At 38.0% G+C, this 126,051-nt stretch overlaps 17 protein-coding genes and 1 pseudogene across 18 annotated transcripts; 15 read left to right on the plus strand and 3 right to left on the minus strand.

Annotated features, from left to right (window-relative positions):
• Positions 1 to 2,709: 2,709 nt before the first annotated feature.
• On the minus strand, positions 2,710 to 6,042 carry LOC140016123 (agamous-like MADS-box protein AGL104). The gene is made up of 10 exons (XM_072069352.1): positions 5,604 to 6,042; positions 5,395 to 5,448; positions 5,224 to 5,239; positions 5,044 to 5,105; positions 4,894 to 4,921; positions 4,711 to 4,772; positions 4,390 to 4,489; positions 3,920 to 4,065; positions 3,555 to 3,784; positions 2,710 to 2,960 (listed from the first exon to the last, which is right to left on the minus strand). The coding sequence occupies exons 1-10, from the start codon at positions 5,786 to 5,788 to the stop codon at positions 2,854 to 2,856; spliced, it is 990 nt and encodes a 329-aa protein (XP_071925453.1). The 5' UTR covers positions 5,789 to 6,042; the 3' UTR covers positions 2,710 to 2,853.
• Positions 6,043 to 11,654: 5,612 nt separating this feature from the next.
• LOC113711950 (E3 ubiquitin-protein ligase APD2) lies at positions 11,655 to 13,885 on the plus strand. Of its 2 annotated transcripts, none has more exons than XM_027235198.2 (8): positions 11,655 to 11,904; positions 12,016 to 12,242; positions 12,318 to 12,414; positions 12,507 to 12,578; positions 12,705 to 12,925; positions 13,016 to 13,085; positions 13,281 to 13,575; positions 13,662 to 13,885. In XM_027235198.2, the coding sequence occupies exons 1-8, from the start codon at positions 11,790 to 11,792 to the stop codon at positions 13,738 to 13,740; spliced, it is 1,176 nt and encodes a 391-aa protein (XP_027090999.1). In that variant the 5' UTR covers positions 11,655 to 11,789; the 3' UTR covers positions 13,741 to 13,885. The 2 variants fall into 2 exon arrangements, with proteins under 2 accessions (XP_027090999.1, XP_027091000.1); XM_027235199.2 differs by having other exon boundaries at positions 11,709 to 11,867.
• A 149-nt stretch (positions 13,886 to 14,034) lies between these two features.
• LOC113711949 (cytochrome P450 81Q32-like) lies at positions 14,035 to 16,608 on the plus strand. The gene is made up of 2 exons (XM_027235197.2): positions 14,035 to 15,496; positions 15,805 to 16,608. Exons 1-2 carry the CDS (start codon positions 14,609 to 14,611, stop codon positions 16,414 to 16,416), a joined length of 1,500 nt encoding a protein of 499 aa, XP_027090998.1. The 5' UTR covers positions 14,035 to 14,608; the 3' UTR covers positions 16,417 to 16,608.
• A 4,020-nt stretch (positions 16,609 to 20,628) lies between these two features.
• LOC113712861 (cytochrome P450 81Q32-like) lies at positions 20,629 to 24,230 on the plus strand (annotated as a pseudogene).
• A 1,418-nt stretch (positions 24,231 to 25,648) lies between these two features.
• On the plus strand, positions 25,649 to 27,970 carry LOC113712858 (cytochrome P450 81Q32). The gene is made up of 2 exons (XM_027236461.2): positions 25,649 to 26,615; positions 27,150 to 27,970. The coding sequence occupies exons 1-2, from the start codon at positions 25,704 to 25,706 to the stop codon at positions 27,768 to 27,770; spliced, it is 1,533 nt and encodes a 510-aa protein (XP_027092262.1). The 5' UTR covers positions 25,649 to 25,703; the 3' UTR covers positions 27,771 to 27,970.
• Positions 27,971 to 28,443: 473 nt separating this feature from the next.
• Positions 28,444 to 29,993, plus strand: LOC113712862 (cytochrome P450 81D11-like). The gene is made up of 2 exons (XM_027236465.2): positions 28,444 to 28,923; positions 29,187 to 29,993. The coding sequence occupies exons 1-2, from the start codon at positions 28,537 to 28,539 to the stop codon at positions 29,571 to 29,573; spliced, it is 774 nt and encodes a 257-aa protein (XP_027092266.1). The 5' UTR covers positions 28,444 to 28,536; the 3' UTR covers positions 29,574 to 29,993.
• Positions 29,994 to 35,428: 5,435 nt separating this feature from the next.
• Positions 35,429 to 40,725, plus strand: LOC113712860 (cytochrome P450 81Q32). The gene is made up of 2 exons (XM_027236463.2): positions 35,429 to 36,522; positions 39,939 to 40,725. The coding sequence occupies exons 1-2, from the start codon at positions 35,626 to 35,628 to the stop codon at positions 40,557 to 40,559; spliced, it is 1,518 nt and encodes a 505-aa protein (XP_027092264.1). The 5' UTR covers positions 35,429 to 35,625; the 3' UTR covers positions 40,560 to 40,725.
• Positions 40,726 to 46,243: 5,518 nt separating this feature from the next.
• LOC113712859 (cytochrome P450 81Q32-like) lies at positions 46,244 to 49,245 on the plus strand. The gene is made up of 2 exons (XM_027236462.2): positions 46,244 to 47,301; positions 48,430 to 49,245. The coding sequence occupies exons 1-2, from the start codon at positions 46,390 to 46,392 to the stop codon at positions 49,048 to 49,050; spliced, it is 1,533 nt and encodes a 510-aa protein (XP_027092263.1). The 5' UTR covers positions 46,244 to 46,389; the 3' UTR covers positions 49,051 to 49,245.
• A 455-nt stretch (positions 49,246 to 49,700) lies between these two features.
• On the plus strand, positions 49,701 to 51,641 carry LOC113712204 (UDP-glycosyltransferase 90A1-like). The gene has a single exon (XM_072068487.1). The coding sequence runs from the start codon at positions 50,332 to 50,334 to the stop codon at positions 51,484 to 51,486; it is 1,155 nt and encodes a 384-aa protein (XP_071924588.1). The 5' UTR covers positions 49,701 to 50,331; the 3' UTR covers positions 51,487 to 51,641.
• Positions 51,642 to 56,475: 4,834 nt separating this feature from the next.
• On the minus strand, positions 56,476 to 60,271 carry LOC140016202 (uncharacterized). Its single transcript, XM_072069662.1, has 3 exons — positions 59,482 to 60,271; positions 59,198 to 59,422; positions 56,476 to 59,150 (listed from the first exon to the last, which is right to left on the minus strand). The coding sequence occupies exons 1-3, from the start codon at positions 60,269 to 60,271 to the stop codon at positions 56,476 to 56,478; spliced, it is 3,690 nt and encodes a 1,229-aa protein (XP_071925763.1).
• A 5,955-nt stretch (positions 60,272 to 66,226) lies between these two features.
• Positions 66,227 to 68,470, plus strand: LOC140015604 (cytochrome P450 81Q32-like). The gene is made up of 2 exons (XM_072068302.1): positions 66,227 to 67,264; positions 67,636 to 68,470. Exons 1-2 carry the CDS (start codon positions 66,365 to 66,367, stop codon positions 68,278 to 68,280), a joined length of 1,545 nt encoding a protein of 514 aa, XP_071924403.1. The 5' UTR covers positions 66,227 to 66,364; the 3' UTR covers positions 68,281 to 68,470.
• Positions 68,471 to 74,026: 5,556 nt separating this feature from the next.
• Positions 74,027 to 78,786, plus strand: LOC113712232 (metal transporter Nramp2). Its single transcript, XM_027235560.2, has 3 exons — positions 74,027 to 74,805; positions 75,594 to 76,383; positions 77,931 to 78,786. The coding sequence occupies exons 1-3, from the start codon at positions 74,189 to 74,191 to the stop codon at positions 78,153 to 78,155; spliced, it is 1,632 nt and encodes a 543-aa protein (XP_027091361.1). The 5' UTR covers positions 74,027 to 74,188; the 3' UTR covers positions 78,156 to 78,786.
• Positions 78,401 to 81,924, plus strand: LOC113712233 (cytochrome P450 81Q32). Its single transcript, XM_027235561.2, has 3 exons — positions 78,401 to 78,530; positions 80,218 to 81,057; positions 81,196 to 81,924. Exons 1-3 carry the CDS (start codon positions 78,504 to 78,506, stop codon positions 81,811 to 81,813), a joined length of 1,485 nt encoding a protein of 494 aa, XP_027091362.2. The 5' UTR covers positions 78,401 to 78,503; the 3' UTR covers positions 81,814 to 81,924.
• A 1,015-nt stretch (positions 81,925 to 82,939) lies between these two features.
• LOC113711923 (cytochrome P450 81Q32) lies at positions 82,940 to 85,109 on the plus strand. Its single transcript, XM_027235163.2, has 2 exons — positions 82,940 to 83,912; positions 84,320 to 85,109. Exons 1-2 carry the CDS (start codon positions 82,986 to 82,988, stop codon positions 84,938 to 84,940), a joined length of 1,548 nt encoding a protein of 515 aa, XP_027090964.1. The 5' UTR covers positions 82,940 to 82,985; the 3' UTR covers positions 84,941 to 85,109.
• Positions 85,110 to 86,615: 1,506 nt separating this feature from the next.
• LOC113712029 (metal transporter Nramp3.2) lies at positions 86,616 to 90,509 on the plus strand. The gene is made up of 4 exons (XM_027235305.2): positions 86,616 to 87,427; positions 88,659 to 88,795; positions 88,890 to 89,542; positions 89,696 to 90,509. The coding sequence occupies exons 1-4, from the start codon at positions 86,841 to 86,843 to the stop codon at positions 89,921 to 89,923; spliced, it is 1,605 nt and encodes a 534-aa protein (XP_027091106.1). The 5' UTR covers positions 86,616 to 86,840; the 3' UTR covers positions 89,924 to 90,509.
• A 4,638-nt stretch (positions 90,510 to 95,147) lies between these two features.
• LOC140015586 (putative pumilio homolog 8, chloroplastic) lies at positions 95,148 to 101,721 on the plus strand. Its single transcript, XM_072068279.1, has 5 exons — positions 95,148 to 96,528; positions 96,641 to 96,803; positions 100,228 to 100,391; positions 100,500 to 100,758; positions 101,055 to 101,721. The coding sequence occupies exons 1-5, from the start codon at positions 95,513 to 95,515 to the stop codon at positions 101,172 to 101,174; spliced, it is 1,722 nt and encodes a 573-aa protein (XP_071924380.1). The 5' UTR covers positions 95,148 to 95,512; the 3' UTR covers positions 101,175 to 101,721.
• A 1,301-nt stretch (positions 101,722 to 103,022) lies between these two features.
• On the minus strand, positions 103,023 to 103,912 carry LOC113711987 (peamaclein). The gene is made up of 2 exons (XM_027235256.2): positions 103,657 to 103,912; positions 103,023 to 103,449 (listed from the first exon to the last, which is right to left on the minus strand). The coding sequence occupies exons 1-2, from the start codon at positions 103,736 to 103,738 to the stop codon at positions 103,265 to 103,267; spliced, it is 267 nt and encodes an 88-aa protein (XP_027091057.1). The 5' UTR covers positions 103,739 to 103,912; the 3' UTR covers positions 103,023 to 103,264.
• A 10,116-nt stretch (positions 103,913 to 114,028) lies between these two features.
• LOC140016145 (uncharacterized) lies at positions 114,029 to 116,858 on the plus strand. Its single transcript, XM_072069503.1, has 3 exons — positions 114,029 to 114,602; positions 115,458 to 115,805; positions 115,904 to 116,858. The coding sequence occupies exons 1-3, from the start codon at positions 114,168 to 114,170 to the stop codon at positions 116,525 to 116,527; spliced, it is 1,407 nt and encodes a 468-aa protein (XP_071925604.1). The 5' UTR covers positions 114,029 to 114,167; the 3' UTR covers positions 116,528 to 116,858.
• Positions 116,859 to 126,051: the final 9,193 nt, after the last annotated feature.

Below are 126,051 nucleotides of genomic sequence, written 5' to 3' on the forward strand. Positions count from 1 at the left end.
CCTAACATTTTGTATAATATCACTCAACACTACAGGTTTTTAAAATCTTGTATACTTCTCTTGGATTGATATTTCTTGAAATATTTTAGTTCCTTTAGAGGAAATGCAAGAAAGATAAAACTTTTGTTCCAATACTACCATTATATTATCCTACTTATGAAGTTTGCAACAATAATAAAGAACAAAATATGGTTAAAAAGTAAAAAGATGAAAATATCAGTGGTTGTCAATGCAATAACGAGTAATTTTATAGATATACAACAACTATTATCTAATATAATCCATGATGTTTAACAAAAAATGGATATTCCTAAATATATGTTTGGTCATTAGATCATTTTTCATTATTTTAAATTTTGACTTATTTATAAAGCTTTTTCTATAAGTAGGATTTGTATTACAAACTACACATGTGAGGAGATTATTTTAATTTTTAGTACAACTTAAACTATATCATGTACTAAAACATATTTTCTTAAAAATTTCTTGACTTCCTTATAACTATCTAAAAAATTTTTTAAGGTGTTAATTACTCACTAAAATCTTCGTATGTAATTGACTTTGAATAGATTTAATTTACCCATGTCCTTTCTTATCCCACCATGACCTCGATATAAAGAAATATGGACCATTATTAGATAGCAATTTGTTTTTGTAACCTACATTTTTTTTTCCAAAATTTTATTTTGTTTTGGCTTTTTGGTTAAATAGCTATTAAGAGCAATAATAATACTATCAATTTGTAATATTTAATAGGAATATTTAGTATGTGATAGGAAAGGTAAGTGAGATTTTAAAAATTTTAAAGGAACTAAGTGATATTATGAGAAACCTCAGGGAAGAGATTTCTGAAATTATCCCTATTCTTACTTGAAACCACAACCTTTTTTTTAAAATAATTTTTGGACCCTTGTAGTACCTAAGTGTTGAGACTGAATTAAAAATTAATTAATAGATCAAAGTTAATGTTAGTTCATTTTAATTTCAGATGAAAGATTATAGAGTTGCTTAGTCGAGATTGGAGTGTAGTATAACTATGCAAGTCATTATTAGGGAGAATTGATCCAATCGTTAAGGTTGAGGTTTCAGGTATTAATGGTCATGTACTCAAATTTTCCTATCCTTCCTCGCTTCTTAAGTCCCACCCCTCTCTTGGAAAATAATTTTTAAAAAAACCTTTTATGGCCTTTGTTAAAATGAAGGGTTAAAGACATTGAAATCTTCTAAACTTTATCTTTAGTTGCATTTTGCTCCCCTAAACTCGTTTAATAAGCACTTCGTCTCCCTATTTGATATTTCAAGACAAAAATGCCCTTACTATTTTATGTTGTTTCTTTTTTTTGTTTATTCACTCCCTTTTTTCCTTTTTCGTTGCTTTTTTATTTTTTATTTTGTTAATTTTTACTATTTTTTCACTTGTGTCATATCACTATTTTGTTTAATTTTCCTATTAGTATTACTAATTTGTATGCTAATTACGTTTTACCTATAATTTTATTCTTGTTTTATTTATTTACACTATTAGAAAATTCAAGATAAATTGTATAGCGTAAAAAATTAATATATACCTATCATAATAAAAAATTGTATATTACTAGCAATTTGACTATTTGAAATTATATTAGCAAACTAGGATGTACCATTAAATTACTTAATATTTAAAAATATCCCAAAAATAAAGTAACCAATTTTTTTATTTACTTTTTTAATGTATGATTGATTAACCATTATTTTTTTACAATCTGAATTCATCAATGTTGTTATTAAAAGTTATATTATTCTAAACTCTAGATGTATTGATTTAAATAATATATAAATATATCCTTTGTTAATAACATAGACCTTATGATCATTGTAACTTCCAATAACAAAAGGTAAAAAAGATAGAATTAAAATAAGTTTAAGAAGATTAAACTTAATATATTAATAATAACAGGTAAGTGAAGAAAGTAGTTGATTACATGAGAGAAGGGAGAAAAATAAAAACTATAAAGAAAAGGAAAAAGTTGAAAAAGGGCAACAAATGAGGAAAAAATAAATAATATAATAATTAATATAGAAGAGGTACTTTTGCCCTAAAATATAAAGCGGGGAGGGGGGGGGGGGGGGGAGGGGAGGGGAACAAAGTGCCTATTTATTGAGTTAAGGGGGTAAAGTGCAGACTGAGTGTAAAATTTAGAGGGTTCAATGCTTTTAACCTAAAATGAATTAATCCATGCAAAAAGGGGTTACAGCGGATACTTCATCGCCCATGCAATCCTATTTCTACGTCGTTAGTTCCCTATCTAACCAAAGAAAAAGCATAAACCGACAAAATGTAAAATCGCATGAAGTCTTTTAATCTAATGATCTAATCTTACTTGAAAAAGTGTAGGAGCAAAACCAAAAAAAAAAATAAATAAATAAAGTTTCGAAAGGTCCTGTTGGTCCCTGCTGGTTCGTTGCAGTTGGTAGTTCTTAGTTTTCACTCCGAAATCTGAAATTTTTGAATGGTTGGAGTTTAAGAGGCACGAATAAATGTACAATACAAAATTAAGCATAATCTTTGATTACTCTTTTAAAGTATGTTTTAGTTTGTGAGGCTAAACAGATTCGGCAGATATCAATACACAAAATCTTCTCCATTAGATGAGAGCGCTGATTATAGTGACGAAGAAGTTTGACAAAGCCGGCGAGCTTGCTGTAAATTTTAAATACTTGCATGTGTACTTCACTGGAAACCCTCAATTTCTATTTCTGTTTTTTTATTTATACATAACTATTAATGAAAACCTCAAATATTCTACAATTCTAACTCCTTACAAGGCTTATCAAATAAAAATAGTATTAAAAAAAAAACTAAATACAAACAAATCACTGGAGATTATCAAGCTGATCTTGATTTACAGGAGCAAGCTGAGATAAGAACAGCTCCAAGAGTGCTCCTTCTCTGGGTTGTCCAGCTGGAAACGGATCAGTTCCTGAGAAAAACCAAAAACCAAAAAAAAAAAGAAGAAGAAAATGAATAAATGTAGTTTCTTTCTTAGTTACATAATAATTTGAAAAAGAACATATTTAATTTTTCTTAAAAATGAAGAAAAGAATTGTTTAACACCAAGACCTATTTTGTCCTTGAAAACTTAGGCTAGTTGGAGTTTGCAACTTCAAGTATTTTTCTTTTTAATATCATTTTCACTTTATACCATCAAACTATTACTTTGGACTTTTGCACCTTAAAGTTTTACACACACCCTATTAGTTACCTGCAAACCTTAGTAACGTCAAAACAAGGACATAAATCCGAGAATGTGACCATCACTTTAGGTGGATTTATAATTTATTTATACACTAACACCACTTGGTTACATTGCCAAAAATCCACGATGGTACGAATTGTCTTTATTTATGCACTTCCACTCGGATTTATTTATAGTACCCTATTAGTTTTCAAGGCTTTAGTTGAACAGAGCCTTGAAACTTGATCGTTAGGGAATCATTTGCAGTTGATCTGAAATCAGGGAGTAATCTTTGAGTTGAAGACGAAGATTAATGGAACCTCAGGAATATTTACCAACCTGTTGGATACAGGTGCGTCCATGGCGAGAGATTTACGTCGATGATTTGTCCAAAGTGATCATCATGGGGACGTTGTAGTACTTGTGGGTCGTTCTCGATCTTGCTGATTGGACTGTTATGATCATTCAGCTGCTGCTGCATGTCTGCTGCTGTATCCAAATGACTTTGAGGAGGAAGAGTTAAGGAAGCAGGTACCATGTTCTCTATGCGCTGATCAGCTTGCCCAGCTCTACCAGAACGCACAAAAATTACAACCAAAAAAAAAAAGAAGCTACTAGGTATACATAGCACTGTCACGTAATAAAACTAGTGTTTTCAACCTTATTTACTGCTAGTTTTTTACTATGTTAAAATGAGCATGCACCTAAGAGGAATAAGCCCTGTGGGATCCAAGAAATTGAGCATTGGAATTTGATCTTGGTCTCTTTGATGAGGAAACCAATCCAATAAACTGCTTGCACTTCTCGTAGTAAACCCATTTACTTGTGCTGCTTGTTGAGCCAAATTTACCTGCCAATGATAAAAGAAAAAAGGAGTGAATTGCGCTTATTCTCCCTGATTTTTCCACAGGGTGTACCGTCGAGGATCTTCTTTCGACAATCATGGAAATATTAGAAAAACCACATATATAAATGTGACTAACAAGTGAAGATTTAGATTTTATAGATCGATCAAAAGATCTGGGGAGTTTGTAGGTGTGGGGAGGTATACTTCTCCTCCAATATTTGCTATTTTCATGAAATACACAGCCTACGATCAGTTCTAGTGACTAAGGTCATCAACAGCTAATCTTTAGTGGAGAAATGAGGATTCCAATACAATGCTCGGGCTTACCTTGCGTGCTCGAACTTGATTCAGAGTCTCCTCAAGAATTTGTTCCCTGTATTCAGCCTCACAAATCGCATTGATCTCCCAAGGATCGCCTTCATAAATTCTGATGATCAAGAATTTACAAATTCATCAGTGGAGCTTGCTACTATACTGAAATCTTTGAGTTCAGTTTGTTATTGCCGCAAGAAGGGGACCCCAACAAAAAAAAAAGACCCAGTGCAGATGACTTTTACAGTTTTCTTGCTAGCTGGAAACTACTAGAGACTGTAGGCTAGACTCTAGAGGCTAGTGAATGAAGTGACATTAGTTGATTACTGCTAGTACCTCAATTTTTTCTCCATATCCTCCATTTGGGACTTGTACCTAAGAATTTCTTGCTGAATTTCCTGCGAGTCCATTTAACTAATTAGCAGTCACTTTCTCTATACGAGGAAGCTGGAGTGCAATTAATCCAAGCTCATTAATGAGCTCGATCAAGCAGTACCATTTCGTCCAAGAGCTTCTTACCTCAATTTGAGAGTCAACACTTACTGGGCTGAATACGAAAACAAAGAATTAGTAATAATATAAACTGAATGTGTAACAACCAAATATTTTTTTTATCAGCATCACAATTCACAAGTAAAGATGAACTATTGCTTGATGCATATGTGGTACCTGACATCTTGATTAGTTCTGTCTGCTTCAGATTTCAACTTGCCAAGTGCTTTTTCCAGATACTACAAATCGACATGGTAACTCAAACAAGTCAATATTGCGACCAAATTTCCATCCCTGTTGAGCTCACAGATTTGTAAGCTAGTTAGTTAGTTAAAGAGGAGTATCCGCCCACAATACCTCTTGGTTATGCAGCCTGTATAGAGTTGCATGGAGACGAAAGGCATCCGTATAAAGAGGGGGCCACCGACAAAACAATCAAAAGTAAACCGGGAAAAAAAAAATAACCACCATTTGAGACGGTATCAGAGTATATAAAGAATGATCAATAAGCTATAGCTAGTTCCTTACCGTCCTCGCTCATGCTCCGGAAGATTCAGATATCGTGCCATAATTTCCTCAAGGCTTCCACAAATCCGATACATGTCATAGACCAATATGATCATTCAGATCATTTTATGTTGAAAACTTTGTATATACTTGTTACTAAAATAAAGACTTAACAGGAATATACAGAAAGAAATTTATAAAGGACGCGAGTGAGGGCTGAGGAGTAACACCTTTTGTTTCCTGAAAATACGCTGAGTCTTCCAGAGGGGGAGAACATGATGAGAGCTACATCAACATCACAGAGCACAGAAAGTTCATAAGCTTTCTTGATAAGCCCATTTCTTCTTTTTGAGAAAGTCACCTGCCTATTTGTTGTGTTCTCGATTTTCTTGATCTGGAGCTTCACTCTTCCCATATTTTTCCCTCCTCCTAGGTTTCCTCTCCTCTAAAATATACGTCTCTGTCAAACTTGTTGAAACTTGAAAGCCCTTTTTTGTGAAGGAAGCCAAATATGGTAGTAATCGCAGCCAGGATCAAGTCTGTCCCTGCCAGCTCTTAAATGGAACCTGAAATTATACTAGTATCCTAGTACTTTTGTTTATACATAGATAAAAAAAAGTCATTAATTGCATATGCGAAACAGTTGATGTAAGAAGTTGGAAAGTGAGGGATGAGAAGAGAAGCTAAGAGAGGTAGTAACAAATTTCGGATCGGAAGGGGCTTTTTGGCACCGTTAGGCCGCTGTTCAGAAGATGACGAGAGGGTGAGAGACAAAGTTAGCGGTGAGTTTCCACAGCTGTCAAGGATCTTCTCAAGAGAGTGACTATATTCTAGTAGAACTTAATTCTCTTTTTTTTATATATATAAAAAAAAGAAGAAGAAAGAAATGAAGATTGTAATAGAGGAGTAGTGATAAATAAATTTGACAAAAAAGTATAATAAATCAAGTAATGCCAGGGTAATTACAACGTAAATATGGACTAGAGGCAGAGGTAGAATACTCCTAATAACAAATTCACTATTTTCTTGTTTTTAAAGGAGGGGGGAGGGATTGGGGATTGGTTGTTTATTGACACCATTTCTTTTTTGTTGTTTGCTTGATTTTTCTCATAGACATTTGAAAAAATGGTAAGCATCAGGTTTTAACCTTTCATATGTGAGGAAAATCTTAGCCGGAGGCCAGCTCTTTTAAGTAGGGAAAATATAAGGTGGCGTTTGGTTCGCACATCGGTATCAGATTCGGATTCGGAATCGGATATCCTAGGTTTGGAATGAGGTCATTCATTCCAATACATTTGTTTGGTTCAAGTACCTGGAATGTGTATCATTACTATAGTTGATGTTTGGTTCGTCGATTCTTTCGGAATGGAATATAATAAATATATTATAAACCCCATCGTAAATGATAGTTATTGGCTCTTTGTAAATGGGATATAAGAAATTTTCACTAATTAAATATATTAGTATAAATGTATTAGTAAATTTAGTCTAACTAATTAATAATTTCTATTGGTAAACATGTATAATTATTAGTATAATTGATAATATTAATTATATTACATAAATTAATATACATTATATAATACATATAAATAATATTATTATTATTATAAGTTTGTAACTAATTAAATTAAATATTATATATATAATTAAATATAAATATACAAATGTTATAATATAAATATAAATATATAATTATATAATATATACAAATATTAATTATACTAATATTTTATATAAATATAATATATATTACATATTAAATATAGTTATTGTTATATATTATTATATTTAAAATAATAATTATAATTATATAACTTATTAATATTACATACATGTATATATTATAATTATATGCACATATAATATACATTTATAAATATCCATATATATTATAAATATAATATTATATAATATTAATAAATTTATAATATGTATTATATAAGTATTATTATATTTAACTAAATAATTATAATATATAATTATATAATATAATAACATCATTATTATAAGTTTGTAACTAATTAAATTAAATATTAAATATATAATTAATTATAATTATACAAATGTTATAATATAAATATATAATTATAATTATATAATATATAAATATTAATTGTACTAATATTTTATATAAATATAATGCATATTAATATTAGATATAGTTATTATTATATAATATTATATTTAAAATAATAAATACAATTATAATTATATAATTTATTAATATTATATACATGTATATATTATAATTATATGCCAATATAATAAGCATTTATAAATATACATATATATTATAAATATATTATTATATAATATTAATAAATTTATATTATATATTATATAAATATAATTATATTTAACTAAATAATTATAATATATATTTATATAATATACTAGTATTATAATAAAATATTATAATAATAAAATATTAAATATGTATATATTATAATATATAATATATAAATATTAATTATACTAAATAATATGTAATCGGTAAAGAAATCTTGGAATCACACTTGGGTTTTGGACAAAACCCACCCTTCTACTAAGGAATGGAGAGACACCAAATTTTTAGAAATCATTCCAAGATTTCAATTCCCATTCCAGTGAACCAAACACCAATTATGGAGTTCATTCCATTCCCTCATTCCGATACCCTTTTACCAAACGCCCCCTAAGGCCAGCTGAGCGATTCACTAGCTACAGCCCACAAGATGCTAGTAAATAGGAAAATTTAGAGCCATTTTATATTGCTATTTTTTGAAATTTTTATAAAAAAAAATAGTATAGCGATTTGATATATATAAAACAAAAAACTAATTAAAAAATATATTTATAAAAAATATATAAAGTTTTTGAAAAAAAAAATGACAATCCCAATAGGCCTAGCATTCAAAGCTAAAAGTCTGCAGGTACGTCACGTCTTTGTATGGGGTTTGCTTCGTTAAACACTTCACATGATCCCTTATAAAGAGCAACACAACTCCGATGCACGTCAAAAATTGCTCTTTTACGTAAATTTACCAGAAATTCTTTTTCTAAAGTTGAACTTATATATATATATATATATTTAAAGCATCTAGAGTTGAACTTCGTGTCCATAATTACCATGTTACAACGGTACAAGAGGCTAATATCAAGCACGAAGTTGATAATAATTAGAAATTCTGCCACTAGGTCTCTGAAACTAATGTGTTTTTAATTTTAAATTAGTTTAGAATGCACAAATGTTATTAAAAGTAATCAATATTAGATTGAGCAATGAAAATTTTTAACGATAACTTCCTATACACTGTCAGTGTATTATTTTTTTCATACTAATAGATTTATATTATGCCACATAATATGAATTCATATCATACGTATATGGCATACATCCAAAATTACTAATGAAAAAAATTATTACACTATTAGTGTATAAAAAATAATTCAATTTTTAATAAGTAAAAGGATAATTAATAGTACTCTATCTCGTTTTTATTATTTTTTTGTGAAAACACATAAACAAACTCACAAAATTACTTTAAAAATGAAGAGCCTATAATATGTGTTTCGTGAAAAAGAGTAAATTGAGAATTTTTTTTTTGTCCATTATGTATTGCAAATGTATAGAATAAATATATAGAAAAATGGATGACGAGTTTATTATAAAACGTTAACATTTATTTCCCTCGCTGCATACACTTAAGATAAAAAAAAATTTTGAAAATTTTACAATAAGGAATAACCACTTCTCTACATTTTATAGTATGCTCCGAATGTTTTTTTTGCACAAATAGAAGAACCCTATTAATTTTTTTTTTTTTTTTAAAAGTCATAATTCAGGGGATCGGAAAAATTTTTCTAGAAAAGGGTATTTTGGTAGATAACAAAACATGCGGGAGGGCGAGCGAGGCTCCAGGTGGAGAGCAATCCAGATTAATTGCAAAATGGAGTTTTTGAGTTTGGGATTTGTCGGTTTGTTTGGAAAGGCGAAGATAACGAGGTGGATGCCTACGCAACCGATCACCTGCGTCTTGCTTAAGAATGGGGGAGGAGGTAGCCGCCGAAGTCCGCAAACAGAGAAAAAGTTTCGGTCGGATTTTGGACGCGTCTTCTCCGTTTCCTCGTTTTCTTCAAACCTGGAACTCCGCTCTCGCTTCCACGATATACCACAAACCTCTGCATTTTTCACCCATTCCCTCCCAAAATGTCCCAATCCACGCCTCAGCTCAGCAGGCCGTGTGCAGCATACTGGTATTATTGTTAATACAGTCAACCCTCCACTCCATTAATAATACTTATCATATTTTTATTTTATTGATTTCCTAAAACAAGAATCACCATTCCAAAATTAATAGTACATACATGCTTTTCAATCTCTGTCATTTGAGAAAGTAATTTTTTAAAATTTCAATGCACATTTAATAAGGGAGTATTTTGAGTTCAAATAATACATATATAAACTCACCAGTATCGTACTGCATCATCTAAATGTAATGATTATTATGTCTCCGTAAAAAAGTTGGATGCCCAAAAATGACTCTAACATTTAGGACGGAAGGAGTATGAAAATTGTGGGGTTTGGGAGAGGCTAGTTGTCTACAATTAGCGCTAGGGATGACAACGGGGTGGGGTTGGGGCGGGGGACCCCTCCCCCCGCCCCGTTGCCTACAAACTCCCTCCGCCCCTGTCCCGTCCCCCGCCTCCCACTCCCCCAGGCCCAGCCCCCGCCCCCGCCATGCCCCGCTTCCCTCGCGGGGGCACCCGCGGGGTTAATAAAATTTTTTTCGTGGGATTAATAAAATTTTATTATAGTTAAATTTTAATAAATAATCAAGTATTAAAATATCAACACATCATCAAGTTATTATTCATTTTAATTTTACAATTGAAACTCATAAAAACAATCAAACAAAAGTTATTTGAATACAATCCAACATGATGAAATAAATACAACTAAAATAGTTAAGTTTTCACTTTTGGTACAAATACAATCACTAATTCATTATTGTGTTTGTGCTTTTTTTTTTGAAAAAAAAGTGTTATTCTATTAAGTGTAATTAGAAATTTAGTATAAATGTATTAGTAAATTTAGTATAACTAATTAATAAATTCTATTAGTAGACATGTCTAATTATTCGTATAATTGATAATATCAATTATATTACATACACTAATATACATTATATAATACATCTAACTAATAATATCATTATCATAAGTTTATAACTAATTAAATTACATATTATATATAATTATATATATATAATTTTTTTTTGCCGGTGGCGGGGCGGGGGCCCCCCGCCCCGTTTCTAAATGAGGGGAAAAAATTCCCCCCCGCCCCCGCCCTGAGAGCCCCCCACGGGCCAAATCCCTAATTAGCGCGATTGTTATATATATATATATATTTAAAGTGAGTGTATAGCTATAGACATGTTAGCATGAATAAAATTTACATACACCAAAATAATATTAGTATAACTGCACAACTCTAGTAAATCTTAACTATACCTGTTCCGAATCCAAAAATGTGAATGTGATGATGTCTGGAGTAAAACATTAATTAGTTGATCGTGAGGTTTGATTCTAAATCCTATGTATTTTCTCTTTTCTTCAATTCTAGAGTCTCTAATAATACAAAAAAAAAAAAGAAGTAAATGTAAACATAATTAAAGTTTTAAATGATTATAATAGGTACTATTCATTTTTGGAATCGGTAACAACGTTAATTATTTTTACTTATCAATTTCCACTTCTAAAACGTTATAATTGAATTTTCACTGTGAATTGTTTTTACTATTTATTCAGACAATCATTTGAGTAATCTTTCTTAGTTCCGCCCACTGTTTTCTGTTATTTCGTGAGCAAAAAGACTTATGAGGCATAGTAACGAGCAGTACACAAAATTTCGTGACTAGTGTATACTAGTGTTTGGGTTTAATGCAGCCCAGCCCCAATTGTATACTAGTGTTAGCCCACTTTAGACTCTCTCCTGTTTTGCTGTCCTTCCTGATGAATATGATGATCCACTTCCAGGTTGAGAGCCTGACCCAAAGCCTAAGGGCAGAAGTCGGACCAAATAAGACACGAAAAAGACAGCAAGAAGTTCAAGAACATCTCAAGTCCGGATACCCCCTGTGTGGGAAAAAAAAAAAAGGAAATAAGTTAGTAGCTGGAAGGCTATAGCAATGACAAAGTCGTAATAAGCACTGCCACCTAACATTCAAAAATAGGTAGTGTCAATATCATTACCGCCTCAAATAAGCACAGAAGGATTAGTAGAGTAGCAAGTAATACAGCAACTGGTCTCCTCCATAGCGACTGGTCTCCTCTCCTCTCAGCCTTAGACAAACTCCATTTCTTCCGCATTGTCAATATCACCAACTGTTACAGTTTTCTACAATCTTAATAACCAAATTGGGAAAAAAAAAATGCACAGATCAGTTCTTGCAGCACAAAGCAATCATCATCCTCGTCATCAGTATTCTCAGCGGTGCCAAGAGACTCGTGTTTGTCTCCTTGCTCCTTTATCAATTTGCCTTTGTGGCATGTAACATTATCCCTGTTCTTTTTTTTTTTTTCCTAATAAGGCTTTGTTCTCGAGAATTGCATATTTTTTCTTCTATTGAATGATGTATTTGTTTATTTATTTTGCAGTAGCAATTAGCATGAGGTATGGTTATTATGGGGATTGTGACATGCTGCTTGGACCTAGCTCGTCGCGATTATTTGAGGCCAATTCTGTGTTTGTGAAGCAAGTTCACGTCACAGATACTGATAGGAAAGGAGTCGTTCTTTACGGGTTTTCGCAGAAGCCTGAGCTGAGCCTGGAAGAGAGTTGGAGTGTGTCAAATTATATGATTGTTGGATCCTTCAGTCATAAGGTAACAACACTTCAGAACCTGAACTTCCACCCATATTTATGGAAAGAGATTTTATCTTGTGGAATATTCTGTCAGGGATTCTCGCTGTGGTTGAATAAAGGTTCAAGAATTCAGCTTGGACTGGAAGCAGAGAAAACTAGTTTGAATCAACTTGATGTATCAGTAAGTAAAGGTAGACATACTGCAGTTTGTTCTGATTCTGAGAGTAATAGCAATCCCCCATCCCTGCTCAATTTAATATATTTAAACTAATGTCTAAAACAGGGGTGCGGAATTATGAGACCCTTCTGCCACCAAATTCTCTAGGTGCTGACCTCTTTAATTATGATACAGCTGGTAATAACTTCTCTGATTTTGTACTCCTAACAAAAATATTCAATGAAAGAACATGTAATAGGTAGTGTTCAGGTGTGAAGTACATTTGGTTTGACATTTGTTTTTTATACTTGTGATTAAGTTCAGGTAAAGCAGCTGAATATGTCATTGAAGACGATGATAGGTACTGCATCGGCATCACTAATTTGAATCCTAGAAGCATCATGGTGGTAATGCATGTGAATGTTTCTTCCAAAATGTACGACAGCACAAAAGCAAAGAGCATGTGTTCAACTGGAAGCGGGACATGCCATCTCAATCTTCTTTTCCCAATTACCCAATATGTAGTAGTGACTACTCCAAACAATGTGAGAAATCCCTTCCATGGCGTTGCTATGTCTGTGTTTAACAAATCCTACTGAAACTAAAGTTTTGACTAGTTTATTGGATTAATGCAGGGAGATCTTGGCCAATGGCATGTTGAGCTTTCATTCGTTGCTCGTCTTCTTGCCTACATTTGTATTTTAGGTAACTCCATATTGACTAAGCTCCTGAATTCATGTATTTTTGGTATTAGAACAATTGACATTTTGTGAGTGCATCTCAACTCTCAAGTTTTACAAATTTTACATTCGGATTTTGCTATATTGGGCACCTGGAAATGGTCTGCGTGGATTTATTTGGAGGGGTACTAATTGTAGCCTTACCAATGAAATCTTCCAGGTGTTATTGTTATTGTCTTCTTTCTGCTGTTCAAATTACTGGGAGCATGTAATGAGGAGAACCATGAACCAGAACATCCTGTAACGAGAGTTGCAGCTGAGACTGAACCTTTGCTGCCTGAGAAAGTCTTCAGATTGCCATACGGAACTGATGAAGAAGACAGGGAGTCAAGCAGGGGTAGCTCTTCAGAAGACCTATATGATGGCAAGATTTGTGTCATCTGCTATGACATGCCACGAAACTGCTTCTTTGTTCCCTGCGGCCACTGTGCTACTTGCCAAGATTGTGCTAATAGGTAAATATTTGGTTGAACAAAAACCAGTGTGTCGCTTATGAAATGTTGAATATTTGGAGTTAATTCAAGGATACACTATTTTGCAGGATCATGGAGGGGGAAACCAGGGTGTGTCCAATATGCCGACGGCTCATCCATAAAGTGAGGAAAGTTATTATCCCTTAGAACTTGCCTTTCGTTTGAAATATTTCATGAAATTTGCTGTTGTGAGCAACTATTTTCGTTGGTTCACGTTGAAGCCAGTCTCCTTTTACCCCTTGAAATGCCAAATGAAAAGGGATATTTATAGCACAACTAATTATTCTGGGCATGCCCAAATCCCAATGAGTGTTGCGCTTGAATTTCCATAAAATTGGATCTTCCAACCATCTCCTAGTACAAATTTCTGGCTGATGTTTGAAGGATTTTAGCCTAGGCGCTCTTAAAAATATGTCCAACATATGGACTTGAGATTAATGAAACTGGCGAAATTGGCCTGAGCATGGAGTAGTATTTCTTGCTCTCTAAGTTTGCACGCACGTTTGCTTGGAAATTGGAGGACACGCAATTTGCTCCCGGCTTCTGATCCTGGAGAGGAAGGGAAAGCAAATTCTACTACGAGGCTCGTAAATAAACTAAAAGACAAATGGTATCTGCTGCGGCAAATGATACATTTGCCACCGGGAAGGGATCATAGCATCATTTTTGTTGTGGACTTCCACTGCAGCAAATGATACAGCATTCCCACTAGAAATACTGAGAAAACATTAACAATGCTGATTAACATTGATTAACCTTTGTCTGCGGACTTCCATTTAACATATGAAGCACTCAAAGCCGCCATACCTGTCTGGGTACTACGTACCTTCTCAAATTCTAACTCGCCAGCCACAACCGCCAGATGGAAAAAAAAAAAAGAAGAAGAAATAAACAATAATTTTTAACGAGCATCTACTCTAGTCGCATGTCGTTGACAATTTTTAAGTTAAATACAAGATGCAGAACAAAAAGCTGATATAATATAAGATGGCCAAAGCATAAGGCCAAAGCATCAATGGAGATTTCGTACTACCTTCTGCTCATACCCTTGCTGTATTTACTCACCAATCAGATTATCAAAAGATTCAATAATCTCCCACCGAGTCCTTTTCCATCTTTACCTGTAATTGGGCATCTTCATCTCATCAAGAATCCAGTCCATCGAACATTAGCTCAGATCTCCAGTAAATATGGCCGAGTTCTCTTGCTTTATTTTGGCTCTCGCCCTGTCCTCCTGATATCTTCACCCTCTGCTGCAGTGGAATGCTTCACCAAGAATGACATAGTCTTCGCAAATCGGCCCAAGTTCCTCGCGGGAAAATACCTTGGCTTTAACTATACAACTCTGGTTTGGGCCTCGTACGGTCAACACTGGCGCAATATAAGAAAAATCGCTACCGTTGATATATTATCAGGTAGTCGAGTCCAGATGTTTACGCACATACGTTCTGAGGAGGTTCACTTGTTGATTCGGCGCCTTCTGAAGGCCGCTGCGGCTAGTGCTGATGACCATGTTATGGTCGATATGAAATCAGCCTTCTTCGAACTCACACTGAACATTATGATGAGGATGATTGCTGGAAAACGATATTCTGGTGATGGCTCAGGAAAAATAGAGGAAGTCACCAGCTTTCAAGAGATGGTTAAAGAGAGTCTTAAAGTCAGCGGATCAACAAATGCTGCGGATTTTGTTCCACTACTGAGGTGGATAGGGCAAAATAAGCTTGAAAGTCATCTGAAAACGTTGCAGATGAAGAGGGAAAAGTTCCTACAAGATTTGATTGAAAAGTACAGAAGCATCGCCAGCCATCGTGAGAACAAGACACTGATTGATGTTCTCTTATCTCTCCAAGAGACCGAACCAGAGTACTATACGGATCAAATCATCAGAGGCTTGGTTCAGGTGAGTCTGGTTTTAAGGCGAATAGTAGATCAGTCCCTCGAAAGTGCCAACATTCCATAAAATCAAGTATATGAACAACCTAAGAGAATCCACCTCAAGCGCTAGCTAGCTATCATACTTCCAGGGTAGGATCATAAGTTCATAGGCATGGCATTAACTTCCCTGCTCTTTCAGCTTTTAACAATCAGTCAAGATAACTCAAAAGCATGTATCATGTGATGATCAAAGAAGTGAATGAATTTGAAACTGCCTTTTATCCGATATCTATAGAGATAATAAATCAAATTTCGTCTAATCTTAATATGCAGATAATGTTATCGGCGGGAAGTGACACAACATCTGGAACTATGGAATGGGCACTGTCAGTTCTGCTGAACAACCCAGAGGCTTTAAAGAAAGCGCAAGAAGAAATAGACGTTCAAATAGGCCAATCAAGGCTGATAACTGACTCCGACCTTGGCCAGCTTCCTTACCTTCAAGCAATAATAAACGAAACCTTTCGTATGTATCCTGTGTCCCCTTTTATCTCCCTGCATGAATCATCCGAAGAATGTACAGTTGAAGGCTTTGGTATCCCTCGTGGGACATTGCTCTTAGTGAACCTTTGGGCTATTAATCATGACCCTGAAATATGGGAAGAACCCACAAAATTCAAACCTGAAAGGTTCATGAACTTGGAAGGTCAGAGAGAGAGATTTGAGTTTATGCCATTCGGGCTTGGCCGAAGAGGATGTCCTGGCGAAAATTTTGCTCGACGAGTTGTGGGGTTGGCATTGGGTTCACTTATTCAATGCTTTGAGTGGGAAAGACCTGGAGAAGAATTGGTGGACATGAGTGAAGGAGCTGGGCATACTATGCCTAGAGCTCAACCGCTGCTGGCAAAGTATAGGCCACGCCCTGAAATGGTTAAGCTTCTTTGAGTTGTGATCTGAGTGTTTGACAATGTTTTCTTCTGCAACACCTAGACGACTGTGGAGAAACAAGTGAACAAGGAAACAGAGGATGTCTCTCTGTACGTGTTTGTTTTAACTTTTAATACTACTATTTTATCTCTTTTAACTTCGCTTTGTGTTGCTGCAAGAAAGTATAAAAAAGCAAAGGGTTTACTCTAATTTCTTGCTTTCTCCAAAGATCCAGCATTTTCATGTGTGTATCTATTATTTGTTAACCAATGGTTCAGAATTCAATCGACGGAGAAGCAAAATTTTGCCAAGCATGAGAAATTCCCAAAATTCTGATCAAATTTAAATTATTTGTAAGATGCTTTTGGTTGCATGTTGTACTTTAGAGGGTCCTCGCGTTCTGTAATTTAGAGCTTTCTTGCATTCTATAACTGCGAGGTAAGGTAAGCAAAACTTAAATTTTGGTCAAGTTTATCTGCTTTGAACAGGAGGTTGCCCACTGCAAATAAGCACCCCTATTGTACAATTTTTCAAACATCATCAAAATCTTGTTTTTGAGGTTTCAAAGCCGCTAAATTGAACATTAGCTCTGAATCGGATAATAACATTAGCTCTGAATCGGATAATTATGTTCAATGGTGATGTTTTGCTAATAATTACTGATAGGGTGTTAATTGTTAGTTATTTTATTGTTAATTTTCCTATTTGTCCTTGCCAAATATCGTTTTAATGATTAATATATACTTATATTTGGGATTTGGACCTATTTACAGGAAGTGAAACTGAAAAGTGCTAAACAGAGGGATCTTCTTAAAAAAAATACTCCACACGTGGGAAGTTTCTAAAAGAAAATACAAGCTGGACTCCCCGGGGTGATACAAACGGATCTCCTATCTTTTTGCTGATGAGGAGTTGAATTGCACTAGGAATCCTATTAGTAGAGTTGTAAACGAGCCAAATCGAATCGAGTATCTCATGTTTGAGCTCTGTTCGATAAGCGATTCGAACAACGTTCGTGTTTGTTTGTTAATTTTCGAACTCCAAACCTGTATTCGTGTTCGACTCGTTAAGCAAAATTCATGTTTAAATTCGAGTTCATGTTCGGCTTGTTTAACATAAACAAGCTGTTCGCGAACATGTTCGAAATGATCGAATCCAAATTATTTTAAGTCTTAAATATACAAATCATTAATTATTCTAAAAAATAATTAAAGCACTAAGTGACTAAATTCTATTATTCATTAACTATATAACTAATATTAACATAAAAATAACAAATAAAACCCTCAAATATAAAAGTCCAACCATAAAATTAACTCTAAAATTTGTCAAATGATAATTATGTCCATGTTCGCGAACGTTCGTTAAAACTCGCGAACATGCTCGTGTTCGCTCGATTATTAATCGAACAAAAACATTCGTTCGAACTCGGTTCGTTTAAGATTTCGAGCGAGTCTTTTACAAACACGAACGTATCGAAACGAATCGAGTTACTAAACAGTTCGATTCGTTAACAGCTCTACCTATTAGTAATAGGAAACGGAGAAAAGAAGGGACTTTAGGTAGTAGTTACTTCGTTCTTTTCGGCGGATGTGCCAGACAGCCGAGACTTGCTTTTTTGTTCCTTTCTTCGTTCTTTTCCATTAATCTCGACTGGAGCATAATTTTTGTGCTCTTTGACTATCCGAAAAAGATGCCTCTGCAATCAATTAAATTGCGTGAAAATTTATTTATGCGACGTGGCTAAGTTTTTCATCTAATCAAGGATCAATTCAACGACGCAGTCCCTAATATTTGTGAGATCTAATTAGTTTTCATGTGTTTCTTAATTTGTTAATATTTGCACGTTGTCTATTTGAATTTCCATGGGATTATTTTGTTACTTGGATGTCAAGAGCCCGATGTTTAATATGACTTATTAATCTCCTGCAAAATTAGTCAATTAAATCTGTAATTGTTTGATCGATTAATATTAGTGGCAACTAGCGTGTTTACACACTAGGGGAACGTGCAATCTAATTTAAATAACCCTCGTAGCATGTTACTGATTGGGGTTAAGTTTTTCTAGATCTTAATGCAATTGAAAAATTAATTCCTACGGTCGTACTTAGGAGTATTTTCTGGTTAGGGGTAATCAATGGTCGTTCCTTAGTTATCAATAAATTAAGAAAAAATTGGTCGTTAGAGTTTGTCGGCGACTATAACTAGTCTATTAATAAATTAAGTGAACCTCTCTTGCAGCAATGATCGGGTAAGTGGATTGTGTCTGAATAGTTGTATCCTTGGTTAGAATTTATCTATTCTTGATTTAATTCCGGTTATATTTGTGCTAGTTAATTATTTATTTTTAGTTGAATTGCTGAATTGTTTTTAGTTTTATTCCGATAAAATCCCCCTTTACCAATTGAAATTTCAAAGAGATAAATATTCCAAGTTCCTGAGGAGACGACCCCGCTTGCCACTGTCTACTATTTAGTAATTTTTGTCAACTAATTAATTCTGGTATATCGGATTGAGTAAACTTTTCGGGAACAGGGTGAATCAAGTAATCCATTGCACACCTAGAGTCCCTACTCCAGCATCTAGAATTAATTATTGACTGTTTTCAGTGATAGTTAGATTCTATTTTTATTATTGTAAAGACTTGACAACCTGTCAATTACTCCTTAGTTTGTCCAGTGCGCATGTACGCATAGTCCATTCGACTCCCGTGGGAAACAGGTGTTACAAATTTCAACCAAAGATAAGTCAAAAAAATATTTGTCTGCGGAGCGGAACTCCATTTTCATATAAAAAAATGCTGAAAGCCGCCATATCTGGTTCAGTACTACCACTCTACCGGTTCCATCTGACAGGTCACGACCGCAACGGGAAAAAAAAAAAACAAAAAAAAAGCAATAGATAAACAAGGATCTTTGTCAATCGCATCTTATAAGAAATTTTAACACAAGATTTAGATTGCAGGATAGCAGCTGATATAAGATGGCCTAAGCTGAAGGCGTCTCGATCCCTTGAACCTATATCACTGAAACAGCAAGGAATTGTTTAGAATATTACATTGGATAAGTAAGTGTAGGTACTCCTCCAATACAAAGTTCGAAATACCTAGTGTTCAAGTTTATTTGATTATTTTAATGAGTTTGTAATTTTATTTAAATTTGACTTATTTATTTGTCGAACCAACCTTGTTTGATTATTTTATCGAATTTAAACGAGTTATTTATTGAATCTGAATGTTATCAAATATAAAACGATGTTTACTCTTAATTTGACTAGTTAGCAAATCAAACTAGAATGAACTCTAACCAAACTGAACTCGATTCAAATATCAAGCAGTTTGATTTATCTTTCAACCCTATTTCGGAGTTGTTATCCATGTGTTTGAGAATGTCATCCTCCTGTGGCCCCTGGTCCGCAAGAGAAAATATGAATTAAGGAAACAAAGGATGCTTGTATTGTGTTTTGGTTTTTCAAGTCCCGAACGAGATGTTTTTTTGTTGCAGCAAAGGAGGAAAGTTTTAGAGAGCTTAGGATATTATAATAAAATAGCAGTCAGGAGTAGCGAAGGAGGAAACATATGATTCAGCCGAAAGGGGAACGAAAAGAAGAAGAAGTTATGGTTTTAATTTATTTGAAGAATTACCATATATATATATATATGTATGTATTTTAGGTAAAAGAAGATTATATACTAGTAGTAGTTTGGAAAAATAAGGAATGCGATCATAACAAGTAAATGCAAAAAAGTTTGCCGTAAACTCCTTTGAGCGTTTGTAGTTGTCAAAGCTCTTTGTCAGGCTGCCCCCAGTGGTTCGAAAATGTGCTGAGGACCTGTTTTGAACTAATTTGTTACATGGATGGAAACCATATGCAAACCAAAAGATTAGAAATTTTCATGCTATCCCTTGTTTCTACATTTAATAATAATAATAAAAAAAAAGTGGATGAGGCGTTGATCTACAAAGTTGAGGTTTTAGAATTTGGAAATCTTGAATTCAATACTTATCAAAGTGTGAGTCTCTAAACTTTGTGTTAGTATTTATCCCACCATATGTATGTAGATTAGTTGTAGTTCGAAATATTTGTAATCTCTTATATTAGTCCTATAGTTGTGGATTTTACACAATATTATCGAAGAAAATATTTAAAAAAGAAAAAAAAAATGCAATCTTAGTGCCCGATATGTAAAATTGGTAACCACGAAACAAATCTTGATGAATCCACGAAATTTAAGCCTGAAACGTTTGTAAGCCGTTTGGGTATGTGGTCAAAGAGCACGTCTTGGTGAAAATTTAGCTAGACAAGTTGTGAGGTTGGCATTGGGCTCACTCATTCAATGCTTTAAATGGGAAAGACGTGGGAAAGAATTGGTGGAAATGAGCGAAGCTGCTGGGCTTACTATGCCAAGAATTCAACCGCTGCTGGCAAAGTATAGGCCACGCCCAGAAATAGTTAGCCTTCTTTCTGAGTTGTGATCCTAGTGTTTTGGGAATGTTCTTTGCCACCGGCACTGCACCACTGGGGAATCGAGTGTACAAGGAAAACAGTCCGTGCCGTCCTGATTCCACTGTAATGTAAGCTGGTCAAAGCTACAGGCCGTTATATACGACGCTACTCCGAAGAAAGGAGAAAAATATAAGCAAAGCCTGGAGGCAGTAAAGGATGGATATCAGTAGCAGATCATTGACAGATAAGATACAAATATTTACGAATGAGAGGGCGTTTTGAATCTTTATTACTGATACATTCTTGAAATAACAATAATGAATTACTAGGTAAATAGCCATACTGCATAAGTATTATTCCAACACTTTGGATTTAACCTCGACCTCTATGGGTGCTACATACTGCTACCTCCTGCTTTTTCCCTTCCTGTATTTACTTACCAATCAAATCATCAAAAAGTTCCGGAATCTCCCACCAAGTCCACCTCTTTCCTTACCCATAATTGGCCATCTTCATCTCATCCAGAAACCACTCCACCGAGGACTAGCTAAGATCTCCGATAAATATGGTCCAATACAGTTTCTTCATTTTGGTTCTCGGCCTGTCCTGCTTGTATCTTCACCCTCAGCTGCAGAAGAATGCTTCACCAAGAATGACATAATCTTCGCTAATCGGCCAAGATTTCTCGCCGGAAAACACCTTGGCTACAACTATACAACTCTGGGATGGGTCTCATATGGCCAACACTGGCGCAACTTGAGAAGAATAGCTACTGTGGAGATCTTATCTGCTACCCGAATTCAAGCTTACACGAGCATCCGTGTTAACGAGGTCCATTCATTGATCAAGTACCTTCTAAAGGCCTCTAAAGCTAGTGACTCTAGCACGGTTGAGATGAAATCGGCCTTCTTTGGGCTGAAACTTAACATCATGATGAGGACGATTGCAGGAAAGCGATACTACGGCGATGATGCCCAGAACAAGGAGGAAGCCGCAAGGTTCAAAGAGATAGTTAAAGAGACTTTTCAACTCAGTGGGGCGACAAACATAGCAGATTATATTCCATTATTGAAGTTTTTTGGGCAGCAGAAGCTTGAAACCAAGCTGAAGACTTTGCAGGCGAAGAGGGATCAATTCTTGCAAGATTTGATTGAAGAACACAGAAGAACCGTGAGGAGTTCTGACAGTGAGAAGGGCAACAAAACAATGATAGACGTTCTCTTGTCCCTCCAACAGACCGAGTCCGAATACTACACAGATGAGATCGTCAAAGGCATGATTGTGGTAAGTAACTATTTAATCCGCTCGATATCTTAATCCATCTGTCTGTTAAGCATACGGAAATTCTGATCTTTGTCCGGGATCAGTCCCATGAAGGATTGAGTCTGAAAATCTAAGTCAAAGCTAGTTTGATTGCACTGGTACCATCTCCGTGTTGCCTTGCATTTTTTATTGAGCTGTAATGCTATGTTTCCTACACGTAATAATTCTAGGCATAATTTCAGAAACCTCCCCTGAAATTTCTAACAGTTTCACTGCCCTCCTCCGAGGTTTCTAAAATATCAGAAACCTCCCCTATTAGGTTATTGGGGTCCATTTGTCACTTCAATCATGGAGAAATGACTTAATTACCCATACAACTTAAGAGGTATTTCCCAATTATGTTCACATGATTAGTTAAACTGTTATTAACTAGATTTAACAGAAATGATGACAATTTATAAGTTTTTTTAAAAAATTTCTAATATGCCATTACAAAAAGGGGGCCATATATAGGCACCTTTTTATGATTGATAATTGATGTATGCGAGTAGAAGCAATGATTCAAACTTTAGTGTTTTTTGTGGAATAAGAGAAATAGAGCTTCTTTAGGTATATCTAAGGATTTAGGAGATTTGCTCTTAAAATTTTCTCAAAATTTTGGTGATTGTGAAAATTTCAAGATCAGCCTCTAAGATTTTTCTGCTATTAAATTTTGGAAATTTTTATTATTTGATTGCAGTTGTTAAGGTAATTCTTGATGGTCATGCTTAATAGTGACACTGCAAGTGAAAAAGAATAGTTTGGATCAAACAAAAAAAAAGAAAATATGACGTTATGTAGTTTGTATTATGTTCTATATGATCTGCTCCATTTGATGATTGGTATTTAATTATAGTGTTTTTTCTTTTTTATCCTAATTGTTACTTTTATTTTCATCAAAATTAGGTACTGGTGTTGTATGAAATATACATAAAGATTGTTGGTTATACACTACTAAATTGAAAAACCTTTTAATTATGATAATTTTTTTTTCTTGTTTGTGATTATTCAACAAATGGGTTTTTTTTCAAATCGAAATGTTGGTTGTAGTAGGATTCACATGCTTTGCTTTTCTTGGAGGAGATTATGCAATTGATGTATTATAACAGATGTAATAGTATGATATTACATATGCAATATGTAGATAAGATTTTGAGTTGCTGAACTTGTTGTGGAGTTAGTAAACTGATATTTTGTTTACGCTCTATAAATACGGTAACAATTACACCGTTTCACATTTGATAAAGTTAAAATAGATATATATTGTTCGTAGTAAATCAACTATCTAATGCAAAACTTGAGGGTAGCTATGGAATTAAATTGTTTTCTCTCTTCTAATACCAATTTTATATTATTTTTGTATTTGAATTGGGCTGATTTATTACTAGATAATTAGCTTTAGGGGTGGTTTCCGATATTTTGAAAATTTCAGTGAAATTGTCAGAAACTTGGGGCGGGGGGGGGGGGGAGTTTCTACAATTATCCCATAATTCTATCTACCTCTAATACTATTTATACTAAGAGTCACGATAAATGTTCTAACGTTATCATACACCTCCTCTTATCCCTTCCTTTGTATTTCTATCTTATTTCCAGAATCAAGATAATAGTATAAAAAATTCAATCCCATTGTACTATTGAATCATGACGTGCAGGAAAAAAGGAAGAAGTAAAGATAAAACGAATGAGTAGCACAGTATTCACCTTTAATCCATGCTTTAGACTAGCAGAAAATAATGCAAATTTTGTCAACAGCAAATGTTATCAGCAGGAACCGACACATCATCTGGAACAATGGAATGGGCACTCTCCCTCCTGCTCAACAATCCACAAGTTCTAAAGAAAGCCCAGCAAGAAATTGACGCGTACGCTGGCCAATCAAGGCTTATCAAATGACTCGGACTTGGGTCAGCTGCCTTATCTTCATGCAATTATTAATGAAACACTTCGCATTTGCCCGGTGGCCCCTATTCTGGTGCCTCATGTGGCATTATTTGGTTCTGCTTTGCTGTCGTGAACTTGTGCATTGATTCTGTGCTTTAATTTCTCGAGATTTGTAGAAATTTGCTAGTTTTCAACTGCAAGATTTTGTTACTCCGGCGATTTTAACTTTTGTGCTGGAAAAAAACACGCACTTCCAAACTCTAGGTACAATATTTTTTTTTTTAAAAAAAAAGGGTAGATGACAGGTAAGCTAACTAGTGGCTTAGTGCCACTATTGAAATGTAAAATCCTCCAACCCTACACTTTTCCGACCCACGCACCGCTCGCCCTGCCCCGAACCCAAGAAGATTTGTACAAGAAAACAGAAAAAAACTTTGGTGGGCCTTGCCTCCCAATAATTTGCTACAATTAAATATAGTATTATTTAAAAAATTCATGCAGGTGCTTAGTGCATTCGTCTGATTTGATGGTGATTCAGTCTTCTCCGAATTATTCTTGGACCTCTTCAGGTCCTACTCCTCCTTCATAATATAGGAAGCTATCATATTGACTAAAAAAATACAGAAAAATCTCAACTCATTAACCTTATTTAATCTGATTTGAAGCATAATTTTCTTGAAGAAGAGGGGCGGGGCCACACTGATTGTATTATGTATAGTATAGTTCGTAATGGTTTTAATCTACTCACAACAAATTCACTCTCCCAAACTCAAAAGTCATCTTTGTCTATAGAATTTAGCCAACGATTATAATTGCACATTTTAATAGGAAGTTTCATAGGCTGGCTATCAATTGCAACTATGGTTCAAAGTCGCGATCGCGGTTTGGACCGTTCCACATCGGTCTCGGCATATCAGTCGCGGTTTCGGCGAGACGCGAATTTTTGAAATATTTAATATTCTAAAAATTGTAAAAAATATGATAAATAAAAATAATAAAAAATTAGTAAAAATAATAAAAATTCAAGTTGACTCGGGATGATTCGGAGTGACTGGATGTGACTCGATCGTTTCAACCCTTTACAGTGACGTTTCGATCTGTCACGTATTTCGAAAATATTTCGTCGCTGTCTCGTCTCGGGCTAGGCCGAGACAGAGACGACTCGGCCGAGACGTCTCGGTCTGGGCCAGTATTCGAACCATGATTGCAACCTTACAAGAAAACGAGATGAGGACCACTGAGAGACAAGTCCAACTATAAATCCACGAGACGCGAATTTTTGAAATATTTAATATTCTAAAAATTGTAAAAAAATATGATAAATAAAAATAATTAAAAATTAGTAAAAATAATAAAAATTCAAGTTGATTCGGGATGATTCGAAGTGACTGGATGTGACTCAGTCATTTCAATCTTTTACGGTGACGTCTCGATCTGTCACGTATTTCAAAAATATTTCGTCGCTGTCTCGTCTCGGGCTAGGCCGAGACAGAGACGACTCGACCGAGACGTCTCGGTCTGGGCCAGTCTTCGAACCATGATTGCAACCTTACAAGAAAACGAGATGAGGACCACTGAGAGACAAGTCCAATTATAAATCCACTAACTCTCATTAAATAAACCCCATCCATCATTCAATCCCAAGTAAACCAGCAAGAAATCCGCAACTATCTATGGAAACCTTGTATCTCTACCTTCCACTTTTCCTAGCATTATACATCTTCACCAAGCACTTCCTCAACAAAATCCGAAACCTTCCACCTAGTCCCATCCTTAATCTCCCCGTCCTCGGCCACCTCCTCCTCATCAAGAAGCCTCTTCACCGAGGCCTAGCCAAGATTTCCGACCGTCATGGCCCGGTCCTCCTCCTGGAATTCGGCTCACGCCCAGTCCTCCTTGTCTCCTCCGCTTCTGCAGCCGAAGAATGCCTCAACAAGCACGACATCGTTTTCGCCAACCGCCCGCGTCTGCTGGCTGGAAAACATCTGGGATACAATTATACCTCAATGGCATGGACGTCCTACGGGGATCACTGGAGAAATCTACGGCGGATAGCTTCACTGGAGATCTTGTCTTCCCACAGGCTTCAAACGCTTCACGGGATACGTGTTGATGAAGTAAAATTGATGCTGAAAAGGCTGTTTTCAGCTTCAGAAAACAAGAAAAGCGTGGATATGAGGGCCCTTTTCTTTGAGCTGATGTTGAACGTGATGATGAGGATGATTGCTGGGAAGAGGTATTATGGGGAGAATGTTGGGGAAGTTGAGGAGGCTAGGAGGTTTAGGGAGATTGTAGAGGAGACGATGATAATTGGTGGAGCTTCGAATATGGGAGATTTCTGGCCGGTTTTGAGGTGGTTAAAAGTGGGAAAGAAGGAGAAGGCCTTGAGGGTTTTGCAGGAGAATAGGGATCAATTCGTGCAGGAGTTGATCAAGGGGTTTAGGAGTGCAAAAGATGCAGAAAATGGTGGCGGCGATGCAGAGGAAACAGGGGAAAAGAAGAAAACGTTGATTGAAGTTTTGTTGACCCTGCAACAGAAGGAGCCTGAGTATTACAAGGATGAAATCATTAGAAGCCTTATGCTGGTATGGTTACTCTGATAAATTTCTTTCTGGCTCTTCTTCTTCTTATTAATGTAGCTAATTTGTTATCATTTCTATGTTCCCTAGAAAATGTCAAACTTCGATTAAGGACAAATTAATAGAAATTGAAAGTAATTCGAAGATTAAGTGACTAAATCTAGATGGCCAAAATTTGCTTTCTTTGAGTATAAAATATAAGCTTACTTCAGTTGTCGTACAGTAATTCGATTGCTTCCATTATTGTGCAAAGTTATGATGAATAAGAAAAATTCACTGGTACAGTTCAAGAATAGAGTTGACCGCACGGTGTGAACAGGAGTAGATCCCAACGTATTGGGCGGGGGGCCCACTTTTCTTCGGTGTTGGCATTTGACAGTGAAGCAGAAAGAAAGTATGATGTCTAGCCAACCGATGTCTAAAGTTGGTTGACTAGATTTTAGAAGCAAATGTCACTGATCATGCTCTTCATTCTACCGTTTACCACTTTCTTCTTCTTTTCTCAAGTGCATTTCACCATTGACCGCTTTCGTATTGCAGGTTTTACTAGCAGCAGGTACCGATACATCAGTGGGAACAATGGAGTGGGCATTGTCACTAATGCTAAACAATCCATCAACTTTGGAGAAGGCAAAAGCAGAAATTGACAGAATCATAGGAAAAGAACGTTTATTAGATGAATCAGATGTGGCTAATCTACCCTATCTCCGGTGCATAATTAGTGAAACATTGAGGATGTTTCCAGCAGGGCCTATAATGCTACCCCACGAATCCTCCGAGGAATGTGTGGTTGGGGGTTACCGTGTGCCTGGGGGGACAATGTTGATTGTCAATTTGTGGGCTATCCAAAATGATTCCAAGAATTGGGAGGATCCAAGAAAATTCAAGCCTGAAAGATTTGAAGGGCTTGAAGGGACCAGAGATGGCTACAAATTAATGCCATTTGGTTCTGGTAGAAGAGGTTGTCCTGGGGAGGGATTGGCCATGCGCATGGTTGGATTTGCTTTGGGATCAATTATTCAGTGCTTTGATTGGAGCAGAATCAGTGAGGAGATGGTAGATTTGGCTGAGGGGCCTGGACTGACTCTGCCTAAGGCTCAACACTTAGTCGCCAATTGTCGAGCACGACCTGGAATCATGAGCCTTCTTTCTCAAATTTAGACTGCGACGAGGATGTATCTTGACTCTTGAGAAAGGGTGGGCAGTATTTGCCTCGTCTCTTCTTCTTGTTTGAAGAAAAAATATGTACTAGTAAAAAAAAAAAAGTCTTGTTTTATATATTTCACTTGTTTCTTTAAGGGAAAAAATGACGGAGTAATTTACTTTATAGTAGTTGCTATTTGATGACGCTAATTTTTGAATTTCCTTGTTTTAAGTTGGAATTTTCACAGCACAATAATTATACCTTGCAACTCCTAACTGAAAACAACTCAAACCATATATTTATTCATTCTCCTAATGTCCACACTAAGCAATATCTTAGTTGGCAACTTCTTGATCCGAAAGTTTTCTTTAGTGTTGATAATCAATGAGAGATAAAAAAAAATGAGTATCTAAAAATATAAAGGTCTATCTATTTGGACAACCGTTCTTAAGACATATTTCAGATAAAAAAATACAAGATTAATTAGAATAAATAAATATAAAGAGGGGCAGGAAAGATTAAATAGACAAACATATATAAGTACAAGGAAGGATAATAATTGTAGTAAATGTGTGTGTATATATATATATATAATAAATTAGATAAATTTTAAATGTATTAACGAGTGTCTAGTAAACACCCGAAAAAATCCAAAATATGACGATTTTTTTCCGTAAGAAAACTCGAATATGAGACGTCTCAGTTGCACTTCGTCCCTAGAAACGCCCAACCAATATCCCTTCCCTTCTAAAGGCCGCTGCCGCTAGTGCTGATGACCAGGGCATGGTCGATATGAAATCAGCCTTCTTCGAACTCACACTGAACATTATGATTAGGATGATTGCTGGAAAACGGTATTCTGGTGATGGCTCAGGAAAAATAGGGGGAGTCGCGAGCTTTCAAGAGATGGTTAAAGAGAGTGTTAAAGTCAGCGGATCAACAAATGCTGCAGATTTTGTTCCGCTACTGAGGTGGATAGGGCAAAATAAGCTTGAAAGTCATCTGAAAACGTTGCAGATGAAGAGGGAAAAGTTCCTACAAGATTTGATTGAAAAGCACGGAAGCATCACCAGTCATCGTGAGAACAAGACACTGATTGATGTTCTCTTATCTCACCCAGAGACAGAACCAGAGTACCATACGGATCAAATCATCAGAGGCTTGGTTCAGGTGAGTCAAGTTTTAAGGAGAATAGTAGATCGGTCCCTCGAAAGTGCCAACATTCCATAAAATCAAGTATATTAACAACCTAAGAGAATCCACCTCAAGCGCTAGCTAGCTGTCATACTTGAAGGGTAGGATCATAAGTTCATAGCATTAACTTCCCTGCTTTTTCAGCTTTTAACAATCAGTCAAGATAACTCAAAAGCATGTATCATGTGTTATCCGGTATTGATAGAGATAATAAATCAAATTTCGTCTAATCTTAATAGCTGATAATGTTATCGGCGGGAAGTGACGCAACATCTGGAACTATGGAATGGGCACTGTCAGTTCTGCGGAACAACCCAGAGGCTTTAAAGAAAGCACAAGAAGAAATAGACTTTCAAATAGGCCAATCAAGGCTGATAACTGACTCCGACCTTGGCCAGCTTCCTTACCTTCAAGCAATAATAAACGAAACCTTTCGTATGTATCCTGTGTCCCCTTTTATCTCCCTGCATGAATCATCCGAAGAATGTACAGTTGAAGGCTTTGGTATCCCTCGTGGGACATTGCTCCTAGTGAACCTTTGGGCTATTAATTATGATCCTGAAATATGGGAAGAACCCACAAAATTCAAACCTGAAAGGTTCATGAACTTGGAAGATCAGAGATAGAGATTCGAGTTTATGCCATTCGGGCTTGGCCGAAGAGGATGTCCTGGAGAAAATTTTGCTCGACGAGTTGTGGGGTTGGCATTGGGTTCACTTATTCAATGCTTTGAGTGGGAAAGACCTGGGGAAGAATTGGTGGACATGAGTGAAGGAGCTGGGCATACTATGCCTAGAGCTCAACCGCTGCTGGCAAAGTATAGGCCACCCCCTGAAATGGTTAAGCTTCTTTGAGTTGTGATCTGAGTGTTTGACAATGTTTTCTTCCTACAACACCTAGACGACTGTGGAGAAACAAGTGAACAAGAAAACAGAGGATGTCTCTCTGTACGTGTTTGTTTTAACTTTTAATACTACTATTTTATCTCTTTCAACTTCGCTTTGTGTTGCTGCAAGAAAGTATAAAAAAGCAAAGGGTTTACTCTAGTTTCTTGCTTTCTCCAAAGATCCAGCATTTTCATGTGTGTTTCTATTATTTGTTAACCAATGGTTCAGAATTCAATCGACGGAGAAGCAAAATTTTGCCAAGCATGAGAAATTCCCAAAATTCTGATCAAATTTAAATTATTTGTAAGATGCTTTTGGTTGCATGTTGTACTTTAGAGGGTCCTCACGTTCTGTAATTTAGAGCTTTCTTGCATTCTATAACTGCGAGGTAAGGTAAGCAAAATTTAAATTGCCCCCAGGGCATATGGCGTAGCGGTTGAGGGGTCGGTCTTGAGTTGTTGACTTCTTCACTGATTGGGGTTCGATTTGTACCCGCTACGCTGCACATCCTGACTCACCCGGGAAAACTGTATGGAGCTATCGGCTTCCCTCCAATTTGGTATGCCGGCTCGGGTCCAAAGGGTTCGGATCGGGGCATGTTCCGAATTACCAAAAAAAAACTTAAATTTTGATCAAGTTTATCTGCTTTGGAAAAACCCCATTCAACAGGAGGTTGCCCACTGCAAAAAAGCACCCCTATTGTACAATTTTTCAAACATCATCAAAATCTTGTTTTTGAGGTTTCAAAGCCGCTAAATTGAACATTAGCTCTGAATCGGATAATTATGTTCAATGGTGATGTTTTGCTGATAATTACTCTTTAGTTAGTCCAGTGCGCATGTACGCATAGTCCATTCGATGCCCGTGGGAAACAGGTGTTACAAGGTCCATGCATTTTTCAACCAAAGATAAGTCAAAGAGCGAATTGCGCGAAATGTCACTAAACTATTTCAAAGTGCCGGTTCTGATCATTAAACTTTTTTATTAGCGCGAAATGTCACTGAACTAGTAAATCTATACCGTTTTGGTCACTCCGTGTATTTGTGCCGTTAGGAGAGACGGAAATTAACTTTTTGAGGGGTAATTTCGTCTACACAATAGTTAAAAAATTTATGCCTTCATTCTTCTTCACCCACAACCATAGTGCTATACCATATTTACATTCCCAGCCTTCCCGTACGCATCAATCATCACAGAATAGGTAACCTCATCCGGTTCACACCCAAAAGACGGCATTTTTTCGAACCACTGGACGGCTTTCTCAGGTAAAGAAGACAGCCTGGCGCAGCTAATTATGGTGGAAAGGAGGAGTATTGGACCAGCAATCAAAGAATCAAGAGATGAATTCGCTGAAGAAGGGTTCTTTTCGTCCTCTGGGGCTGCTGCTTGGCCTTGTACCTGTCCCATATCTCATCGAGATTGGATGCTACGGAGATGAAGTAAGAGGAAAAGGCAACAGCAGCAACCAAAAAATTGGGATGGACGAGAATTTTGAAGTTGGAGTTGGGGTTGGGTGCTATCTGCAACCCATGTAAAGTTGTGGAGTGATTTGCGATTAATCTGTTAAATGTTATTGTGCCAACTGCCAACAGAATTGGAATGGACATCAAAGTCCAGTGTAGGCCGACGACGGACGGAGCTCTCTATGCCCACCCACTTCTGCAACAAAACCACCGAACTTTACATTTAATTTCTCATTCTTTTCACTCTTTCCGCATCGTCATTTTCGCCACTCCCAACCCCAGAGGTATGTAAAGGTGACATTATCGGGCTTAACTCCTCTCTCAATCATATCCGTAAACAATTTCTCGGCTCTGTCCAAGTCTCTACATTTTCTAAACACCTTGAAGGTAACATTATACAAAATCACTTCTTTCTTCAACTTAAGCCTTTCCAGAAAGTAACTCAGCACCAAAGGCGCAGTTTCAGAGTTGGACATGTTATTGAGCACAACGGCAGCATCTTGCTCTACAACTTTGCCACCCAAATTAGCCAAAATACTAATAACGTCAGCTTCTACAGGGTCACACGAGTCCAATTGTTGGGAAGCTTGGACTAAAGAAGCATACCTGAAATCGTAGGAATTGCGCCTGAGCTTTGATGCCCTGGAGCTGTTGGGGTTGACCCAGATATAGCTTTTTGAGGAAGAAGAGATGGTTTTAGCATCTGGGCGGTGAGGAATTTGGGAAATTGAGGGGGATTGTTGTTGGGAAGCCGGTATAGAGAGGGAAGGTTTTGGATGGGGCTTGAGAGGAGGAAAAGCGAGGGCGTTATGGGGGATGATTCTGAGTTGGTGGAGGTGAGTGGGATAAAGAGAGTTACAGAAGAGGTGTGGGTGGCGAGAGAGATGAGACGGCGAATAGGCGGCGGCCACCATTCTTCTCTCTACTCTTCTTCCTTCCTTCTCAGTCGTCACTCACTCAGCAGAGCAGTCAGCAGCATTTGAATTTTCTTCTTTTTTACAACTATGAAAAATTTCGCCTGCATTTTTTGGTTGAAGTTTGATGGTGCCGCCATTCAGATCAGCCATCTCCTTTATGTCTTTGCCGGATACGGAACCATTGATTATGTAAAAGCTTCAAGAAAAAGGCTGTGCTGACAAATTTGCCCCTCAAAAAGTTGATTTCCGTCTCTCCTAACGGCACAAATACACGGAGTGACTAAAACGGTATAGATTTACTAGTTCAGTGACATTTCGCGCTAATAAAAAAGTTTAGTGACCAGAACCGGCACTTTGAAATAGCTTAGTGACATTTCGCGCAATTCGCTCTAAGTCAAAAAAATATTTGTCTGCGGAGCGGAACTCCATTTTCATATAAAAAAAAATGCTGAAAGTCGCCATATCTGTTTCAGTACTACCACTCTACCAGTTCCATCTGACAGCTCACGACCGCAAGGGGGGGAAAAAAGACAAATAAAAACAAGGATCTATGTCAATCGCATGTTATATGAAATCTTAACACAAGATTTAAGATTGCAAGATATCAGCTGATACAAGGTGGCCTAAGCTGAAGGCGTCTTGCTCCCTAGAAGCTATATCACTGAAACAGCAGGGAATTGTTTAGAATATTACATTGGATAAGCATTTTTTTTTTTTTTTGGTAAATAAAGATGCATTAAAAATAAATCAAGTCAACAGAGTGCAAATTAAGGTACAGTCATCCGTGGGGTGGAAACCCCCTTTAAGTCTTGCAAAAGTAAGGGAAGTACAAAATTAGGACATAATTCAAAAAAAGTGAAGTCTTGAGTGTTGCTTCTTCCCCAGTTGGCAAGGATGTCTGCACATTTGTTTGCTTCTCTATAATTATGGTGAAAACATACTTTCTGGAATGTAGTCAATAGCTCCCTGCAATCAAGAATAATAGGTGCAAGTTCATGAGAAATAAGATTATTTGACTTACACAAGGAGAATATAAAGGCAGAGTCCATCTCCACTTCGAGAGAGTGGATGTTGAGTTTTTTTGCAAGTTGTAAGCCTTCTCTAAGAGCCCAACATTCAGCAGAAGGAACTGAACAGAAGCCTAAATTTCTTGCAAAGCCCGCAATCCATATCCCATTTGAGTCACGAATAATGCCGCCAGCTCCTGCCTGGTTTGTTGGTCCAGAGACTGAACCATCAGTGTTGAGCTTGGCGAAACCTATAGCAGGGGGGATCCATCTGATGAATTTTTCTTGTCTAGGGGATCTGGAGAAGTGAGAACCAGGCCCTAGTAGGCTTCTGTTCCAGATGCACGCCTCCGAGCAAGGATGTAAATGAATCTAACCAAACTGAACACCCTAGTATTCAAGTTTATTTGATTATTTTAACAAGTTTGTAATTTTATTCAAATTTAATTTATTTATTTATCGAACCAAGTTTGTTTGATTATTTTACCGAATTTGAACGAGCTATTTATTGAAGAGTGTGTTTGGATAGGAGATTATTTGAAATATTATTTAGAATAATTACTGTAGCACTTTTTGTAATGTAATGTATGTAAAATAAAAAGATGATTGAGAAGATAAAAAGATGTGTTGGAAATTGTATTTGTGATGTAAGCAAATAATTTCTAGCCATTATTTGGCTATCCAAACACACTGAATATAAAACGATATTCAATCTTAATTTGACTAGTTAGCAAATCAAACTCGAATGAACTCAAACCAAACTGAACTCGATTCAAATATCAAGTAGATTGATTTATCTTTCAACATTTCGGAGTTGTTATCCATGTGTTTGAGAATGTCATCCTCCTGTATTGTGTTTTGGTTTTTCAAGTCCCGAACGATGTTTTTTTGTTGCAGCAAAGGAGGAAAGTTTTAGAGAGCTTAGGATATTACAATAAAATAGCAGTCAGGAGTAGCGAAGGAGGAAACATATGATTCAGCCGAAAGGGGAACGAAAAGAAGAAGAAGAAGAAGAAGAAGAAGAGGAGAAGTTATGGTTTTAATTTATTTGAAGAATTGCCATATATATATATATATATATATGTATTTTAGGTAAAAGAAGATTATATACTAGTAGTAGTTTGGAAAAATAAGGAATGCGATCATAATAAGTAAATGCAAAAAAGTTTGCCGTAAACTCCTTTGAGTGTTTGTAGTTGTCAAAGCTCTTTGTCAGGCTGCCCCCAGTGGTTCGAAAATGTGCTGAGGACCTCTTTTGAACTAATTTGTTACATGGATGGAAACCATACGCACACCAAAAGATTAGAAATTTTCATGCTATCCCTTGTTTCTACATTTAATAATAATAATAAAAAAAAGTGGATGAGGCGTTGATCTACAAAGTTGAGGTTTTAGAATTTGGAGATCTTGAATTCAATACTTATCAAAGTGTGAGTCTCTAAACTTTGTGTTAGTATTTATCCCACCATATGTATGTAGATTAGTTGTAGTTCGAAATATTTGTAATCTCTTATATTAGTCCTATAGTTGTAGATTATACACGATATTATCGAAGAAAATATTTAAAGAAGAAAAAAAATGCAATCTTAGTGCCCGATATGTAAAATTGGTAACCACGAAACAAATCTTGATGAATCCACGAAATTCACCATGATCCCAATATATGGGAAGAACCCACGAAATTTAAGCCTGAAACGTTTGGGGGATTCGTGTTTATGGCATTTGGGTATGGTCAAAGAGCATGTCTTGGTGAAAATTTAGCTAGACAAGTTGTGAGGTTGGCATTGGGCTCACTCATTCAATGCCTTAATTGGGAAAGAATTGGTGGAAATGAGCGAAGGAGCTGGGTTTACTATGCCAAGAGTTCAACCGCTGCTGGCAAAGTACAGGCCGCGCCCAGAAATGGCTTCTTTCTGAGTTGTGATCCTGGTGTTTTGGGAATGTTCTTTGCCACCTGCACCACTGGGGAATCGACTGTACGAGGAAAACAGAGGATTTCCCACTGTAGTGCGTGCGTACCACGTTGGCTTACCACTACTTTTTATATTTTACCTTCACTTGGTCCATAATTTTTGCAGCTCAAGGATGTGAAAAAGTCCGTGCCGTCCTGATTCCATTGTAATGTAAGCTGGTCAAAGCTACAAGCCGGTTATATACGACGCTACTCCAAGAAAGGAGAAAAATATAAGCAAAGCAAGGAGGCCGTAAAGGATGGATATCAGTAGCAGATCATTGACAGATAAGATACTAATATTCAAGAATGAGAGGGCCGTATCCCTTACGTCAAAGGAGTTTTGAATCTTGATTACTGATACATTCTTGAAATAACAATAATGAATTACTAGATAAAATAGGCATACGGCATAAGTATCATTCCAACACTTTGGATTTAACCTCGATCTCTATGGATGCTTCATACTGCTACCTCCTGCTTTTTCCCTTCCTGTATTTACTTACCAATCAAATCATCAAAAAGTTCCGGAATCTCCCACCAAGTCCACCTCTTTCCTTACCCATAATTGGCCATCTTCATCTCATCCAGAAACCACTCCACCGAGGACTAGCTAAGATCTCCGATAAATATGGTCCAATACAGTTTCTTCATTTTGGTTCTCGGCCTGTCCTGCTTGTATCTTCACCCTCAGCTGCAGAAGAATGCTTCACCAAGAATGACATAATCTTCGCTAATCGGCCAAGATTTCTCGCCGGAAAACACCTTGGCTACAACTATACAACTCTGGGATGGGTCTCATATGGCCAACACTGGCGCAACTTGAGAAGAATAGCTACTGTGGAGATCTTATCTGCTACCCGAATTCAAGCTTACACGAGCATCCGTGTTAACGAGGTCCATTCATTGATCAAGTACCTTCTAATGGCCTCTAAAGCTAGTGACTCTAGCACGGTTGAGATGAAATCGGCCTTCTTTGGGCTGACACTTAACATCATGATGAGGATGATTGCAGGAAAGCGATACTACGGCGATGATGCCCAGAACAAGGAGGAAGCCGCAAGGTTCAAAGAGATAGTTAAAGAGACTTTTCAACTCAGTGGGGCGACAAACATAGCAGATTATATTCCATTATTGAAGTTTTTTGGGCAACAGAAGCTTGAAAGCAAGCTGAAGACTTTGCAGGCGAAGAGGGATCAATTCTTGCAAGATTTGATTGAAGAACACAGAAGAACCGTGAGGAGTTCCGACAGTGAGAAGGGCAACAAAACAATGATAGACGTTCTCTTGTCCCTCCAACAGACCGAGTCCGAATACTACACAGATGAGATCGTCAAAGGTATGATTGTGGTAAGTAACTATTTAATCCTCTCGATATCTTAATCCATCCGTCTGTTAAGCATACAGAAATTCTGATCTTTGTCTGGGATCAGTCCCATGAAGGATTGAGTCTGAAAATCTAAGTCAAAGCTAGTTTGATTGCACTAGTACCATCTCCGTGTTGCCTTGCATTTTTTATTGAGCTGTAATGCTATGTTTCCTACACGTAACAATTCTAGGGATAATTTCAGAAACCTCCCCTGAGATTTCTAACAGTTTCACTGCCCTTCTCCGAGGTTTCTAAAATATCAGAAACCTCCCCTACTAGGTCATTGGGGTCCAATTGTCACATCAATCATGGAAGAATGACTTAATTACCCATACAACTTAAGAGGTATTTCCCAATTATGTTCACATGATTAGTTAAACTGTTATTAACTAGATTTAACAGAAATGATGACAATTTATAAGTTTTTTTAAAAAATTTCTAACATGCCATTACAAAAAGGGGGCCATATATAGGCACCTTTCTATGATTGATAATTGATGTATGCGAGTAGAAGCAATGATTCAAACTTTAGTGTTTTTTGTGGAATAAGAGAAATAGAGCTTCTTTAGGTATATCTAAGGATTTAGGAGATTTGAAAAGGAGATTTGCTCTTAAATTTTTTTCAAAATTTTGGTGATTGTGAAAATTTCAAGATCAGCCTCTAAGATTTTTCTGCTATTAAATTTTGGAAATTTTTATTATTTGATTGCAGTTGTTAAGGTAATTCTTGATGGTGATGCTTAATAGTGACCCTACAAGTGAAAAAGAATAGTTTGGATCAAACAAAAAAAGGAAAATATGATTTTATGTAGTTTGTATTATGTTCGGTATGATCTGCTCCATTTGATGATTGGTATTTAATTATAGTGTTTTTTCTTTTTTATCCTAATTATTACTTTTATTGTCATCGAAATTAGGTGCTGGTTTTGTATGAAATATACGTAAAGATTGTTGGTTGTATGCTACTAAATTGAAAAACCTTTTAATTATGACAATTTTTTTCTTGTTTGTGATTATTCAACAAATGTTTTTTTTAAATCGAAATGTTGGTTGTAATAGGATTCACATGCTTTGTTTCTCTTGTAGGAGATTATGCAATTGATGTGTTATAATAGATGTAATAGTATGATATTACACATGCAATATGTAGATAAGATTTTGAGTTGCTAAACTTGTTGTAGAGTTAGTAAATTGATATTTTGTTTACGCTCTATGAATACGGTAACAATTACACCGTCTCAAATTTGATAAAGTTAAAATAGATATATATTGTTCGTAGGAAATTAACTATCTAATGCAAAACTTGAGGGTAGTTATGGAATTTGACAGGTGCCGAACTTGTGCAATAATAATTACTAAAAAGTCCTAATTACCATCACAATTAATTATAGAACGAATTCAAGTACTGGAGCAGGACCCTAGGTGAGCAATGGGTTACTTGATTCACCATGTTCCCAAAGAGTTTGCTTGATCCGATATACCAGAATTGTCTATAAAAATACTAAGTTTGCATACAATGGCAAGTAGGGTCGATTCCACAAGGAACGGGTAGGAAGTTGTTTCCTTCCAAGTCAATAGAATAAAAAAGAGGGACAATTAATGGGATGAAACTAAAAATAAAATAAATAAAATTCAAGAGCTAACTCAACAACAATTTAGTAAAAATAGCAATTAATAAAATTCTACCCAAAGGATTAACTGCTCAGGCACGGTCCAATTAAATGATCATCGATGCAAAGATATTTCATTCATCTGTCATTAGGTTGGTTATAGCTATCAACAAGCTTTGACAACCAGTTCTTCCTTACTTTTTCGACAGTCAAGGTACGACCATTGACTGTTTCTCTAACCAGAAAACAACTCTAGGTACGACCGTAAGAATTTAATTATCCAATTGGATTAAAACTAGAAGAACCCAACCCTGATCAATAAGCACGCTAAGAGGGTTTATTTAAATCAGATCTTACGTTTCTCCAACATAAAGCCAATTATGGTGGTTGTTACTAGTTGTCAACTAAACGAATAATTACGGATTCAATTTAATTAACGTGGCAGTAGGCTATTATGTTAAATCAAATACCCGACCGTTGATATCCAATTAATAAAATACTCATGAACAATTAATTCAGGAAACGTACGAATAGCAATAAGTTGGAAGAAATAATGAAAATTCGATTAGATGTTACAGATATTATGAACCGTGCTTTCGCGTCGACCTTCGGGTAGAGGAGAAATCTAGCCGCTCCTTATCATATCCATCTCGCGTGATTTAATTGAAACCATTCAATTAATTCCCGAAAAATTGGGAAAGATGAAACAACGAGGAAAACGAATAAAAGGGCTTAAGTATCTCTTGGTCTCTGTGTTTGTACTGGAGCAAGAAAGTAAAAGTAAAGCACTAGAGAAAGTCGGCTGCCAAAAGACAAGAGCCAAGCCGCCCGTAAGAAATTGTCTAATAGGAAGAGACAAAAGCTACAACTATGAAGGTCGCGTGATTCTGGCTTCTTAATTGCTGCCGAAGAGAAAAAAAGGAAAAGAAAACGTCTGACACTAAAAAGCAAAAGCTAATCTAATTACAAAGACGTAAATCTGGCTTTTTTCCTCTCTTTTGTAGCGGCGCCAGGAGAAATCCACGAAAGGTCAGGAGCAAAGCTTTTCTTTTTGGGGTTTTAATCCCATGCCTCTCGTGGTTCACGTGGACCCAACCTCCTAATTGCTCACTTTTTGCTGCCACCAAGCTCGCGGGTCCGGCTTTAGATATATCTCCTCACTTTCTGGCGTGGGCACGTCATGAAACAAAGAGTCTTTTGGAAATTTTTCTCGCGCGATCACTTTTAACACCAATCACCTACAATTGATACAAATATGAAATATGAGCAAATTCTCAATTCTTAGCATCATGAGTAGCCAAAATTAGGACAGAATAATAGTGCAAAATATGCCCAATAATTGCTCTATCAGAATTAAATTGTTTTCTCTCTTCTAATACCAATTTTATATTATTTTTGTATTTGAATTGGGCTGATTGTTACTAGCTAATTAGCTTTAGGGGTGGTTTCCGATATTTTGAAAACCTCAGTGAGATTGTCAAAAACCTCAGGGGAGGTTTCTGAAATTATCCCATAATTCTATCTACGTCTAATACTATTTATACTAAGAGGGTTGCTCACGATAAATGTTCTAACATTATCATACACCTCCTCTTATCCCTTCATTTGTATTTCTATCTTATTTACAGAATCAAGATAATAGTATAAAAAATTCAATCCCATTGTACTATTGAATCATGACGTGCAGGAAAAAAGGAAGAAGTAAAGATAAAACGAATGAGTAGCACAGTATTCACCTTTAATCCATGCTTTAGACTAGCAGAAAATAATGCAAATTTTGTCAACAGCAAATGTTATCAGCGGGAACCGACACATCATCCGGAACAATGGAATGGGCACTCTCCCTGCTGCTCAACAATCCACAAGTTCTAAAGAAAGCCCAGCAAGAAATTGACGCGTACGCTGGCCAATCAAGGCTTATCAATGACTCGGACTTGGGTCAGCTGCCTTATCTTCATGCAATTATTAGTGAAACACTTCGCATTTGCCCGGTGGCCCCTATTCTGGTGCCTCATGTGTCATCCCAAGAGTGTTGTGTTGGAGGCTACAATATCCCCGGTGGCACGTTGCTGTTAGTGAACTTATGGGCAATGCAAAATGATCCCAAGGTTTGGGAAGAACCCACAAAATTTAGGCCTGAGAGGTTTATAAGTTTGGAAGGGCAAAGAGATGGATTTGTGTTCATGCCATTTGGGTTTGGCCGAAGGGGATGTCCTGGCGAAAATTTGGCCATGAGCGTTGTGGGGTTGACATTGGGGTTGCTTATTCAATGTTTTGAGTGGGAAAGAGTTGGGGAAGAGTTGGTGGATATGACTGAAGGGGCAGGGCTTACCATGCCAAGGGCTAAAGAATTGATGGCCAAGTGTAAACCACGGCAAGAAATGGTCAAACTTCTTTCTCAATCGTGATTGGGATTTCAGAAGTTGGTACCTCTAAGAAAAAAACCCATCGCAGTGATGACAACATTGTGAACAAAGTGTGCTTGTTTTGCCATTATTTTTGTGATTCTATACCTTCTTGTATGTGGAATAAAGGATTTGATTAAAAGTTTAAAATACGGTTAGAGACACCTTATTTTAATTTAGTACGTTTTATTGTAGGAATAGATGCATATGCATACCTTTTTATTTTGATAGGTGAAAATAAAACAACAAAAAAAAGACTTACAAATATGTTAGATCTTCAATGTTCATGAATAAAACTCTCTCTCTTTTTTTTTCACTTTTACTTCCTTTTGGAAAAGAATTAAAACTCTTCTTTTTTTTTTTTACAGTTTTTTATTTGTTCATGATGTGGGAGGTCTATGTTCATTTGAAATCAAGAGCTCACCCCAACTTTTGTAGAAACTAGAGGGGAAGTTAGTGTAGTTTACCAACAAGATACGTGTCTACTTACTTGAATAACCAGTAATAAGATTTAAGGAAGAAAAACTTGGGCTACTCCAGTTAGCAATGCCCAAGTATCAAAAAATGAAGAGCCCAAATTCATGTGAAAATGTATACATGTTCTTGGTTAATTTCACAATAAACTTGTAATCCTTTTTTTTGGCAATTCAAATTAAATTCCATTTTGCCTTTGGATATAACCAAGAGTTATGTCCCTTTTAATGAATCTAGTATATTTTGGAGGGCTTTACTACTTCAAATTTTTTTTTAAAAATTTTATCAGTAGTAATCATGAAAAATAAATCATTTTCAACTATGTAGTACTGAAAGAAACATGCGACAGAAAAGAGTGGCATCTCCATATATTTTCTGAGCGTCAAAATAAAATTATAAACTTTCTACCACTAACTCTTTTATCTAAACCATGCAATTTTGCGTGCATCAAAATAGCGTAATTATTCAGTTTTCGTGTAAGGAAATGAAAATCTTAGGACTTGCTAGGAAAAACATGGCGGTCTGGCTTCAGTGAAATATTTTTGCTAGAAAATGTCGACTAACTTACCTACCTTTTAATTCTTATACTCTTTTCGTCCCATTGAAAGTGTTATACTTTTATTTTAGAATGTCTCAAAATATTTGTTCTGTTAATAAAGTCAAAATATATTTTAGTCTCTCTCTTCAACATAGTTCATCTCTCTAATCATATACACGTTACCATTCAAATTCAAATGTTGAATTTGTAGGAATAAAATTGAAAAGAGAAGCACAAACATCACAATCAAACCACTATTTTTAAAAAGTTTGATTTTTGAAACAGAACCAAATAATTAGGACGGAAGGAGTATAAACTAAAATGAAAAAGGAAGTCTAGTGATAATTGAACCGTCAAATATCATAAACCTTTTCATAAAATTGCTGGCTGATCAGTATAGCAAGTAGATGATGATGCTTGTGTAGTTGCTATCATCCTTAGGTATGAAATTTTTCATGAAGACCCCTTAGTAATAAGTTTCTGAATAGCTTCCCACAAAAGTTTCCGGGAGGTAAATTAACAATCTTTTGCATTACTTTGGCCCCGGAGACATGACAATAATATCTTAGACGAAAGAACTTAGCCCCGACAAATATCATGAACTTATTGACAATAGGTGGCTTAATTTGTAAGAAATAAAAAATTATTTAAAAATAAGAAAAAAAAATTATTTAACGAAATGCAAGTAACATCTTGAACGATTTTTCCTTATTAACTCACAAAGTTAAGTTCCACTGTGGTACTTGCCAATGGAACAAAGTTGACAGCAAATCTTGTTGGTTGAATGAGTCTCCTGACACAGCGTATTAAGCAATAAGCATTCATTGGTATACCCAAACCTATTACTCTGTATAAGTGTACGTATCATATTCACCCGTACCGTACGTCTCTTTCTACATTTAGACACTCCCATATTTCTATATTAATTTCACTTTTGCTAAAGGATTACTGGGTAAAGTGTAAAGCACGGCAAGAAATGGTTAAACTTCTTTCTCAATTGTGATTTGTGGGACTGTTTAACTGTCAAAATTAATGTGAAAACGTATGAGAAAGTAGAATCCTCGAAATCCTTTATTTTTTCAAAATTTAGTTTTTTAAATACTAAAAATTTTTAAAAATACTCTAAAAAGTAATCTAAATTTTTTTAATGTTTAAAAAATATTCCAAAATATATTTTAAAAACTCTACTACTCTTAAATATTTCAAAATATTTTCTAAAAATATTTCAAAATATACTCTAAAAACTCTGCTACAGTAAAGTTTTCAAAAAATATCTCAAAAAACAGCTAATCCAAACGGAGTAATTGATAAACCCTAAGACATTTAGATGGTGAAGAAAAAGTAAAATTAACACCACTCTTTTAACTGTTGGAATACTTTCAAGGTACTAAATTATACCTTCTGAGTACCACTCGAAAGAAAGAAAAACAAGCCTTGGAAAGAAATAGTATCTAGAATAAATCTACTGCACAATTTGGGAATTATTCATCATTCGATCAAGTGATGAATAAATCATACGCAAGTTCATGTATTAGCAGATTAATTATTGAATCTATTCATAAATCAGAGGATTGCGACACAAGGAAACTTGCAGAATTGGACAACTATATGGTCCCGAAGAAAAGAAATTGACTTGCTTCAAGATTTCCACAAACTTGGAGCGGGGGGCGAGTGGTGACGGACGACTAAGGAACTCAAGAAAGTTAAAATAGCCAATTACGCAAAGTTTTGGATCCATTAGTTGATTGACTGACTTCTATTGCTAGCCGGTCAATGCCCCCTTTTATAAATCAACAAGAACTTTTCCATGGAAAATGTGTCTCTCATTTTGGCCAAAATTTCCGAATCAATACCTTCAGTCTCCGGTCAAATGAAGTCGTAACTTGATAAGCTTACAAGACTTTCGTTTTCCTTCTAGAAAAAAAAAAAGAATAAAATAATTCCCTTGCCCTTCAACAACCTCAACAATAAGGTTCACTATGAGAGAAATTTTTTTTCCATCTAACACACTTACGTTACTCCTAATTCATTGCATAAATACGTACAATCACAGTTATTGAACTTAGTATATTTTAGCAATTTTTTAAATTAATTATCTTATTTTTAAAAAATTAATACCTGAGACTCTTATTAACGAGTGTCGACTGAATACCTGATATCAAACCGATCGATGCTGTAGATAGAGAATGGTTGTTTGCATGGAAACCAAATCTTTTTTTTTTTTTTTTTATTTGCTCCTTCCCCTCTTATACAACCACCATATGTAGAAAGTTGAGTTCTTGGAATCCTCCAGTGACACAGGTATGCTGGTAAGCAAAGCACTTGAATATCTTCCAGAAGAAAGATATGTCGCGCAGCCTTAATTGACGAAGTAATCTCGTCAACTTTTTTTTTAAAAATTTTGTACTGTATAGAAATTCCCCGGAGTTGGAGGGGCAGTTGCTTCTAATCAAAATATGCTTCACACTTCACGCCACACGCACACGGTTAGGACCAGAAGTCTCATATGCCCTTTTCGGTGCATTTCGTCTAAATTCTTTTGTAGCGTGAGAATTTATTTATTTATTTATTTTTTAAAAATGGCTACCTATTTTTATTGCTTAATTAACGATGCTTTCGGTGCGTTTGAGTTTTCAAGAAAATGAATTTGAAGAGTAACAAACATTAAGATTATTTGAAATATATTATTTTTTTTAAAAATACTGTATGAGATAAAAAGTTGATGCACTGACAGTATATACACTTTTATCATTATTAGATGCATGACACATAATTTGAATTTAAATTTGAAACTCAAATTTTGCATATGTGTCGTATATCCAACCGTAATAGTGTATACATCGTTAGTATACATAAGATTTACTCTTTGAAGTTTTAATCTATCCTTTGGTTTCCCATTCTCGTGACAAAAGCACAGCTGCGCGAATCAGTAAAATTGGACGTAGTAATTTGCTGTAATGTGCAAAACCGAACTTACCTCCATTTAGGGTTCTTGTCTATAGATTGACCATGTGGTTCGGCAACACTTTTAGTGCAAAAATTTTCAGCATGCAACAGTCGTCCATAGCTTAAGTGAGTTAGGCGCAGCACATTGTTTGGCCCCGTTCCATATGACTTCATTTCGTTGCCAACTTTTCTTGGAGGACTGGAATCTCATTAAATAGATCCAGCACGATTGGTCCACGACAATTATTTGGTTCTGCTTTGCTGTCGTGAACTTGTGCATTGATTCTGTGCTTTAATTTCTCTTGATTTGTAGAAAATTTGCTAGTTTTTAACTGCAAGATTTTGTTACTCCGAAGATTTTTAATTTTTATGCAGGAAAAAAAAACGCACTTCCAAACTCTGGGTACAATATTTGAAAAAAAAAAAGGGTAGATGACAGGTAAGCTAAGTAGTGGTTTAGTGCCACTATTGAAATGTAAAAACCTCCAACCCTACACTTTTCCGACCCATGCACCGCTCCCCGTGCCCGAACCCAAGAAGATTTGTACAAGAAAACAGAAAAACTTTGGTGGGGTCTTGCTCGCACTAATTTGTCACGATTAAATGTATTCTTGTTTAAAAAATTCATGCAGATGTGTAGTGCATTCGTCTGATCTGGTGGTGATTTAATCCTCTTCGAATTATTCTTGAACCTCTTCAGGTCCTATTCCTCCTCCATACTATAGGAAGTTATCGTATCGAAAAAAAAAAAAACAGAAAAATCTCAACTCATTAGCCTTATTTAATTTGATTTGAAGCATAATTTTCTTGAAGAAGAGGGGCCGGGCCACACTGATTGTATTAGAGCATCCACAATACTATTACACTTTGTGGAGTGTAATCCACATGCCACGTCAGCATTCCACTTTCTCCTCTTTTATTACACTTTCACTCACAATGGATTACACTCCACAAGGTGTAATAGCATGGGTCCACAATTAATCAAATATTTATTTTAATAATGCATAACTCATATCCCATAAATAAATAAAGTAATTTTTAAAACTAATTTTGTTATTTTTAAAAAATAAAGTACTAACTTTCGTTAAATTTTGTACATTTTGAATTTTTTTATTTTCTAAAAATGATATTATTAATTTTTAAGTTTGAATAATATATCTTTTTCTATGTTTCAAAAATAATATATTGTTATTTTTTAAAAAATAATTATGTAGGAAATTAAACAAATATTTGATACTTCAAATGCGAAGATATCATAATAATTCATACTTAATTAATAATTCGGAATGTAATTAGTTGAACTCCATAACATAATATTACATAAGTTAAATCAAATAAAATACAAATAATAACAAAATGAATACTAATTTTCATTGTCATTGCCTTCGAATCGTTCCCAAATATGCTCGACCAAGTCTGATCGAAGTTGATCGAAGTCTGATCCCAAATATGCTTTGTGCTGGAATTTTATCGTTGCCATAGGGCTCACATTCAATGGATTACACGCATCATACATGTGATGCGTGTAATCTCCATGACACGGCTCCAGCGGTGTAATGGCTCCCCATTACTGATTACACCCCCATTGGAGCTGCCCTTATGTATAGTATAGCTCGTAATGGTTTTAATCTACTCATAACAAATTCACTCTCCCAAACTCAAAAGTCATCTTTGTATATAGAATTTAGCCAACGATTATAATTGCACATTTTAATAGGAAGTTTCATAGGCTGGCTGTCAATTGCAACCTTACAAGAAAACGAGATGAAGACCACTCAGAGTCACAAGTCCAACAATAAATCCACTAACTCTCATTAATTAAACCCCATCCATCATTCAATCCCAAATAAACCAGCAAGAAATCCGCAACTATCCATGGAAGCCTTGTGTCTCTACCTTCCACTTTTCCTAGCATTATACATCTTCACCAAGCACTTCCTCAACAAAATCCGAAACCTTCCACCTAGTCCCATCCTTAATCTCCCCGTCCTCGGCCACCTCCTCCTCATCAAGAAGCCTCTTCACCGAGGCCTAGCCAAGATTTCCAACCGTCATGGCCCGGTCCTCCTCCTGGAATTCGGCTCACGCCCAGTCCTCCTTGTCTCCTCCCCTTCCGCAGCCGAAGAATGCCTCAACAAGCACGACATCGTTTTCGCCAACCGCCCGCGTCTGCTGGCTGGAAAACATCTGGGATACAATTATACCTCAATGGCATGGACGTCCTACGGGGATCACTGGAGAAATCTACGGCGGATAGCTTCACTGGAGATCTTGTCTTCCCACAGGCTTCAAACGCTTCACGGGATACGTGTTGATGAAGTAAAATTGATGCTGAAAAGGCTGCTTTCAGCTTCAGAAAACAAGAAAAGCGTGGATATGAAGGCCCTTTTCTTTGAGCTGATGTTGAACGTGATGATGAGGATGATTGCTGGGAAGAGGTACTATGGGGAGAATGTTGGGGAAGTTGAGGAGGCTAAGAGGTTCAGGGAGATTGTAGAGGAGACGATGAGAATTGGTGGAGCTTCGAATATGGGAGATTTCTTGCCGGTTTTGAGGTGGTTAAAAGTGGGAAAGACGGAGAAGGCCTTGAGGGTTTTGCAGGAGAATAGGGATCAATTCATGCAGGAGTTGATCAAGGGATTTAGGAGTGCAAAAGATGCAGAAAATGGTGGCGGCGATGCAGGGGAAACAGGGGAAAAGAAGAAAACGTTGATTGAAGTTTTGTTGACCCTACAACAGAAGGAACCTGAGTATTACAAGGATGAAATCATTAGAAGCCTAATGCTGGTATGGTTACTCTGATAAAATCCTTTCTGGTTCTTCTTCTTATTTTTTTTCCGGAAACGATAATGAATTATATTAACTTGTGTAAAAATTTACACCTAATGAGCAAAGGCTCAAGCTGCACTATACAAGTGTCTTCGACACTGAGGATTTAACCATTCCTCATCAAAAAATATGCTTAGCGCATAAAAACTGAGGTTAGCTAAGCTATTCGTCACTTCCCCCTAGCTAAAACAAATGAGCATTCCACAAACATTGAGCTTAAATCGTAGATGTCCTCAATATGAGAATGAAGTCGAATGTCCGTAGCCCTTTTGGTTTCTATCATCTTCAAAAGCTGTCGCTGTGTGATTGCTACTTGAATTCTCCTCCATTGCTGCTCCCTTGCCTTTATCATTGCTAGCTTGATGGCCACTGCAGTATCCATGAGAATGTTCCCTGTGCTATATTCCTTTACTGCCCATGTAGCTAGCACTTGATCATTTCCCCTCACTGCCACTATGCCTATTCCCATCTGACTTGCTTTTCTCTGAGTGTCAAAAGCTAGGCAAATGGTTATAGGACTTTCAGTACTTGTGGTTACTGCCTGCTGCACTACAGCTTCTGTTGTTTTTGGAATGCTCATCTGGTTCTTCTTCTTATTAATGTACCTAATTTGTTATCATTTCTATGTTTCCCTAGAAAATGTCAAACTTCGATTAAGGACAAATTAATAGAAATTGAAAGTAATTCGAAGATTAAGTGACTAAATCTAGATGGCCAAAATCTGCTTTCTTTGAGTATAATGCATAACATTACTTCAGTTGTCTTATAGTAATTGAATTGCTTTCATTATTGTGCAATAAGTTATGATGAATAAGAAAAATTCACTGGTACAGTCCAAGAATAGAGTTGACCGCATGGTGTGAACAGGAGTAGATCCCAACGTATTGGGCTGGGGGCCTACTTTTCTTCGGTGTTGGCATTTGACAGTGAAGCAGAAAGAAAGTATGATGTCTAGCCAACCGATGTCTAAAGTTGGTTGATGACTTTAGAAGCAAATGTCATTGATCATGCTCTTCATTCTAGCGTTTACCACTTTCTTCTTCTTTTCCCAAGTGCATTTCACCATTGACCACTTTCGTATTGCAGGTTTTACTAGCAGCAGGTACCGATACATCAGTGGGAACTATGGAGTGGGCATTGTCACTAATGCTGAACAATCCATCAACTTTGGAGAAGGCACAAGCAGAAATTGACAGAATCATAGGAAAAGAACGTTTATTAGATGAATCAGATGTGGCTAATCTATCCTATCTCCGGTGCATAATTAGTGAAACATTGAGGATGTTTCCAGCAGGGCCTTTATTAATTCCCCACGAATCCTCCGAGGAATGTGTGGTTGGGGGTTACCGTGTCCCTGGGGGGACAATGTTGATGGTCAATTTGTGGGCTATCCAAAATGATTCCAAGAATTGGGAGGATCCAAGAAAATTCAAGCCTGAAAGATTTGAAGGGCTTGAAGGGACTAGAGATGGCTACAAATTAATGCCTTTTGGTTCTGGTAGAAGAGGTTGTCCTGGGGAGGGATTGGCCATGCGCATGGTTGGATTTGCTTTGGGATCAATTATTCAGTGCTTTGATTGGAGCAGAATCAGCGAGGAGATGGTAGATTTAGCTGAGGGGCCTGGACTGACTATGCCTAAAGCTCAACCCTTAGTCGCCAACTGTCAAGCACGACCTGGAATGATCAGTCTTCTTTCTCAAATTTAGACTGCGACGAGGATGTATCTTGACTCTTGAGAAAGGGTGGGCACTATTTTCCGCGTCTAATTCTTGTTTGAAGAAAAAATATGTACTAGTAAAAAAAAATCTTGTTTTATATATTTCGCTTGTTTCTTTAAGGGAAAAAAATGATGGAGTAATTTACTTTATAGTAGTTGGTATTTGATGACGCCAATTTTTAAATTTCCTTGTTTTAAGTTGGAATTTTCACAGCACAATAATTATACCTTGCAACTCCTAACCGAAAATGACTCAACCATATATTTATTCATTCCCCTAATGTCCACGCTAAGCAATATCTTAGTTGGCAACTTCTTGATCGGAAAAGTCAAGTTTTCTCTAATGTTGATAATCAATGAGAGATAAAAAAAATGAGTATGTAAAAAGTCTATCTATTTGGACAACCCTTCTTAAGACATATTTCAGATAAAAAATACAAGATTAATTAGAACAAATAAATATAAAGAAGGGCAGGTAAGATTAAATAGGCAAAAATATATAAATAAAAGGAAGAATAATAATTATAGTATGTGTGTGTATATATATATAAAATAGATTAGATAAATTTAAATATGTTAACGAGTGCCTAATGAATACCCGAAGAAATCGAAAATATGAAGATTTTTTTCCGTAGAAAAACTCGAATATGAGACGTCTCAGTTGCACTCCGTCCCTATAACCGCCCAACCAATCCCTTCCCTTTAGTCCCTGATCACAAAGATTGCTAGATGGTAAAGCAGCAGCCTTATCCGAGTTGTTGAATCAATCAAGTCCGTGGACTCTATTTCTTCCTTTGAGAGTTGATGGAGATGTTGAGCCCCTGTTGTGAGTTGTCAACTTCATTTATTGTGACGCTTAAGTAGCACCAGCTGAGGTTTTATTTACTCCATTAGTTAGATTATAAAATTGTGTAAACCTTGAATCAAGAGTCCTGGATTCTGGTAACCATGATCATAGTTTAATTACTACCAAAGAGAGAACAGAGAATCAATTGTGTTTGCAAGAAACAGAGAAATGGCTCCTCCTCCTGATGTTTTGTTGTTTCCATTCATGTCCAAAGGCCACATGATTCCATCCTTGCACTTAGCTCAGCTCTTCCACCACCGCCACGGCGCTGTAATAACAATTGTAACCACCCCTGCAAACCATTCCATCATCTCTAATTTCTTCTCTAACTTCCACAACAAAATCTCCACAGTCATCCTCCCTTTCCCCTAGAACATCGACGGAATACCACCAGGCGTTGAAAGTACCGATAAACTTCCATCCATGTCTCTATTTATTTCCTTTCTTAAAGCCACCAAATTGATGAAACCCCACTTCGAACAAACCTTAAACACACTCCCAAACCTCACATTCATGATAACCGATGGCTTCCTACATTGGACACTTGACTCTGCCCAGAAGTTCAGTATCCCAAGGCTTGTTTTCTATGGTACAGGCATTTATGCCACGACTTTGGTTCAAGTTGTAGGCCCGACTTCTCTGCTCCAACGAGGAAAATCAGACACTGAAGAAATCAGTTTTCCTGGGGATGATTTTCCATGGATCAAGTTCACAAGAAATGACTTTGACCCAAAAATTGCCTATCCAGAACGTGATACTGAGTACTTCCAACTTGTCTTGGAGCATGGCAGAGCAACAATGAATAGCTATGGCCTTCTCGTCAACAGCTTCTACGAGCTTGAGTCCATTTTCCTGGACTATTGGAACAAAAAATGTGTCCCCAGAGCATGGTCAATTGGACCTCTCTGCCTAGCTGCCCAGCCGTCAAAATCAGCCGGCCAGAAACCTTCGTGGATTCAGTGGCTAGACGAAAAACTACCACAGAAGAATCCTGTTTTATACATTTCGTTTGGATCACAGGCAGAGATATCTAAGGAGCAATTGGAGGAGGTTAAAATCGCATTGGAGAAATCAGGAGTGAACTTTTTGTGGATTGTTAGAGGAAATGATCAGTCAGACTCGAGTGATGGTTTTGAAAACAGAGTCAAAGACCGGGGAATAGTAGTAAAAGAGTGGATTGATCAGAGACAAATTCTTGATCACAAAAGTGTTCAGGGATTTCTAAGTCACTGTGGATGGAACTCCGTGATCGAGAGCATATGTGCAAAAGTTCCGATATTGGCTTGGCCAATGTTGGCGGAGCAGCCACTGAATGCAAAGATGGTGGTGGAGGAGATAAAGATTGGGATAGGGGTGAAGACTTGTGACGGGACCTTGAATGGTTTGGTTAAATGGGAGACTTTGAAAATGGCTGTAAAAGAATTGATGGAAGAAGAGTCTGGAAAAGAGGTGAGGAAGAATGCGAAGGAAGTTGGTGAAATTGCCATCAAAGCTATGGAAGAGGGTGGATCATCTAGGAGCTCATTGAGTCAGGTCATGAATGAGTTGTCAGATTTGCAGGCAAAAAGAATTGCATGAAAGAGAAGCTTCTTCCTACAAAATTTTTCTCTGAAATGGAGACACAAGGGGATTGGGTTGTCAGGGCAGCGCACTTGTACATTTCATGCTTGTTGCATAATGAGTTTTAACCATATAAGAAAATCGATTATCGTGCATGATTGGCTTTGTTTACAGGACATATGTAAGGTTTTGTTCGTTTATTTGCGTGAATTTAGTCACCAAAAGCACAAAGAAAGTTTCCGTAAACACACTAAACGCAAGTTAAATACAGGGTCATGGGCAACTTGCAGCTGCCCTTGTAGAAGCTGAGTTCTGCAATTTTGTTTTGGTGTTGAAGTGGTGAATTCGGACCGGCTAGGGTGAACCGTGAACTAGCAGTGCTACAGTTGAAGAGATCACAACGGTCTGGATCACCTGCTTAGGTTACGAAAGGGGCTGAATCCCCCGGTAGAACTCCGAAACTTGAGTTAGTTCGGGATTGGGAAAATAATTTAATAGAGAGAATCAGTATATGATTTTTACCAGGAAATTGGTCATCCCCATCTTCAATAGAAGTCTTGGGTATTTATAGAGGATGGACAGGAAAGAGGGACTACTAGCCCGGGTCCCTAGAGATCTGCCATGGGCAGAACATCAAATAGATGTGATGGGCTTCTGCGAAAAGGCGCGCCGGAACAGTTGTCAGGGTCTGGCGGCGCATGTCAGGGCAGCTTTATCAGAAGTGTCAGAGGTGTCAAAGATCATGTCCCACAACTTCGGTGGTCAAGTCCCTATACTTTACCTCGGCCTTATGATAGAAGACCTTGGCCGAGGTGATAGCTGAGCCGAAGTCACGGCCCCCGAGGGCCTGTCGAGGTGGAGGATCCAGGAGTGCTACAGGGCGAAACCCCGGCACTATCCGAGCTGGAAATACCCTCCTCACTAAGCCCCCCAAGCCTTGGGAAGGGCGAAGTCGTTGCCTCCCGAGGTTGTTACTTCCCGAGACTGATAAGCGTGTAGGACACGGAACACATCAAGTACACATCAGGACTGTGCGGATGGGACTGTGAAGGAGGTGAAATGATGGCTGTCAGCTTTATTAACAAATCCATGGATAGACGCGAAATAAACGGTCTGATGAATAGGACTTTCATTAATGAGGAAAGAGGTCGTGCCCTCGAGAATTCCAAAAGTTTCGCCTTTTCATCTTCCCCCTGTTGGCCTATAAATAGGGGTCCCCTTTTTTACCGTTTCACTCTTTACTGGAAATCAAAAATCACCTCAAAGCTCTGTTTCTCTGTTTTTTCACTTCGGCAATCCCTTGAACCACATCTTCTGAGTAAGTTCACTTCTCCCTCTTTAGTAATGGCTAGGACAGCGCGTATCCATAAAGAGACGGTGAGGCCTGACTTCACCGAGGCAGAGAGGCCCGACCCGTCCGAGGAGAGGACTGCCGAGGAGAGGACCGCTTCTGCGGCCGGGGAAGGGGAGGCCGGAGCGTCTCACCAGACCGAGGTACTCCAAGAGGAAGAAGAGGAGATAGAGGTTGAAGCTGAGGTCCTTTATAACGACGACCTCGGCAACGAGGTTCCCAGGGATGAGGGTGTGCAAGAGCCGACCACCCCTCCGGATATATCAGCCCTCAACTACGGCCAGATGCCTACGTTTGGCAGCGTCATGAACCAGACGCTGGTAGCCGAGGTGATTCGCCGGTATCCCTGGAGGAGGAATTACAGCCTCTATCCGCCTCGGCCACATCAATCAGCCGCACTGCTACCAAGGGGTAGGGTGGCCATTTATGTGGATCAACTGGAGGCCGGGCTCAGAATGCCCACTACGAGATTCCTCAGGGACTGCTTGAGGTATTGGGGGGTGAGAATCACTCAACTCACCCCCAACGCCATTCGCGTTCTCGTCGGCTTCCAACTGCTCTGCCGACATCAGGATATAGAACCCACCGCCAATCTCTTCCGCCGATGTTACTCGCTCAAAAACAGCGGAAGTGAAAAGGGATGGTTTTACTTCGGGAACAAGATCCCGAAGTTGGTGGTGGATGCCCCTACTTCGATAAAGGAGTGAAAGGGGAACTTCATTTTCGTCCCAGCTGAAGACTTCCCTAGAGGGTTCTGGTGGAGGCCTCCCACCCCGGTCAAAGAGACCTCTCCGGGTAAACTGGAGGAGGACAACTTCAAGAAACTGACGGGGTCGGGCCTCAGGATCAACTGTTGGGATTTTCCCGAGGCAGTTCTTGTTGACGGCGGGTTCAGCCGAGCTCTGATCAGCTCGGATCACCCCGTCTTCTTCTCCTCTAGGCTAAAGAAACCTTGTACTTTTCCATTCCCTACTCTGTTTGTTTTTCCATGATTCTAACTAACTCTCTTTTCGTACTTCGCAGTGACGAGGGTTTCTGACTTGATAACGTCCGGGACGGCAACCGAGGTGGCCAAAAGACCGAAGAAACGCAAGGAAACTGCCGAGCCCTCCACCAGACCGGCCAAGAAGACTGCCGCGACAACGGCTAGCCGGACACCTCCCGTGGTGATTGTGGGGGAGGGCTCACGCACCTCAGCCACTCCTGGTGGATCCCAAGCCTCAGCCATTCCGGAGGGGGTCCCCATTCGAGGAGTGACTATAGCTTCTCCACCCCGGGGTCAGGGTGTGACGACTTTTCCAACTCGCCCCGTCACGGGGTCTTCACTGTTCAACCTCCACCACGTACCTTCTCAAGAGGTCGGGGAGGACAAGAGGCACTCCGGAGCACAGTGGTGCCCGGAGTGGAGCATCAATGTCAACGACCGCTGCAAAAACCCTCTGGTCGTACAGGAGCTCCTTGTGCATTCAGTGCTGCCGCGAGACAACACTTATGCCAGGAAGCTCACCCCTGGCGAGCTAATGCAGAGTGCCTCAGTGTCCTGGGCATCCACCACGGCCTTTTTCGCCGAGATGATTCAGCATTACGGGAATTTAATGGAGAAATATGAGCCACCAGAAGAGCTTCAGAAGAAAATTACCGAACTGGAAGAGAGACTAAGGGCAACCGAGCTGGAGCGAGATAAAGCCGAAGCAGATAGAGACCGGGCCGAGGTGACAAAGAATTCCCTGATAACTGTCCTCGGTGAGGAAAAAGAGAGAAGAGCCCAAGAGGAGCAGTCATCCAAGAAAGCAATAGAGATGGCCGGGGTGTCAGCCTTGGAAGCCTTCCGCAAGTCGGAGTCTTTCAATCGCGACCTTAGTGAGCTGACACTGCCGAGCTTCATGTTCGGGTACACCACAGCTGTCAACGACGCGGCGCCTTTCCTCTCTTCTAAGCAGCTGGAATTTCTCCAATATGCGCCGAACTACAACGAGAATGCCAAAGAGCTGTGTGACCGCATGGCCGAAGGCATCAAAGCCGGAAGTAACCTAACCGAGGTCCGCGCCGAGTTCAACAAGTGGCTTAATGAGATCGACTTGGATGGCAATGATCTCGAAGGGGACCAGGCCGGCGGAGAGGCTGAAGGTCAGCAAGATGCCGGGGTAGGAGGAGAAATTATGGGTGGAGAAGGGTCCGGAGCAGGGAACCCTTAGAAACATTCCCTTTTGTACCTAAATGCCGAGGTCGTGGATGCTTAGGAGCATTCCGGACCTCGGTCTTCTTTTTGCTCTTCAATATAACTTTGTATTTCTGCCTCTTTAATTGAACTCAGTTTTCTTCTCTTTATTTCTTCCATCTGCTGCTACTTGTCCCCTTATTTTTCGCTTGATGAAATGAGAATAAGTGAGAAATAACTCAAACTTATAATTTAAAGCATGCACCCTTTAAGGGTAATACAATCTAAGGTTCTCAGCATGCCACGTTTGAGGCACCCGAGAACCATCCTGATAAGCTAATTTACAATATCCGTTTTGGCTGGACTCAACAACCCGGTAGGGTCCCTCCCACTTAGGGCTAAGTTTTCCTTGTGGTTCAGCTCGGCTGACCGAATTCTTCCGGAGCACTAGGTCTCCCGGACTGAACCGTAGGTGTTTGACCCGAGCGTTGAAGTTGCCAGTTAAGATATTTTTATAAAGGGCAACTTTGCCGGCTGCCATATCACGCTTCTCTTCGACGAGGTCGAGATCAACTCGCCGCTCTTCTTCATTAACTTCGGCAGCGTATGCGGGCATTCGTGGGTTCGGCGTGATGAACTCGGCTGGGACCACAGTTTCGGACCCATACGTTAAAGAGAACGGGGTCTCTTGTGTTGCCGACCTCGGGGTGGTCCTGTAAGACCACAAAACGCTGGGGAGTTCTTCCACACAAGACGATCCAACTCGGTGTAGTCTGGTTTTGAGACCATGAAGGAGAGTGCGGTTGAAATTTTTGGCCTGTCCGTTGGCCTGAGGGTGTCCGACCTAGGTGAAATGCTGTTTGATTCCCAGGTTTTCACACCATGCCTTGAAGGGGTTATCAGTAAACTGTCTTCCATTATCCGAGATGACCACCCGGGGTAGACCGAAGCGGCAAACTACGCTCTTCCAGAAGAACTTTTGAACCGCTAATCCGGTGATACTTCTCAAAGGCTCGGCCTCGACCCATTTGGTGAAGTAATCTACTGCCACCACCGCGTATGCAAAATTGCCTGGGGCTCTGAGGAATGGCCCGATTATATCAGTCCCCCATTGTTCGAATGACCATGGCGAGGTGATGAGAATCATGAGGTTCGTCGGCTGATGGTGCTCAGGGGCGTGGTGCTGGCAAGCAGGACAGCTAAAGACCATGATCTGGGCATCTACCCTCATGGTGGGCCAGAAATATCCTAGCAACAAAGCTTTTTTGACGAGCATCCTGTAGCCGACGTGAGCACCACAGAGTCCCTCGTGTATATCCTGAATGACCCTTTGGCCCTCTTCTGGTGTGATACACCGCAACCACGGGCCGAGGTATGACCTCTTGTACAGGAGATTGTCCCAGAGAACGTATCGAGCTGCTTTACGTTGCAGTTTTCTGGACTCAGCTTGGTCTTCGGGAAGTTCACCCTGGCAGAGAAATCGAACTAGCGGTCCCATTCAGGTGTCCCCTGGATAAATGGGATATACGACTTCCCCAATATATCCCGGCTCGGCTAAGACCTCCACAAGAACCGTTTTGTACAGGTCAGAAAAAGAGGTAGAAGCGAGCCGGGAGAGGGCATCTGCCCTCTTGTTCTGTGACCGCGGTATCCTTTGGATTTCGAAAGACTCGAAGTGTGCCACCAGCTGGAGGACTTTGGAGAGGTAGCGATGCATCACCTCTTCCTTGGCCTCGTATTCGCCTAGTATTTGGCACACGACGAGTTGGGAGTCACTATAGACCAAGATGTGCGCGGCACCGAGCTTACGAGCTAGCTGCAGGCCGGCAATAACAGCTTCGTATTCAGCTTCATTGTTGGAAGCAGCGAAGTCAAATCTCAGAGCATATGAACATATTTCTCCTTTGGGGTCTTCGAGGAGCAAACCTGCCCCACTGCCCTCGCTATTGGACGAACCGTCCACATGCAAGATCCAGCGTTGAAGCTCGGCAGTAACTGGGGTGGTAATCGGAGAGGCTTTATTTGTCTCATCAAAAGTGAGCTCAGCTAGAAAGTCTGCGAGAGCCTGAGCCTTGATTGCGGTACGAGGTTCGTAAGACAGGTCGTACTCTCCCAGTTCGATGGCCCACTTGGTGAGGCGTCCAGAAGCCTCTGGCCGTGATAAGACTTGCCGAAGTGGTTGGTCAGTTCTCAAGCAGATGTGGTGGGCTAAGAAGTAGGGCTTAAGCCTACGGGCTGCATGGATTAAGGCCAGCACGAGCTTCTCCGCCTGAGTATATCTGGTCTCCGGACCTCGGAGGACTCGGCTGACATAATAAACAGGTATTTGTACACCTTCTTCCCTTATCAACACGGCACTTACAGCTTCGGCTGCAGCAGATAAGTACAAGAATAACTTGTCCCCTGGACGAGGTGAGGTGAGTGTTGGGAGATGATGAAGGTATTCCTTCAGTTGTTCGAAGGCTTGTTGACATTCCTTGGTCCAGGAGAAGCTGTCCGCCTTTTTTAGGATCTTGAAAAATGGCAACGCCTTGGAAGCTGATTGCGATAAGAATCGATTCAGGGCGGCCAACCGCCCTGTCAGCCTCTGGACATCACGGATGCACCGAGGTGGAGACATTTCTTGAATTACTTTCACCTTGTCTGGGTTTGCTTCGATACCCCGTCTCGAGACGAGGTATCCCAGAAATTTCCCCGAAATGACCCCGAAGACGCATTTCTTGGGGTTCAGCATCATCCGCGTCTTCCGGAGGACCTCAAAGACTTCTCTCAGGTCGGAGAGGAAGGACGAGGTCGTCTGGCTCTTGAGGAGGATGTCGTCCACGTAGATTTCGACATTTCGCCCGATCTGGACTTTGAAAGTTTGGTTGACCAAGCGTTGATACGTGGCCCCGGCATTCTTTAGCCCAAAGGGCATCGTGGTGTAGCAATAGGTGCCTTGGTCAGTGTAGAAGGCAGTCTTCTCCTGATCTTCCTGACTCATGCCTATCTGGTGATACCCCTTAAAGGCGTCAAGAAAACAGAGGATCTCATAACCCATAGCCGAGTCCACCAAGGTGTCGATTTTGGGCAATGGGTAGCAATCCTTGGGACAAGCTTTGTTGAGGTCGGTAAAGTCGACGCACATCCTCCAAGCCCCGGTGTCCTTCTTGACCATGACCGGGTTGGATAACCAGGTCGGATATTGGACCACCCGGATTATTTTTGCAGGTAGGAGCTTGTCCACTTCTTCACCGACAGCTCGGCTCCGTTCAGGGCCGATGTGTCTTCTTTTCTGTTTAATCGGGCGGATCTGGGGATCAACGTTCAGCTCATGTATCATGAGGTGTTGTGGGACTCCTTGGACCACATCGGCGGCCCAGGCAAAGACGTTCCGGTATTCTTTGAGGATGTCCACCATCTCTTTTTTAATCGGACCGGGCAGTCCGGTGTCGACGCGGACCGTCTGATCAAGCTTCATGGGGTCCAGGGAAATTTCTTCCACCTCATCCCCAGCCTCCATCATAGGGATCTTCCCAGCCTGCTGAGGATCGATGCAATCTATAGAGAGGATATTTGACCTCTTCTCGGGCCTCGCACTGGAGGTAGATGGGGAGGTTGCTTGTAGAGTGACGAGGTAGCACTCCTGGGCCGCACAAATATCGCTGCTGATCTCGGCAACCCCCGCGGGAGTAGGAAACTTAAAGTTCAGGTGGTAGGTGGAATATACCGCCCGCAGAGCATTAAGCGTGGGCCGACCTAGGAGCAGGTTGTATGGGGAGTCGGTCTTAACCACTACGAAATTCACAGGGATAGTTCGGCAACGGTGGTGACGCCCCACGGTCACCGTCAGGGCCACCATTCCCTCTGGATGCACAATGTGTCCCCCAAATCCTACAAGAGGGGTTCTCACCGGGGTCATGTGCTCTCTGGCCAACTTGAGGCTCTCGAATGTACGAAGGCACATAACATCCACTGAGCTCCCTGGGTCGATGTAAACCTTCTGGACGATATAGTTGTTGGTGAGCAATTCGATCACCAAAGTTTCGTGGCTACTCGAAGCAGCTGGGACGGGGTCACTGGGTCCGTAAGTGATTACCTCGGATAGTCGAGAATTTGACTCGGCTTGTTTCGGGTTGGCCTGTCTATAGTTCCTCTTCCGGGAGTTCTGACTATCCCCTCCCGTCGGACCTCCTGCAATAGTATTAATTACTCCGGCAATGTTTGGCCCATATCCTAACCCCTGACCTGAAAATTCGTCTCGGGAGGCCTTTTTGTCTCCCTAGGATCCTCTGGGGGTCTACAACTGCTTCTCGATGTTCGCCTCTCGTCTCGGCGTTGGTCACCTCGTTTGTCACGTCGGTTCTCATCACGTCCACCTCGGCGGATGAACCGCTTTAGGTGCCCCTGTCTAATGAGGTTCTCGATCTCCCTTTTGAGATCGTTACAGTCCTCGGTTTCGTGCCCTATATCACGGTGATATAAGCAGTAGAGGTTCGAGTTCCTTTTGTCTCTGCTGCCGTACATCTTAGGGGGGCCTTCCCGAGGTTGTTTTGTTCCATTACGGATAACACCCGAGACCGGGTGGTGTTCAGGGGAGTCAGTTCGGACTCAGGGATGGGTGACTTCCCCTTGGAGATCCTGTCAAATACACTGCGGCGATCTCGGCCTGGACTCTGGAAGCCGCCTCCTGTTCCCGTTTCACTTCGGCCAAGCTCCTTCCCTCTTCGGGGGTCAGCCCTCGGATGGGCAGCTTGGACTTCTTTCTTCATGCGGTTGAGGTCCTCGGCCTGTATGCCCTTCTCGACCTTCAACCATAGTTCGTGGAGTGTGCGGGGATACTTCTTGTGGATCCCCGTGTTGAATACCCCGGACACAAGTCCATGGGTGAAAGCAGCAATGGTGACCTGCTCATTGGGGTCAGGTATCTGAACGCTTTCTTCATGGAACCTCTGAACATACGACCGAAGTGACTTTCCCGGGTTCTGCTGCATGTTCAGCAAGTAAGCCGAGGTCCTGGTCGTAGGTCGGGAGGAGATGAACCGATGGAGAAATCTTTCCACCAATTCCCCCAGGGTTGAGATGCTCCTAGGTTCTAATCCCCAGAACCATTTTCGAGCAGTCCCCTGGAGGAATACCGGAAAAGCTCGGCATATGACAGGGTCAGGGATGCAGTATAAATGGAAGGCCGAGATGAAAACATGGATGTGATCCTCGGGATCACCTCGGCTGTCATAAGATGGTATAGAGGGGAGATTGAAATTGGGAGGAAGTCTTTCCTCGTTGATATCGTCGGTAAAAGGTGGAGCTCTCATGTAATTCACCCCGGGCGTTCCCAACAATCGAGGTTCTTCCTCAGGTCGTCGCCCTAAAAGTCCTCGTGAGAATGCCTTGGTCAGGGAGGCTACCTTAGAAGTGGCCTTAGAGAATGCCCGCTTCGAAGCACTCCGGCTTAGGCGCCTCCCATCAGATTCCTCGTCAGATGAACCTTCAGGGGATCCATCTGACTTCCTTTTGGAGGACTCAGCTTTCTGCTTGCCCTGCTTTTTTAGGTACCTCCCCAATTCCTCAAAGATGTTGGGGTTCTCGGTTACAAACTCGGCCATACGTGTTATGGCTTCTTCGTTTGCGGGCTGAGTCCTTGGGGACTCCTGCCCTTCTGAAATATCTTCCTGTTGAGCTGCATTGCTTTGCTCAGCCCCAATAGTGAGAGCTTTTCTGCTCTTAGAACGCGTAGGCTTCATATTCTGATATCTTCACGTTCCCACAGACGGCGCCAATTGAAGTGGTGAATTCGGACCGGCTAGGGTGAACCGTGAACTGGCAGTGCTACAGTTGAAGAGGTCACAACGGTCTGGATCACCTGCTTAGGTTACGAAAGGGGCTGAATCCCCCGGTAGAACTCCGAAACTTGAGTTAGTTCGGGATTGGGAAAATAATTTAATAGAGAGAATCAGTATATGATTTTTACCAGGAAATTGGTCATCCCCTTCTTCAATAGAAGTTTTGGGTATTTATAGAGTATGGACAGGAAAGAGGGACTACTAGCCCGGGTCCCTAGAGATCTGCCATGGGCAGAACATCAAGTAGATGTGATGGGCTTCTGCGAAAAGGCGCGCCGGAACAGTTGTCAGGGTCTGGCGGCGCATGTCAGGGCAGCTTTATCAGAAGTATCAGAGGTGTCAGAGGTCATGTCCCACAACTTCGGTGGTCAGGTCCCTATACTTTACCTCGGCCTTATGATAGAAGATCTTGGCCGAGGTGATAGCTGGGCCGAAGTCACGGCCCCCGAGGGCCTGCCGAGGTGGAGGATCCAGGAGTGCTACAGGGCGAGTTGGAAATACCCTCCTCAGGTGTTAATCGAACTTTGATATTTCTTTGGTAGAAAACGGCGATCCATCCCTGGAATAAAAGTTAGAAAGATAGATTTAAGGTTTTTTACTCTCTTTCTGAGAAACATCTTTCTTTTATATTTTTGTGAGCAGTTGAAACCGTTTGATCTTGGCATCCTATGTATTTCCAAGCCCTTGAGGTCGAGATCTTTTGATGAGGAGTCATGTTTATTCTTATTGCAGTGATCCATTGAATTTTTTTTTTTTCAAATACAGGGAGTATTCCAACTTTGCCATAATAATCTCCCTACGCTTGTGCACCCTACCCCCCAAGAATACACAAGCGGTAGAGAAATGACTCGAACACACGATCTTTGGATCTAACTAGACTACTCTGAAACCATTCGAGCCAACCCAAGGGGCTCGGTGACCCACTGACTTGGTTTTGACATTTTTCATTGTTTGACATTCGTAAGACACGTATCAGCAACGATTAGTGTGACAATGTTGGACAATTGTCCTTTCTGGAAAATTATATATTGACGCCAATATTTGCATGGTTGCTCAAGGGTTAGTACCAGTTCTTCGACACAAGATTAACTTGCTTTCCGTTTGCATCTTAGCAGTGCAATCACAACAATCTACAAATTGGTTCTTCACTTGTTCGAATAACTAGTCGTTTCTAACTTTTCCCACTAAACTTTTCCCACGGATGGGCTGAAGCAATTCATTGTGGATCGGGTCTGTTACTCGACAAATGGCAGTAAACCTTCACAACCTCAGATCTGCTCCAAAATAAACTCCGACGATCAAGTTAAAGAGAGAGAGAAAAGAAGTTTATACTCTTTTTTTTTTCTAAAAAAAAGAAACGTGTGCATACATTCTTTCTGTTGTCACGTCATTCTTTTGAATCTTTGTAAGCGGTTAGTATCATATGCCACCATTTGATTTGGCATGCCACATGCTCCCAAGATCTCGAGATCGAGGTCTTTCAATGAGCTGTCACGTTGGGAACTTGTCCAACATGTTTATTGTTATTGTGGTGACTCACTGATGACTGTGTAACTTGGTTTCAGACTTTTTTTATCATTGTAAACACGTGCCAGTGACCGATAAAGACATGGAACATTTTTTTTTAGTGTCTTTTCTCATTTTCCAATTAACAAATCTAATCAAGCATATATGAGTGAGGTTCGAAGGTTCGCGCTTACTCGAGCCTCCTAAGTCCTATATTTATATAATTTTCTATATTTATTATTGTTTAGAATGCCTATTGTGTGTGTATATATATATATAAACAATTACTTAAACTCAATTTAGCTCAATTAAATCGGATTCGTTGCACCTCTATTGGTTTTACATGAATATCGAATCAGACTCGAATTGAAGTCTTAAAGGCATGGCCAAGCTCGGACTCAACTCACATATTTTAGCTGGAGTCAATCTCAATTTGTTTCGGTTTTGTTTAGACGCCTTTTCGTTCACCAAAGACGAACACAAAAGGTTAAAATAGAGGAAAATGTGCAGGCCGTTCTTCATTTATCGTACGTCATATTAAATGTTCCCAAAGGAGAGCGACAAGACGGTTGACGTGCCGTTGGATTCATTTATTAGCTTCATTCAACGCTGGACCATTTAATAAATTCCTAGTTATTTTTTACATCTCATTTGTCAGACTACTCTCTGCTGACTTCACATGGTTGGGCACTTAACCCTCAATAAATTAATTCTCACTAGTCGTGCTTATATCTACCTATTAGTATATAAGAAAAAAGCCAAGTTACTATAGCATTCCATCTTTTTGACACATGTATTGTACATATTTTTGACAAGTGGATTCTTGGTCATTTTAGCTAAATTTTTCCTTCCCTTTTTTTATTCAATTGGGCCAAAATAATTAAAATATTTTTTCTCCTTCAGAAAATCAACTGTGTCGCTTCTTCTTCTTCTTGCGGCAAGTGCTGTTATTTTTTATTTTTTAAAACTAATCTAACTAAAATTGTTGCCATATTCTTTTTTTTTTCGTCGAGATGATTAGCTACTTAACAAAGAGAAGTTTTTAATATTTTTTTCCCATTTTACATTTTCTTTTCTTCCTTTTTTTTCTTCATGTCTAATCTCTCGTATTTGCTCTATTCTTCGATCATAATGTTATAGTCAACTGGCATTTGTTTGTTAAATTTATAGGATAATGCTATTATTTGGTATTTTTCATGGATAAAAGGTGAAATATTAAAATATGTAAAAAGATCTTAGAATTCATTTTATACCAATGATCATTTTCTATGAAGAATAGAACAATAATTTTTTCTTTTCTTTTCTCCTCCCACGATTTGATTTCTTACTTCACATTTTTTTCTTTTTCTTTGTTTTTTGGTTACATTTTGTAATTATCTACAATTTTGTGTATTTTTTAAAGAGAAAAGATATATCATGTGATGCTTCCACCAAGATAAATCTAGTTAGGCATTCTTCTACCTCTGTGTTCTATAAAATTTTGTATATATTTAAACTAACGTTAATTTTTATTTGTTTTTTAATTATTCAGGTTTTGTAGTATCAATTGGGTTGGCATATAAAAATTGTAGTTGGTGGTAGAAGTCACAATTAAAAATTGTTAGAAAATTCAATTTTGATTAGGAAGATGTTTTTGCAATAAAAAAAATGGTTCAATTCTAATTTGTATATTTAGATCCGGAAACGTAGCAATTCATATTTTTTATCTAACCTTGCTATTTATATTCTGGAGCTGCGGGATAATGTTGTCACCTTTAAACGGGATTTAAATAAATAAAGAAAGAAAAATGTGAAACTTTAGAGTAAGTTATATTGATGTTGAAGATTGTGACATGTCTTAGTGGCTTTCTAAACTTTTTCTCATTATTAAAATACTGGAAGCATTATGACTGCTTTTGATTTAGTTACAACTAAGACTATGCTGCTAATTAATACAGCAATGCACTTGTAGTGTATTGATTTTCTCTCTTTTTTGGGTATTATCATAATAATAGTTCAAAAATCTTTATTCAAATCACAATAAATAGGGGTATTAACTTCATAGATGGAATTTCTCTTCACAATAAATTTTGAGGGAAATTTTATTTATACTCCATATTTTATTAATTGTATTCCTACAATAAATAAAAACTATATGATAAAAATAATAGTGAAAATGTGATTAACAAAAATGAGAGTTCAAATAACATTTGTTAATTTTAATTGTTTTGAGGCCCAATTTTCTCCTATATTTCTATTGATTTATCATGTGCCAAAATAATTTGATGTTATCTGTTTGACTAAATTTCTAGGGGGCCCAAGCTGTGCTTTGCACAGCTCAAGTACCTCTAGTGTATATATATGTACCCTTCCTTTCTTCATCCAGTGTTGGGAATATTGCAACAAACTGGCAAATATTGTGACAAGAATTGGTTTCAAATCGTGATAGAATATCATTTTTTCTTTGGACTTTATTTGTTCGGTATAACATGCAATAACTTTGGATAAATATCTTTTAGGATAAGATGAAATTTATTTGTCTTAAATTCTTATACAAAATAAGACAACCCCTCCTGAACTAAGGAGTGATTTTTGAGAGAATTCAAAATAGTAGGAAAGTAATTTTCTGCCACAAATCACTCTCTACTTGACCTCTTTATATAGAAGAGATTGTTTAAGAAATAAATGAACTTAATAAATACTTATATGAATAGATTCAATGTATTGTATACAAATTCTTATATTCTAATTCATGCATCACATGATTCTATGATTAAATACATGAATCTATCCTTACATTTAAGGATCCCTACATACATGAATATATTCATGAATGAATATACATTTATCATAATGTATGTACATCTTATAATCATTTGATTCGTAATACAATACATGTATGTACATCATACAAATTTTGAAAATTTCCAACAATCCAAATGTTATATTTTGTCAAAATAGGAATGCAATTCAATATTTGTTAAAAAGCAAATTTTGATTTTTCCAATTCAAATTGTTACATTAAAAAAAATTATGTATCCAACTGTTGTAAAGCTGTTTTTAATAGATATTATAGTCACGAATATGTGAATGTGAGAAACAATAAGAATTTAACTAACTTAAGCACGTGGCCTGGACTAAAAGGGGTTCTAATGTATACTTATCAACCAGTATTCAAGAGACACACTAATATGTGTTTAACTAATAGAAAAAAATAGTTGTAACATATTTTGAGTATATTTATTGAAATCATTTTCAAAAAAAATTAGTTTTATATTTTCGCAATGCATATGTAAAAAATTTATTAAAGTAAAAGTTATAAAAAAATCAATTATTTGGTAGTTGTTCATAACCATAAAAGGTCGTTGCTAATTAAAATTAAAATTTACTAAATGAGTTGAAAAATAGAATATTAAAAAATACATAACACTTGGTAAGAAATTATAGTGGTAGTGGGTAGTTATTAAAGATTGATAGATTTTTTATTTATACCAAAAGGCCCCTCATCGTCAAGGATAGTTTAGAAAATATATAAAGTAACTGATTTTTATTTACCCCAACCCCCTTCCTCTCTCTCTCTTAAACTTTCAAAAACTGCTAGTTGTTCTTTGGATTCCGTTGGAAATTCTTTAGAACCTAATTCTATTAGAAAAAGGGGGTTATGAACAATGAGTGCTTGTGCTGCTAACGCCAGATCCTTAAAAGGAGGAAGGTGCATTGAACTACAACTAAATTAGTCCAATCAAATCTATATTGTTCTCGCGTAATTTGCCTGTACTTGGACTTTTGTAAACAGCATTTACAGGATACTAATTAACAATAACAAGCTTTTGATTGTACACACCAAATTTTTTATTGTTGTTTTTACCTTTTAGATTTTAACAAAGCCTCGTATAAGATTAATTCAACGTTTATATTATTGTCTAAGGCATGCGATATTGACCTCAACAAAACTGAGCCTTGAAGACCATGCTTAAACCTAAATTGATTAATGTTAAACAAAAAGAAAAGGAGACTAGTATTCTCAGATAAAAGTTTTTATCAAACAAGCCTGTAGAATCATCAAGAAACTCCACTTCCATGTTTTCCATGGAAACTCTGTATCTGTATCTGCCTCTTCTGATCTTAGCCCTTCAGATTTTGACCAACCGAATCCTTCACAAGATTCAAAATCTTCCACCATCCCCTTTTCCAGCCCTGCCATTTCTTGGCCATCTCTATTTACTCAAGAAACCTTTCCATAAATCTTTATCAGCGCTCTCTAGCCGCTATGGTCCAGTTCTTTCCCTCAGGCTAGGCTGTATCCCGGTTGTTCTCGTCTCATCTCCATTGGCAGCTGAAGAATGCTTAGCCAAAAATGATATCATTTTTGCAAATCGTCCCAACTTTCTCAATGGGAAATACTTTGGCTACAATTATACCAGCCTCCCCTGGTCCTCCTACGGTGAACATTGGAGGAACCTCCGCAAGATTTCATCTCTTGAAGTTTTGTCATCCCACAAACTACAGTTGTTGTCAGCTATTCGTGCTGATGAGGTCTTGTCTTTGATTCGGAAGCTGTTTCGAGTTTCCGTGGAAGATCCTGGTCAATTCGCTGATATGAGATCAGCTTGCTTTGATCTCACATTCAATGTTATGACTAGGATGATTACTGGAAATAGGTACTATGGAGAAAATATAGAGAACTCAGAAGAGGCTAGAATTTTCCATGAGATAACTTCTGAGGCAGCAAAGGTGAATCCCAAGGCCAATGTTCTTGATTTCTTGCCCTTCATGCGGTGGTTTGGATTGAGAGACGTGGTGGAAAAGATGAGTGAAATACAGGAGAGAAGAGACAAGTTTATGCAGAACGTAATTGATGAACATCGTGCTCGTGCTGGTGCTTCAGGAGAGAAGAGAACCATGATCGGAGCTTTATTGGATTTGCATGAAAAGGAACCTGAGTACTACAGTGAGGAAACTATAAGAAACCTCATGTTGGTAAGTAGTAATCCAGATCCAGTAGTTTTTCTTTCCCGTTTTCTTTATCTGGAATCTAATTTTCATTGGCCGTCAGTTTTCTACACTTCAATTGATCGTTCTGTTACAGTTTTTACTAGTAGCTGCAGTAGGATTTCAGTAGGGAAGGCAAAAAATGAGTTGCAAACATGGTAGAAACTGATTGAACAAATTGTTGGCTCTTAGTGGAAAAGTCAGTTGGAAAGGCGAAGGAATAGTTGTGCTCTACAGGGCTCTCTAGCCTCATTAGCACTCTTCTGAAGTGTGCAAAAACTATTTGCTGCATAAGTATGGTCCCTACCTAATTTTCTGCTCGCCATTCCTAACATTATTTGAAACGAAAACTTAAACAGGTACTACTACAAGCAGGATCAGATACAACTGCCAGTACAATGGAGTGGGCAATGGCATACTTGCTGGACAATCCAGAGGTTTTAAAGAAGGCACAGGCTGAAATTGACCAAGAAGTGGGACAAGGGCGTTTCATTGCTGAATGTGATCTGCCTCAACTTCCTTACCTCCGCTGCATAATAAATGAGACCCTGCGTTTGCAGCCTGTAACGCCACTTCTGATGCCTCACAAAGCTTCCCAAGATTGCATCGTTGGAGGCTATCGAGTTCCACGCGGAACCGTTCTGTTTGTGAATGCTTGGGACATACAACATAATTCCAGGTACTGGGATGATCCTGAGAAGTTCATGCCTCAGAGATTTGAAGCATGGGTCGGAGGAAAAGAGGAGTTCAAGTTTATTCCCTTTGGCTCGGGGAGAAGAGGCTGTCCTGGAAATAACTTGGCAATCCATGTTCTTGGATTGGCTTTGGGATCATTACTCCAGAGCTTCAACTGGGAAACCAGGGATGGTAAGAAGATGGACATGAGTGAAGGAATAGGAGTTCCTGTGCACAGGGTTCAGCCTTTGGTGGCTAAATGTTGTCCACGGCCAAACATGTTGAAACTTCTCTCCCAAATTTCAACCAAGTCCGCATGCTTGCACTGATGCATGTACCACAAGCTATTGGCCAGCACTATGATTTATCCCAAAAAAAAAAGGGTTCCTATGATCTATTGGCCAGCACAGATGACAAATGAAAGATGTTCATAGAATTTAGGAATACTAATTATATTTACTAGACAAACTTGTTCAATACTTGATATACATTTAATTGGGCTCTGTCACTGACTTTCAACCCGCTACTCTGCATAGAATTACCCAATCTCTTATAGAGTTTTCAAATTTTAGCCCAACACTCTACATAGATCAGTCCAAATAAAAACTAAGTTATGACCATCCTCAAGAATAGCCCAAGGGAGGGGGAGAGAGCGAATGCCCAATGGGCTGCTGAAATTTGTTGTGTTTGGAGAATATTTATTTGGAGGGAGAGACTTTCATACGCATATACACTTTAGAGTAAATTTAAATGTTTATAATTTCTTTCAGGGTACAAAAAGATTTACTTATAAAGAATATAACTGTAAACTTTGAAAATATTAACAGAAAAATAGAACTTGGGTGCGGTGTCCCTCCTCGTCTCCCATAATTCTGTCCTTGTATTTGAATGGGAGGTTATGTGGAGAATTTCGTAAAATAATTACAGTAACATTTTTTCGTCTGTGATAAACTATATTTTATTTGGAATAAAAATTTAGAATAATAAATTTAATACTTTTTCATAATGTAACGTTTGTGATAATTAAAAAAACTTATTTGTAATGCAAATAAAATTATTATTATTTTTCCAATTATCACGCATGCAAGCACAGATTCGCGGTGGACTGGAAACAAGCCGAGTGCTGGGCGCTGGCTCGCAAATTCCAGTGCAACATCACTACACTGCGCACTAGTACAGTGGATGATGCAAAGCAGGCTGAAGAAGTCAAAAAGATGATGGGTGAGTGAGAAGGGCAATAAACAGCCCCTTCATGCATGGATGGATATGGATGGTGCAAATGATTTTGACCATTTGAGAATGAGGAGGTGCATGCTTTACATTTGTGATGCCATACATTTTCTTACATTTGTGATGCTACTACATTAAAGACATTTTATACTGGGACAAGATAAGCTCGATTGTTGCAATTGCTTTTTGCTGGGAAGTACAGTACTATTTTGCTGAGAGTCTGGATCAGGGTCTCACAAGCAACTTTTTTGACCCGTTTAAATCAGTTCTTACAATTTTTTGGTGTAAAATTTGAGTGCAAATTTGAATTTGTGAAATCATACAATTAAGTTGGTGATTACATCAAAACTGTGCGAATTCATACCAAATACAATATAGTAATTATACAAATCGATTTGAAGTTAGCTTGTGAGAATCCTGACCCGCAACTTCCAGCTTTCTGTTCGGTCCAAGTCAAGAAGCCGCGTAGAGCTTCAAAAAGTCGTTTTCCTCTGTTTCTTTCTTGCGCTGTTGCCAATTCTTCAGAGAAACAGAGAAATTCCCTTGCTTCAATAATCTTGTCGGTATTCTTTATTCTTTGATTTGGGTCCATCGGTTCAATGGAATCAAAATGGAGTGCCAATCTTTTTATCCAGTTTCTGTCAATTGGTACAGGCAAACAGGAATCAAGAATTTCCCTATTTGGATGAACATTTCTAGTCTAAGATCAAGTTACCATCCATTTGTATGCTTCATCTGCATCAGATCGAATATGGGGCAACACCACATTATCTGAACACTGATATTTTGCTGTCCCCTCAAAATTAAAAATAGGAGTCTTTGGTATGTGGTTAACTAAGAACTCTTCTATTTGCTAAAAAAAAAAAAAAAGGTTATGTTAGAATTCTGAATTTTCATTTCATTACGAATTCTAATTTAATTGGCATGTCTATTTTTGTTCTCTGTTCTCTCATTGAATACGCAGCAGATAGTTCCATTCCAGAACAAAAGGTATCCAATTCCCCATTTACTTCTTTCTCCCTTCCTAACCATCCATTTTGGCAAAAGGGGAAAAAAAAAACCTTTTAAGTTCAGATTTATTTTGGTAAGGGAATTGCGGGTGCATGGTGAACCGACCACTGTAAATGTGCCACATTCCTTCTTAATTGCCACACAATTAGGTTGAAGTTACAAGCATAATAATATTCGGTATTAAGCAGGGGGTGAAAAATCGGATCATGCTGAATTACCATCATAACATACTTCTAATCTTTTAATAAATACCCCGCAATCCACATCTATATCTATATGTATTCAAGAAGGGGTTTTAGCAAAAACCTCTCAATGGCTTCTAAATTTCTCATTCTTTTTTCTAAATTTTTGTATTTATTTTAATACATAAAAAGTAGTGGGTCATAACCCACCTTATCACCAATCAAATTTAAATTTAAAATATTTCCACTATCTCTTAACTCATCCTATAACCACTTCTACAAATTCTCTAATCATCATCCCAAATTTCTCCCTACATTTCCTCCCACGTTTCCCACTCCAATTAAGAGTCCACTCCAACTATCTCTTAACTCATCCTACAACCGCTCCTATAAATCCTCTAATCATCATCCCACGTTTCCCACTCCAATTAAGAGTCCACTCTAATTAAGAGTCCTTCAATTTAAGAATTCCACCCCAATTAAAACTCCTCCAAAGAATTCCACCCCCAATTCCCCTCACCCTCTTTCTCAGTTTCTTATTTGTTTTTGGTTCTCTATTGATTTTGTAAATGTATTGATTTTGTTTCTTTTGTGAGCAGTTATGAAAGAGATTATGTGCAGAGACTTCAGCGGAAATCAACCTTCTTGTAGAGAATTGGAAGTATATTCTTGCCAGCTTAATTTTCCAGGTCTATCCCCTCTGCCCCTCTGCCTTTTAAGTATGTTTTGCTTTTGATTTGCTTTTTGTCATGAATGATATTGCATTGAATTTCTGATCATCCATTATTTCTGAAATTTGTTTACAAGATCCTATGCACGGTTGTTTGCTTATTGTTACACCGTAAAGTAAAGATACTCAACAGTGGGATAAAGTATAAACACAAAATCACAAGCACATGCTCCAAAAATACCCATTAAAGGCATGATTTATGCACCGACCGTGCTGTTGCTACTCAAATAGTAGCAATTCAGCGAAAATGGAAAGTGGAAACGACGTGTGTGAATAACAAAATTGTAAAGTTTAGTTGCACTTATTGTTCATGATAAGACACAAACTCGAACCATCAGAGTAGGGCCTGTTAAACCTCTAATAATTAACCAACGTGATCTTCTAGAATCTCAATTTTTAGGCCTGCAATAGCCTCGCTCATTAAAGCTACTTGGCAATGTACTTGAAGGCCCTGTTTTTTCAATCATATTTAAACTTCACTTGGAAGGATTAGAGATTACCTTGACCCAAAAGAAATAAAGAAAAACGGAATAGGAACACTATGGCGGTAGCTTTTAAATTCTAATAATCACATCATCTATCCTATTCATAATCGGTAAATCCACAAGGGTCATTAGATGGGGAATTGAAGACGGTGACTAAAAAAAAATATGGTTTCTCTTGGTATTTGAAAAATTCTGAATTCTAACTGAACTTAAACCAAAATAATAAATTAAAAATTATAGAGGCTGCCAAATTAAAAGACTATATTGAATTGGATATTAAAAGATGATTTAAACATAGTAGGAACTAAGAACCAAAATCTTTGAAAAACAATTCTATATCAAAAAAAAAAAACCTACAAGAACAAACTCATTTTCCCCAAAAAAAGAAAAAAAAAGAAGCCTATAAGAACATACGCCCTTTTCCAAATTTAATAATTTATCTACATTATGAACATTTTATAAACTAATGGATTCCTTTTTATTTAATATTAAAAATTGATTTTAAATATACAAGTGATAGCAGAGGGAATGAAGCAGTTAGCGGCATGTGAAAAAATCTAAAAAGACAAAAGCAATTAGAGGGAAAAAGTGAGCTACTCTACAGTCTCCTCGCCTCAGTGCTCATAATCGGACGCGTGGGATGGGGAGGTTCAGTAACGGGAAATTTTCAGTAGTTTCATTGGACTAAAAATTTTCAAGTGCAATCGAAGTACAAGTCATTATTACAAAAATGCAAAGATAGTACATTTTCATTTGTAGTACGCACTCCACAAAATTTAACAAAGTTAATTAAATCACCAATTTTGCCATTCGTACTAAAAGTGGATTGGTGTGAAGAGTGTTCGCACCTTCAAGCAAGATTATCAAATCGAATGTTTAGTATTTGTACGTATTTCATTTTAACAATATTCAATTACATTTATTTATAGAAATATATCATTCCCTTTTTTAATATAAATTTTTATTTTTTTTTCAGGATCCATCTTCCAAAAAAAGACAATTCTTGAATGATATACACATTCTATTATATTTCAAACTATTGTTAAACATATATTACATTTTAATTTTGTTGGTACAATTTTTTCACCTTTATTTGTTCACCATTTTATTTTTATTTTTTATTTTTTTCAATAATGTCAGCACCGTGCGTAGCACGGGTATTCACACTAGTGTGTAGGTATACATTCACTGTTACTTGATAGGGTGTCGATTGGACCTTTTTTTAGTCGAGATTTAGCAAATCTAATCTCAACTCACAAATTATATAGATTTTCAGCTTTCGGGTCCGTATTAAAAGGGTCAATCTCGACTCACACCATTATATGAGTTTCAAACTCAAATTCGGTTTTGCCCAAATTTATAATTAAATACATAATTATATATAATATATATTTTATAAATATGAATATATTTATATTTATATATAAATTATTAACATTTTATGTTGCAATATGTATAATTATAAATTATAGATAGTATTCTACTTCCTCCATCCCATTTTATATGTCATGATCAACTTTGCACATAGTTTAAGAAAAATAAATTTTGACTAAGACACATAAGCTACTAAAAGATGTCTTTTCATTATTACCCTTCAATTAAACTTAAAATTTTGCAAGTTTAGTTTGAAATTTTAAAAGAGGCACAACTACCTGAACACAAAAATAATTTGTAGCATGATTTATCAAGAGAATATGACTTAAATGCTTTACCTTGGGACTTGTATTAAGTGTACAATAGAAAAGTTGGATTTCATTTATTTCCATTTTAAATCATGATAAGTAGTTTGGGACATACCAAAATAGAAAACATGACATATAAAATAGGACGAAGGAAGTATATATTTTACATATATAAATTATACTCATATATGGACCGAATTTTAATCGGGTTTGAGTCTAGTATGATCCAATCTCAATTCACAATTAATTCGAGCCTACTATTTAAAATCAAACTCTGTCCGACCTCATTTTTTTTTTCAACAGCCTGAATCAGACTTTTGTTGTTTTATAAACCTAATCCCAGAATTTTGTTGTCCGACCTCATTAAAACTTAAGTTTAGCGAACTTTTTTCCGATCGAACGTGTCAAACTTGAGTTAACTCGATTTCATTGACTGTCCTATTTTTTGACTACTTATACACTTCTTGCTATATTTCAAATTTGATTCGGGTGATGAAGTGACCCAATGTAAATCAAGGTTATTATGTGACTTAGGGATTTAACTCTGGTCATCCAAGTCTTGTTTTGCATGTCATTTGAGAATCAAAATTTGAGCACTAGATCGGTAGATGTCAAAGTGTCTACACCTACTAAAGTAATACCACTTTAGCACGGAGGGACTAGGCTGGTGTTTAATCCTATGTGTCATAATTTGATTGGCTGAAATCACACTTTTGAACATCACCACACCACATAAGTAGACAGACATCGTATCAGATCCCCATCTCCAAAACAAATCCTATATATTTCACGAAACAATTGCTTGCACGAGAACGGCACAAGCACTGGACGAATCTAACTAATCCTCCGACAGCCAACACCAACCACCGCCACCGTCGGAGATCACCTTAATCTCCGCCAGCAGAGTTAATAATACGATGGGCTCAGTTTCACCTGAAGACCCAACACCTTCAAAAGACGAAGAAGCCTGCCATCTTCTATCCTCCTCCTCTCTACCCTCACCTTCACCGTCGCCGTTAGTTGACGCCAGCTTAAGAAAATGTCTACCTGAACAAGAAGAAGAAGAAGAAGTGGCATACGAATCCCGAGATAAAATTTTGGTCTTGGATATTGAATTAGACGGTGCAGATTACTCAACAGTGCCACCTTTCTCGTTCAAGAAATTATGGTTATTTACCGGTCCGGGTTTTCTAATGAGTATAGCGTTTCTAGATCCGGGTAATTTAGAAGGGGATTTACAAGCGGGTGCAATTGCGGGTTATTCTTTATTATGGTTGTTAATGTGGGCCACGGCAATGGGCCTACTGATACAGCTTTTGTCGGCGAGGATTGGTGTGGCGACCGGGAAACACTTGGCTGAGCTTTGCCGGGAAGAGTATCCGAATTGGGCTCGGATTTTGCTTTGGTTCATGGCGGAGGTAGCTTTAATTGGAGCTGATATTCAGGAGGTTATTGGGAGTGCTATTGCTATTCAGATTCTTAGCCGGGGGGTTTTGCCCTTGTGGGCGGGAGTTTTGATTACTGCCTCTGACTGGTACTTTCCTTAACAAAAAAAAAAAAAAAGATTTTTTTGGGTGTTATTGCTGGTGGTTTTTTTTTTTAATTGAATTTACTTGGTTTTGCTGGTATTCTGAGTTTAATGACTGCTTCTGGTTGGTAAATCTGAAAAAATTTATATATATATATATATATATTGTGTTTTTCTAGTTGAATTTTCTGAAATTTAGAAGTTTGTTCAGCTAGGATTGTTGGCTTTTAAGTGATGCTTACACATTGTTTTTTCTATTTTGTGATAAGTAAATTAGTATTGCTTGGGAAAATGATGCTTAAAAACGGTCTGTTTTAAGATCTTATTGGTCTTTAGTAGTCAATTTGCTTTAAAATTACTATTTGTGTTGGAAAAAGATTGTTGGAGGTGGAATTAGGTCTAATAGGTCCTTCTAACATGTTGTTTTCGTAATAATGATTTGGGTCCTGCAGAGGTTATTCCCTTGTTTTGCATCTAGGTGTTTTTGCTGAGATTGTTACGTGAAATACATTGGTTTTGCATCCTATCTGTTTCTGCACATTGTCATTTAATTGATATGCTGCATTTCGGCAGATTGAAATTAGTGTTAGATTTTGTATGGGACTTTTATTAGCGTTAGTCTTTTTAGGGCTTTTGCTTTCTGCTTGGAGTGCTTAAATTGTTTTAATTTTATTATTGAAAGATAAGAATTTTGGTATGTTTGTTCTGAAACCAATTACGGCTGAGGTTTATAGCTCCATTGGCTGAAATACTTTTTAGTTCTTTTCATTCTAACTTGGATTTTATTATTACAGTTTTATATTTTTGCTTGTTGAGAACTATGGAGTGAGGAAGTTGGAAGCTGTTTTTGCAGTTCTTATCTTGACCATGGCTATATCCTTTGCTTGGATGTTTGGTGACACAAAGCCCAGTAGAAATGAACTTCTAATAGGTCTTTTGGTACCAAAGCTCAGCTCAAGAACTATTCATCAGGCTGTTGGAGTAGTAGGTTGTGTTATAATGCCTCACAATGTTTTTTTGCATTCTGCTTTGGTACAATCAAGGAAAATTGACCCCAACAAGAAAGGGCAGGTTCGAGAAGCACTCACTTACTACTCAATTGAATCTTCAGTCGCCCTCCTTGTTTCCTTCATGATTAATGTATTTGTAACAACTGTTTTTGCCAAGGGGTTTTACGGTAGTAAACAAGCTGATAGTATAGGGTTAGTAAATGCTGGACAATATCTTCAAGAGAAATATGGTGGAGGATTGTTCCCCATTCTCTACATTTGGGGTATTGGATTATTAGCAGCTGGACAAAGTAGCACCATAACTGGAACTTATGCTGGCCAGTTTATCATGGGAGGTTTTCTAAACCTTCGTCTGAAGAAATGGTTGAGGGCATTGATCACTCGTAGTTGTGCCATTTTGCCTACTGTTGTGGTAGCCCTTGTTTTCAACAGATCTGAGTCATCACTGGATGTTCTAAATGAATGGCTTAATGTGCTTCAGTCCATACAGATACCTTTCGCTCTTATTCCACTTCTCACCTTGGTTTCGAAGGAACAGGTTATGGGAGTCTTTCGAATTGGGCCCACTCTGGAGGTAAATCAATGATTTCTCTGATTTATCATTTTAGTGCATACAGCTGTTTGTTTTGGAAATATACGTTTTCTAAGATGACAGAGATTCCTCATGACAGTTGAATACGTCATCCAGAGTTTGAACAAACTTAGTTTGCTTAAAATAATACGGTTTGGGGCTTGTAATGTCAGTTAATTTGGAAGCTTAAATCAAAATGAATGGATTATGGAGAAAAATAATAATTTTCATGGCTCCACAGGTTTTAAGGCTGAAGTGATTGGAAAATTCTTCAATTTCTGAGTTGTTGCAATCTAAATGAGTAAATTTTGAGGAACATGTATGGGATGTCAAAGAGAGGGGACTGCCCTGATGCTCCAATTAGAGTGATAGACATATGATTTCTTTTTTTAAAGTTGCATTTGGTTTCAATTTGTCCAATTGCTGCTCAACTGTGCTTTGCTTAAACTAAGCTTACTGTGGGATAACTCAGCTATATCTCCCTTTTCTTTTCTTTTCTTTTTCATTTTTGTTTTAAATCTTGGCAGCCATTATTGCAATTCTAAAGGTCAATATGATTTTAGTTGTTGGCAATTGGAGACTTATAACTACAGCTTGCATCTGAAATTGAGCTGAGTAAGTGATGTAGTTGATTAAATATTTGGTCAGTGTAGTAGTACTACATGCTTGAATTCAGAATAAAGATTCATCTACATCAACTCTCATGTTTGGAAATTGTACATCCTTCATAGCACATGTTGTTTAACTTGTTTTGAGGATATGCTGTCATCCCCGATAACTTGTTTTGAGGATTTGCTGTTATTCTCGATGATTGTTGCAAGTAAATATGTTAAATGGCTTTTAAACTGAAATTGCTGAACGATCAACTTCCTGGATAATTCCATGTTTTGAGATTCAGGTCTATAGAGTTTGTTGTCCATGTCATAAGAATGGATGTGGCATTTATTATACTTGTGCAATTCCTGTAATTATGTTCATCATCCTGACTTCCAGAGAATGTTTCACTCCATGAAATTCATGGAGTTGGCAAGGTTATGGTCTCTTTTACTGCCTTAGCCCTCCATCTTAATTGTACGTCACAAATTGACAGACTTGATCGATCCTTGATTAGCTGATGGAAAGTTGCAGTATGCTTCTCACACTTGACCAGTCAAGTTATAAAATCCTTTCTTTTCTTGCTTGGAGCATGCCATCCCTTTTCTGCTTTGCATCTTTAAAAGTTGTTCTGATTTGGCAGCCAATTCTGTCGGGTTCAGTTTTCCATATCAGTTTTAAAGCAATAATGAAATCACTAACTTTTCAAGCCAAGTTTTCCTCCAAAATTTTGTTTATTGCTGAATAAGTAGATAACAAACTCAAGATTCAGTCTATTTTCTTCAGCAGCTTTGTAGTTAATTTGCCACTAGTCTACAGCTGCATATATTATTCCATTAGCTGTTTGCAGTTCTGGTGAATTTGGCGATCATTGGATATACAAGTCCCAACCATATTAATTGCCAAAACTAGCAATTTGATTCCCCATCTTCTTATGTTGTTTACTTGTGTTGCAGAAAGTAGCTTGGACCGTGGCTGCCCTGGTGATAGTGATTAATGGGTATCTTTTGCTAGACTTTTTCTCCTCTGAAGTTCATGGATTGCTCTTTGGTTTCCTGGTTTGTGCGGGAACTGTTGCATATCTAGCATTTATCTTATATCTGATATCGCGTGGTGGTGGTCCTTTTTCAAATTGGATCAACATACCACTCTTCAAGGTGTTTACAACATCTGGAAATTAAGGCAAAAACTTCTTCTTTAGGTCAAGAATTAAAATTATCACAAAAAACGTTGAGCAATCACAGCCATGGGGCTGATGGAACATGACCCTGCACTTACTTGACCTGATACACGCTTTGACCAGGATTTCCTCCCAATGGCGTTCTCTATTCACAATGACAATACAGTCTGAAAGTAAAATTTTGTGCATAAGTGTACAATTACAGTGAGTGCTTCAGAACGGATGAAATTTGTAAATCTATTGTTGGGGAGATGTACCTAATTCATTGAGATGGAACGGGGCTTTTACAGCTGGAGAAGGTGATCCTCTAATGCCGTTGACCAGATATTGAAAGGATCTTGTGAAAAGAATGGGACGTGTTCTCTGCATGATGAAGGTGATGCTCTGGCTTCGTTTGTGCAATTCTTGTTACGTGTCAATTATACTCGAATAGATAGATGTACATTTATCAAAAATTGCCCCATTTTTTTTTGTGTGTAAAGAACTGAGATATTTTATTTCCAGAAGACAATACCATTATTGGAATAGACAGGAGGGACTAGCCTTTGGGATGACACTGCAAATTGCTATAGTGGACACCTCGGATCTTTGGATATCTTTTCTTTAAAAGAATTTGAGATCTTTTTCCTTGACCTTACTGATTTCTCTTTTTCCTTTTAGTCATTCTGCTTTTGGCTGGTTAACTGGAGAAAATCATGCTACCTGGGAATGGACATCTCTCATCTTTTCTTGTAAATAATTAGAGAATCTTTCCTTGACCTTACGGGTATCTCCATCTTCTTTGAATCATTCTGCTCTTGGCTGCTCAGCTAGAGAAAATCATGTTCACTTGGAAATGGCCATTTCTCATGTAAAAGTTCTGAGAATTATGCTTTTTCAAGTCTTTCTCCGTGTTTTGTATGACATGGACTGCAACCGTTAACATCACTACATATCCTACTCTTCAAGTAGAGTTCTTTTTAATCATTCCGCAATCCCTTTAAGAATTTACATCCCTACTTTTCAAGAATTGGCTAAGGAAGAGAAAAAAATTTTAACAAAAAAGTAAGCTGTCGTACGTGTTTACCTTTCTTGATTTAGAGTATGCAAAGAATTGGTAGTTCGTAAATCCATAGTTGGTAACGTTACCCATTTCCAAATCTTGCCAGAAAAAAGCAGGGGTAGTTGTTACATCCCTTTGCTTGCCCAATCCTTCCAGATTTTCGACGGATAACATCTCAGACCTTTTTTAAGCAGGTGGACATTTGACATGGACGCCAGGATACTTCTTGAGTAGGTGGGCTACCGACAAAGGGGACAGTATGATAGATGGGATCAGTTGTCAATGGGGGGACCCAAGATTTCATTTACTCGCGTTAATAGTTAGAGGCTGTTTCCGTTGACAAACTACAAGACTGATGATCATATGATTGAATGACTGCTACAGTTCTAAATGAAATTCTGGATCTGTCTAGTTGATTTTACATCTTCTATATATCACATGATTCACATCCTCGACAATACTTTGTATACAATGCCCCCACAAATAGGTTCCAGTCACTTATTGCCAATTATTGTCCTGGAAATCACCCTAAATCGTACTCTTTCTCCAATTATGGAGACAGCCCAACTATATCTTTGATTTCTTGAGATCTGTTTCACGATTTGATAAGTAACGTAGTATAGAATTTTGACATGCACGGATGGCATAAACATCATCATTCATGAACGACAAATCCAGGAACAGAACAAAAACAAGTATTGGAATTTAATTGAATCAATGACCAAGAGTACAAAAGTGGACATAATCAATCAATTCTAGGCAACAGAAAAGTTGCCTCTGGCATGATTTCATCCATTCAACCGGAAAAAGAAGATAACAGAGACATTAATTGCATGATGACTTCTCCCCTAAGAAGCTATACCTATCATCTTCTATATATGCCCAGTATTGCTACGCACCTTTTGCCCCAGAAAGAGAGGTGACAGGAGAAACAATGGAATTATCTAATTCCTGCATTACATTTCTTGCCATCTCCATTATATTCATCTTGAACTTACTCATAAGAAAACGGGCATTGCAGAAAAAGCAACCTCCAAGCCCACCTTCACTTCCTCTCATAGGCCACCTTCATCTTCTGAAAGAACCACTCAATCAGACCCTACAATCACTTTGCACCAAGTATGGTGACATCTTGCTTCTCCGGCTAGGTGTCCGTAAGGTCCTTATTGTCACCTCACCTTCAGCAGCCGAAGAATGCTTCACCAAGAATGATATTATATTCGCTAACCGTCCAAAAACCATGTCGTCCAAACACTTCAGCTACAATTACACCACCATCAGTGTAGCCCCTTATGGAGATCATTGGCGCAACCTTCGCCGTTTAGCAGCACTGGAGATATTCTCTCCAGCTCGAATGGCCTCGTTTGCCAGCACGCGAAGGAAGGAACTAATGCTGCTGCTAAGTGAACTGATGCAAAAGTGTAGTGTTGGTGGAGGATCAGCAAAGGTGGACTTGACTTCCATGTCTGCTGAGATTACCTTCAATATCCTGTCCATGACATTGGCCGGAAAGAGATATTATGGAGAGAATGCGGCGGATGATGAAGAGGCTAGGAAGACAAAGCTTCTGATAAAGGAGATGCTTGTGAATAGTGTAAGGTCAAATCTGGGGGATTATTTGCCTATCTTGAGGTGGATTAATTATAAGGGAGTGGAGCAAAAGTTCTCAACTTTGATGAAAAGGGTTGACAAATTTATACAGGATTTGGTAGATGAACGTAGGCTACGTTTATCATCTACCAGTTCTATAAATGTGAGCCGTGGACAGGCAGAGAAGACCACCTTGATTGATCACTTGCTCTCCTTACAAAAAGAGGAACCTGAATACTATACAGATCAGCTCATAAAAGGGATTGTAATGGTAAGTGCTGCATTCAAGTTGGGCTTCTATCATAGTGTTTACATTTATTTGTTAGATATATCAAGGAAAAAAGCATTATTTTGTCATGAGAAAGAAGGAATTGATCATTCATGCTTCTTCACTCTTGATATTTTACAGGTGTTGTTGATTGCTGCAACAGATACAGTATCAATAACCATGGAATGGGCCATGGCTCTGCTCCTAAACCATCCTGAGGCTATCAAGAAGATCAAAGCTGAAATAGATGATCATGTTCCGGATAACAGGCTACTAGAAGAGCAAGACTTGCCAAAGTTGGCTTACCTACAAAATGTAGTCAAGGAGACCCTGCGTTTGTATCCACCAATTCCATTTATGATCCCTCATGAAGCCTCTCAAGATTGTACAGTGGCAGGTTATTATGTATCAAAGGGTACAATGTTGCTGGTGAATTTGTGGGCTATTCATAGAGACCCCAAGCAGTGGGAGAATCCAACAAAGTTTATACCAGAGAGGCATGAAGGGAGGAGAGTGGATGAGTATAGTCTAATGCCATTTGGTGCCGGAAGGAGGGGTTGTCCGGGGGCAGGGCTGGGAACTAGGATTCTGGAATTGGTGTTGGGGACACTTGTTCAGGTATTTGAGTGGGAACGAACCAGTGGAGAGTTAGTGGACATGACTGAAGGTAAAGGGTTCAGCCTTCCAAAACTCAAGCCATTGGAAGCTATTTGCAGACCTCGACAAGCCGTAGTTCAGCACTCTCTTGTACGCTTTTGAATTTTGTCTGTTGAAATTAAAAGGTGAATCTTGGAATCAGAAATGATTGAATAAGGCAATTGTTTTAGCTTGTAACTAGCTCATCGGACGAATAAGATTTGATCCGTTCAAGGCCTTCGTCTATATTTTTATGATACGCTTGGGGGTTAAAATGAAAGATTAGATAGATAAGGGACAATCCAAATCAAAATTTCAAAGTGTATTAGCATCACAAAAACAAGACTAAACACACATAAGGCCATTGTTCATGTTTGCAACCAGAGATGGATTCTAGTTGTTCAATGACTACCATAAAGCTTTTCACTAGAAAATATCACCAAAACTTAAAATCTTATAAGATCCTAGGAATAACAGCTATAACTAGGGAGGGGATTGCTGGACTAAGTTGGAATCAACCTTTTTGTGTTGATGCTCATGGTAAGTATTGGAGATTAAAAGATGTGAATAGTTCTTAGGTAATCCAATCTTGCTCAATGGAGCCATAAAATTCCACATTTCTTCTCAGAAACTTATCTGACAGCCCTCCAACTATTCCAGAAAGAGCTTAACAGCTTCTAATGTTGCTTGCACTTGAAGTGGCAAGGAATATAAGGTAAGAAAGAGCAAAGTCTTTTCCTTTGTAATTGTGGGTTGGGCTCAAACTAAATTCTGCTTTGATGCTGGATGACCTCAACGAAGGCATCCAAAAGTCCAATCACCGTTACAAATCCTCCTTCAGTTAAAGATATACATCATAGTCCATGTAAATGGACATATTGGAAGGTACTTGGACAGAGCAATTAAATGACGATACTAGCGGACAAATTCTCACATTTAAGTTAATGGGGGCGTTTTTTGTTGTTTTGGGGGGGATATTTTTTGGGGTGTGTGTGTGTGGTGGGGTGGGGGGGGGGGGGAATGGGCAATAGTCAAAGAACCTTTGCACAAGTAATGTTCCAGGAACAAGAGCATGGGCAATAGTCAAAGATCACGAGCCGCAGCCATAGAAAGAGCTTCTTAGCAATCCAACCTAAGTTTTCTTGCCAAACAAGTACAATAAAAACAATGCCAATAGATTATTGGAAATTAAATGGTAGCCTGGTCCCTATCTCTGTTGGCTTTGTATATAAAAAGGAAACTTGGACAAGGCAATTGTGCACTCAACCATTGCTTAACCTCATCCTCGTAAAATCATGGAAGCGGAAATGTCCTGGTATTACTGCATTTCCCTACTATCCTTTTTCTTGCTAATTCTCACCCTGTCAAAACTCTTCCTCAGGAAAAGAAGGCAGTGCAACAATGTACCACCAGGCCCACCTTCATTCCCAATCATAGGGCATCTTCATCTGCTAAAAGAACCTTTGCACAAAAGGTTACAGCAACTTTCTCATAAATATGGTCACATATTTTCCTTAAAGCTGGGATACAGATCAGTGGTTGTCATATCTTCACCATCGGCTTTTGAGGAATGCTTCACAACTAATGACGTAGTTTTTGCCAATAGGCCTCGTTTTCTTGTTGGCAAGCACCTCAACTATAACTTCACCACAGTGGGAACAGCCCCGTATGGCCCTCTTTGGAGGAACCTTCGCCGCATTACTACCCTGGAGATCTTCTCAAGAGGTAGACTCAACATGTTCTTGAACATTCGGCAAGAAGAAGTGAAGTTACTAGTAAAAGATCTTTATCAAAGATCAAGCCCAAGTTCTTCAAAGGTTGAGATGAAGTCTAGGTTCTCGGAGCTATCATTTAACATCATTATGAGGATGGTAACAAACAAGCGATACTTTGGAGCTGAAGTGCAGAACAATGAACAGGCTAAGCACTTCCGAGATATAATAAGGGAATTGTCTGAATTGAGTGGAGCATCAAATCCAGGGGACTTCCTGCCAATTTTGCAATGGATTGATTTTCAGCAGATTGAGAAGAAAATGCTGAAATTGCAGGAAAGTATGGATGAAGTCTTGCAGAGCCTGATAGACGATTGTCGAAATAAGTGTAGAGAATCTCAGACGGAACACAAAGTGGCAGGGAGAGATACAATCATTGACTCAATGCTTTCCATGCAAGAAGAAGAACCTGAGTACTATACTGATGAAATCATCAAAGGCATTGTTCTGGTATGTTTCCTAACCATAACTTTCAGTCAGGGAAGATTGTTAACTCCAGTTTTCAGGTGTCCAACCACACTGTTGTATAGCAACATTGACACCAAGAACTAACAAATAACTAAAGGTTAAAACCCTCATTTGATCATCTCCTAAACCAAAGAACAATTAGATATTATCTAACCAGAATTTTCCTTTAAAGCTAAATGCTACTTCACGCTATATGGGTCTTCTGATTTGGAATTAATCTCAATTGAATTAATGTCAGACTAAAAGAACAATTTCTTGAGCAAATAAAACAAAAAAAATTCCATTTGGTCACATGCTAGATATTGACAATTAGGGGCTGTTCTGTACTTCTGTTTCCTAATTTCCCTTTTATTGCTACTCTGACTTCAATGTTTCTCAAATGCTCCAAGATACTGTTAATGGCTGGCACAGACACTTCAGCTGTAACAATGGAATGGGCCATGTCGCTTCTTCTCAATCATCCTGAGGTGTTGAGGAAGGCAAGAGTTGAGCTAGACAACTTTGTAGGTCAAGATCGTCTAGTAGATGAATCAGATCTTCCTAAGCTGACTTATATCCAAGCCATTGTCAACGAAACATTACGATTGTTTCCAGCAGTGCCACTCCTATCACCGCATGAGTCGTCGGCTGAGTGCTCCATCGGAGGCTATTATGTACCCTCTAACACAATGTTGCTTGTTAATGCCTGGGCCATTCACAGAGACCCTGAATTATGGGATGATCCCACCAGTTTCAAGCCAGAAAGATTCGAGGGGCTGGAAGCTGATACCTACAAGTTGAAGTTGATACCATTTGGCATGGGAAGGAGGGGCTGTCCTGGTGCTGGTCTTGCCAATCGCGTGGTGACATTGGCTCTGGGAGCATTGATCCAATGCTTTGACTGGGATAAGGTTAGCCAGGATTTGGAAGACATGACTGAAGGTTCAGGCCTCACAATGCCTAAAGCCAAGCCATTGGAGGCGATGTGCAGAGCTCGTGAAAAGATGACTAAAATCCTGAAAGAACTATGAGTTGCTAACTTATTCTCAAACTAGTGGATATATTAAAGGCAGTCGTATCAATTATCACCATGCAAATTAAACTTGGAGAAGCTTGTCAACTTTTCTCACTCGAAATGCAAATGTTCTGTCGATATTTGAACTGTGACTTAATCGTTTTGAATAAAAAGAGCTGGTTCAGTTGCAAATTGTTAGGCTTTTATGGTATAAATTCTAAACTTGGTACATAAGTGAATTGAATCAATACTGACAACATTGCTGATGCATCTAAAATAGCTTTAAAAAGATAACAAATTATCAATCTGACCTTGTAGAATTTTGGATGTTTCATGCTGAACTTGCTGTAGGCTGTAGTTTAATTTTTCGTAGTTGTATGCATTCAAGAGTGAGTTGGTAAACTTTATGATTGGATATGCATCCAATCCTATGCATTTATGCCTATGGCGCGGGGAAGGGTAGCGGATAGGGTTGTCAACGGTTTGGATTCAAGTCGAAATTGAAAATTTCGAACTTGGATCCGTTATAATGTACCAATTTTGGACCCAACCCGTATATCCGACGGGTCTTGTACTTAGGGTTTCGGGTCGGGTTCGGCTCTATTCGAAAAAAATAAAATCCAACAAAATAATGTATTTATACATATTATTGTATTTAGAAATATTTATATTATTGTATTTAGAAATAACGTATCAGAAATAAGGCCCCAACAAGATTAGGATTTGTTAATTTGGTAAAAGAATTATTATTGTATTTAGAAATATTTATATTTTATAATTATTAATGTATTGCTCGAGTTCAGAGTTAGAATCCTATATTCCATATCCGACCCGTTTTTTTTTTGTAAGAATAAACGAGTTCGGGTTCCAGAATTATTTCTTAATTTGTACCCAAAAAAAACTATCAAATTCGAGCCGGATCCAGATCCAAACCTGGCTCGTTGACAGTTGACAGCCCTAGTAGCGGAAAAGGCGTGGTTTTGTGGTGGTGAAGAGTCGCACCTTAATGTGCTAGAGGTGTATTTATATATAGAAGAAAACAGGATGGGATCTAAGTGAACCTAATATAGCCATAACATTATACTATGAAAGTTCAGATTGATTTTTTTTTTTGGTATGAACTTGATATATACGTGAGCTTGGTATTATTCTTTAGCTAAAACGAAATTTACTTGATTTTTATCGTGATGTGCTCAAGCAATTTCATTCATAAAAATGTAAATTTCGACACAAATTTTAGGTGGGTTTAAAAATATTAATAAGCACTAGCATACTGACACCGTTTAACCTTAATTTGATTAGTAAACAAATCATGCTCTTACTGGTTTGTTTATTGTGAACAAATCATGCATTCAATCAAAGATTTAGCCTCATTATTATTCACCATGCTAGCTGGTAATTGGTACGATATGGTATAGGAATCTTTGTTACACCACGCGGAATCACCGCCACACAGTTTCTCGTACTTCTTTGCTCTGATTCATCTAATGAAAGTTTTCTTGTCCTTTATTGGCTGCAATTCCATGGTCAAAATTCTCCATTTCAGTCTGTTTCCTTGATTTTCCGTCACAACGCAGGCAGCAGCTGTGCCTTTGTCGGTCTCTGTGCTGCGTCCGTGCGCGTACATTTTTCATTTTGCCCACTAATCACGGCTTAAAACCAAACCCCAAAAACTGCAAAATGTTCCAACATGCAAGGGCCCCCCAAATCCAATACCTTCCTTTCCTCCCCCGCAAATCCCAAGGCCCCCGTACCCCCATATAATATGCAGATAAAGTGGGAAAACAAACAGACACAGTTCACAATACTTGCATTTGCCATTAAATTACGGCTATCTGCATTGCAATAAATTCTTTATTTCTTTCATCAGGAAAACATCAGACCAACGAGAAATTCAGCTAACTACAGAAGGAGCAATGATCCATGCAACCCCCAACAATCACCCAGAACAAGAAGAAGATCAAGAATCCAATATCCTTATTCCTTTGTCATCATCAACGGCTACCCATGATTACGTTGATGAAGCCCGTGAGAAAATCTTGGCTCTGGAAATTGAAACAGAGGAGCCATCATCATCCCATGGTAATTCCGACGAAGAAGAGGCAAAAGCACCAGCATTTTCCTGGAGGAAGCTATGGGAATTTACTGGGCCGGGCTTTCTAATGAGCGTGGCATTTCTTGATCCGGGAAACTTGGAGGGTGATCTGCAGGCTGGGGCTATTGCGGGCTACTCACTTTTGTGGTTGTTGATGTGGTCTACTGTGATGGGACTTTTGATCCAGCTCCTGTCTCTGAGGCTGGGTGTCGCCACGGGCCGGCACTTGGCTGAGCTGTGTAGGGAGGAGTACCCCTATTGGGCTGGGCTTTTGTTGTGGTTAATGGCTGAGCTGGCATTGATCGGAGCTGATATTCAGGAGGTGATTGGCAGTGCTATAGCCATAAACATTTTGAGTCATGGGGTCTTTCCTCTTTGGGCTGGTGTCCTCATTACTGCTGCTGATTGGTGAGGTTTTGTCTTCCCCTTGTTGCTAATTAATTTTATGGCTAGGGATTTGATTTGTAGAACTCAGCTTATTGGTTATAAAAGATCCATATGGGCATGATGTCCAGAGTTGTTAACTGTTTTAAGTAAATTAAGGAAAGCTCTGAACTTGGGGAAATGTGAATTAAGTTGAACTAGAACTCTAGAAGGTACTGAAGTATGTCTTTGCTTGTGGCTATGGCATAGAATGTGACTTTCAGGGGACTAAATGAACTTCATCCTAATGTTACCATAAGCACATAAAAGTCGCTGTTCCTAAGGCATTGGTAGAAAGTTGCTTTAGAAAAACCAGTGAAGCACATTTTGTTGGCAGAGAAATTTGGAGGGCAAACCTCTACATCATTGACAGATACACATAACAGAGGGAAGCTTTTATAGACCCAAGGAGAAGATGGGGATTACTTGTGGAGACAATAAAAATTGTGTCTTGTGTTGGCCTTGTAGCTCCTGAACTTAGATTGTACCATGCACATGAAATTTTGATGACCGAAATATATTTTTCTGGACAACGGTTGATTATTAGGTGAAGTTAATCCTATCAAAGGCCAAAGGATGTTGTTAATGCAATTTTTTTAGGTAAATGTTCATTGTTCAAAACTCTTGGCCCAGGAATTGAAAATTTTTCAATTTCTTTTGGTCTTTAACGAGTATCATTTTACAAATATTATTGCTTTGGATGATAAACTAATAACGTTACTTTAAAAAAATTCGTTTTGCCTAAACTTGCTCTAGCTTTATTATTAGTTCCGTTCACTTGGAGATACAAATATATGTGGCAGAGGTGACAGAATTTTCAATTCAAGTTCTTATTGCACATATTTTTTTATTTTTTATCAAATATTATTGAGAACAGGATGAAGGAACAATTTGGTTGGTTATGTTCTTTTCTGGTGATAAGTTTCTTTACTGTCATTTGTCTCTCAACCATTAGACTTTTTCTTTACACGTTCTCATTGCATATATATGGCATTTTTTCTTGCCAATATATATATATATATCTTTATTAAGTTGTAAGTGAAGCATTTGGCTTTCAAATGTTCTTCTAAAAGGAATCTGATTTCCAACATCTTGCGTCCTATCTCGAAATCTTGGTGATTCCTCACGCTCAAGTTTTCATCATCAGTACCATACTTGAACCTGCTAAAATGCAACTTTGTTCTGTTATCTAATGTGTTTTTGCTGGCATGAACAGTTTCATCTTCTTGTTTCTTGAAAACTACGGAGTTAGAAAACTAGAAGCTGTTTTTGCTATCCTAATCACAACAATGGCACTATCTTTTGCCTGGATGTTTGCTGACACAAAGCCTAGCACTAAAGAACTCACACTAGGTTAGAATTTTGCTTTATTTGGCATGCCTTTTGTCCAATGGGATAAAATTCTTCTTTATCTTGTTCAATTAATTAAGATGTCATCCTTGTGCAGGTCTTTTAGTACCAAGACTGAGCTCGAAGACGATTCAGAAAGCAGTGGGAGTTGTCGGTTGTGTCATAACCCCTCACAATGTCTTTCTTTATTCTGCTTTGGTGCAGTCAAGGAAGATTGATGCCAAAAATAAAGGGAAGGTCAAAGAGGCTCTCAATTACTACACCATTGAATCTTGCATTGCTGTTCTTGTCTCTTTCACTATTAATTTGTTTGTCACAGCAGTCTTTGCAAAAGGATTTTATGGCAGTTCACAAGCCAGTACTATAGGCCTGGTGAATGCAGGGCAATATCTTCAACAGAGGTATGGTGGAGGTTTGTTCCCTATTCTCTATATCTGGGGCATTGGGCTTCTGGCAGCTGGCCAAAGTAGCACCATGACTGGTACATATGCTGGACAGTTCATAATGGGAGGTTTCCTCAACCTTCGTATGCAGAAATGGATGCGATCATTGATTACGAGAAGTTGTGCCATTGTACCAACCATAATTGTGGCAATTGTCTTCAATAGAACTGAAGATTCGTTGGATGTCTTGAACGAATGGCTTAACGTGCTTCAGGGTATGCAGATCCCATTTGCCCTCATTCCACTGCTCACATTGGTATCGAACGAGCGTGTCATGGGAGTCTTCAAAATTGGAACTGCTATGGGGGTAAGGAAGGATTAAGACTCAGATTCTGGATTGGAACTTAAGATGCCTCTCTCTCTCTCTCACACACACACACACACGCACACATTTGTTTCAGCGAACTCCTTAGTGCTTCAGCATGTCTAATTTCCTACTTCTTCCCGATCTGTGCTGTAGAGAACTGTCTGGACCGTGGCTGCCCTTGTGATAGTGATAAATGGATATGTTTTGCTGGACTTCTTTAAATCTGAAGTTGAAGGACCATTATTGGGATTGGTGGTCTGTCTGGGGACATTAGCATATTTGGCTTTCATTTTATACCTCATCTCACATGGTGGTAGCCTGCCTATGACCAATCTGTTCAGCCACATGCACTCTACTGGATTTGCCCAGCTCAAGAGCTAAGCCAACGATCCTTTTGCCAGATGAATAAAATGGAACTCCATAACACCCATCACTGAAAAGCCTTGTTGCATTACAACAGTGCCAGGAAGCCTTTGTGAGAATTGGCTATGCCGTATCAGGTGACGTAAGTGCACATCAAGACTCAGGATTCAAGTGCGAGAGCTGAGAACTGCTCTATACTACTTTTGAGCATGTCCTGCTACAATCATGGTATAAAAGTTTGTTGACTAATTGAGAATCTTTACTGCGCTCTTGAGTTTTTGACTGGAGTCATTAAGTGCATGCATGACAAAGTGAATCTACTGCTGAAAATACAACGAAAAATCACTACTATGTTCAGAGGGTGTGGAGTAAGAAGAAGACATGCACGTGTTTGGAGGATAGTGTCGTTTAGTAATGGTTACGGGCAGTTTTACTCCATTGCCAGGGAACTAATATCTTGTTTGTTTGTTATTATATGTATAAAGCTAGTAGGAGTTAATTGATTATATTTGATACCTAAGAAGTTTAGAGATTTAACTGTCATGTCATTAGCATACAGCTGAATTGTATCTTTTGAGAAAATGAAATTTATGGTTTGCTTGAATCCATCAAATGCAAGTCACTTTTTTATGTCCAATGTGACTTTCAGAACTTGGCTTTTTTTACTTTAGAGAATAAGGTCAATGAAGTTGCACAAGATAAAGTAAACTTTGCTGGTTTCTCAATGACTACAGCCTTCATCTGGCCTTGTGATATAGTAGTAGTATTAGGCATAAATCACGAGAACTGAGAAGAGGATGGGGGAACACAGAAAATACAGCAAGATGCAGATAAATGAACATATTGACCAGTGCCAAAATGATAGTAGTACCACTATCTACAAATCCAGCAATTCAAGGTAACGCGTGAGTTCATCCAATAATACTCGGGGCAGTAATTTGCTTGGAAAATGCAGGCGTGGAAGATGACAGATTCACTAATGCCATAATCCTTAAGCAGCTTCTAGACTTCGGGAACAGAAATGAATTGCTAGCCAAGGAAGCTCGATCTCAGTCCAAATTTTTGAGGGAAATCAGAAATTTCTTGAGTGGTCGTATTTGGAAGGATGACGAGGAATCGGAGTCAAAAGTAATTACCCGAAATGGAAAGAGACACGGTTTTGACTGTTCGAATGACTTTGAGTCCAGTCAATATGGTTGGACTTCGGACTTGCCTAAGCATCACGCATGGCCAGACTCATGATTAGACCAAGGCTATTATTACATCGTCTCACAAACTCATAAGCAAGTTGATTCTGCAAAAGCAGGTATCACCATGTTCGGGAGGATTTGATTGGATGGTAAATTGATAAGCATCACCTATTTATGAGATAATTTACTGTATTAGATCAAATTTACCAATAGAACATCTCATAAGCGAGTGGGATCCATATACGTAGCTAGATCTCAGCTCACAAGTTTCTTTTTGAACCCTTATCACTATAAAAAATTCTGGAGCTGTCAACAATACGTATAATACTACAAGAATTAGAGATTATGTATTCAAGTCTGACTAAATACCAGTTTTGGCTAACTCTATATTTAGTTACCATTTAAAGTATTTAATCAATATGTCTACTACAAGGGCGGATCTAAGGTGGGGGCACTGTCCTTAAATTCCTATAATACTTATATAATTTTAAGTGTGCCCCCAGAGTTTTTTTAAAAAGGATATGAAAGAATTACGTGATTTTTAAATTAGTTCATAAACTAAAATTCTAAAAAGATACGTGGGCACAAATTCCATTTAAAATAAGTTAAAAAAAAAAACCTTTTCATTTCAATTTGCAAGTACCAATCATATTATTCACTTTCTTTGGGCCCCACTCCCCAATTTCCCTTCCCTTCTCTGGGCTCCCATTTTTCCCCCACAACTGAGAGTCACTACCTTCCACAACCAAGCAGCTAGCTACTCTTTCTCTTGATCAATTCATCCAATCATATCATTCACTTCCTTTGTTCCCACTTCCCAATTTCCCTTCCCTCCACTGGTCCCTCATTTTCCCTCCACAACCGAAAGACATTCTTATTTCCACAACCAAATTAGTTATCAAAATATAAAAACTTACAGTGAGCAATTGTAAATAGTTTAGTTTGTTTTTGAAATAAAATTATTATTACACTAATAATTTTGAATTTATCTTTTTATGTTTTTCATGAAATATATGCATCATTTGTACTTATTGGTGAGTTTTTTTTTTTTGCTTAAAAAATTAGAAAAAGAGTAGATAAAAAATGTTAATGTTGTCTTTGCCCCCACTAAAAATTTTTTCTGGCTCCGCCCTGGTCTACTATATCCATAACGTTCAGAAATATCAACCATTTTTAATCCGTGTGTTTCCTTCTCAATACCGTATAAATTTCACACTTTAAGGGCTAAGACATCGCAAGGAAGTAGCGTCGTTGACATGAAATGTCCCGTTATGGTGCTATTCACAAATATCGGTTGCTGAGAGAGAGATGCTCGGAGTTTTTTTTTTCCTTTTTTTTTTTTTTTTGGGTTTTCCTTTGATTTCGGTAGTTGAAAACTGAAGTCAGTTGTTTGATTAGAAGACCTCTTTGTTCCTAGACTTTACTAGCAAAAGAAATTAGAATCAACAAGAAATTTGAGTCGAGTACACCTTTATTTTTTCATTTTATGAGAACACGTACTTAATTATGCAGCTTAATTATTTTTCTCCAAGAGACCTCAAGTACTTTGATTCAAGCTCAATTATTCAAATATGTGATTCCTGCTTATTTTAAATAAAATCAGTACGTACACGGTACACCTAATAAAATTAGTATGTACACCTACTTATTTTTCTAACGCACTCAAATTTATTATGACTAAAGTTATTCATGGAATAGTGGATTATTTGTTTTACTTGGACTAATACCTAATAAAGTAACAAAAAGTTAGTTCGTCCTTACTGTTGATCTAAATTTGGTTTTCTTACTAAAATTGTAAAAATACTTAGTTAAGGACTTTTGTACGCTGTAACCTAACCATTTAATCCACACAATATAGACACAAAAACATTTTCTTGGAATGTTAAAAGTCTTATTGCTTGTTCTTAAGTGTTTTGTGAATGCCAAAACATGCACCATGTATTTAGTAAATCCTACAATTTCATTCTTGTTCAACTTAATTTACCCTTATTGATATTATTAATAGCTAAAAGATGTACCGCATTTTGCATTTTCTTGCTAGTCCAATCAGAAGAACTTACTAGAGATGCTTTTTTTTTTCATAAATATTTCTTTTACATATTTTTCAATCATTTTTTTTTTTTACCTCACATACGTTATATCTTTAAAAAAAATATTACAGTAATATTTTTCTCAAAAACCCTTGAAAAAATTATAATCCAAACAACCTCTCACTGAGCTTAATAATAGCAAAAGGATGCACCACATTTTACACTTGCTTGCTTGTTCAAACTTGCTGACTCTCCATCTAATGGCAAAATATGAACTAGCTGCTGCAATCTTCTGAAGGATGGTACCGTACTGCCGTGTTCAATGCGATTAAACACCAGTTTTGACCAAGCAAATCATCCATGCACAAATTGAGCATGGTCTAGTCTAGCACAGCCTCGTGCAAGCTTTTACCTAGAATTTTCTTCAGCTTCCAGCCTTCTACAAGTGACAAGTGACCTGCAGAAGTTGACCCACTCTTGCTCCTCTCACTTGGTCATTTCCAAACTGCCATCACCTCAATTTCCTTGCATTTGCATGCAGCCTCCAGCATGAGTAAGTTCAGTTCTATTGAGGAAAGGGTTACTGGAGAAAGTTTTGCTTTTAGCCTTTGGCAATAAAAATGGCACAAACCATGAAAGGTCTGCCTTTCCAATTATATCAGGTGTACCAGAAATACACCAACTGGCCATAAACTCAACAAAAAAGGCAAAGACGTGAGAGGGAAAGTTTCTTTACTTCATCTTTTGAGTCGATTTTCTCATTTTTCGTAATTAACTGGAAGACAGACACACTAAAGTTGCAATAATACAAATTAATTTCGTAAAAGAAACTGATCCGCAATTAATAAATTGTTAGTACTATGTCCTACGTCTTTTGCTTACGAACCATGTAAAATTGTTCTATTAACTTGTCATGTCGTATGATGCTACATTATTAGAAGGTTTTAAAGAGCATGCTGACGGAGTAAAACGTCCAAACCACATATTAATGACTCAATAAAGGATTACAAGACATCAAATTATGCATCCAGATTGCTCTATGAAGCAGGTTCTAGTTTTCACCAGTACGTATGAAAGAATAGAACTTGTATATATAGTAGATTCTTGTGTATGCAGTCAAAGATTAGGTTGTCTCTATTGAATGGCTTGAATTACTTGTTGTAATTGACTCGACGGACCCACTTTTCACATATCAATTTACCAGAAATTTTCTCTCAAAAGACATAGAAAAGACCCTAGGACGAAGGATAAGACATGGATCCATGGACTATTGAAGCACAAAAATACTTGGATAGATTTGGTTTACAGTCTTGTTAACCGTAGTATATCTTAGAATTACATTATTATTATCTTGTATCACCATACATTACTCACTATCAATATACACGTATTATCATACATTTATGTGACTCCCGAATGGTGGTATAATTTAGGCTAATCACACTTTGCACCCCTAAATTTTAAATGTAATCATATTTTGCCATGCTCAACCTTGAAAAATGCAATTTATCCCTCTCACTTACACGGTCTCCATCAAACAATTCTGTCTATTCCTAAAATTTTTTTTTTTCTAAGTGTAGGTGAGAGGGTTTGAATGTGAGAATTCTCTCACTTTGGATTGGGTTTTATTTCCCCAAATTTATTTGCTTACATCATCATTACAATTTCCAATACACCTTTTTACCTTCCCAATTACCTTTTTATCTCACATACATCACATCACAAAAAGTGCTACAGTAAAAATATCTCTAATAATTCACAATCCAAACAGAACTGTCTCTCCGTCAAACAATCCTGTCTATCCCTAGAAAAGTAGTTAACTTTAAAACTTTTGATTTCGTAATAAAAAAAATTGAATATTAATGACAATATTATCCTTGTATTGTTGAATATATATATATATATATATATAGATACACGCATATATATACAGTTTGCCCTCAACCTTAAATGAATTCGTAAATCGACCCTACCTAGCTACTATTTCCTAGAAAATACACGAACAGAGGGATGCAGGTGCAATTTGGCAGAAGCCACGTCCAACATATGGACGCGCATGAGTTGCAGAGAGAGACTTTACTATAAATTGCATGGACTCTCTCAGGCTTTCCTTTCATCTGCAAACTCCAATTCTTTTCCTATTTCTATTAGATGTCTTTCTCCTCCACTCTACCCGATCACCCCCACACACACACATCCCCCCCCCGACCCACACAATCCCTTTTTCCCTTAAAATTTTAAAAGTTTAAAAGGAAAAAAACCGAGAAAAAAATGCGTCCTTTTTAATACCTATAAATACACCCTTTTGCTGAGAAGTCAGATAAAACCCTCTTAAAGCCTTACTCTAGAAAACACACACACACTCTTTTGGCACTTGTAACGGAGATATGGAACATAGGGGCTTAGGGAACCGGCGAATTCCTTATTTTCCGGCCAGTTATTCACCGGAGAGTCAAGCCCAGAATTTTTTCATGTACCCTTTTCGCCGGAACTCCTTGCCTGAGGCTGGCTTTGACCACCCCCCACCACAAACCCCTAACGTTTTTCCCTGTGATCAAACCCTTGAATCAGCTCTCTCAAGACTCAACCTCTCTTCGGATATTCACCACCAGACGGCACCGTTCCAGCCTCCGGAGACGGACACGGAGGGTTCAATGGGTTATTTTCGTTCTGTGGGTTTGAACAATGTGGGATTTGAGCAGGGTGGTTTAATGGGCTTTGATGATTATCACACTGGTGGTGGGCCTGGTGGCCGCCAGCAGCAGGCTTTTGGCTTTGGTGGGGCCCACAGGAACCCCTTCTCGGGCCCGGGGATCTGGGATTGTGGGCCCGAGATTTCTGGCTTTAGTGGTGGCATTTGCAGGGAGCCATGGTGTGGGGATGAGGCTTCCTGCTTGTTGAATGTTGACCTGAAAAATGACAACAGTCAAAGGTTTTGTGATCATGGCAACTCTTTCTTGCAGTGCAAGCAATCCTTATCAAGAGGAAACCAGAATGGTGTGTCGATGGAAAATATGGATGGACTATCTAATGGCTTTCTCTCAAGAAATTTAAGCTTCTTGAGGCCTAATTCGCAAAACAATCGACAATTATATGCAAGGATTAAGAATCAATTAGATGGATTATCTTTGCGAGATATGAGGGGAAGGATTGTTTCCTTCGCTAAAGATCAGAGTGGAAGTAAGATTTTGCAGGCGAAAGTGGATCATGCTAATGAAGGAGAGATTGAGATGGCAATATCTGAGATTTTGGATCATGCTTCTGATCTGATGAAAAATCAATCTGGTAGTTATTTCATACAGAAGCTTTTTGTGGTCTGCAGTGAGGAACAGAGGACTAGGATTATTTTGGCTGTTACCAAGAATTCTTTTCAGCTTGTTGATATTTGTCTCAATCCACACGGGTATAATATACTGTTGATTGTTGATTTGATATATTTTAGCTTTGTCTGGATCTTGAATAGCACTTAAGTTTAAATTTTTTTTGGTCTGAATTGGCCTATATAATTTCTACAGAGCTCGCACTATGCAGAAATTGTTGGAAAACTTAAGTACCCCTGAGCAGATATCGTTTGTAATCTCTGCTTTAAGCCCTGGGGCTGTGGCTTTGGCTAACGACCCCAATGGTCAGCATGTTATCCGATATTGCTTGATACATTACCCCTATGAGTACCACAAGGTAATCCCGTTCTATTTATATATTGTTTTCCTTTTTTTTTTTTTGTGGTGCCGGTGGGGGTGGAAGATTACAATTTTTATATGTAGCATAGGGGACAACTAAGAATGTTAAATGTAAGAATTGGAGCAATTACCATCTTTCTCTTCGGTTGTGCTCTGGATGGCAAATAGGTCGAAATTTATCTGGATGGAATTGTATGCATTCGGGGGGGATAGTCTGACATTATTTTGTTTTCCCTGGACAGCAGACTGTTGCTTTTAATTTTTCAAGTGAAATGTTCTATGTGCTGCTTGGTGTGACGATTTACTGTGACGGATAAGAGGTTTAGGAATTCATTCAAGTAGGAAAGTGTTCATCATTAGATATTCTGTTAATTTATTTTCCTCGATGGTGTGGCCTAGATGGCAGATATATGTGATGCATGTCAAAGTCATTGTGCTGTGATGCATGGTACCTTTTGCTGACTAAGATACTCTGATAAGTAAGTTTTACTATCACCTGAGGATCCCTCCTCATTTTGTCCCACTAAAGAACTTGCTGGTGGTTGAGCTAGATGCTCCACCATTAGAGATCACCTAGAGGTTGGTTAGCACCCCCCGAGATTGCCATGTGTGTCGTGCATTCGTGCACTTCTCAAGCACTACCTTAAGGATGGGCCTTTGTGGTGTATGCTTAGAGAAAGTCACTTTGGGTGTGACCTTCAAGGCTGTATGCTGCACAAAGATAACTTTGAAGGTTTTATTTAGGGGCTCCTACTTCATTATGCCCACAAAGATGAGCTAGATAGCAATGGTAGTAAGGGGACAGTAAATTGGAGGTTCAGCCTAATGTTACTTAAGTTTCTACTAGGGTACTAACTCTTATTTACCATCCTTTCAAAAGGTGAAAGGTGCCACAAGGGACAACTTGACTGCCTAGTGACACTATGGAGGCCATTCACATCTATGCTCATGACTTTAGTTTTCACATGCCAATCTTGCGCTCTTCATTGTTAAATATATCAACCTATGTAAAGCTGACATTCTTAAGCAGATTGTGAGTCCTGCCAAGCCTCACGATGCATATATGATTGTGACATTCTTAAGCGATATATGTATGATGCCTAGCTATATACTTTACCCTGAAAGTCCACTTTGTTTGCTATTTTTCATAACATGCTTCTGATATTCAGTTTAGGTTGCAAAACTTGAGGCCCTTCTTGTATGTTCCTTGGTCTAGTGTTTGGCTTTTAGCTTAGACAAAAAAATCTAGAAGTTGTTTCCAATCTTCTTTCCTGTCTACGTTATAGCTTTTGTCAAGTCAAAAAGAACTCAAAGCAAGAAGTTGTGTGATAATAGCTTTCAGAATCATTTATTTGCCCGCAACTTTAACTTGAAACAAGAATGAACCATGCACGACTTAGCTCTCCTCTTCTGGAGGACTATTTAGTTGTGCGAAAAGTTTTGAATTATGACATACATAGACCAAAGAAAAGCTAAGCTTGGTTGTTCAGTATATTCTTACAGATTATCATTACCAAATACTTACTATTTTTTTTGTACTGCAGCATTCAAGCAAAAACTTCTGCTAGTATAATCATTTATAATCTCAAGGAATCTTATCTTTGTTTACTTTTACCGTCAATCATCTTCTAGAGAACAACTTAAGAGCATGTGAAAGATAAATCTCAGCCACTTTGTTATTTTCCTTAGGTTTAACTTTAAGTTAGGGTTTAGGTTTTAGACATTCAGGAGGCTTTCTCATAAAATTCAAACTTGATAGAAGAGTACTTTTGTATAGGTGCTCTTTTTATATTTCACAGCGTTATACTTTTATAGGCTTGTAGATTTGTTCTCTATCAAAAGCGATGTTATAGATGTTCCTTTTTTCTCTGTGGGAAAGGAATAGCTGCTGGGTGAGAACAGAAAGTCCTAAATATATGTTCTTGAGAGTGCTAAAATATGATATGAAGGTATCATTGAACTATCATAATTTCCACTCAAGAGTTTTGTATCCTGAGGTGGTTATAGTTCGTTGTTATACCATTTTAACCACTTCATTTCACTTTTGCAAATTAATGAACCCATTGTCAGCTTCATAACAAGTTTATCTAACATAATACGCTTGAATTTCTTGTTATGTAATTTCTTATTCTTCTTGTTCTTCTTCTCTGTGAGGTTGTTCATCATGCTTTGAACTAAACTGCGTAGCTTTATTCTAGCATAACTTGCCAACCTTCATGTTGAGTTTCCTCTCTACTCGAGTTCTCAATGATCACGTCATTGGGAAAGGCAACAAGTGAGATTATGGTCTGAATTCCTCTTCCCTATTTTTCCTTGTTTGACTTTTCTCTTCTTTATGCTACTGACTCAACAATTTGTATTGCTTCTCCACGCTACTTGGTGGTAGCTTCCTTCATAGTTGGTTTTGAGTTTTTCAACCACAATAATACTAGAAAGCAATCAAACTGGTGAAAAATATAAAAATCTACTGTTAAGATTTCTCATTTTTCTGATGTTTACAATTTCTAGCTTGAGGATGGTACAACACACATCTTCCTAATTTAGTTAATCAATGTGTTCTTGTACTGTGATCCTTTTACTACCTCAATCTAACTGACAAGATCCACCATCAGCACACCCCACGTATAATATTTACCTCATGAGAAAGTTAAAAGTATTGCTTTGTCAAACAAGCTGTCTTGAAATGGCCAAAATTGGTACTTACAGTCAGCAACAACTATAGGCTGAAGAATAAAGTAAAATTATTTGCTTGCATTACAAACACATTTTCTAATACACCTTTTTATCTCACATATATCACATCGCAAAAAGTACTGCAGTAATTATTCCAAATAATATTTCAAATAATTTCCTATCCATTAAATGCATTTGGGTCTTGGGGCTCCTTTCTCTAATCGAAATGTAGCTTAATGTCCTTGTCATCCGAACTGATAAGTATGACTATGCTGTTCCTTTGTGTGCCTAGTACCAATTTCTTTGTGCAACTCATTCCCCATTTCAAATCACTGCCCATTGGGTAGCTTGAGCAGGTAGATATTTGTATCCACATGATCTGCTCAAGCAGTGATAGACACACTCCGTTGCTTAAAGATAGTCAATTGCAACTTCATTGCTTGCATAAACTTGTTTTTTGGCCAATCTGAACTTAGTGTTACTCTAGCAGTAAATCTTGGATGATATGTTTGCCACAGTTGCTATTCAGGAACCAATTTGTGTGTCTGTTCGTGAAATATATCATTCTCCTGCACCAGCACTATCTGCCTATACTCAGACACGTGATAGATGGTTTACTGCTGCTCTCATATGTTTGATGAGTTCTTCCCATCTCTAGATACTTTGTTTAAGGAGTTTTTTTTTTTTCTTTCTGTATACTAGCATGTTTGGACTAAATCAACTGTCTGACAATATGTTGTATTTGGCAGCACCTTCTCAACGAAATTGTACATAACTGCTATACAATTGCAACAGACAAAAGTGGGTGCTGTGTGCTGCAGTCTTGTGTGGAGAATGCTTATGGAGAACCCAAAGAGCGTTTGATGAATGAAATAATAAGAAATGCATTACAACTAGCAGAAGATCCTTATGGGTTTGATTCTAATGCATGCTTTTTTTTTAATTCTTTACCCTAAGTTGCAAAACAATAATAATAAGCATGTTCTTTCTTGATATGCTTTTTGCCCTTCATTCTATGTAGGAATTATGTGGTTCAACACTTGCTGGGACTAAAAATACCAGAAGTTACAGCTCTTCTGTTGGAACAGCTTCGAGGCCATTTTGTGGCCCTCTCCAGTGACAAATATGCGAGTAATGTAGTGGAGAAAATTCTAGTTGATTCTGGAAAAGGGCACTCTGCAACAGTTATTATGGAATTGCTCACAAGTCCAAATGCTGGTAGTCTACTAGTACATCCTTATGGGAACTTTGTCATTCAGAAAGCGCTATCAATCGCAAAGGTAGTTTGATGTACTGGATTTCTTTGCTGTCCCTTGGGCATGTCACTCTCCAAAGCTTCTGATATTTTTCTGATGCATGATTGTTTTAAATTCAACAAGTACTTTACATATCTTTTGAGTTGCTTACCGTTAACCTTCTTGGAAAATGCTGAAATGACCACCTTTAGCCATGTTCATGCTGACAAACAGAAACCATTCAAGGCATCATTATCTCTTGCCTTTTAGATGAGGGGTCTGACCACTCAGTCTAGGATTGATCATCTGATTTCTCATTTTGTCATGATTTTGTTGTACAGGGTGAAGTATACGTTGCACTTCACAGCTTAATCCAAAGCAATGCTCAATCAATGCGCAGCAACCTTTTCGGTAGGAAGATTCTTGCTTGGTTTGAGAAGAAGAAGCACCAGCATGTATAGACACGTACCCGTAAGGAGGTGTCACAAACTCTAAAGGCAGCCGGAAATTGTAGCTTTATTCTTACTTTGTGTTGGTTCCGTTCAGATCTCCTACAGAAACCAGCAGTTTTTAACTTGTGTTTATACACCTTGTAATAGTAGCTTCGTGGTTGTAGTGTTAGCCTTTTCCTGACTTTGTTGATGGATGAGCTAAGCTTTAAAGTTGCTGACCTGAAAGAAAGAGGAGTGTGATGTGATGGTGGGAAAAATTGTGAAGCTGCAACAGAAGCATTCGTAGCATCATCAATCCAGTGGAGCTTTGTTGTTGGGATATAGCGGAGAGAAGATGATGATCAATCTCTTCCATTCCATTTTGTTGGTTGTTGCATGATAATTTGTAGGTGTAGTAGAATTGTGTTGGTGTCAGCGTCTGTCTAGGAATAAAATTTTTTTACTCTCTGTTGTTTAATTAATCCTTAGAATGCTCCCTCCCTCCCGTCATGTGTTGTTTACTGTAGCAGCCTTTAGGTTGTGATTTTATACACTGTGATGAATATTTAGAAAGCAATTGTTTTGTTGCTACTTATTTCGTGGCCTTTGTATCCTTAAAATTATTTCTCAATAAATTCACATCGACCTGGTTTAATTTTTTGTGAAGTGTGCTTGGTATCGTGAAAATTACTCTCTATATCCATCATATTTTCTTGATCTGATAGGTAGGTAGACAATATTACATGATAAAAACCCTTTAAAAAAAAAACAGAAAAGTTGTAAACTTGTAATAATAACAATGACAAGAAGAGTGCTTCTCTTATAAGCTTAGGGACATCCATGATAAAAGGTGCAATCTCGTTGGTACGAAGGAGTTTTGTTAAAAATACTTAATAATTATTGGAATATTGAAAAAAAAAAAAAGCTTTCTTGTTTAATTTGATTACATATAATTTTGTAATTTTGGGATTAATACAAGAGAATGCACGGTATTAATTTAGAATTGACTTGCACCTTTGTCGACGTAATCAAAGGCTCTAAATTTATTTCCTTGAAACTGTGTGTTTGGACAAACAAGATTTGAAGTAAAATAATTTAATTTACAAATTTTAATCACCTTTTTATATTTTCAATCATCTTTTTATTTCACATACATCACATTACAAAAAATGATACAGTAATTATCTCAAGTAAGCCATCCAAATAAACTCTTCGCAATTGTTGTTGATTTTCTGATTGGATTTGTTACCCTTTTACGAGCTGAACCGGGCCGGCAGGTGGGAGATGCAATTATTATGTATGGCGGGGACCGATGCAAGAGTAAAGCATAGCGTTATTTTCATCGTACAATGTGCATGTGACCGGGCCACATTCTCATCTGGGATCAGTCAACCTCGGACTTAAATATGCCAATGCCACCACTACTGCTACTTCCTGCCTGGCGATGTTGGGGGCGAATCAATAACGGAAAACATTCGGGTAAGTGTTTGGATGCCCACTCTTTGAAAAAAAAAAAAAAAATTTTTGTTTAATTTGATGCTACACTACTTTTTTTATGTAATCTATGGGAAATTAAAAAAATAATTAAATAATGTGTGTATGATGTAAGTCAAATGATTATTTCAAATAATGAAATATCTAAACACAAGATAGCCCTTAAAACATACGCAATTATGATAGTAATTTTGATGCGTGCATCTATTTTGAGCGTTCTTTACAAAATATGTAATACATGTTCTGAATTATCTTGTGCAAATAATTGATTAATTTGTATAATTTTCCTTCTGTTTATGTTGTCATTTTGCATGTATTTTTGAACTTTAGCTTTGCTGTCTAAAATAGAGGAACCTTCTAAAAAAATTATACACCGACAGTATATAAAAAAACTCACTCATATAATTATTAATATAGAAAAGATTGACACACAATGCTTTATGGCAGTAGCATGACACTCTTAATATATATTTTATACAGCAACACATATGAGGAAAGAGCCAAAACACTCAAAAAAGTTATTCAACCATCATATAACTTAGTGGCCAGCGGTGACGGCCAAGATACATAATACTAGTAATATATTTGTGCTCTGTAGATTTGGTAAATGAAACAGGTGAATTAAGTCAAGGGCATTTAGGCTTGCCCTTGGAGTTCTTCTTGTCCCTGTAGCAGGGGCACTCGTGCTTGTTCCCATAAGTTCCCGAAGGCACGCAATTGCACTCTTGACAGCAAATTTTGCAGTATTTCAAGCATCTATCTTGCACTCCAGCCTTCGAGCACCTCACTCCACATTTTGAATCACAAAAGCCTGTGACCAACCAAGTAGAAAAAATTGAGATTAAAAGCAAAGGATAATAAATTCACAAGAATAAATGTATGCGTTACAGGTGAAAACAAAATTCGCAGCTTATTAGTATAATTGGCCAGACAGGTGCATGCGTTGGTACGTAGGAAGATGTTGTTAATTTCAATCATTATGTCTTGTATCCCGTCGAGGTTAAGAAGAAGATCTTACTTGATCCAGCCATTGTGGTTGGGATGAAGGAGGAGTTGAGAACAAGAGCAAGGAGGAGCAAAGTGAAGAAGACTAGCTTCATCTTTCTGGGCTCTCAAGAAACTGATCAGGCAGAATATATGTGGAAAATGTACTAGGAAAAGGCAGATGATTTGATAAATGCTAGGGGAAAGGAAAAGTAGTATGCTTAGGAGGGTTGTGAGTGATTCGTTGTTCATGATCAGAAAGGGCTTAGTTGGGGGGGAATTTATAGCATGATGGTCTGTCTGTGGTAGGTAGAGGAGAAGAGCAGGAGAGGGCTTGTTGGAGTCTAGTTGTTAAGATTAAGCCATGTAAAGACTGACAAGTGGCTTCTATTTGTAAATGCTGTTTAAAGATCGTCCCGTTTGAATAGTACATTCTTTTTTCTTTTTTTTGTTGAAACTTTTGTGAAAAAAAAAGAAAAAATCTTGTAGTAATATGATATAGATAAAATAAAAAGATAATTAAAAATTCTTTTACACAAACTCACAATTCAAATATCCAAGCTACATTGGTCAAGTTCAAACAATTAAAAAGACTTGAGAAAAAATGGAAATTACGAAGCTTCATTCGTGACCCTTCCCATGACTTCGGACAACTGTCTTAAGGTGTCGAGGACTGTCAATCTGTTGGCCTAATCAGCAACATCCCTCAGATCCCGGCTCGAAGGGACTAACCGCCCAGCCCGTGGCACCCAGGGGTGCAGCCCCTCATGCTGGCCGAGCGTGGTACGGTGCTTTGCGCTGCCATTGTGGTTAAGGAAATAAAGTTGCGCCTTCGCTAACAGCTATAGCTTTTGGTGTAATGGTAAGCGCTTGATCCTGACAAGTGGTATCAGAGCGAGGTCGCGGGTTCGAGTCTCCCTGGCTGTTGCTGGGGGAGGAATTGTTGGCCTAATCAGCAACATCCCTCAGATCCCGGCTCGAAGGGACTAACCGCCCAGCCCGTGGCACCCAGGGGTGCAGCCCCTCATGCTGGCCGAGCGTGGTACGGTGCTTTGCGCTGCCATTGTGGTTAAGGAAATAAAGTTGCGCCTTCGCTAACAGCTATAGCTTTTGGTGTAATGGTAAGCGCTTAATCCTGACACAATCTCATGTTAATTTTCCATTACGCTCGCGTCATGAGAACATCGTTAGACTCAGCGGAAGGGATTGTAAGTATGATATCATGTGTTCAAGACTTCTCATTTATTAAAAGGAAATTTTTTTAATTTAACTTGAATAAGTAAACTAATCAAAAATAGCAATAAGCAAGGATCAGGCCGTCTTATCTAGAATATGAAAAAAAAAAATTGACTTCCAAGCAAAGAAGATGAAGAGGCAAAAGGCAATGGGCCTTTACAGCTAAGAATTGGTGGTATGGGTGGGTTACACCACAAAACCTGATGACATAGAATTACTTCTCGGAAACGGTACAAAACTTTCAACCACCCATACATATTACATGCTCTACTGAACAACTGAGCCATGCAACGTTAGGAGTGTAGCGGTGACGAGTTTTGGAAAAGAAGCAGCCCCCACAGCCACGATCGGAGTACCAAACGCCTTCTGGTATCGTTTACGCGGTTGTGACCAAACACCATTAGTCTGAAATTTCCGTAGCCCATTATCGTGATGGTGATTGATTGCCAAGCTTGCAATTTAAAATTCGCAGCCGCTATTCGACAGTGTATATTGGATAAACTCTATTCCGTGCAATAGCTCGTCAATCATACGAAGGAATAAGACGTACCATGTAAGCCTTATATGACGGCCAATTATTCCAATACGGATTTGAATTCCAGTTAGTAAAAAGACACTATACCAACTCTACTATTTCGACTAATTCAAAAAACAACAAGCTTGTGATTAGTGGAGACGCATTCGAGCAATTGGACGTACAAATGTTATTTTACACTCGAAATACGTATTACAGAAAATTCATAGTAGGAAATAATTAAGCGCTTCATGTATTGATTGTACGTCTTAAGTAATAAGCCAGAAATTCCAAAACCAGTGGCCGGTGAGCTGCGGCTGATTCCGCTGCAGAGGTTATTTAGAGCATTCTGGAAAGCCGTTAAAGGGCTGTCTAATCAAGAATTAATGGTTAAAGCCACCGCCCTACTGCGACCAGTCACGAACTTTACACCTTGCATGAAAAGAGAACGGTCGGCCCTATTGTCCTTCGGCGATCAAAAGTTCTCCAACTCTCTCCAGACATGTGACATGTCTTGCTCAGGTTTTGCAAAGACCAAATCTTTTATCTAGAAGCTTATTAAGGTAATTTTGAGCCTTTAGTCCCCTTACATTTGTTTCTTATGAACTGAAAAATCAACTGTCCATAAAAAAAAGAAAAAGTTACTAATTGTTTCACACTTCCATTTGTTTCAAGGATTACCTAGTACGATCAGGGGAAAACAAATTGAATTTTCTTCAACGGAAAATATTTTGCAGGAACTATTTTTGGGGGATATCCTTTCTGCTCTCATATTTGGCCAAAATTTACAAAGTAGGTCTCCTTTTGATTATCTGTTTTAAGGTTTTTTGCACTTGGTAGTTTTAATGTTTCAAAGCTTGGTAGATTTTGCAGTACTTTGTGTCAATTTTTCCGCTTATGTGTTGTTAAGGGTTTCAGTTGGTGTTTGATTCCTTAAGCTAATAATGTGTCGTTTTTGCCGACTGAAGGTGGTTTGCCAAGAACCCCAGCTTTAGCAACAAAAAGTTTTTCTTTTATTTATTTAGTTATTTTGGTTGAGAATAAAAAACAAAATGGTTAAACTTCGTCTTATATCTTTTTCTTGTGAAATTAAAAATTGGACTATTACCGTTTGTCCTCGGATCCAATTGGGCCTTCGGGGCCACATTTACTGTGAGAAGTTGAAGCTTCACAGGATTGATTGCAGATAACATACTGGACGACAACCTTTTGTTCTTGCAAGAGGAGTAAAAATACAGAGGGGGACCAGCTCTCTTGGTTTTGTTTTATTTTGGTATAATCCACAGGTATCTATATCCGTTTAAAATGATCTGTGACTAATCCTGTTCGAGTCGGGTCCGGCCTCTTGCAGGAAAGCTGTTCCAATGTTGTCCTTTCCATTTCCATGGATTTTGAATATGATATCTCATGGTTAAGGGATGGAAGCCCTTTCTGCTTGCACTAACATCCGTTGGTTTGGTTTTGTTTTATGACTCAACAGTCCGTACTTCTCAACTAAGCCAACTTGTGTTGGCTTCTTTTTCCAATTTATTTCTTCTAAATTTAAGGAACCTTTTATTCATTCCCCTAACCAATCTAACAGGACATTGAATGCAACCTTTTTTTTTTTTTGTGGGTTCAATAAAGACTTCAAACCTAATAAAGGGATAGGAGAAAGGGAAAAAAAAAACTTGACAGTCGAACTAGGTTCTTTACGATCATTTGGTTAATTTCCCTACCAATTACATTAGGTTTTGGGACACAGAATGCATTCCTGACATGGATTTGTATCATTTATGGAGTTGAAAAATAATTAGAGACAGGTGCCTCCCAAAAAAGAAAAAAAGTAAATTAGGGAAAGGTCCTGAAGTGTGAATCACCTGGCTCTGGATGGGGCAGTATTGGGCCAACAAGAATTACAAGTTTTAATCCATAGGTAGCCAATGAGTTGGGTAGGCAGGATTTAGTTAGGATACAAAAATATGCTGTACACCCAAGGTAGCCCATATGCCGTTGTCTGCTTTGTTACGGCGGGAAAACAATATGGGCAAACTGCTAGTCTAATCTGGTTGAGTTTACCCATCACAAATGGAAGCTCCCAAAAGGTTTTCTCCCACATCCCTCGTCCCAGATTCAGGCGTGGCTTCACTGGCCCAAGTTAGGGTCCTTTTCGAAATTTGTTCTGGTGATGTGACTTACAAAATCGGATGCTTAAATTCGACCCAAAAGTTACAGTATCAGAAAATTATGACCAAAAAGAAAACTCAAAGAATTGAAGATTTTTTAATTGCTGTCTTTCGCCTATTAGCTCCTTTTATTTCTTTTTCGGTCGTACATTAATATCTCGTTGATGGTATTCGTGTACCTAAAAGTTAAAAAGTAAAGTATAAGGCTAGATAGATGATCGTGAATTCTCTAATTCGATTCTTAAATTTTCTTGATTCTCCCTTTCCCGTATAAGGCTAGTGTCTCCCTTTGAACAAAACCTCCAGAAAAATAATTAAATTAAAGCTTCTTCTCCAAGTTGGATGATTGAATAGTGAATGAATTCCTCCGTATAGCAACTGCACAGACTTTAAAAAAAAAAAAAAGGGAGTAGAAACTTATCTGAGATTTAGACGAGTCAAAAGTTGCTAAAGCAATAATATTCCGTCCCCAACATTTTCTCAACTAAACTTTGGTAAGTGCATCAATCAAACAACAATGGTCCTCTCCTTTCCTAAGTTTTATTTAGGAGACAACCTAAGTGGTTGACGACTTTTGGCAAACCAACAAAGAGATGGACCGGCCTTTCTATGACTTCCTCGAGCAAGTTTGGTATCCTAAATTCCAAATTTTTACTTGCTGACACACTAGAATGAATGAAGTGGAGCTTTTCTTTTCTTTTCTTTCTTTCTTTCTTTCTTCTTTAGTATTGAGTATTGGAGAAGCCAACCAGAGTGTCACTACTCACTTAGGGTCTAAATTTGTTTGATGTTGAATATTTCAATTTGAAGAAGAAGAAGAAATGAAGCCATAAAAAATGAGTACACTTCTTAGGTTGGTATGACTCCACTCCACATGGAAATGTTGTGTCAAAATTTGACATATAGACCATAAATGTCTAGTACCAAACTAGTAATTATTATCTTTTCTTGAAGGGCCGAAGGGATCTTTATTGGGAAAGAAAATAATAGGGTGCGAAGCCATGGAGCGAGAGACAAAATACTTACTAGGCTTTTTCACAATACTTACTAATTGATTGGAGCTATGGAAGAAAACAAAACTCAAAAAAGGGTCCATTTTGATGCTACTAAACTACTGCCAAAATGCGAGTACACATTACCAAGTGCTCTCTCGTCAAACCACCTAGCTTAAGCTTTGCCATTCTTCTCCGCAATTTCCGCCCGAAACTCACACCAGCTTAATGTGATCCCCCTCCCATCAAGAAAAAGAGGGCTAAGAACTTTTACTGAAAATATATATTATAACGATTTAATGTATGTATGTAAAAATAAAAGATGTGTTTATGAAAGATAAATATTTTTTTTGAAAAATCAAAAAGTGTATTTCCTAGGTAACCTTCCTTCACAAACACATACACTAAAAGATTTCTTAACTCAAAAAAAAAAAAAAAAAAGAAATACTCGAGTTTAAGAATGCAAAGGTTAAAATACGACTGGGTTCTTCTGTCTTTACCAAAATAAATAAATAAATAAATAAAAGAAAATTTCCCATAACTGTGAGAGAATCAAATTTTTTTGAAGATCATGTAGTCTGCGGATGAATCAAATTACGAATAAAAAAAGGTTGGTACTTCAAAATCAATCTACTGGGATACTCAGTCCTACATGTGATCTTGTGTTGGTATTCTTTTTTAACCTTTAGCATTTTACACGTTAGTTGATTCCATTGAGAATCTCAAACTTTCAATTTCAGCTTTTGACTTTGACTTCAGTCTATTTAAGACACCTGTCAGCATGGCAAAAAATAATAATAATAATAATAATAATAATAATAAAGAGCGAACAGTTGCGACTCCCAACCCGCAGTTAACTGAAGACTTGAGCCTCAGTTCTTTTATGGCTACTGAATACTGCTGAGTGGGTATATTTTTTCCCATGAAAAATATATAATTTTTTATTTTAAATTATCTTTTTATTTCATATAATTGTGTCAAAAAATAATACTATAATAAATATATTAAATAATATTTCAAATAATTATCTATGCAATAAGTACTGCCGTATGAATTGCTCGATATCTATAACTTGCTATTAGGACAGTGATATAAATCAGATCGTGCTGAACGATTTTCAACAATTGATTAATGAAATTTACTTTTAACCTGCTATTAGGTGTATAAAAAAAAAATTGTTTGCCCGGTTCTTGATGATTGCCACCATTCTAGACCAATACAAAACATCTCTTGCTAATTGAGAGGCCAAGATGATTAAGTATTAGTGAGAAGCATGGACTAAAGAAAAGCAAAAAAAAAAAAAAAAAAAAAAGACAAATATCGTGTACACGCATCATTTCCCTATACACCCTACAATGCACAATAATGAGGGGTGGGATGCACAATACATGAACAAAAAGAAGCGCTGTGGTTTTGCTTTCAAAGTTTAAAACAAGTTCAAATGGACAATAGTTTCATGAGCAATCATGAACACCATGCGTGCTTGAGATTACTGATTAATGGAGCCGTTTAAATTTCAGGCTATGATATCCGATGATAATACAAAATTTTGAAATTTTAATCACTTGACTGCTATAACCAATCATTATGGGCCATGGCGAACAAAGTCAAAATTTAATTCAATTATCCCTTTTCACACATATGGTTTGTCGGGCAAAGAGAGCCGGAGGGTAACTACAGAGTATAGAACAATAATAGAAGATAGAAGAAATGAAAATTGAAAAGACTTTTAGCGCTCCGTGACGAGCGCATTGATTGGGAGAATTTTGCTGCCGTTATGTTAGGTGCGTAACATCCATCCAGGCTCCATACAAGATAGAAATGCCAAAAAAGTTATCCTTAAGTTCCATGGCTGGAATTAGGGTTAGAAAGGAAGAACTTAAGTGGAGAATGAGTAGACAAGGAGCAACTGTTTACTTGTTTTCTCTACTGGATTACGCAAAATAGAAAATGCAATCGAGATAAGAGAGAGGGGAACTAAGAAGCAATAAGATGGACAACAATTAGAAGAGGGTTTTTAGAGTTCTTTTCGTAATTAAGTTCAGGTTCGAATTCTGAACCTCAATCTGACAATTAGGGATATGAATAATGTGGGGCGAGATGAGAGGATAAAAAAAAAAGAAGAGGATAACGACAATGCTGATAGCAGTAAGGGAAAACAAAAATAAACCATCAAAAGAGCAAATCTGTAGCCTCCAAGCTACGTAAATTATTGTTATTAAATTAATGGCAGTCCAAGAGTAGAGTACCCAAACCACATTGGACCTGAGTATTGCAATTTGCGCGGCGCATGATGTCCCATGCCGCCCTCATCTCAACCCTGGTCCCACTTGCTCTTGCGCGCACAGGAAACTTTTTATCTCCATGCACCATTTTTCAAGGGATAGGATTTTTTTCCCCGTACACGGATGTTACGCTCGTATAACGACTGTATCATGGGAATATGATAGGACGCAGCAGTATTTAAAAAAGTGGATTCAAACTTGATTTGATCCGATTTTTTTAAAGACTAAATGGTTTTAATCATACTACTATATCAACTCAACGGGTGGTGTAATCTAATCTAAACCATTGAATATTTAAAAATCGAATCTATCCAAATTTTAACTAAAAAATGTACTGGAGGAGTGGTAACCGCTGTAACAACAAAGCAAAGCAGTAATATTGGCATTTTTGTTACTTCAATTTTTCATTCAAGACGGCTCCAAAAACATGAATTTTATCTTAAGAATGGATGTGTCGCATTAATTTAGCCCAAGCCAGTGTTAACTTAAAAGGTAATTAGATGCATCTGCTGCTAACTGCCCTCGGCCAAGAAAAACAAATCTTTAATGCAAGTAGTCACTATAAGTTACGTTCTTTTTCTGTCAAGTAAAGTAATTACTTTTTTTTTTTTTTTTGTCTGACAGAGGGGATATCCGGGCCATCGGATAAACCGGACCCGACTAATCCCTCACCGGTCCGAGAGGAGAGGTCCCATCCCCCGAATACGATAACCATGGAATTCGAACCCTGGCCAGCACTGGACAACAGCTCCTAAGGAGGCGTGCTATGACCAATCGAGCTGCCCACGAGGAGCTTAGTAAAGTAATTACTTGTATCTTCGTTATTAGTGGTACAAATGATGAATCAAATTTCCTTGATAATGCCATAGTACTTGTACTATTAAATGCTACAGCCGCAGAAAAATAATAATAGAAAAAAAGTGAAACAGGGTCTTGTTGTTCATACCCGTCCATTTCCATATATATAATATATGGGTCTGGACTGGAGTTCCAAGTGGACCCGCAGAAACCGCTTCATTATCTGGGTTTTTGATCAGATTAATGAGGAGGAAGAATCAGCCGTTCCAATCATCATAATCGGGTCACGGAAACCACCCATCATCAGAAAAGCTCGTCAGATTCCAATAATAGCCTTCAGCCCCTCAATCCATCTCTCTGTTCTAATGAAATGAAAGGCTGCAACCCGATGGGCGCCCCTGGAAGCTGGAACCCACCAATGTAAATGGTCCATCACAAAAACGATTCACACCTCCTCTTCTTTATCAACGACCACCAGCTAAAAACTAAAACGAGACGGAGCAAAAAGCAAAACGACAAATCAATGACGCGCAAGCTGGATAACCAACCTACCACTGCCCACTGCATCCTACACCCTATTTCAACAGCCGTCTACTGCCACTGCGGCAGTACTTGTCCCCTTGTGCTATTCATGATCATCGATACGTCCTAGACGGACCCCTCTTATTCATTTGCTCTACCCAATTTACCCACCATTTTTTTTCCTTTTTTCCTATTTTTGCAAATTTATACAGTCTACTCCCACCACTATCTATTTATCAAATTACTCTTTTAGCCTGGTTGAGAATCCCTATGAGAAACTTTTAATTTTTTTTTGTGGCTATTTCAATAATGCGACCAATATATAATATCGTTGTACACTTGTTCTAGGGCTAAGATTGTAGATTTGGTTAGAGATGCAGATTAGTTATGCCGAAACACTAATTAAACGGATGGAAAATAATATACTTTATAAAGCAATGGGTTCGGCAAGATTAATGTAGAAATTACACCATGCATTAAAGTTAAATTCAAGCTGAGTAATATTTCTAGAAAGATTTCACTGTTGTGTTTGGATTGCATTTTTTGTGATTTTTCATGGAAAAAATACTGTAGCGATGTGATGTATGTGAGGGAAAAAAGGTAATAGGAAAATGTAATCACGGAAAATGACGTAATTTTTCGACGGAAACCGACAATCCAAACAAGGCTACAATACTTCCAGTATTTGTCCTTATTTCAAAAAGAAAATCAGTTGATTAAGAATTATTGCTGCTTATGTTTTCAATTGTTCTTGATGGGAAGAGTTATTAGAAGACTTAAAGACCATTGTTTTACGGGTAGGGGAGGGGGGGTACAGTTGGTGTAACAAATTAGATAAGGAGATCAAATCAGAAATTGATTTCATTACTGTTCGTAAATGGCTAAAAGCCATAATTTAATAATTAGGTGAAACAACCGTTTCTCTTGAGAAGGTAAGGCAACTAATTATTAATTAAATCTGCCATTCATTTTAGCCTTACATAGCCGATAAACATGACTTGTTATACAAACCAATATTGTGCTTCCAATACTTTTCTTTTTGGGTTTTTCTTTTTTTTGTTAATATGATGTTTAGAGTTTTAAATGATAATTGCTTTCAAGTTATTATGACCAAAACTATCCATAAAAAATGAAGCACCGTGGCATACACGTTATTCACAATGTTTTTTTTTTTTTTTGGCAATCTACATGTTGCTTTCAAAGCCAACTATTGCTATCATCTTTATTTTCATTCTACCAACATGGCTTGCAACTGAACATGATCTAAGTCTCAACCGCTGCTATAAGCTTAGTAAATATAAATCTTTAGGTTGCAACCATAAGTTGGTCCAATAAAAGTTTAAAATATTTTCTTACCACAATCTATATTAGCACCATATCTATGTCTTAATTATTTATCTTATCCACCTCAAAGATACCTTTCACGTTTTAATCAACATGATTATCGCGACAAATTCTTTATGCACAAAATGTCATTTGTGCGTGTTAGGATTGCAATTTTTTTTTTTTGGGATTGCAATTTGTAGAAGAGGTTTTGACAGTTGTATTTATTTTGATGCTATGTGTGTAAGATGTAACGATAGTTGGAAAGATAAAAATACAATCATCAGGAAACATGTTAAAAACAAAACGAAATAGAATCCAAAAATTTTTCAAAATAACCTTACCTACTTGGCTAGTTTCTCACTTATTTTGGAATTTGGCTGATGTCAATCGAGAAATGAAACCCATAAATGCTGAGGGTAAAAATGACATTAAGTTATCAAAACGTTTTGACCGAAGTCAACAGTAAGAGTGGCCATAAATATGTAAATCACACATTCCATTCCACACTAAACAATGAGAAAAATGTTTTGCTTCTTTATAACGTCATGCCCTTCTGCCTTCTTTCAGTGACTCCTCACTCTCTCCACTCTCCATAGCTGCTGCATTCTCTTCACGATTTCTTCTTCGTTTTAAACCTTCCCTCTACCGTACTTGATTGCAGAAAACTGAAAAGGGTTCTCATTTTCATCTCCATTTTCTGCAAAAAAATGGAGCGGAAACAGGGCTTCTTTTCAGCACTCAGAGAGGAAGTAGTACGAGGTTTATCACCGGGTCGGTCCAGAGGGCGAAGCCCATCTCCTTCAAGGTCGAGTTTAAGGAGGAGAAGGAAGGGAGCCCACACGGTTCCGCCGGAGGCGTTCATTTCGAGATCGGGGAGTTTGAGGCCCGGCGTCGAGACTCTGTCGCCTTTGAGGGAGGGTCCGGATCCGGCCGGGTCGGAGGTTGGGGATAGTAAGAGCGAGAAGTGGGGCCACTGGCTGTGTCGGGCGCCCTCCCTTTCGACTTCTGCCTCCGGATCCGGGTCGGGTTATCAGAGGTCCGATCTGAGGCTGCTGCTTGGTGTCTTGGGTGCGCCGCTTGCCCCGGTGCACGTCAGCAGCAACGACCCTTTGCCTCATCTCAGCATTAAAGACACTCCCATTGTTAGTCTCTCTCTCCTCAACATTTTTCCTACAGCACTCCAATGTCTACTCTCTTACATTTTCTTTTTTTTTTTTTGGGTTTTTTGGTGGGCTTGGATTTTTCTGTGCTGTTAATGTTCTTATATTTGTTATTTCATGTGGTGGGGTTTTAATAATTGTTGGGTTTTGGATGTTACTGCTTTTCGGAGTGATGAATAAGAATTGTTGGGATTGACTGATAGCAACAGTTATTTTACAAAAAGATTGTTGGGTAGTAACTGTGAATGTTTTTGTTTGTGGTTCACAAAAGAACTGAGCTTTCGTCCTTCCAATCAGATACTGAAATGGATATATAAAAACCTTGATATAAAAATGTTTTGTGGTTTTTGTTTGTTTGATTTGTCACGTCTATAATTTAGTTTTTTTTTTTTTTTGGGTTTTGGCTGCATTTAAAAATTTTTTTTTATCCGGGGTTTTGGCTGCAGGTTAACCAATGAGTACTCTCTTGATCACTTCCTTTTCTGAGTTTCGTGTATGTATTGCTAAGGTTTGTTTAGCTTGTTGGTCCTAAATAAATATAAATGAATTTGGGTTGTTAATGTAATGGGATATTCTCTGAAAATGTGGTGAAGTTTGATTCTCAAAATTGAATACGTCAAAAGAAATATAAAATAAAATAAAAGAAATCTGCGCCTTGAGAATTTGGGAAAATGGATAATAAACAGACAGTGAATTAAACTTGGGGTGGGGGTGGGTAAGGAGATTGTAGAGGGCTTTGAACTTGTTTTTTGGATATTGGATAACACAGATTCTCATTGGTGTTAATTGAAATTTATCTTGGCTGATCATCTCATGTTTCGATAAATTGCTGTGCAGGAAACTTCATCAGCTCAATATATACTGCAGCAGTATACAGCTGCATCGGGAGGACAGAAGTTGCAAAATGCTATTCACAATGCTTATGCAATGGGAAAAGTGAAGATGTTGGCATCAGACATTGAGACTGCTACAAAGGTCATTAAGAGCAGGAATTCTTCGAAAGCAGCCGAGTCTGGTGGATTTGTTCTCTGGCAAATGAACCCAGATATGTGGTATGTGGAGCTCGCGCTTGGTGGTAGCAAAGTCCATGCTGGATGCAACGGGAAATTAGTTTGGAGACATACCCCCTGGCTTGGTGCACATGCTGCAAAAGGGCCCGTCAGACCACTGCGTCGTGCCCTTCAGGTAAATAGTATTGTCTTTAACTGTAGGACTTTCTTTTTCCTTTACCTGTGCCATCTCTGTTCGGTCAGTCTTCAACATGGTTCTGTTTTGGACTTCAGGGACTTGACCCGAGGACCACGGCAAACATGTTTGCTAATGCTAGATGCACAGGAGAGAAGAAGATTAATGGGGAGGATTGCTTTGTTCTCAAGCTTTGTGCTGATCCACACACATTAAAAGCAAGGAGTGAAGGACCTGCGGAAATAATAAGGCACGTTCTTTTTGGCTATTTTAGCCAGAAAACAGGGCTTCTTGTGCACTTAGAAGATTCCCATTTAACGCGTATTCAAAGCAATGGAGGTGATGCTGTTTACTGGGAAACAACAATCAATTCATTTCTTGATGATTATAGGCCTGTTGAGGGGATCATGATTGCTCACTCTGGGCGGTCAGTGGTTACCCTTTTCAGGTTCGGGGATACAGCACTGAGTCATACCAAAACCAGGATGGAAGAAGCATGGACCATCGAGGAAGTAGCCTTCAATGTTCCTGGTCTGTCGGGAGAGTGTTTCATTCCACCTGCTGAGTTGAGATTGGGTTCTCTCAGCGAAGCATGTGAACTTCCTCAAGGAGAGAGGGCAAGGACAGTGGCTGCAGCAGCAGCTTATCGGGCTAAGGTTGTTGCGCTGGAGAAATCACGGGAGAGCAATGTCAACAATATTGTACTCAAGATGGATATTTAAGACATGAAACTGGTTTAGTAGCTTCTTAGTCCCAGTAGGCTAGTTTATTTGCACAAATAGACTGACGAAAGGAGGTAAGTTAGTTAGCTAGGAACTCAGTTGATCGAAGAATTTTGAACTTGGATACAGATCTTTCTGAATTGTATATATTAAACTAGATGCCTTGAAATGAAACTCTCAGTCAGCAGTTTCTTGCTAGTGGAGGCTTATGTTATGTACCCGCAGCGCACTTTCAAGCTCAGTTGAGCTGTAACTTTTTAACATTTGAGATTTCGCTCTTGTAAAATCTCGTCTCAACTGTAATATTGAATATGGTCATCCCTTTCTGTCATGGTTTTGTATTATTTAAGGTTGTACTGGCATCCAAATATTCACTATCGCTACTGAAAAGCTGTTTGCGTGAGAGGCATTGGAGCTATTAAATGTTTTTGTTCGTTTTTGTATCGTGTCTAATTATTTCTGCCACTCTTTGTTACGTCCACGTCTACGCAGTCTCTGTATCTATATATTATGCTAATACAGTTGCAGGGAATGCTGCAGAGATAAAAGTCCTAAAAATTTATCATTGCCCGTTATAACCAAGGATGAGTGAAGTTATCGTTCCCATGATTCTCATTCTTCATGCCCAAAAAGAGAGATCATTTGTTGTCTCTCATGCGGTCTTGGCATTATAATTGATAATCCGTTCATGTAGATCCCCATAATAGTTAATTCCTTGAGCAATAATGACAAGGGAATTGTATAGTAGAAAACCAAGGTAAAGCTTGATACTTTTTTTTTTTTTTCAGGGTAACCCGAAACATACCCAATTCGAGCTATTTGGACTCGATACATCTGTATCAAATAAGAAGAGTACGCTGCGGTCCCACGCAACGCACTCACTCGGGCGAGTCATGGAAATTCAAATCCAAGTAAAATTCGAATTCAGAACCAAATGAGTTCTTAAGAGTTCGTTTACCACTAGACTATCCCATGGGGGCAAATCTTGATACTTGCTCTGGAGTGTAGGGATGGCTTTGAACATCCACAGATGCTGATCAAACCTCATGTATGCCCACCAATGCTTCAATTTCAGATAAATGGGCATAGCTATGCTGTCTTCTGGCTGTTTTCTCAGCCCTGCATCCGGGCCTCCAGAATAAACAAACAGCTTCGCATTCTCAGTTTCATGATGCTTGTTTAATCTTATGAGACAAACAAGTGCTTTAATTTCAAATGCATTAGGGATTATCTGATTATAGTTTGTTCAAATAATTAGTTTAAAAATTGGAACAGGAAATAATTGCGTGGAAATCCGGATAGGCAGAATTGCATAAATATCTGAACAGAGCAGGATTCTTGTGATAGTAAAAGAATGTTTTTAGCTAACAAAACAGAATACGATAATGTAGATGTCCATTGACAGGGATGGAAGCGCAACCAGCAGCAGTGCTTTTATGTCGGGCCGCAAACTGCCCCGATTCTATTCTTGGGAATAAAAGACTCACATGATAGGAAGGGAAAAAATCGTTCAAAACTATCAAAATGGATTTTTTCATCATTTACTTTTAAAATGACAATTATATTTTTCTTACAAAATCAAATCGATAAAATTTAGTCCCAATTTAGATTTTTGACTATTTTTTGCCCTGAATTTATTACGTGATTCATACATGATTACTTATTTTTTATTTTTTAAGAGCAAAAAAGATTATATCTTATTTGTAATTAAACAAATAAGCCTACTTATATTCATTTTTATCTCTTAAAAAGTGAGATCGAACCGAATCATATTCATTTCCCCCCCCCCTAAAAAAGTGGGTTCTAAGTTCTGATCCAATTCATATTCATTTTTGCTATTAAAAAATTGAAATTTGACCATTTTGTATATTGAAATTGATGACATGTGAGTCACGTGATTATTTCAGGTTAAAAAGCGATCGGAAACTTAGGTTAAAATCAAATTTTACTAATTTAAATTTGTGAGAAATGTAAAGTTAATATTTTAAAAGTGAAAGACAAAAAAATTTATCTATATTCTATACACACGCAGAGACGTGTGTGTATATATATATATATAATTGTGCTAAATAAAAGCATGTTTCTTACTTTTTTGGATCTACCTAATATGTCCTTAATTGAAAGATTGTAACTTCTTAATGTAACGGACAAACAAGTCATTAAAATGATAAATACATCTCTTTATCAAATTGGGAAAACTTCTATATCCAATTAGAAATCTTGCTAAGACAGAATCTTTTGTTGGAAAATTTTCATAAAGAAGCAGAAATCTACCCAACAAAGACTCCAATTGAAAACTAGAAGTATATCATCATTCAGAGTATAATTAGACTCATTACTTGTATAATTACATTCAGAACTCTAAAGGTGTATCATTAGACAGAAGCAAAGTGTTTTTTTTTTTTGTGGATTAGAAACCGATCAACATCCATATAAAAAGTTTAAACAAGCTCTATTAAGCAAGACTATCTCATTAGTGGCCAAGACTTCACAGGATCGAGGATCAGATAACAATTATAGACAATGTGATTTTTCCCTCCATATTGTACTATAAAGATCCGTTGATGCCATTACTATCATAGTATAAAACTTTCGTTGAAAATTTATCATTCTTTTACATAAACACCATGATAGGGTGTTAATTGTTGATTATTTTATTATTAATTTCCCCTTTGTCCTTGCCAAATATTATTTTAATTATTAATATTTACTTATATTTGGCATTGGACCCAATTTCAGGAAGTGAAGCAGAAAACTACAAAAAAGAAGGGACTTTCTGGAGACAATTGAGACTTCAAATAAGCCACAGACCTGGCCCACATGGTGATACTCGCGGACTGCATTTCTTTTGCTGATGAGGAGTGTCTTGAATCCTAGGAGTCCTAGACGCAATGAGAAACGAGAAAAGAGGAAACATTAAGAGGCCTTACCCTTTGATCAGCGGGGACCACGGAGATAAGAAGCGTGGGTCATTTGGGCTCTTGGAAAGAAACGTACAGAGGCTTGTGAAATGGAATTGGACTCTCAATTCGTGTGGGGACCACGGGACTAGATAGTATGAGTCATTTTCCTTTGGCTTTAAAAGAAGACAAACGTACAGGAGGTTTGGTGATCAATAGTTTTAGCTTAACTTTTAGCATAGTTTTAGTTTTCTTTTCTTTCTTGGCTCTTTTGATGGCATGGATCTCAGTTAAATTACGGGGAGATTTTCTCATGAGGCGTGGCTAAGTTTCTGATCTAGTCGAGGAACAACGGAGGACTTGGTTCTACTAAATTTGTGAGATCGAATTAGTTTTTATTTATTTCTATTATTCACTGGTATTTGTCTATCTTCTACTTTATGTTCATATGGTTGTTTTATTATTCGATTATCCAGGGCCCGGATTCTAGATTAATTCAATAACCTGAAGCCAATTAGGGTAGTTAAATCCGTAATTGTTTAATTATTCTAAACTGGTGGCAACTAACATGACTGGGTTTGTGTCAGGGAGATAGACAGGCTAACTTAAAGAGACCCTCGTAGTGTGTTGATTGGTTAGAATTAGACTCTTCTAATTATTCATGCAATTAGGGAATTGAACTTCTATGGTCGTACCTAGGGTTGTTTCCTGATTAGAGAAATAGTCAACGGTCGTACCTTGGCTATCGACAAATTGAGGAAGAGTTGGTTGTTTATCGCGTGTATGACAACTATAACTAATTTATCAGATAGTAACTGGAATAATCCTTGCATCTGTGATCGAATTAAGTGAATCATCTCCGAAGTTGTCTCTTGGCTAGAGTTCGTCTATTATTATTTTTATTGTGATAATTAGTTATTTGAGTTGTAGTTATTTTATTTTATTTTAATTTATTCCAAGTAATTTAGTTACTCTCATTTTCAAAAACCCCCCATATCTGGAACTTGAGAAGAAATTAAATTATCCCCAATCCCTGTGGATTCGACCCTACTTACCGCTATATACAGAATTTGTATTTTATTTGAGCAGGTATTTATTATTGCACAGGCTCGACACCCTGTCAATTTTTGGCGCCGTTGCCGGGGACTGGTGCCAGATTAATTTGTTTCTTTTTTAGTTCATCTTGTTTTTATTTTATTTATTTATTTTTCTCTTTTTTTTTATATAATTTATGGCTTCTAACACTCCGTATTTTGGTGATAGACTGGATTTTGTTTCCAGGGAAGGCAATGAGGCTTCTTTCTTTGCTAAGTTTGCATATTCAGAGGCACTTAACTCTATTAGAGAAAGAATGGCTGCTGCAACCTGTAAAATTTGTTATGCCAGGGATCATTCAACCGGTATGTGCCCCGAATATCAAGATAATCTGAGTGTCCCACTCAATAATTATGGAGATTTTTCACTCTGGTCTCAAACGTGATATAACCCTAATCCAAACGGGTATGATCAAGGATGGTGGGATAACTCCAATTATAATTATACAACAGGACCAATAAATTTTCAGCAGTATGAGTCTCAAGAATCATCATCTATGTCAGGTATGTCTCTTGAAGAAATAGTTGAATCAATAGCTACTAATACATATTAATTCCAACAGGAGACACAAATGAAAAATGGGATGATGAAGGATGCAATGAGTAATTTGGAAGATCAAATATGTCTATTGACATCCAGAATAAATCGATTGGCTTCTCAAATTGAAGAATTACTCTCGAAAACCATTGTTGATTTTGAAGAAAATAAGAATGCAATTTGCTTGACTAGTGATGAGGAGATGCAAGAGTGTCAAAATGAGAGATCTACAGATGCAGTTGAAAAAGTTGCCGAAAAGGAAGAAATAGAACCCCAACCGCAACCCATTCAAGTGAAAGAATCCAGTGAAGAATCTTCAAATGTGGTGACACCCCCTCCATCCCTTAATCTATATTCTCTTGACTCTTACTCTATAATTTCTGTTAATGAGATTGATTTTGTTATACCGGAAGTTCTTGAGTCTCATGGCAGGAATGAGTTAAGAGTAGTTATGGTCAAATATCTTGAACCGTTGAATGCTCTTGACGGAGGAGTGGATGAAGAATTGCGATCAATACTTGATTATTTGGCGCCATCAACTAGTCCATGGAAGACCGTAACTCGTGTGCTCAAAAATTACTCAATCTATGAGGGTTACCAGGATCACATTGAAGATGAAGCATTGAAACAAGCCACAAGATTTTATCCTCCATGAACAAGACATAACAATGTCTAGCCAAAAACATTAAAGAAAGGCGTTTTCTGGGAGGCAACCCAATTGTTGATTTTGTTATTTTTGTGTTCAATTTCTTAAATATGTCGTTTCTCACTTGGGTACTAATCACTCTTGATGTTTCCTCACTATGACCAAAATAGGTAATCTTGGCGTGCCCACGCGAGGAGGGCACGCGTTAAGCGTCTAAATTCAAGTCTCATGGTCAGTGGACGTTTTACAATCTTGGCGTGCTCACGCGGTGTTTGGCGACCCAAGAATGAATTCGAAAAAAAAAAAGAAATTTTTTTTTTCACATTGAAAAAAAAAGAATTTCAAAAATTCAAAAGAAATAAAAAAAAACATTTTTTTTCTTTTTTTTGGAAAAAAAATTGAAAAAAAAAATTGAAAAAAAAAACCCAAAAACTATTTTTTCTTCTTTCTTTTCTCTTTCTTTCTTTCTTTCTTTCTTCTTTTTCTTTCTTCCTTTCTTTTCTTTTTTTTCCTTTCCTTTTCTTCTTCTTCCTCGCTGCCCTGTATCCCTTTCCTTCTTTTCTTTCGCTTATCTGCCATCATCTCCCTCACTCTCTCCTTAGCCCGACGCCACCAGTCTCCCTTTCTCATCCATTGCCGCACGCCGCCTCCGAGCTCCAAGCTCCACCTCACGGACAACCTTCAGCAGCTCCAAAGGCCGCCGCTGCTCCTCTGCCCACGGCCGTCCACCCACAGCTCGCTGAGCTCCTCCGTTCCAAGCTCCACCCGCTACCTCCACTCACCAGCGCCTTTGACCGCAGCCGCAACTCCACCATCACGCGAGCACCGCCAGCTCACAAGCTCGCCGTGGCCTCCTCTCTCCACCACCAGCTTGCACCCCTCTGCCCTCAACCCGCCGCCACCCTCTTCGCCGCTGTCTCCACTCACCAGCTCACCACCACACGCACCAGCAGCTCCAAAGCTCGTCACCAGCTCTGCCCAGCCGCACCTAGCTCGCCAGCCGCCGCTGCCCCGCTGCTCACGCCACCCACTGTCACGCCATTCCAATCTGTCCAATTTGACAGGTGGAGGTATTGACTCTTCCACCTCGATTAGTATTTGTCTGGTTCTTCTATTGCTGGAATTTGCGCTTTTGTTTCGTGGGTTTCTTGATAGCTAATAGCAGGGGGTGATTGAGGCATTTTTTGGGGTTCATTTAGAACTGAATTGAGTTTAATTGCTGCTAGATTGTTGGCCGTTTGATTAATTTTTCCCTGTGACTCACCAGTGGTACTGGTTGAGGTCTTTTGCCCTGTGATTTACCAGTGGTACTGGTTGATTAATTTTAAAATTTAAGTTCTTGCGGTTGAGTTGCTGCCATTGAATTTAATTCTTTCCTGTCTGTGCGCCAGTGGTACTGGTTGCAGTGTTGCTTTCCATTTCGTAATCCTCTGTGCTGGCCTACCTATTTGATTCTTGAGTTTTGGTGCCTGAACTGTTCTCGAATTCTAACCATTGGTTGTTGCCATTGCCTGTTGCTTGGCCCAATTGCTAAGTTTTGATCGTTTGAGTTGGGTACTTGACTGTCCAATTGGAGGCAGTTGTTGAGATTTTGGGTGGATTTGTGTCCAATTGCTGAAATTTGTTGCTTTGTTTAGTTACTCACACTGCTCCTAGTTTGTTCGAATGAAATTGGTTGGACGTCCCTTGCCCGTGGAGTTTAACTGTTACATTGTTTGAGGTGATTTTCTGGTATTGATCGAATTGTTGGGCATTATTTGGGATTTTGGCTGCTGGAGACCCCTATTGCACCCTTAGTTGAGTAATTTTCTGGGTTGGTTTGTTGAATTAGTATTGCCATTGGTTGACTCTAAGTACCTTGTTTGGGGAGTATTCGGTTTTGTGATTTCAATTGCTAAGCTCATTGGAGCACTTGCAGAGATTTTGAGTTGCATTATTTCTGCATTGACTAATATTCGGACCACCATTGCTTATTGTTTGTAATATCTGTTTTGTTGAGACTTTCGCCTAGTCCTTAGGTGCCTGAAGTTTCCATTTTCTTGATTGGGGTGGTCCTTTTTATTGCTTCATTATCTGTGCGAGGCACCAGTGGTACGGGTTGGGGTATTTTGACTGCATTTGTTCATTCTCCTTGGTTGGCTGCTTGATTGAAAGCTCAGAGCTTGTGACTAAGTTGTTATTGCTTAAATTCTAACCTGCTATTACTGGACTTGCTGAATTTTAGGGGACATTTGTTGCGATTTTGGGTAGAATTGGGTTCATTTGTTGAGATTTGTTGATTTATTTAGACTCTATTACCGCTTCTAGTCTGTTTGATCTCCATATTCGTTGGAATTGACTGCGTTCAAGCACATTGTTGGACGTTCTCGGCCATTGATTGAAACTGCTGCATTGTCTGGAAATTTGTTGGTTTGCTGTTCTCTGTTGCACTCTAGTTCGCCTGGATCAAGACGCACGTCGGAGTTCTCATTCCCTCTACAATCTTTCACTGCCGCGCACTACCGTAGCACCATTTTCACTCCACCGTTCCCACCTATTCCATAGCCGCCCGAGACCTTCCACCACGTATTCAGGGAAGTGTAGTTGTCCTATTCGCTTTCTTTACTGTATGATCTCCATTGAGGACAATGTCGGATTTAGGTGTGGGGGGGAAAGCTGTGGTATAGCTGGTATTTCTGGTGTTCAGTTTTTAGTTTTTTTTCTTTTCCTTTATTTTCGTTGTTATTTGTTCTATTTTTCGTTTATTTCCTTTTCTTTCTTTTTAGTGGTCAGCTCTTCTATGACTACCAAGTTTTGATGCTGGATTGTTGCCTCTAATTTTGCTATTGCCAAGTTTTATTAATAAAAGGGTATGAAGTTAATGTGGTTGAGTTCAGGGACATCGCTTTGGTGAATATCAGTAATTGCTTAACTTTTTCAATTTTTGGTTAACTTTTCTAGGTATAGGGAATGATTGTTGGCATTTTTCATGTGAATTGGTCTGGCTATTAATTTTAGTTCTCCATGTTTGAAAATTTGAGGCTAGCTGCTGTTATTTTTTTGTGTTATTTTTAGTTATCGTGCTATATGGTTGTAAATAAGAGTTGACTGTACTCCGCTAATAGATTACTACTGAATAATCGGGGATCTTCACCTAAAGTGTCGATTCTCGCGTCAAAAGGTAATGATTTCTATGATTACGTGGTCATACAGCGATGGGGGCTGAGTAACCGGGCTTCTTCATCTGACAAATGTTGGAGTCCGCGTCAAAAGGCTCCGATGGCTATAGACTAAGTCTTTTGTTATTCAAAAAAAAAGAACGAAAAAAAAAGTAAAGTAAAGAGTGTGTTAGTATGTGAATAAGTCAGCTTGCCTATTTGTGATCTTAATGTCGAGATTTTGGTTAGTAATTGGACCGTTTGCTGATAAATGTGAGCAACCATTCCTTTCTCTTAGATTAGTTTGCTTTAAATTGGAGAAGTTTGTGGTTTAGAAACTAACCGGGGTGATGTTTCTTGAACCCTGATCACTGATGCTTGATAGATATTTTCCTTGGTATCTTGGCAATATGGTAGATGGAGCAGTACCCATTTTCAAATTTTGGTGTTATTTGTTGTCCCCATGCTTGAGGGCAAGCATGATTCAGATGTGGGGGGAATTGATAGGGTGTTAATTGTTGATTATTTTATTTTTAATTTTCCCTTTGTACTTGCCAAATATTGTTTTAATTATTAATATTTACTTATATTTGGCATTGGACCCAATTTCAGGGAGTGAAGCAGAAAACTACAAAAAAGAAGGGACTTTCTGGAGACAATTGAGACTTCAAATAAGCCACAGACCTGGCCCACATGGTGATATACGCGGACTGCATTTCTTTTGCTGATGAGGAGTGTCTTGAATCCTAGGAGTTCTAGACGCAATGAGAAACGAGAAAAGAGGAAACATTAAGAGGCCTTACCCTTTGATCAGCGGGGACCACGGAGATAAGAAGCGTGGGTCATTTGGGCTCTTGGAAAGAAACGTACAGAGGCTTGTGAAATGGAATTGGACTCTCAATTCATGTGGGGACCACGGGACTAGATAGCGTGAGTCATTTTCCTTTGGCTTTAAAAGAAGACAAACGTACAGGAGGTTTGGTGATCAATAGTTTTAGCTTAACTTTTAGCATAGTTTTAGTTTTCTTTTCTTTCTTGGCTCTTTTGATGGCTTGGACCTCAGTTAAATTACGGGGAGATTTTCTCATGAGGCGTGGCTAAGTTTCTGATCTAGTCGAGGAACAACGGAGGACTTGGTTCTACTAAATTTGTGAGATCGAATTAGTTTTTATTTATTTCTATTATTCACTGGTATTTGTCTATCTTCTG

The sequence above is a fragment of the Coffea arabica genome, chromosome 10c (assembly GCF_036785885.1).
Source record: "Coffea arabica cultivar ET-39 chromosome 10c, Coffea Arabica ET-39 HiFi, whole genome shotgun sequence".
In the NCBI taxonomy this organism is placed as follows: domain Eukaryota; kingdom Viridiplantae; phylum Streptophyta; class Magnoliopsida; order Gentianales; family Rubiaceae; genus Coffea; species Coffea arabica.

Excerpts from the sequence above, each read along its gene's own strand:
- LOC140016123 (XM_072069352.1), bottom strand. The coding sequence starts at position 5,788 with ATGGGAAGAGTGAAGCTCCAGATCAAGAAAATCGAGAACACAACAAAT. Across the intron at positions 5,449-5,603 it reads GTATTTTCAGGAAACAAAAG|CCTTGAGGAAATTATGGCAC; the intron begins GTGTTACTCCTC and ends GATTTGTGGAAG. Across the intron at positions 2,961-3,554 it reads GACGCACCTGTATCCAACAG|GAACTGATCCGTTTCCAGCT; the intron begins GTTGGTAAATAT and ends GGTTTTTCTCAG.
- LOC113711950 (XM_027235198.2), top strand. The coding sequence starts at position 11,790 with ATGCACAGATCAGTTCTTGCAGCACAAAGCAATCATCATCCTCGTCAT. Across the intron at positions 12,579-12,704 it reads CTTTAATTATGATACAGCTG|GTAAAGCAGCTGAATATGTC; the intron begins GTAATAACTTCT and ends GATTAAGTTCAG. Across the intron at positions 12,926-13,015 it reads TAGTGACTACTCCAAACAAT|GGAGATCTTGGCCAATGGCA; the intron begins GTGAGAAATCCC and ends GGATTAATGCAG.
- LOC113711949 (XM_027235197.2), top strand. The coding sequence starts at position 14,609 with ATGGAGATTTCGTACTACCTTCTGCTCATACCCTTGCTGTATTTACTC. Across the intron at positions 15,497-15,804 it reads TCATCAGAGGCTTGGTTCAG|ATAATGTTATCGGCGGGAAG; the intron begins GTGAGTCTGGTT and ends CTTAATATGCAG.
- LOC113712858 (XM_027236461.2), top strand. The coding sequence starts at position 25,704 with ATGGAAACCTTGTATCTCTACCTTCCACTTTTCCTAGCATTATACATC. Across the intron at positions 26,616-27,149 it reads TCATTAGAAGCCTTATGCTG|GTTTTACTAGCAGCAGGTAC; the intron begins GTATGGTTACTC and ends TTCGTATTGCAG.
- LOC113712862 (XM_027236465.2), top strand. The coding sequence starts at position 28,537 with ATGGTCGATATGAAATCAGCCTTCTTCGAACTCACACTGAACATTATG. Across the intron at positions 28,924-29,186 it reads TCATCAGAGGCTTGGTTCAG|CTGATAATGTTATCGGCGGG; the intron begins GTGAGTCAAGTT and ends TAATCTTAATAG.
- LOC113712860 (XM_027236463.2), top strand. The coding sequence starts at position 35,626 with ATGGATGCTTCATACTGCTACCTCCTGCTTTTTCCCTTCCTGTATTTA. Across the intron at positions 36,523-39,938 it reads TCGTCAAAGGTATGATTGTG|CAAATGTTATCAGCGGGAAC; the intron begins GTAAGTAACTAT and ends TTTTGTCAACAG.
- LOC113712859 (XM_027236462.2), top strand. The coding sequence starts at position 46,390 with ATGGAAGCCTTGTGTCTCTACCTTCCACTTTTCCTAGCATTATACATC. Across the intron at positions 47,302-48,429 it reads TCATTAGAAGCCTAATGCTG|GTTTTACTAGCAGCAGGTAC; the intron begins GTATGGTTACTC and ends TTCGTATTGCAG.
- LOC113712204 (XM_072068487.1), top strand. The coding sequence starts at position 50,332 with ATGTCTCTATTTATTTCCTTTCTTAAAGCCACCAAATTGATGAAACCC.
- LOC140016202 (XM_072069662.1), bottom strand. The coding sequence starts at position 60,271 with ATGAGAGCTCCACCTTTTACCGACGATATCAACGAGGAAAGACTTCCT. Across the intron at positions 59,423-59,481 it reads CGGGAAGGCCCCCCTAAGAT|GGCACGAAACCGAGGACTGT; the intron begins GTACGGCAGCAG and ends ACCGTGATATAG. Across the intron at positions 59,151-59,197 it reads GACGAATTTTCAGGTCAGGG|GAGGTCCGACGGGAGGGGAT; the intron begins GTTAGGATATGG and ends ATACTATTGCAG.
- LOC140015604 (XM_072068302.1), top strand. The coding sequence starts at position 66,365 with ATGTTTTCCATGGAAACTCTGTATCTGTATCTGCCTCTTCTGATCTTA. Across the intron at positions 67,265-67,635 it reads CTATAAGAAACCTCATGTTG|GTACTACTACAAGCAGGATC; the intron begins GTAAGTAGTAAT and ends AAACTTAAACAG.
- LOC113712232 (XM_027235560.2), top strand. The coding sequence starts at position 74,189 with ATGGGCTCAGTTTCACCTGAAGACCCAACACCTTCAAAAGACGAAGAA. Across the intron at positions 74,806-75,593 it reads TTGATTACTGCCTCTGACTG|TTTTATATTTTTGCTTGTTG; the intron begins GTACTTTCCTTA and ends TTATTATTACAG. Across the intron at positions 76,384-77,930 it reads GAATTGGGCCCACTCTGGAG|AAAGTAGCTTGGACCGTGGC; the intron begins GTAAATCAATGA and ends CTTGTGTTGCAG.
- LOC113712233 (XM_027235561.2), top strand. The coding sequence starts at position 78,504 with ATGGGACGTGTTCTCTGCATGATGAAG. Across the intron at positions 78,531-80,217 it reads GTGTTCTCTGCATGATGAAG|AAAAAGCAACCTCCAAGCCC; the intron begins GTGATGCTCTGG and ends CGGGCATTGCAG. Across the intron at positions 81,058-81,195 it reads TCATAAAAGGGATTGTAATG|GTGTTGTTGATTGCTGCAAC; the intron begins GTAAGTGCTGCA and ends GATATTTTACAG.
- LOC113711923 (XM_027235163.2), top strand. The coding sequence starts at position 82,986 with ATGGAAGCGGAAATGTCCTGGTATTACTGCATTTCCCTACTATCCTTT. Across the intron at positions 83,913-84,319 it reads TCATCAAAGGCATTGTTCTG|ATACTGTTAATGGCTGGCAC; the intron begins GTATGTTTCCTA and ends AAATGCTCCAAG.
- LOC113712029 (XM_027235305.2), top strand. The coding sequence starts at position 86,841 with ATGATCCATGCAACCCCCAACAATCACCCAGAACAAGAAGAAGATCAA. Across the intron at positions 88,796-88,889 it reads CACTAAAGAACTCACACTAG|GTCTTTTAGTACCAAGACTG; the intron begins GTTAGAATTTTG and ends ATCCTTGTGCAG. Across the intron at positions 89,543-89,695 it reads AAATTGGAACTGCTATGGGG|AGAACTGTCTGGACCGTGGC; the intron begins GTAAGGAAGGAT and ends TCTGTGCTGTAG.
- LOC140015586 (XM_072068279.1), top strand. The coding sequence starts at position 95,513 with ATGGAACATAGGGGCTTAGGGAACCGGCGAATTCCTTATTTTCCGGCC. Across the intron at positions 100,392-100,499 it reads CTAGCAGAAGATCCTTATGG|GAATTATGTGGTTCAACACT; the intron begins GTTTGATTCTAA and ends CATTCTATGTAG. Across the intron at positions 100,759-101,054 it reads AAGCGCTATCAATCGCAAAG|GGTGAAGTATACGTTGCACT; the intron begins GTAGTTTGATGT and ends TTTGTTGTACAG.
- LOC113711987 (XM_027235256.2), bottom strand. The coding sequence starts at position 103,738 with ATGAAGCTAGTCTTCTTCACTTTGCTCCTCCTTGCTCTTGTTCTCAAC. Across the intron at positions 103,450-103,656 it reads AACCACAATGGCTGGATCAA|GCTTTTGTGATTCAAAATGT; the intron begins GTAAGATCTTCT and ends GGTTGGTCACAG.
- LOC140016145 (XM_072069503.1), top strand. The coding sequence starts at position 114,168 with ATGGAGCGGAAACAGGGCTTCTTTTCAGCACTCAGAGAGGAAGTAGTA. Across the intron at positions 114,603-115,457 it reads GCATTAAAGACACTCCCATT|GAAACTTCATCAGCTCAATA; the intron begins GTTAGTCTCTCT and ends ATTGCTGTGCAG. Across the intron at positions 115,806-115,903 it reads CACTGCGTCGTGCCCTTCAG|GGACTTGACCCGAGGACCAC; the intron begins GTAAATAGTATT and ends TTTGGACTTCAG.